Here is a 101612-nt window from a genome sequence, read left to right on the forward strand (position 1 = left end):
ACAGTCGTACCCCTTACCTTTTTTTTTTTTTTTTTGGGCGAAAAATTAAGTTTCTCTAATCTTCTGAAAACTCTGGATTCTGATAGAGGGCCATGAGACTTAGACCTGAGTGCAAAAATGGAGGCTCTAGACCCTTCCAGAGCTGAGATATCGAAACTCAAAAATTCAACCCGAAAAAAAAACGACAGTGGTACCCCTTACGTTTTTTTTTTTTCGGGCGAAAAATTAAGTTTCTCCAATCTTCTCAAAACTCTGGATTCTGATAGAGGGCCATGAGACCTAGACCTGAGTGCAAAAATGGAGGCTTTAGACCCTTCCAGAGCTGAGATATCGAAACTCAAAATTTCGACAAGAAAAAAAAAAACCACAGTGTTACCCCTTACGTTTTTTTTGGGGGGCGAAAATTTAAGTATCCCCAATCTTCTCAAAACTCTGGATTCTGATAGAGGGCCATGAGACTTGGACCTGAGTGCAAAAATTGAGGCTCTAGACCCTTCCAGAGCTGAGATATCGAAACTCAAAAATTGGGCCCGAAAAAAAAACCACAGTGGTACCCCTTACGTTTTTTTTTTTTGGGCGAAAAATTAAGTTTCTCCAATCTTCCCAAAACTCTGGATTCTGATAGAGGGCCATAAGACTTAGACCTGAGTGCAAAAATGGAGGCTCTAGACCCTTCCAGAGCTGAGATATCGAAACTCAAAAATTCGACCCAAAAAAAACGACAGTGGTACCCCTTACGTTTTTTTTTATTGGGCGAAAAATTAAGTTTCTCCAATCTTCCCAAAACTCTGGATTCTGATAGAGGACCATGAGACTTAGACCTGAGTGCAAAAATGGAGGCTCTAGACCCTTCCAGAGCTGAGATATCGAAACTCAAAAATTCGACCCGAAAAAAAAACGACAGTGGTACCCCTTTCGTTTTTTTTTTTTTGGGCGAAAAATTAAGTTTTTCCAATCTTCCCAAAACTCTGGATTCTGATACAGGGCCATGAGACTTAGACCTGAGTGCAAAAATGGAGGCTCTAGACCCTTCCAGAGCTGAGATATCGAAACTCAAAAATTCATCCCGAAAAAAAAATGACAGTGTTACCCCTTACGTTTTTTTTGGGGGGCGAAAATTTAAGTATCCCCAATCTTCTCAAAACTCTGGATTCTGATAGAGGGCCATGAGACTTGGACCTGAGTGCAAAAATGGAGGCTTTAGACCCTTCCAGAGCTGAGATATCGAAACTCAAAATTAGACCGGAAAAAAAAAAAAGACAGTGGTACCCCTTTCGTTTTTTTTTTGGGCGAAAAATTTAGTTTTTCCAATCTTCCCAAAACTCTGGATTCTGATAGAGGGCCATGAGACTTAGACCTGAGTGCAAAAATGGAGGCTCTAGACCCTTCCAGAGCTGAGATATCGAAACTCAAAAATTCGACCCGAAAAAAAAAACGACAGTGGTACCCCTTACGTTTTTTTTTATTGGGCGAAAAATTCAGTTTCTCCAATCTTCCCAAAACTCTGGATTCTGATAGAGGGCCATGAGACTTGGACCTGAGTGCAAAAATGGAGGCTCTAGACCCTTCCAGGGCTGAGATATCGAAACTCAAAAATTTGACCAAAAAAAAAAAAAAACGACAGTGGTACCCCTTATGTTTTTTTTTTCGGGCGAAAAATTAAGTTTCTCCAATCTTCCCAAAACTCTAGATTCTGATAGAGGGCCATGAGACTTAGACCTGAGTGCAAAAATGGAGGCTCTAGACCCTTCCAGAGCTGAGATATCGAAACTCAAAAATTCGACCCGAAAAAAAAAACGACAGTGGTACCCCTTACGTTTTTTTTTATTGGGCGAAAAATTCAGTTTCTCCAATCTTCCCAAAACTCTGGATTCTGATAGAGGGCCATGAGACTTGGACCTGAGTGCAAAAATGGAGGCTCTAGACCCTTCCAGGGCTGAGATATCGAAACTCAAAAATTTGACCAAAAAAAAAAAAAAAACGACAGTGGTACCCCTTATGTTTTTTTTTTCGGGCGAAAAATTAAGTTTCTCCAATCTTCCCAAAACTCTAGATTCTGATAGAGGGCCATGAGACTTAGACCTGAGTGCAAAAATGGAGGCTCTAGACCCTTCCAGAGCTGAGATATCGAAACTCAAAATTAGACCGGAAAAAAAAAAAAGACAGTGGTACCCCTTTCGTTTTTTTTTTGGGCGAAAAATTTAGTTTTTCCAATCTTCCCAAAACTCTGGATTCTGATAGAGGGCCATGAGACTTAGACCTGAGTGCAAAAATGGAGGCTCTAGACCCTTCCAGAGCTGAGATATCGAAACTCAAAAATTCGACCCGAAAAAAAAAACGACAGTGGTACCCCTTACGTTTTTTTTTATTGGGCGAAAAATTCAGTTTCTCCAATCTTCCCAAAACTCTGGATTCTGATAGAGGGCCATGAGACTTGGACCTGAGTGCAAAAATGGAGGCTCTAGACCCTTCCAGGGCTGAGATATCGAAACTCAAAAATTTGACCAAAAAAAAAAAAAACGACAGTGGTACCCCTTATGTTTTTTTTTTCGGGCGAAAAATTAAGTTTCTCCAATCTTCCCAAAACTCTAGATTCTGATAGAGGGCCATGAGACTTAGACCTGAGTGCAAAAATTGAGGCTCTAGACCCTTCCAGAGCTGAGATATCGAAACTCAAAAATTAGACCGGAAAAAAAAAAGACAGTGGTACCCCTTTCGTTTTTTTTTTTTTGGGCGAAAAATTACGTTTTTCCAATCTTCCCAAAACTCTGGATTCTGATACAGGGCCATGAGACTTAGACCTGAGTGCAAAAATGGAGGCTCTAGACCCTTCCAGAGCTGAGATATCAAAACTCAAAAATTCGACCCGAAAAAAAAAAGGACAGTGGTACCCCTTACGTTTTTTTTATTGGGCGAAAAATTCAGTTTCTCCAATCTTCCCAAAACTCTGGATTCTGATAGAGGGCCATGAGACTTAGACCTGAGTGCAAAAATGGAGGCTCTAGACCCTTCCAGAGCTGAGATATCGAAACTCAAAAATTAGACCGGAAAAAAAAAAGACAGTGGTACCCCTTTCGTTTTTTTTTTTTTGGGCGAAAAATTACGTTTTTCCAATCTTCCCAAAACTCTGGATTCTGATACAGGGCCATGAGACTTAGACCTGAGTGCAAAAATGGAGGCTCTAGACCCTTCCAGAGCTGAGATATCGAAACTCAAAAATTCGACCCGAAAAAAAAAACGACAGTGGTACCCCTTACGTTTTTTTTTTTTTTGGGCGAAAAATTAAGTTTCTCCAATCTTCCCAAAACTCTGGATTCTGATAGAGGGCCATGAGACTTAGATCTGAGTGCAAAAATGGAGGCTCTAGACCCTTCCAGAGCTGAGATATCGAAACTCAAAAATTCGACCCGAGAAAAAAAAAAAAACCGACAGTCGTACCCCTTACCTTTTTTTTTTTTTTTGGGCGAAATATTAAGTTTCTCTAATCTTCTCAAAACTCTGGATTCTGATAGAGGGCCATGAGACTTAGACCTGAGTGCAAAAATGGAGGCTCTAGACCCTTCCAGAGCTGAGATATCGAAACTCAAAAATTCAACCTGAAAAAAAAATGACAGTGTTACCCCTTACGTTTTTTTTTTTGGGCGAAAATTTAAGTATCCCCAATCTTCTCAAAACTCTGGATTCTGATAGAGGGCCATGAGACTTAGACCTGAGTGCAAAAATGGAGGCTCTAGACCCTTCCAGAGCTGAGATATCGAAACTCAAAAATTCAACCTGAAAAAAAAATGACAGTGGTACCCCTTACGTTTTTTTTTTGGGGCGAAAATTTAAGTATCCCCAATCTTCTCAAAACTCTGGATTCTGATAGAGGGCCATGAGACTTGGACCTGAGTGCAAAAAATTGAGGCTTTAGACCCTTCCAGAGCTGAGATATCGAAACTAAAAAATTAGACCGGAAAAAAAAAAGACAGTGGTACCCCTTTCGTTTTTTTTTTTGGGCGAAAAATTAAGTTTTTCCAATCTTCCCAAAACTCTGGATTCTGATACAGGGCCATGAGACTTAGACCTGAGTGCAAAAATGGAGGCTCTAGACCCTTCCAGAGCTGAGATATCGAAACTCAAAATTCGACCCGAAAAAAAAACGACAGTGGTACCCCTTACGTTTTTTTTTATTGGGCGAAAAATTAAGTTTCTCCAATCTTCCCAAAACTCTGGATTCTGATAGAGGGCCATGAGACTTGGACCTGAGTGCAAAAATGGAGGCTCTAGACCCTTCCAGGGCTGAGATATCGAAACTCAAAAATTTGACCAAAAAAAAAAAAAAAACGACAGTGGTACCCCTTATGTTTTTTTTTTCGGGCGAAAAATTAAGTTTCTCCAATCTTCCCAAAACTCTAGATTCTGATAGAGGGCCATGAGACTTAGACCTGAGTGCAAAAATGGAGGCTCTAGACCCTTCCAGAGCTGAGATATCGAAACTCAAAAATTAGACCGGAAAAAAAAAAGACAGTGGTACCCCTTTCGTTTTTTTTTTTTTGGGCGAAAAATTACGTTTTTCCAATCTTCCCAAAACTCTGGATTCTGATACAGGGCCATGAGACTTAGACCTGAGTGCAAAAATGGAGGCTCTAGACCCTTCCAGAGCTGAGATATCAAAACTCAAAAATTCGACCCGAAAAAAAAAAGGACAGTGGTACCCCTTACGTTTTTTTTATTGGGCGAAAAATTCAGTTTCTACAATCTTCCCAAAACTCTGGATTCTGATAGAGGGCCATGAGACTTAGACCTGAGTGCAAAAATGGAGGCTCTAGACCCTTCCAGAGCTGAGATATCGAAACTCAAAAACTCGACCCGAAAAAAAAAACGACAGTGGTACCCCTTTCGTTTTTTTTTTTGGGCGAAAAATTAAGTTTTTCCAATCTTCCCAAAACTCTGGATTCTGATAGAGGGCCATGAGACTTAGACCTGAGTGCAAAAATGGAGGCTCTAGACCCTTCCAGAGCTGAGATATCGAAACTCAAAAATTCGACCCGAGAAAAAAAAAAAAACCGACAGTCGTACCCCTTACCTTTTTTTTTTTTTTTTGGGCGAAAAATTAAGTTTCTCTAATCTTCTCAAAACTCTGGATTCTGATAGAGGGCCATGAGACTTAGACCTGAGTGCAAAAATGGAGGCTCTAGACCCTTCCAGAGCTGAGATATCGAAACTCAAAAATTCAACCTGAAAAAAAAATGACAGTGTTACCCCTTACGTTTTTTTTTTTGGGCGAAAATTTAAGTATCCCCAATCTTCTCAAAACTCTGGATTCTGATAGAGGGCCATGAGACTTGGACCTGAGTGCAAAAAATGGAGGCTTTAGACCCTTCCAGAGCTGAGATATCGAAACTCAAAATTAGACCGGAAAAAAAAAAAAAAAGACAGTGGTACCCCTTTCGTTTTTTTTTTGGGCGAAAAATTTAGTTTTTCCAATCTTCCCAAAACTCTGGATTCTGATAGAGGGCCATGAGACTTAGACCTGAGTGCAAAAATGGAGGCTCTAGACCCTTCCAGAGCTGAGATTGAAACTCAAAAATTCGACCCGAAAAAAAAACGACAGTGGTACCCCTTACGTTTTTTTTTATTGGGCGAAAAATTCAGTTACTCCAATCTTCCCAAAACTCTGGATTCTGATAGAGGGCCATGAGACTTGGACCTGAGTGCAAAAATGGAGGCTCTAGACCCTTCCAGGGCTGAGATATCGAAACTCAAAAATTTGACAAAAAAAAAAAAAAAAAAAAAACGACAGTGGTACCCCTTACGTTTTTTTTTCGTTTTTTTTTTCGGGCGAAAAATTAAGTTTCTCCAATCTTCTCAAAAGTCTGGATTCTGATAGAGGGCCATGAGACTTAGACCTGAGTGCAAAAATGGAGGCTCTAGACCCTTTCAGAGCTGAGATATCGAAACTCAAAAATTCGACCCGAAAAAAAAAACGACAGTGGTACCCCTTATGTTTTTTTTTTCGGGCGAAAAATTAAGTTTCTCCAATCTTCCCAAAACTCTGGATTCTGATAGAGGGTCATGAGACTTAGACCTGAGTGCAAAAATGGAGGCTCTAGACCCTTCCAGAGCTGAGATATCGAAACTCAAAAATTAGACCGGAAAAAAAAAAGACAGTGGTACCCCTTTCGTTTTTTTTTTGGGCGAAAAATTACGTTTTTCCAATCTTCCCAAAACTCTGGATTCTGATACAGGGCCATGAGACTTAGACCTGAGTGCAAAAATGGAGGCTCTAGACCCTTCCAGAGCTGAGATATCGAAACTCAAAAATTCGACCCGAAAAAAAAACGACAGTGGTACCCCTTACGTTTTTTTTTTATTGGGTGAAAAATTAAGTTTCTCCAATCTTCCCAAAACTCTGGATTCCGATAGAGGGCCATGAGACTTAGACCTGAGTGCAAAAATGGAGGCTCTAGACCCTTCCAGGGCTGAGATATCGAAACTCGAAAATTCGACCCCAAAAAAAAAAAAAAAAACCGACAGTGGTGCCCCTTACCTTTTTTTATTTTTTTTTTTGGGAGAAAAATTAAGTTTCTCTAATCTTCTGAAAACTCTGGATTCTGATAGAGGGCCATGAGACTTAGACCTGAGTGCAAAAATGGAGGCTCTAGACCCTTCCAGAGCTGAGATATCGAAACTCAAAAAATTCAACCCGAAAAAAAAACGACAGTGGTACCCCTTACGTTTTTTTTTTTCGGGCGAAAAATTAAGTTTCTCCAATCTTCTCAAAACTCTGGATTCTGATAGAGGGCCATGAGACCTAGACCTGAGTGCAAAAATGGAGGCTTTAGACCCTTCCAGAGCTGAGATATCGAAACTCAAAATTTCGACGAGAAAAAAAAAACCCACAGTGTTACCCCTTACGTTTTTTTGGGGGGGCGAAAATTTAAGTATCCCCAATCTTCTCAAAACTCTGGATTCTGATAGAGGGCCATGAGACTTGGACCTGAGTGCAAAAATGGAGGCTCTAGACCCTTCCAGGGCTGAGATATCGAAACTCAAAAATTTGACCAAAAAAAAAAAAAAACGACAGTGGTACCCCTTATGTTTTTTTTTTCGGGCGAAAAATTAAGTTTCTCCAATCTTCCCAAAACTCTAGATTCTGATAGAGGGCCATGAGACTTAGACCTGAGTGCAAAAATGGAGGCTCTAGACCCTTCCAGAGCTGAGATATCGAAACTCAAAAATTCGACCCGAAAAAAAAAGGACAGTGGTACCCCTTACGTTTTTTTTTTTTTGGGCGAAAAATTACGTTTTTCCAATCTTCCCAAAACTCTGGATTCTGATACAGGGCCATGAGACTTAGACCTGAGTGCAAAAATGGAGGCTCTAGACCCTTCCAGAGCTGAGATATCAAAACTCAAAAATTCGACCCGAAAAAAAAAGGACAGTGGTACCCCTTACGTTTTTTTTATTGGGCGAAAAATTCAGTTTCTCCAATCTTCCCAAAACTCTGGATTCTGATAGAGGGCCATGAGACTTAGACCTGAGTGCAAAAATGGAGGCTCTAGACCCTTCCAGAGCTGAGATATCGAAACTCAAAAATTCGACCCGAAAAAAAAAAGGACAGTGGTACCCCTTACAATTTTTTTATTGGGCGAAAAATTCAGTTTCTCCAATCTTCCCAAAACTCTGGATTCTGATAGAGGGCCATGAGACTTAGACCTGAGTGCAAAAATGGAGGCTCTAGACCCTTCCAGAGCTGAGATATCGAAACTCAAAAATTCGACCCGAAAAAAAAAACGACAGTGGTACCCCTTTCGTTTTTTTTTTTTTGGGCGAAAAATTAAGTATTTCCAATCTTCCAGAAAACTCTGGATTCTGATACAGGGCCATGAGACTTAGACCTGAGTGCAAAAATGGAGGCTCTAGACCCTTCCAGAGCTGAGATATCGAAACTCAAAATTCGACCCGAAAAAAAAAAAACGACAGTGGTACCCCTTACGTTTTTTTTTTATTGGGCGAAAAATTCAGTTTCTCCAATCTTCCCAAAACTCTGGATTCTGATAGAGGGCCATGAGACTTGGACCTGAGTGCAAAAATGGAGGCTCTAGACCCTTCCAGGGCTGAGATATCGAAACTCAAAAATTTGACCAAAAAAAAAAAAAAAAACGACATTGGTACCCCTTATGTTTTTTTTTTTCGGGCGAAAAATTAAGATTCTCCAATCTTCCCAAAACTCTGGATTCTGATACAGGGCCATGAGACTTAGACCTGAGTGCAAAAATGGAGGCTCTAGACCCTTCCAGAGCTGAGATATCGAAACTAAAAAATTCGACCCGAAAAAAAAAAGGACAGTGGTACCACTTACGTTTTTTTTATTGGGCGAAAAATTCAGTTTCTCCAATCTTCCCAAAACTCTGGATTCTGATAGAGGGCCATGAGACTTAGACCTGAGTGCAAAAATGGAGGCTCTAGACCCTTCCAGAGCTGAGATATCGAAACTCAAAAATTAGACCGGAAAAAAAAAAGACAGTGGTACCCCTTTCGTTTTTTTTTTTTGGGCGAAAAATTAAGTTTTTCCAATCTTCCCAAAACTCTGGATTCTGATACAGGGCCATGAGACTTAGACCTGAGTGCAAAAATGGAGGCTCTAGACCCTTCCAGAGCTGAGATATCGAAACTCAAAAATTCGACCCGAAAAAAAAAACGACAGTGGTACCCCTTTCGTTTTTTTTTTTGGGCGAAAAATTAAGTTTTTCCAATTTTCCCAAAACTCTGGATTCTGATAGAGGGCCATGAGACTTAGACCTGAGTGCAAAAATGGAGGCTCTAGACCCTTCCAGAGCTGAGATATCGAAACTCAAAAATTCGACCCGAAAAAAAAAACGACAGTGGTACCCCTTTCGTTTTTTTTTTTGGGCGAAAAATTAAGTTTCTCTAATCTTCTCAAAACTCTGGATTCTGATAGAGGGCCATGAGACTTAGACCTGAGTGCAAAAATGGAGGCTCTAGACCCTTCCAGAGCTGAGATATCGAAACTCAAAAATTCAACCTGAAAAAAAAATGACAGTGTTACCCCTTACGTTTTTTTTTTGGGGCGAAAATTTAAGTATCCCCAATCTTCTCAAAACTCTGGATTCTGATAGAGGGCCATGAGACTTAGACCTGAGTGCAAAAATGGAGGCTCTAGACCCTTCCAGGGCTGAGATATCGAAACTCAAAAATTCGACCCCAAAAAAAAAAAAAAAAACCGACAGTGGTGCCCCTTACCTTTTTTTTTTTTTTGGGGGCGAAAAATTAAGTTTCTCTAATCTTCTGAAAACTCTGGATTCTGATAGAGGGCCATGAGACTTAGACCTGAGTGCGAAAATGGAGGCTCTAGACCCTTCCAGAGCTGAGATATCGAAACTCAAAAATTCAACCCGAAAAAAAAACGACAGTGGTACCCCTTACGTTTTTTTTTTTTCGGGCGAAAAATTAAGTTTCTCCAATCTTCTCAAAACTCTGGATTCTGATAGAGGGCCATGAGACCTAGACCTGAGTGCAAAAATGGAGGCTTTAGACCCTTCCAGAGCTGAGATATCGAAACTCAAAATTTCGACGAGAAAAAAAAAAACCCACAGTGTTACCCCTTACGTTTTTTTGGGGGGGGCGAAAATTTAAGTATCCCCAATCTTCTCAAAACTCTGGATTCTGATAGAGGGCCATGAGACTTGGACCTGAGTGCAAAAATGGAGGCTTTAGACCCTTCCAGGGCTGAGATATCGAAACTCAAAAATTTGACCAAAAAAAAAAAAAAAACGACAGTGGTACCCCTTATGTTTTTTTTTTCGGGCGAAAAATTAAGTTTCTCCAATCTTCCCAAAACTCTAGATTCTGATAGAGGGCCATGAGACTTAGACCTGAGTGCAAAAATGGAGGCTCTAGACCCTTCCAGAGCTGAGATATCGAAACTCAAAAATTCGACCCGAAAAAAAAAAGGACAGTGGTACCCCTTACGTTTTTTTTTTTGGGCGAAAAATTACGTTTTTCCAATCTTCCCAAAACTCTGGATTCTGATACAGGGCCATGAGACTTAGACCTGAGTGCAAAAATGGAGGCTCTAGACCCTTCCAGAGCTGAGATATCAAAACTCAAAAATTCGACCCGAAAAAAAAAAGGACAGTGGTACCCCTTACGTTTTTTTTATTGGGCGAAAAATTCAGTTTCTCCAATCTTCCCAAAACTCTGGATTCTGATAGAGGGCCATGAGACTTAGACCTGAGTGCAAAAATGGAGGCTTTAGACCCTTCCAGGGCTGAGATATCGAAACTCAAAAATTTGACCAAAAAAAAAAAAAAAACGACAGTGGTACCCCTTATGTTTTTTTTTTTCGGGCGAAAAATTAAGTTTCTCCAATCTTCCCAAAACTCTAGATTCTGATAGAGGGCCATGAGACTTAGACCTGAGTGCAAAAATGGAGGCTCTAGACCCTTCCAGAGCTGAGATATCGAAACTCAAAAATTCGACCCGAAAAAAAAAAAGGACAGTGGTACCCCTTACGTTTTTCTTTTTTGGGGCGAAAAATTACGTTTTTCCAATCTTCCCAAAACTCTGGATTCTGATACAGGGCCATGAGACTTAGACCTGAGTGCAAAAATTGAGGCTCTAGACCCTTCCAGAGCTGAGATATCAAAACTCAAAAATTCGACCCGAAAAAAAAAAGGACAGTGGTACCCCTTACGTTTTTTTTATTGGGCGAAAAATTCAGTTTCTCCAATCTTCCCAAAACTCTGGATTCTGATAGAGGGCCATGAGACTTAGACCTGAGTGCAAAAATGGAGGCTCTAGACCCTTCCAGAGCTGAGATATCGAAACTCAAAAATTAGACCGGAAAAAAAAAAGACAGTGGTACCCCTTTCGTTTTTTTTTTTGGGCGAAAAATTAAGTTTTTCCAATCTTCCCAAAACTCTGGATTCTGATACAGGGCCATGAGACTTAGACCTGAGTGCAAAAATGGAGGCTCTAGACCCTTCCAGAGCTGAGATATCGAAACTCAAAAATTCGACCCGAAAAAAAAACGACAGTGGTACCCCTTACGTTTTTTTTTTATTGGGTGAAAAATTAAGTTTCTCCAATCTTCCCAAAACTCTGGATTCTGATAGAGGGCCATGAGACTTAGACCTGAGTGCAAAAATGGAGGCTCTAGACCCTTCCAGGGCTGAGATATCGAAACTCAAAAATTCAACCCCAAAAAAAAAAAAAAAACCCGACAGTCGTACCCCTTACCTTTTTTTTTTTTTTTTTGGGCGAAAAATTAAGTTTCTCTAATCTTCTCAAAACTCTGGATTCTGATAGAGGGCCATGAGACTTAGACCTGAGTACAAAAATGGAGGCTCTAGACCCTTCCAGAGCTGAGATATAGAAACTCAAAAATTCAACCCGAAAAAAAAATGACAGTGTTACCCCTTACGTTTTTTTTTGGGGTGAAAATTTAAGTATCCCCAATCTTCTCAAAACTCTGGATTCTGATAGAGGGCCATGAGACTTGGACCTGAGTGCAAAAATGGAGGCTTTAGACCCTTCCAGAGCTGAGATATCGAAACTCAAAATTAGACCGGAAAAAAAAAAAAAGACAGTGGTACCCCTTTCATTTTTTTTTTGGGCGAAAAATTTAGTTTTTCCAATCTTCCCAAAACTCTGGATTCTGATATAGGGCCATGAGACTTAGACCTGAGTACAAAAATGGAGGCTCTAGACCCTTCCAGAGCTGAGATATAGAAACTCAAAAATTCAACCCGAAAAAAAAATGACAGTGTTACCCCTTACGTTTTTTTTTGGGGTGAAAATTTAAGTATCCCCAATCTTCTCAAAACTCTGGATTCTGATAGAGGGCCATGAGACTTGGACCTGAGTGCAAAAATGGAGGCTTTAGACCCTTCCAGAGCTGAGATATCGAAACTCAAAATTAGACCGGAAAAAAAAAAAAAAGACAGTGGTACCCCTTACGTTTTTTTTTATTGGGCGAAAAATTCAGTTTCTCCAATCTTCCCAAAACTCTGGATTCTGATAGAGGGCCATGAGACTTGGACCTGAGTGCAAAAATGGAGGCTCTAGACCCTTCCAGGGCTGAGATATCGAAACTCAAAAATTTGACAAAAAAAAAAAAAAACGACAGTGGTACCCCTTACGTTTTTTTTTCTTTTTTTTCGGGCGAAAAATTAAGTTTCTCCAATCTTCTCAAAAGTCTGGATTCTGATAGAGGGCCATGAGACTTAGACCTGAGTGCAAAAATGGAGGCTCTGTCTAGACCCTTTCAGAGCTGAGATATCGAAACTCAAAAATTCGACCCGAAAAAAAAAACGACAGTGGTACCCCTTATGTTTTTTTTTCGGGCGAAAAATTAAGTTTCTCCAATCTTCCCAAAACTCTGGATTCTGATAGAGGGCCATGAGACTTGGACCTGAGTGCAAAAATGGAGGCTCTAGACCCTTCCAGAGCTGATATCGAAACTCAAAAATTAGACCGGAAAAAAAAAAGACAGTGGTACCCCTTTCGTTTTTTTTTTTTGGGCGAAAAATTACGTTTTTCCAATCTTCCCAAAACTCTGGATTCTGATACAGGGCCATGAGACTTAGACCTGAGTGCAAAAATGGAGGCTCTAGACCCTTCCAGAGCTGAGATATCGAAACTCAAAAATTCGACCCGAAAAAAAAAGGACAGTGGTACCCCTTACGTTTTTTTTATTGGGCGAAAAATTCAGTTTCTCCAATCTTCCCAAAACTCTGGATTCTGATAGAGGGCCATGAGACTTAGACCTGAGTGCAAAAATGGAGGCTCTAGACCCTTCCAGAGCTGAGATATCGAAACTCAAAAATTAGACCGGAAAAAAAAAAAAAGACAGTGGTACCCCTTTCGTTTTTTTTTTGGGCGAAAAATTAAGTTTCTCCAATCTTCCCAAAACTCTGGATTCTGATAGAGGGCCATGAGACTTAGACCTGATTGCAAAAATGGAGGCTCTAGACCCTTCCAGAGCTGAGATATCGAAACTCAAAATTAGACCGGAAAAAAAAAAAAAGACAGTGGTACCCCTTTTGTTTTTTTTTTGGGCGAAAAATTTAGTTTTTCCAATCTTCCCAAAACTCTGGATTCTGATAGAGGGCCATGAGACCTAGATCTGAGTGCAAAAATGGAGGCTTTAGACCCTTCCAGAGCTGAGATATCGAAACTCAAAATTTCGACGAGAAAAAAAAAACCCACAGTGTTACCCCTTACGTTTTTTTTGGGGGGCGAAAATTTAAGTATCCCCAATCTTCTCAAAACTCTGGATTCTGATAGAGGGCCATGAGACTTGGACCTGAGTGCAAAAATGGAGGCTCTAGACCCTTCCAGGGCTGAGATATCGAAACTCAAAAATTTGACAAAAAAAAAAAAAAAACGACAGTGGTACCCCTTATGTTTTTTTTTTCGGGCGAAAAATTAAGTTTCTCCAATCTTCCCAAAACTCTAGATTCTGATAGAGGGCCATGAGACTTAGACCTGAGTGCAAAAATGGAGGCTCTAGACCCTTCCAGAGCTGAGATATCGAAACTCAAAAATTCGACCCGAAAAAAAAAAGGACAGTGGTACCCCTTACGTTTTTTTTTTTTGGGCGAAAAATTACGTTTTTCCAATCTTCCCAAAACTCTGGATTCTGATACAGGGCCATGAGACTTAGACCTGAGTGCAAAAATGGAGGCTCTAGACCCTTCCAGAGCTGAGATATCAAAACTCAAAAATTCGACCCGAAAAAAAAAAGGACAGTGGTACCCCTTACGTTTTTTTTATTGGGCGAAAAATTAAGTTTCTCCAATCTTCCCAAAACTCTGGATTCTGATAGAGGGCCATGAGACTTAGACCTGAGTGCAAAAATGGAGGCTCTAGACCCTTCCAGAGCTGAGATATCGAAACTCAAAAATTAGACCGGAAAAAAAAAAGACAGTGGTACCCCTTTCGTTTTTTTTTTTGGGCGAAAAATTAAGTTTTTCCAATCTTCCCAAAACTCTGGATTCTGATACAGGGCCATGAGACTTAGACCTGAGTGCAAAAATGGAGGCTCTAGACCCTTCCAGAGCTGAGATATCGAAACTCAAAAATTCGACCCGAAAAAAAACGACAGTGGTACCCCTTTCGTTTTTTTTTTTTGGGCGAAAAATTAAGTATTTCCAATCTTCCCAAATTTCTGGATTCTGATACAGGGCCATGAGTCTTAGACCTGAGTGCAAAAATGGAGGCTCTAGACCCTTCCAGAGCTGAGATATCGAAATTCAAAATTAGACCGGAAAAAAAAAACGACAGTGGTACCCCTTTTGTTTTTTTTTGGGCGAAAAATTTAGTTTTTCCAATCTTCCCAAAACTCTGGATTCTGATAGAGGGCCATGAGACTTAGACCTGAGTGCAAAAATGGAGGCTCTAGACCCTTCCAGAGCTGAGATATCGAAACTCAAAAATTCGACCCGAAAAAAAAACGACAGTGGTACCCCTTACGTTTTTTTTTTATTGGGTGAAAAATTAAGTTTCTCCAATCTTCCCAAAACTCTGGATTCTGATAGAGGGCCATGAGACTTAGACCTGAGTGCAAAAATGGAGGCTCTAGACCCTTCCAGGGCTGAGATATCGAAACTCAAAAATTCGACCCCAAAAAAAAAAAAAAAACCCGACAGTGGTGCCCCTTACCTTTTTTTTTTTTTTTTTGGGCGAAAAATTAAGTTTCTCTAATCTTCTGAAAACTCTGGATTCTGATAGAGGGCCATGAGACTTAGACCTGAGTGCAAAAATGGAGGCTCTAGACCCTTCCAGAGCTGAGATATCGAAACTCAAAAATTCAACCCGAAAAAAAAACGACAGTGGTACCCCTTACGTTTTTTGTTTTCGGGCGAAAAATTAAGTTTCTCCAATCTTCTCAAAACTCTGGATTCTGATAGAGGGCCATGAGACCTAGATCTGAGTGCAAAAATGGAGGCTTTAGACCCTTCCAGAGCTGAGATATCGAAACTCAAAATTTCGACGAGAAAAAAAAAAACCACAGTGTTACCCCTTACGTTTTTTTTGGGGGGCGAAAATTTAAGTATCCCCAATCTTCTCAAAACTCTGGATTCTGATAGAGGGCCATGAGACTTAGACCTGAGTGCAAAAATGGAGGCTCTAGACCCTTCCAGAGCTGAGATATCGAAACTCAAAAATTCGACCCGAAAAAAAAAGGACAGTGGTACCCCTTACGTTTTTTTTATTGGGCGAAAAATTCAGTTTCTCCAATCTTCCCAAAACTCTGGATTCTGATAGAGGGCCATGAGACTTAGACCTGAGTGCAAAAATGGAGGCTCTAGACCCTTCCAGAGCTGAGATATCGAAACTCAAAAATTAGACCGGAAAAAAAAAAAAGACAGTGGTACCCCTTTCGTTTTTTTTTTTTGGCGAAAAATTAAGTTTCTCCAATCTTTCCAAAACTCTGGATTCTGATAGAGGGCCATGAGACTTAGACCTGATTGCAAAAATGGAGGCTCTAGACCCTTCCAGAGCTGAGATATCGAAACTCAAAATTAGACCGGAAAAAAAAAAAAAGACAGTGGTACCCCTTTTGTTTTTTTTTTGGGCGAAAAATTTAGTTTTTCCAATCTTCCCAAAACTCTGGATTCTGATAGAGGGCCATGAGACTTAGACCTGAGTGCAAAAATGGAGGCTCTAGACCCTTCCAGAGCTGAGATATCGAAACTCAAAAATTCGACCCGAAAAAAAAACGACAGTGGTACCCCTTACGTTTTTTTTTTATTGGGTGAAAAATTAAGTTTCTCCAATCTTCCCAAAACTCTGGATTCTGATAGAGGGCCATGAGACTTAGACCTGAGTGCAAAAATGGAGGCTCTAGACCCTTCCAGGGCTGAGATATCGAAACTCAAAAATTCGACCCCAAAAAAAAAAAAAAAACCCGACAGTGGTGCCCCTTACCTTTTTTTTTTTTTTTTGGGCGAAAAATTAAGTTTCTCTAATCTTCTGAAAACTCTGGATTCTGATAGAGGGCCATGAGACTTAGACCTGAGTGCAAAAATGGAGGCTCTAGACCCTTCCAGAGCTGAGATATCGAAACTCAAAAATTCAACCCGAAAAAAAAACGACAGTGGTACCCCTTACGTTTTTTTTTTTTCGGGCGAAAAATTAAGTTTCTCCAATCTTCTCAAAACTCTGGATTCTGATAGAGGGCCATGAGACCTAGATCTGAGTGCAAAAATGGAGGCTTTAGACCCTTCCAGAGCTGAGATATCGAAACTCAAAATTTCGACGAGAAAAAAAAAAACCACAGTGTTACCCCTTACGTTTTTTTTGGGGGGCGAAAATTTAAGTATCCCCAATCTTCTCAAAACTCTGGATTCTGATAGAGGGCCATGAGACTTGGACCTGAGTGCAAAAATGGAGGCTCTAGACCCTTCCAGGGCTGAGATATCGAAACTCAAAAATTTGACCAAAAAAAAAAAAAAACGACAGTGGTACCCCTTATGTTTTTTTTTTCGGGCGAAAAATTAAGTTTCTCCAATCTTCCCAAAACTCTAGATTCTGATAGAGGGCCATGAGACTTAGACCTGAGTGCAAAAATGGAGGCTCTAGACCCTTCCAGAGCTGAGATATCGAAACTCAAAAATTCGACCCGAAAAAAAAAAGGACAGTGGTACCCCTTACGTTTTTTTTTTTTGGGCGAAAAATTACGTTTTTCCAATCTTCCCAAAACTCTGGATTCTGATACAGGGCCATGAGACTTAGACCTGAGTGCAAAAATGGAGGCTCTAGACCCTTCCAGAGCTGAGATATCAAAACTCAAAAATTCGACCCGAAAAAAAAAAGGACAGTGGTACCCCTTACGTTTTTTTTATTGGGCGAAAAATTAAGTTTCTCCAATCTTCCCAAAACTCTGGATTCTGATAGAGGGCCATGAGACTTAGACCTGAGTGCAAAAATGGAGGCTCTAGACCCTTCCAGAGCTGAGATATCGAAACTCAAAAATTAGACCGGAAAAAAAAAGACAGTGGTACCCCTTTCGTTTTTTTTTTTTGGGCGAAAAATTAAGTTTTTCCAATCTTCCCAAAACTCTGGATTCTGATACAGGGCCATGAGACTTAGACCTGAGTGCAAAAATGGAGGCTCTAGACCCTTCCAGAGCTGAGATATCGAAACTCAAAAATTCGACCCGAAAAAAAAACGACAGTGGTACCCCTTTCGTTTTTTTTTTTTGGGCGAAAAATTAAGTATTTCCAATCTTCCCAAATTTCTGGATTCTGATACAGGGCCATGAGTCTTAGACCTGAGTGCAAAAATGGAGGCTCTAGACCCTTCCAGAGCTGAGATATCGAAATTCAAAAATTCGACCCGAAAAAAAAACGACAGTGGTACCCCTTACGTTTTTTTTTTTATTGGGTGAAAAATTAAGTTTCTCCAATCTTCCCAAAACTCTGGATTCTGATAGAGGGCCATGAGACTTAGACCTGAGTGCAAAAATGGAGGCTCTAGACCCTTCCAGGGCTGAGATATCGAAACTCAAAAATTCAACCCCCAAAAAAAAAAAAAAAACCGACAGTCGTACCCCTTACCTTTTTTTTTTTTTTTTGGGCGAAAAATTAAGTTTCTCTAATCTTCTCAAAACTCTGGATTCTGATAGAGGGCCATGAGACTTAGACCTGAGTGCAAAAATGGAGGCTCTAGACCCTTCCAGAGCTGAGATATCGAAACTCATAAATTCAACCCGAAAAAAAAATGACAGTGTTACCCCTTACGTTTTTTTTTTGGGGCGAAAATTTAAGTATCCCCAATCTTCTCAAAACTCTGGATTCTGATAGAGGGCCATGAGACTTGGACCTGAGTGCAAAAATGTAGGCTTTAGACCCTTCCAGAGCTGAGATATCGAAACTCAAAATTAGACCGGAAAAAAAAAAAAAAGACAGTGGTACCCCTTTCGTTTTTTTTTTTGGGGCGAAAAATTTAGTTTTTCCAATCTTCCCAAAACTCTGGATTCTGATAGAGGGCCATGAGACTTAGACCTGAGTGCAAAAATGGAGGCTCTAGACCCTTCCAGAGCTGAGATATCGAAACTCAAAAATTCGACCCGAAAAAAAAACGACAGTGGTACCCCTTACGTTTTTTTTTATTGGGCGAAAAATTCAGTTTCTCCAATCTTCCCAAAACTCTGGATTCTGATAGAGGGCCATGAGACTTGGACCTGAGTGCAAAAATGGAGGCTCTAGACCCTTCCAGGGCTGAGATATCGAAACTCAAAAATTTGACAAAAAAAAAAAAAAAACGACAGTGGTACCCCTTACGTTTTTTTTTCTTTTTTTTTTCGGGCGAAAAATTAAGTTTCTCCAATCTTCTCAAAAGTCTGGATTCTGATAGAGGGCCATGAGACTTAGACCTGAGTGCAAAAATGGAGGCTCTGTCTAGACCCTTTCAGAGCTGAGATATCGAAACTCAAAAATTCGACCCGAAAAAAAAAACGACAGTGGTACCCCTTATGTTTTTTTTTCGGGCGAAAAATTAAGTTTCTCCAATCTTCCCAAAACTCTGGATTCTGATAGAGGGCCATGAGACTTAGACCTGAGTGCAAAAATGGAGGCTCTAGACCCTTCCAGAGCTGAGATATCGAAACTCAAAAATTAGACCGGAAAAAAAAAAAGACAGTGGTACCCCTTTCGTTTTTTTTTTTTTGGGCGAAAAATTACGTTTTTCCAATCTTCCCAAAACTCTGGATTCTGATACAGGGCCATGAGACTTAGACCTGAGTGCAAAAATGGAGGCTCTAGACCCTTCCAGAGCTGAGATATCGAAACTCAAAAATTCGACCCGAAAAAAAAAGGACAGTGGTACCCCTTACGTTTTTTTTATTGGGCGAAAACTTCAGTTTCTCCAATCTTCCCAAAACTCTGGATTCTGATAGAGGGCCATGAGACTTAGACCTGAGTGCAAAAATGGAGGCTCTAGACCCTTCCAGAGCTGAGATATCGAAACTCAAAAATTAGACCGGAAAAAAAAAAAAAGACAGTGGTACCCCTTTCGTTTTTTTTTTTGGGCGAAAAATTAAGTTTCTCCAATCTTCCCAAAACTCTGGATTCTGATACAGGGCCATGAGACTTAGACCTGAGTGCAAAAATGGAGGCTCTAGACCCTTCCAGAGCTGAGATATCGAAACTCAAAATTAGACCGGAAAAAAAAAAAAAAAGACAGTGGTACCCCTTTTGTTTTTTTTTTGGGCGAAAAATGTAGTTTTTCCAATCTTCCCAAAACTCTGGATTCTGATAGAGGGCCATGAGACTTAGACCTGAGTGCAAAAATGGAGGCTCTAGACCCTTCCAGAGCTGAGATATCGAAACTCAAAAATTCGACCCGAAAAAAAAAAAACGACAGTGGTACCCCTTACGTTTTTTTTTTTCGGGCGAAAAATTAAGTTTCTCCAATCTTCTCAAAACTCTGGATTCTGATAGAGGGCCATGAGACCTAGATCTGAGTGCAAAAATGGAGGCTTTAGACCCTTCCAGAGCTGAGATATCGAAACTCAAAATTTCGACGAGAAAAAAAAAACCACAGTGTTACCCCTTACGTTTTTTTTGGGGGGCGAAAATTTAAGTATCCCCAATCTTCTCAAAACTCTGGATTCTGATAGAGGGCCATGAGACTTGGACCTGAGTGCAAAAATGGAGGCTCTAGACCCTTCCAGGGCTGAGATATCGAAACTCAAAAATTTGACCAAAAAAAAAAAAAAACGACAGTGGTACCCCTTATGTTTTTTTTTTCGGGCGAAAAATTAAGTTTCTCCAATCTTCCCAAAACTCTAGATTCTGATAGAGGGCCATGAGACTTAGACCTGAGTGCAAAAATGGAGGCTCTAGACCCTTCCAGAGCTGAGATATCGAAACTCAAAAATTCGACCCGAAAAAAAAAAGGACAGTGGTACCCCTTACGTTTTTTTTTTTTGGGCGAAAAATTACGTTTTTCCAATCTTCCCAAAACTCTGGATTCTGATAGAGGGCCACGAGACTTGGACCTGAGTGCAAAAATGTAGGCTTTAGACCCTTCCAGAGCTGAGATATCGAAACTCAAAATTAGACCGGAAAAAAAAAAAAAGACAGTGGTACCCCTTTCGTTTTTTTTTTTTGGGGCGAAAAATTTAGTTTTTCCAATCTTCCCAAAACTCTGGATTCTGATAGAGGGCCATGAGACTTAGACCTGAGTGCAAAAATGGAGGCTCTAGACCCTTCCAGAGCTGAGATATCGAAACTCAAAAATTCGACCCGAAAAAAAAACGACAGTGGTACCCCTTACGTTTTTTTTTCTTTTTTTTTCTGGCGAAAAATTAAGTTTCTCCAATCTTCTCAAAAGTCTGGATTCTGATAGAGGGCCATGAGACTTAGACCTGAGTGCAAAAATGGAGGCTCTGTCTAGACCCTTTCAGAGCTGAGATATCGAAACTCAAAAATTCAACCCGCAAAAAAAAATGACAGTGTTACCCCTTACGTTTTTTTTTTGGGGCGAAAATTTAAGTATCCCCAATCTTCTCAAAACTCTGGATTCTGATAGAGGGCCACGAGACTTGGACCTGAGTGCAAAAATGTAGGCTTTAGACCCTTCCAGAGCTGAGATATCGAAACTCAAAATTAGACCGGAAAAAAAAAAAAAAGACAGTGGTACCCCTTTCGTTTTTTTTTTTTGGGGCGAAAAATTTAGTTTTTCCAATCTTCCCAAAACTCTGGATTCTGATAGAGGGCCATGAGACTTAGACCTGAGTGCAAAAATGGAGGCTCTAGACCCTTCCAGAGCTGAGATATCGAAACTCAAAAATTCGACCCGAAAAAAAAACGACAGTGGTACCCCTTACGTTTTTTTTTCTTTTTTTTTCTGGCGAAAAATTAAGTTTCTCCAATCTTCTCAAAAGTCTGGATTCTGATAGAGGGCCATGAGACTTAGACCTGAGTGCAAAAATGGAGGCTCTGTCTAGACCCTTTCAGAGCTGAGATATCGAAACTCAAAAATTCGACCCGAATAAAAAACGACAGTGGTACCCCTTACGTTTTTTTTTATTGGGCGAAAAATTCAGTTTCTCCAATCTTCCCAAAACTCTGGATTCTGATAGAGGGCCATGAGACTTGGACCTGAGTGCAAAAATGGAGGCTCTAGACCCTTCCAGAGCTGAGATATCGAAACTCAAAAATTAGACCGGAAAAAAAAAAAAGACAGTGGTACCCCTTTCGTTTTTTTTTTTTGGGCGAAAAATTAAGTTTCTCCAATCTTCCCAAAACTCTGGATTCTGATACAGGGCCATGAGACTTAGACCTGAGTGCAAAAATGGAGGGTCTAGACCCTTCCAGAGCTGAGATATCGAAACTCAAAATTAGACCGGAAAAAAAAAAAAAGACAGTGGTACCCCTTTTGTTTTGTTTTTTGGGCGAAAAATTTAGTTTTTTCAATCTTCCCAAAACTCTGGATTCTGATAGAGGGCCATGAGACTTAGACCTGAGTGCAAAAATGGAGGCTCTAGACCCTTCCAGAGCTGAGATATCGAAACTCAAAAATTCGACCCGAAAAAAAAACGACAGTGGTACCCCTTACGTTTTTTTTTATTGGGCGAAAAATTCAGTTTCTCCAATCTTCCCAAAACTCTGGATTCTGATAGAGGGCCATGAGACTTGGACCTGAGTGCAAAAATGGAGGCTCTAGACCCTTCCAGGGCTGAGATATCGAAACTCAAAAATTTGAAAAAAAAAAAAAAAACGACAGTGGTACCCCTTACGTTTTTTTTTTCTTTTTTTTTCGGGCGAAAAATTAAGTTTCTCCAATCTTCTCAAAACTCTGGATTCTGATAGAGGGCCATGAGACTTAGACCTGAGTGCAAAAATGGAGGCTCTAGACCCTTTCAGAGCTGAGATATCGAAACTCAAAAATTCGACCCGAAAAAAAAAAACGACAGTGGTACCCCTTATGTTTTTTTTTTCGGGCGAAAAATTAAGTTTCTCCAATCTTCCCAAAACTCTAGATTCTGATAGAGGGCCATGAGACTTAGACCTGAGTGCAAAAATGGAGGCTTTAGACCCTTCCAGAGCTGAGATATCGAAACTCAAAATTTCGACGAGAAAAAAAAAACCCACAGTGTTACCCCTTACGTTTTTTTTGGGGGGCGAAAATTTAAGTATCCCCAATCTTCTCAAAACTCTGGATTCTGATAGAGGGCCATGAGACTTGGACCTGAGTGCAAAAATTGAGGCTTTAGACCCTTCCAGAGCTGAGATATCGAAACTCAAAATTTCGACCAGAAAAAAAAACGACAGTGTTACCCCTTACGTTTTTTTTTTTTGGGCGAAAATTTAAGTTTCCCCAATCTTATCAAAACTCTGGATTCTGATAGAGGGCCATGAGACTTGGACCTGAGTGCAAAAATGGAGGCTTTAGACCCTTCCAGAGCTGAGATGTCGAAACTCAAAATTTCGACGAAAAAAAAAAACGACAGTGTTACCCCTTACGTTTTTTTTTTTGTTTTTTTTGGGCGAAAAATTAAGTTTCCCCAATCTTCTGAAAACTCTGTATTCTGATAGAGGGCCATAAGACTTGGACCTGAGTGCAAAAATGGAGGCTTTAGACCCTTCCAGAGCTGAGATATCGAAACTGAAAATTTCGACCAGAAAAAAAAAAACGACAGTGTTACCCCTTACGTTTTTTTTTTGGGCGAAAATTTAAGTATACCCTATTTTCTCAAAATTCTGGATTCTGATAGAGGGCCATGAGACTTGGACCTGAGTGCAAAAATGGAGGCTCTAGACCCTTCCAGAGCTGAGATATCAGACTCAAAATTTCGACCAGAAAAAAACAACAACAGTGTTACCCCTTACGTTTTTTTTGTTTTTTTTTGTGGCGAAAATTTAAGTATCCCCAATCTTCTCAAAATTCTGGATTCTGATAGAGGGCCATGAGACTTGGACCTGAGTGCAAAAATGGAGGCTTTAGACCCTTCCAGAGCTGAGATGTCGAAACTCAAAATTTCGACGAGAAAAAAAAAACGACAGTGTTACCCCTTACGTTTTTTTTTTGTTTTTTTGGGGCGAAAAATTAAGTTTCCCCAATCTTCTGAAAACTCTGTATTCTGATAGAGGGCCATAAGACTTGGACCTGAGTGCAAAAATGGAGGCTTTAGACCCTTCCAGAGCTGAGATATCGAAACTGAAAATTTCGACCAGAAAAAAAAAAACGACAGTGTTACCCCTTACGTTTTTTTTTTGGGCGAAAATTTAAGTATACCCTATTTTCTCAAAATTCTGGATTCTGATAGAGGGCCATGAGACTTGGACCTGAGTGCAAAAATGGAGGCTCTAGACCCTTCCAGAGCTGAGATATCAGACTCAAAATTTCGACCAGAAAAAAACAACAGTGTTACCCCTTACGTTTTTTTTTTTTTTTTTGTGGCGAAAATTTAAGTATCCCCAATCTTCTCAAAATTCTGGATTCTGATAGAGGGCCATGAGACTTGGACCTGAGTGCAAAAATGGAGGCTTTAGACCCTTCCAGAGCTGAGATATCGAAACTGAAAATTTCGACCAGAAAAAAAAAAACGACAGTGTTACCCCTTACATTTTTTTTTTTTTTGTGGCGAAAATTTAAGTATCCCCAATCTTCTCAAAATTCTGGATTCTGATAGAGGGCCATGAGACTTAGACCTGAGTGCAAAAATGGAGGCTTTAGACCCTTCCAGAGCTGAGATATCGAAAATCAAAATTTCAACCAGAAAAAAAAAAACGACTGTGTTACCCCTTACGTTTTTTTTTTTTTTTTGGGCAAAAAATTAAGTTTCCCCAATATTCTCAAAACTCTGGATTCTGATAGAGGGACATGAGACTTAGACCTTAGTGCAAAAATGGAGGCTTTAGACCCTTCCACAGCTGAGATATCGAAACTCAAAATTTCGACCAGAAAAAAAAAAAAAAACGACAGTGTTACCCCTTACGTTTTTTTTTTTGGGGCGAAAAATTAAATTTCCCCAATATTCTCAAAACTCTGGATTCTGATAGAGGGCCATGAGACTTAGACCTGAGTGTAAAAATGGAGGCTTTAGACCCTTCCAGAGCTGAGATATCGAAACTCAAAATTTCGACCAGAAAAAAAAAAAAAAAAACGACAGTGTTACCCCTTACGTATTTTTTTTTGGGGGGCGAAAATTTAAGTATCCCCAATCTTCTCAAAATTCTGGATTCTGATAGAGGGCCATGAGACTTAGACTTGAGTGCAAAAATGGAGGCTTTAGACCCTTCCAGAGCTGAGATATCGAAACTCAAAATTTCGACCAGAAAAAAAAACGACACTGTTACCCCTTACGTTTTTTTTGGGGGGGGGGGGCGAAAATTTAAGTATCCCCAATCTTCTCAAAACTCTGGATTCTGATAGAGGCCCATTAGACTTAGACCTGAGTGCAAAAATGGAGGTTCTAGACCCTTCCAGAGCTGAGATATTGAGATATTTATAATGCGTTGAGTTTACCAATCGTGCTGTTCATCTCACTCACCAATTCTGTTCATCATGTTGAATAACCTTGATCCACGAAATGGCGAGCTAAGATCCACCGCGTCTGCAAAGTTAGGCTGTAACTGAATTAAAAACAAAACTTACGAAAGTAACGAAAGTACAGTATTCAATGTAAATAACATGGATGGGCTGGACGTATAGACGTAATGTCTTCGTAATGCATACCTATATGCTATTCAATAAAATCAGAGAATGGATGATTTGCGTTTTTTTTTTTTTTTTTTTTTTTACTTTCCAGCCATTGGTGGAATTTGATTTGTGTATCATAAGTGTCTGCGTTTATAAAAGTAAAAAAAAAAAATAAATAAAAAATCTCACCAGCCCTTAAAATAGCTAGCCTATATTTTCCTTAAAATAGTTAAAAAAATATATATATATAGCTCATTTGGCGTTTGGAACTAATTTTGGACCTTAAGCGACGTAATAGGCCTACACAATAACGCATCATGTGTAATGCATCGATGACCATTCAAGAGAGTAGCTAACTTCAGCTCCCATTGTCTATTATTGACTAATGATGGTTCTATAATGAATGATCATTCTCAGTGGTGTGACAAAACAATCCAATATTTTCACCGTTAAAATAAATCAATCAAGATCAAGAAACTGAAAAAGAGTTTGACCCACTATAGTGCTTAATGCAAATGAATGGAGCCATATTTGAGAATAGGGTTATTTATTCCGACACAGCAGCAACAAACTTGTCCCATGTGCCTTATGTAGTCACTGATGTCCAAATATCATTTATTAAAGGAACACAGCAACAACACAATATTTCACTACATGACTTCAAGAGGGCTGCTTATTCGCATAAACGTGTCAAAATGTTAGTTTGGCTTTGATTTAAAATTAATAACATTAATAACAAAAACCTAATAACATTAAATAATAAAAATCTACATCATTAAAAATATACAACATAAACAACCCAGAATATGGGGGACAAATATTATAAAACAAAAATAAAAGTGCAAGATTATCAAACAAATTCACTTGTTAATTGAAGTTAACAAGCCAATGTGCCAATGCCCAAAACATTTAATCTAATGTTTCTTTCAGCACATAGACTGAAGTGTAGATTCCCTTAAATCTACATTTAAAAACTCAATACTTTGATCATGCCATCAATCCAGAGGCAGTGCACTCACAAGGGCTGCAAAAACTGTGAAATTCAAACATCAACCACTTTAAATGACGGACTTACTTGACAGCATTTACAAAGGCAGTTTACATTGACTTGGTTTTGATATTTGCACGAGCAGCTGAATTTTGATACAGTATTTGCAGCAGGCCATAAAAATATCCATATTTCAGCCAAGCATTGGACTGCATGTACATCTCACTCCAACATTTTCCACTCTTACAGGTTTCACTCAGCAGTTTGCAATGATACATTAATGACTTAAATAAAAAAAAAACTGCATCTATTTCTAGAGGCTAGATTCAAACAGGCAAGTACAGACGCACTGTGATTGTGCTAAGCGGACACACAGAGATGCTATAAAATCTCAGGAAGGCCACAGGATAGATCACATGACACCACTGAGTCTGTGTTTTTCCAATTCTGTGTGATGTGGTTCAGTGTTTGATAAAGGTTACTGAATGGAAGTGCATATGTAGCCAAGCACACTACAGCAAAGCATCACATCCCAATATGGCTCACGATCATGAGACGCACAGACACATGGCACTGGCAGTCAATCAGTTACTATGTACATAAAAAGGGTTTGCATTTATCTCAGCCACACACTGTGAATCAGAACTGTCATAAATACACAATCATACCAATAAAACAGAAGCACAGCGTCATACATTAATAAATGCACGTGTTGTTTCCCTCAGAGCTGGCTCTACGTGGCCTGTGTCCAGAGTGTGACAGTGCGGTCAGCGGAGGAGGACAAGAAGGAGAGGTGGTGTGTGTGCCACCTGCACTGGATCACCTTATCCGCATGCTCACCCGCTACAGTCAGCGGCAGCGGCTTCGTCAGGTCACCTGTGCACACATACAGTAAAATGATCAAAAAAATCATTTCATTTTTTTTAAATGTTTCAAAAATGTTACAATACATATTTACACTGCATCATAGGTTATACACTGCATTATAAGTGTGGCGGACACTTCAACAAACTATAAAACAGGTTCCCGCCCTTTTTGACCAATGAACTTCTTCAGTTATTTGACAATATCGGATATCCTACAGATAAAAAAAAATAAAATATATATATATATATATATATATATATATATATATTTAGATTAAACACATAAAGAGCCATTTCAAACTTATTACTGTAAATATTGTACAGAAAAGCACAACTGGGAACAATATATATTCACTATAATAATTCCTTTTTTGTTTGACTGTGGAAACCCTGATAATTTTTTTGTGTGTGTGTATGTGTTAGCCTTTTGGCACACACCGAATAAGGAGAAAAGTGAAAATTTATGCCAAAAAAATGCAATATTAATACTTTTAATTGTTTTTTCCATTTAAATTATTTTCCATTATGCACTCTTAACACTCTCTAATATATATGTGGTAAAATATATTAAAATGTAATAAATAAATATAAAGGTTTAGAGGAGGGTTATAGTTAACTAAATCTAAAACCATAAAAAAAAAACATTTTACTTGAAATAAAATAAACTTTTAACTGAAATAAAATAAAATATAATAAAAACTTAAATCAAATAAATTTGAAATTAAAATAAACAAAAACTATACAGATATAAAAAAACACTACAAAAAGTACTAAAACTGTAAAGTACTAAACTTGAAAATGTCCCAAAACTTGTAAAATGAAAACATAAATGTATATATAAAATTAAAACTGATTCAAAATATTAATAACAGTATCTCAATGATACTAAAATAACACTAGTTTGATCAACTTAAGTTGCCGGGATGATTCCGGTTCACGTGGCTACGCCTAAACAATAAAATTCTGTAGTATAAATTTCAAGGCCAGACAAGTAGTTTGTTGAGGGTTGTTTTTTTAGGGAAGGACTACATGCCTGCACAAATGTATTCAAATGCGCATACCTATAGATTTAACTCCTAATAAGCATGTAAACGCCATCAGCATTCTCACAGGTTTGCGTTTTTAAAGTTTGCGTAGAGTGAGTTTTCTGTTAAAACGGTGTCGTGTTAGCGGCCCCTAAGTTAAAGGGATACTTCACCTTTTTGTCATATGAAACTATGTTATTCCCTTAACTAAAACGAGTTGATACATACCTCTCTCGTCTCAGTGCGAGCACTCAATTGCTCTGGCGCACAAGACACTTTGATAGCACTTAACTAGCCGAGTTCATTTAATATCGGCCAAGCACAGAAGCGACCAAACACCTCCACATTTTCCCTATTTAAATACAGTTACTCGAGCAGTGTAACTCGACCTAGGATGGTGACACAAAATAAAACGTTGCACTTTTCTAAGCGTGTAAAGTGGATAACTATAATGTATGTCGGAATACCACAGAAAGTGCTTGGGAGCACTTCGACTTGGCGCAGTAAAACTCTCCCCCCTCTCACTCTCCGGAGTGATGATATTACTGCGCCGAGTCCATAGATAAATATGCGCCACAGTGTATCCCAGTGTAAGGAGTATCCCTTTAATAACTAATGATCGTTGCGACGGAAGTGAATCAATTAAAACTAACTTTAGCAGGAAAATAACTTTATTCTAGAGCTGTTGTAGCCCAAACAATCTCTGTTGCTTTGACTTCCTATTATAACTGTAAAGCAGCTTTGGAACAATCTACATTGTTAGAAGCGCTATATAAATGAAGATGACTTGACATATATTCAGTTCAATAACAGAAAGGGGCATCTTTAATCTCACCTTGTAGGTCAGTGACGATGACCTTGGTGTCGTAGGATCCCGTGAGCAGGTAATGAGCCCCGGGGGAGAAGCGCACCGATCGGACATCGCTGGAGTGCGGTTGATACGTCTGAACCATGCGCCCGCCTCTGATGTCATACAGCATACAGGAACTGTCCTCCTGCCCTGTCGCCAGCAGGCGCCCGCTCGGGTCCACCGCCACTGATGCCACAGGACTGCCTGAGACACACACAAAGGATACACACCACATCAACAATCACAAACTCAACACTACAATTCAACAACACTGACCAAAACTGACTACCTAGACTGTGAATGTGGAGACAACATTTATATTCATTTTATTTAGTCAAAAGCTTCTCACAATATTTCTGAATGGGGCATAAAGAGGCAATATAATGTCATACACTGTTGTAATTATTTTCACTGTAGTATGCTTTAATTGTCCAACACAATATTTTGAAACAGGGTTTTTATACAGGGTTTATAATAGTTAACTTAAACTAAAGCCACAAAAAACCTTTATTACTCAAAATAAAATAAACTTTAACTGTAATAACGATTCTTTCCAGTTAGTTGCTGGGGCAACTTTGTCATTTTCATTAAATTTAACCTCGTACTAAAATAACCAAAACAGAAACAAAAAGAAATAAAAAAATATTTCTGAAAATAATAAAAAATATTTTATTTTGGAATAATAAAAATCCAAAATTGCAAAGGGCATTAGTATGTGATTGTGATATGGCAGCCATACGATGCCAGTGAATCAGGTCAGATATACAGTCAGAAAAACCGGGTCATACCAGCTCAGGTTTTTTTTATTTTTATTTTATATATATATATATATATATATATATATATATATATATGTGTGTGTGTGTGTGATATACCAATTCTAAATAGCTTGACCAAAATGGTCTACCAATAAGATTTCAGCCCCACTAGCATCTAATGAACCATCTAGACCAGTTTGAAGTAGCTAATGAGCATAAATGACCAGCATAGACCAGCTAGAAACCATGAACCAAAAACCATCAGAAACTGTTACTGGGTCATTTCACGTCAAATCAATCCCACCTGAGCCTTGGAAGGACGTCCCCACCACTCTCACACAGCTGGGAACACGTAGGTCCCAAAAACGCACGGTCTTATCCTGAGAGCCAGACGCGATCATCCAGCCCCCCCATGTGTACAGAGACAGAATATGACCTGAGGAGAGAAAACACACACATCACATAAGAACGAAAATATTTATGAGGATCTGTGTATTAGGGGTTGAACGACTTCAGATTTTTTGAAGTCGACTGTTATGACATCAAAGTCAAGTCGACGTCGACTAGTCGCTGACGTCATTCATACAAACACAAGAGATGTGACAGATTTGCAACATGCCACAATTTGCAATTAATTAACAGAAAATTATACAGACGCTAACAGCTCATAATGGGGCCGTTTACACCTGGACACTTCATGCGTTTTTACTGACCTGATTTATCAAAACGATTCCATTTACACATAAATATGTTTTCGCATCCGATCTTCAAACGAGCTGTATGCAGATTTAGCGGAGTTCACAGCACCGAAAGCAACAGTAATGAGCTGCATTTTATTGATCATCAGCTAATTTCACAATGAAAGACCGCAATAAGAGAGACAGCACTGGTAAGATCATTTTGTTTCTTTACTTTTAACGAAGATGATTGTGTGTTAAGCGTCTGTGACTTACTTTCACTTTGATTTACGATAGTTTGCGCGTTGGCTTTATGAATAGATGCTCAGCTGCGGTGCGTTTTATAGCTTCGTCATATAATGAATATAATAGCACAGGCTGCTCTCACACGTTTTATTTTAGCATTTTTGGGAGAATTCCAATTTACATATGCGGTTTCAACAACCAGATACGAGTCCAGTTTCGTCTGTAAAGCGGCCCAGACCTCCTCATGAAGTGGTTTGAGCGATCGGATTTAAATCCGTCTCCAATGCGTTTCGGAGGGCTTTTAGCTTACACCTGGTCTTTTCGCGATCGGATAGCAATCAGATCACAGAAACACAGATGTAGCTAAACAGCCCGCTGTTTACATCATCACTTAAGATGAAAAGAAAAAAAAAAGCTATAAATTCACATCTGCACGTTAGTGATGGATCTAAGTAATACCAAATAATATTCCAATTGATTGCGGGTGAATTAGATGCATTAATATGTTTAAATAAATATATGGAAAAAAAATAGGCTAATGTTTGAATGATTTTAAAAGAGACTGCTCTCATTTCCCGGTAAAACAGAGAGCGTGCGTCATGCTTTTACTTTCGTTTTCAACAATATAGTGGTGCTACATTAGTAAAGTATTCCCATACGCTTTATGTGCCAATGCTGCTTTCTTGCTGCAATGACCCTCTGGGCTCTTCATCTGTTGTCGTCTTTAACGCGGCCATATACTATTAAAATTAGCGCAATCATATAGTGTCACATGATCAACGCGACTAGTCAAGCTTAAAGCGTCACGGCATTGCATTAAGGTCGACTAGTCGACTAATCGGCTAGTCGGTTCAACCCCTAATGTGTATATATGATATGTATGATATGATATGAGGTGTACCTGTGTGTCCACTCAGTGCATGCAGTCCCTGTCCTCTCTGGCAGTCGGTGGTGTAGATGTTACAGTCTCCAGCTCCTGCACTGATTAAAATGGCCCCTCCGCTCTCAGGACCCTCCATAAACGCCAGATCTCTGATAGTCCCATCATGCATACTGAACTCCAGATCAGGACCTGAATTTTAATATATAAAGTACAAGTCATTCAACCAAACTACATTAAATTCCTCTGAAGATTCATGAATGTTGGTTTGCAATCTTTCTCCCCTCACCTGTAGCATTGCAGGTTTCAGGGTTAAAGGGCAGCACTTTGACGTATTTGTCGTTGGAGCCGGTGGCCAGTAACTGTCCGCAGGGGCTCCAGGCCACACAATATATAGAGCCTTTGTGATGCTTGTTCCTCTTGAAGCGGATTGGAGGAGGTTTACTCGTGCACGAGCCACTGAACACGAAAAACAACAATACAAATATATAAAGAGATTTTATTAATATGTTTATTAAAAGGTTCTGATTCCCTACAAACGAACTGTCACACTTGGTTGATTCAGCCAGAACAAGTTACAATTGTATTAACATTTATTTTCATTTGGAATAGCATGCAGTGATGAATCGTACACAATAAGACTTGGAAAGGGTGATCGATATTGATAAATAATGGCTCTATTTTCTGATGATATTATTAAGTTAGAATAATAAGACACTTTAGGCTGTTACTAATCAAATGAAATCAGTATCAACAAAATCCATGTTTGCACTGCATACAGAAGTGGCACAGACGCTAAGCAGCATTAAATGTATTTACACTGCAGTTATGATTGCGTTAATAATGTGTTAATGTTTAAATAAAATATATTTCGGTATTGTAGTAAGTATTCAACTATAATACTTTACAAGCACTACTTTACAAATAAAAACTAAAACAGCCAGTAGGTGGCGGCAAGTAACTGTGAGTCACTGAGTCATTCATTCAAACAGCTTATTCATTCAGGAACAAAGCAAGTGACTCTCTTTATGAATGGATCATTGAATCGTTCAAAATGCTTTGGCAAAAACAGCACTCTTGCTGGTTTCTCAGACACTTTCATTTTCTAGTTTTTAAAATTAAAGTTGGGCAGCTGAAATGAGGATTTCAGGCCCTTGCTTGTATCCCATCATTTATAACGGATCTGATTCAGATCTTTTAAGCAGATTTTAATGCAGTGTGTGGGCGGCTGACCTCGTGTCCAGAGTGTCGGGGTAGGCACACACGCGCAGAGTTTTAGAGTTGGAGCCGACCGCGTATAATGTTCCTGTGGGGTGGAAGGCCACGGCGCGGACCGCCTGCGTATCCTCCAGGGTGTTGACCATCACAAACTTGGCTTTAGACGTCTCTTTCTGCAATATACGCATATAAACACACATTTGGCATGTGAGAAGGGTTATTTGAAGATTATGTTCATTTAATCTCAAATAATCCCTGAACAATCCCTAATCTTTCTTTGATCTGAGAAGTTTTAGAGCTGTAATTAAACCAACACTAAAGCTTTCAGAGGGAGAATGTTTTATTCAGTGAATGTTAACTCTGTAAAAAAGCCCAACATTTGAAACAAAAGTCTAAAAATTTGGCATACTTGTTTTTGGTTGAGTATCTAATTAGATAAATCAGACTTTTGAACTCATACTCAACAAGGGAAACAAATTTAATTCAGAGGCAAAATATGCAATTTGGTGCAGCTTTTATTTATAAGGCCAAAATATTTGTATGACATTCTGATAGCTCGTCAATAATGAGCTCTTTATAACTTTATTAACTTTACATAAAATTCCTATAAATATCAGTTGCCACTCCCCAACTCTCAATAATAAGTTCTAGTATCTAGTTTTATGATCAATTAGTTTTAGTTTTAATTGTTTGGGGGCAAAACTTATAATATAATACAATGATGATTGAAAGATGTATAAATAAATGTTCCTTAAAACCCATGCCATATTTGATGATGCTCACATTTTAACCAGATTTTTCTAAAAAGTTCCATCTTTTTTAAATTTTATTAACATTATAAAAGTAATATTTAAGTTTACTTTGTAAAAATCATTTTTCACACTTCACAGCAAACGTGGACCACGACCTGAAAGGGGACATTTTTAGAATGACAATAAAAGGCCTTTTACTTGCTAAAAAGTATGAACTACCAATCAGATGAGAGTATTATATACAGGGCCTGAAATTAACACCCGACCACCTGCCAAATGCGGGTGAATTTTGCTATTGGCGGGTAACACTGTCAATCTACCTGCCACATTGGCAGGTAGCCAATGAGAATTGAGTGATTCATTAGGATTTTTACATTTCAACGAAGTCCGCTATTGCGGTGGACTTTAGCTAAAATGTGGCGGCACATTACTGGGGTAAAGAGGCCAGCTGAAACAAAACAAACAGCCAACAAAAAGATGAGGATGAGAAAAAGAAAAGTAAAGAAGACATTTTAATACAAAGTGAACAATCGGCGGCAATGGCAAGGTTCGTGAGCGGCTGATTTATGACAGCGACTGTTGTTTCGTAACGTTCATGCGATCAGAAAGAAGATGAGGCTCTTTTTCCGACTACGTGTGCGAGTATTAAACTGTTGATGAGATGGGATGAGATAATGTAACGCGTCGCTGTAAGTTAGTAGGTTAAAGTACAATGACAGTTGCACAGATGTGTGTGCGTGTGCAACTGTGCATGTTGGGAGTTGGGAACCGGTGAGAAAATGTCCAGTACCCGGTAATTTTATCAGTAATAACAGTATTAATTTAGTTCATATTTAACCGTTCCTGAACGCTGTAACTAAAAGCTGTTAAGAGTACGACCTGTACGTGACTAAATCTGCCATCAACACAGCCGCGTGTGATTTGTTTACGAGCTGCGGTAGGTCTATCTGTTGAGTATATACTATATTATAGCCTATACTATATATGTTGTGTGTGTGTGTGTGTGTGTGTGTGTGTCTGTCAAAATCAATGAATAAAAAGATTTTTTTTAAATGTATGTTATTAGAGTTATTAGTACTTGACAGCACTTAAATTTGTGTTCTTACAAGTTAAAGAACAATATTGTGAAATTCCCGTTTTTTTGTTGTTGTTTTTTTTACGTTTATGAGGCAAAAAAAAAATGGCTGGTAAAAAGTCTCTGTGGCAGGTGAATTTTTAAATCCACCTGCCACAGTGGCCGGTGGCCGAAAAAATTAACTTCAGGCCCTGATTATATATATATGAAGCATTATATATTTGTGTATCAGTAGGCTTTATAGGGTTAAATAGGTTGAGGTGTACCTCTGGGCCTTTAGAGCGGGTCAAACTGCTGTCATTCAGTCCAGTTTTGTCTTCGGTGTGGACACTGCAGGTGAAAAGAAAACCTTTTTTAGAACCCTAAACATTAATAATCGCTAAAAACATAACCAAGCAAATTTCACAAATTTGATATGACAAAAAGCTTATATTTTCCTCAAAAACAATCTTACGTTTCAGGATTCACTAGAGTAGAAATTTTGAAACTCTTTGATTGACTGATAAATGAATTGAGTGTGACTTGAAAGAGTTAGAGAACTGGTCTCTTCTCACCTCTGGGACAGTACAGGAGACTGGCTGGGCGGAGGGAGGGCTGCTTGCCCTGCTGACCTCTGAGGAGTGCTGGTGACCACATGACTGGCTCCTCCAACCCCTTCCTGTGTCTGTGGCTTGGCTGAGGCATCTATCGCCTCGCTGTTGTTGGTACTGCCTCCATTACACTGCTGAGAGAGAGCCTGCACCTCTTCTCCCAAATCATCCATTCCCACATTCAGCTCCTCCAGTCTTTGAATAGACCTGCATGCATACATACAAAAACATGAAGCTTTAGAGCCAACTTGGTGCCCACAGACTGCCCGCTGACTGTTCACTGCAAAAAGAGCTTTCTCAAAATCATTAGATCCTATTTAAATCAAAAATACAATTTGGCTTAATGGAGTAAGTCAGTAACTATTTTTTCATCTGAATTTTAAAATGAACTTTATACCATTACATAAACTTGAAACTTACAAGCCTTGAAACCATATTTTGCACTATTTTTACATGCTCTGGACCCTGGTTGCAAGTGGACCCAGGGTTTCATCTGAGACATTCACAATTACACTATAGAGATATATAAACTGTATGTGAATATGGCCACTGGTCATTTTACATGTCGCTCATACAGTTGCTTCCAGTCAAAGTGACCAGAATGAACTAATACTAATAGTTAAATGCCTGGCTAAATGGGACTAACTTCGAGCTAGCTCAAAAGATTTATTTTTAAGTTCTTATGATTACTGATGATCACAGTTGCTTTTTTAATAACATACACATCAAAGTGCATATAGCTTATGAAATGTATAAGTGTTTTCTTTGGGGATTTCTCCACCCACTGAAGGATCCATAGCTGCTCGCTGCACCATCTGTAGAAGCCGGAGGTTCATCTAATTAGCCTTTCATTTGATATTCCTCTTAATCTCTGCCAAACACAAGCCACGATTAACACAACTGGTCATTTCCTTGTGCCCAAGGGGGGTTTCCCCCTCAAAATCCCCTGAAGCAGATGGCACGAGGCCAGTGTGAACACAGAATAGGTTTTTATTCGTTTTTAGATTATTTTTCTTAATAAGCTATACTTGTCCTGATATATTTTCAAATTAACATCCTACATTTCTTTAATAACTCAAGACAAGTATGGCTTCTGTTGAAAGAACAATGAATGTTTCTTCTGCCCTGCCCTCCCCTCGGGTACACTGCATTATTTATGGTTGTGGACTTTAATGATGACATCACCAGTGGAACGGTACGGCAGAGTTCCAAAACCGCCCTTTGTTATGTTTCTGTGTTACAATTGTGCCGTAACCACAGCAACACAACTAGAGAAGTATCAAAGCCAAAAACACACACACACACACACACACGCACACACACGTCCCCATTACAAAGGCCATCAAATGGGGGGCGGGGACCTTATGACAAGAGAGCCCCACAATACACCAAAAACTTTCTGGTTCAAAAACATTCTGATTTTCAAATATAACTTTAAGGCGTATTTCACCCAAAAATTTGAATTCTTTCATTTATTTACTCACAATCATGTTGAAAAAAACTTTTAGTTTCTTTAAAATATCTTTATTTGTGCTCCAAAGATGAAGTAAACTCTTGAGGATGAATATTAGATGCCAGAATTGTTTATTTTTTGGGTGAACTAACACTTAAAAGCTGGAACTAGAAAGAATAAAAAATAAAAGAAACACTAATGTCAGCTTGAGTTCTGCTGTCATTGAAGCAAAAGAAGACAAACCAAATAAAAAAATATAATATTGTAATATTTTCATTCAAATTGTTATGCTGACAATAAAATTTGTAATGAAAAAATTGACTATTTCATGTATTATTTAAAAAAAAAAAAAAAAAAAGGTTGGGTCGTGGATGGTATTGCCTACTTGTCAGACCAGAAGAGCATGGGCCAGCCATAAAAAAATTGTCCTGGAAACCATGAATACAAGCTACTACCCTGTCTGGTACTAAAAAAAAACACTATGTAAATGTGAGTTGAAGGCACACAAATGTAAAACAGGTCATGTGTGTGTATATGTGTTTGTATTCCTGAGGGAATTCTCCTCCCACTTCCGAGTTCTGTGGCTGCTCGCTGTACCATCTGTAAAACCCTGAGGTCATTCTCATCTACATCTCATTAGTCTTTCATTTGATATTGAACCTGCCATGCCTTTTTCTCTGCATCCCAGCCTCTTGCTTCTAGCAGAATCAGATTTCACCTTGCGTCTTTGTGTTTGTAAACTTCAGCTGATCAGTGCAGCTCTAGAAACAAAAGCTGACCTTTGGATGTGACGTTAGCGGTGACGTGGAGCTTGGCTGACCTGGTAAGGAAGGCCTCTGTGAGGTTGTGCTTGGCGGTGGGCGGAGCCTCGTGCTGCTGGACTCCGCCCTCTCGCAGCATCTGCTGGTAGAGTTCCCGCTGCTGCTGCTTCTGTTCCAGATGCTGCTGGACACGCAAACGCTGGCGGTAGTACTCCTGAAACTGCTCTGTGGAGTCCCACAACTACACAGAAACAGAGGGGACAAAGATGAGATGAGAGAATCTCATGGAGAGTCACCATGAAATAAAAACAGATAGTTTATATAAATTGTGTTTATTATAAATTGTTTTTTTGTTGACATCATTATTAAAATTTTTATTCGTGTGCCCTCGTAACCTTTTTTTTTGTTGACATCATTATTACAATTTTTATTCGTGTGCCCTCGTAACCTTTAACCAAAATAACTTCCCTTCCTTCTGGCAGACATCTCTCCTCTGATGTCGTGTTTACTGACACGAGGGCGGGACAACCTGTCACTCACATGACATCTCAGCAATAGCAAACAACAACCAACCATCCAATCGAATCCACACAGACACAATCTCACCCTAAACTTTTTCTAGTTCAAAAAGACCATTCACTCGGATATACATCACAATAGGGAAGAAAAGACGATCACAACTTTCCATTTCTGACTTTAAAGCCTAAAGTCCGAAATTTTCGTGTGCGTTTTTTGTATTCGTGATTCGGTGGCTCTGAATTGTCAAAGCGGCATTCAAACTGCTTGCTACGGATGCAAAAAAAACGAGGAAAAAAAAACCCGCAGAAAATCGAACCTGATTCGATTTTTTTATGTTGTTATGTCAATCACACTTGCACACTGCCTTTTGTCTGTCTCAAAAAAAAAAAATTTTTTTGCATCCGTAGCAAGCGGTTTGATTGGTGTTTTGAAACGGACTTAGTGTGCGAGGACCTTAATGCTGAAAAGTTACTCCCATTTCACCCTCAAAGCTTATGAGTAGACAGACGCTGAAAGGGAGTCACTTTCTGGTCTGGTGAACAGATTTAATACATCACAGCTCTACAGTGATTACAACCACAGATTAAAACCCAGACAGGAAATAAACTGTGTTTGTTTTGACAGAGCTTAGAGTCTCTGCAATGAGAGCTATCAATGCATTGGCTGTTTCTCAATTCTAAGAACGGAAAGGACAGACTTGCGTTCCCCTAAAGAACGGTGTTGCCAGGCTACCTTGAAAGAACGAACTTGGAAGGACATGAGGAGATGTGCTGTGATATTGTTTTAGATATCCTTGTGCAGAGAACACAGAAGGTTAAAGCTACACTGTGTAACTCTTTTAGTTTATTCTTAGCTAAAAACACTTAGTTCTTTCAAAAATATATGTGCTCATTAATATATATTTACTTCGTTCAAGTAATAAAGTATTCTCGTGAGTGTATAATATGCCATTGAAAATACATACGGGTAAGGGGTTCTAATGTCGGTCGCCATGTTGCCCCTCCATCTTGAAAGTACATTAGCCAAAGAGGGACATACACGTTTGAATTAACTCTCATGGACGAGGTCGAACTGGAAGCCATGTTAATCTTGGACTACATTGGCCACCGTAGGAGTTAAAACGAAATCGGAATTGAGAGGAACAGAAACTAATATTCACTGGATGGTCATATACCTTTTCACCACTAGATGTGGGTAAAAATCACACAGTGTAGCTTTAAGTAAATGGCTGTCTTTCTGAATGTTTCCTCTGTCTCCTTTATTAATTATTTTGTATACAAATGATTGTAAAAGATTTTTAGAATTAGACATGTAATTTGCAGACTACTCTGTAATTGTTAGTATTATATTGAGTGTGGAGGACACAACACATGGACCTGTGTTTGATGATTTCGTTACTTGTTGTCAGGATGCCTTTTTTTTTTTAAACTTAATGTTCTTTAAACCAAAGATTATTGACTTTAGCTCTTGGAAGCAATCGATTCAGTATAAACAAACAACTACAAATGGAATGGGTGTTGAGAGTGTTGAGCAGTATTAGTATTAGGGCACTATTTTAGATAATAAATCAACGGTCGGGTTCAGTGTTTGTGAAATTGAATGATACTAAACAACACTGTTCTATAGCACAACATTCCAATTTACTTTTAGAACCCTTCGTACAACAGACTAAATATAAGCATTCCAGACAACAGCCACTAATGGGGAACAATCTAGAAGTCTTTTCATCACAACCTCTGACAGTCAACGTTCTACAACCCTTCACACAAGAGAGATCTGCATGTAAAGGTCAACATTCCAGAACTCTTCACACAAAAACAAACTTTATGATTGAACATTGTAGAAAGTTTGCTCAAACAGTCCCATCACAAACACATGCCTATCAACTGTACAGTAGCTTGGCAACAGCCAATCCAAGCCCTGTGCAACTATGCAGTGATAAATTGCAAGCAGTAGCTGAGCTTGACTGCACATGCAAACTTCTACTGCTCACAAACAATTGCAAGGCATGTTAATAACAACAGCTGGAGAGTCACTAAAAAACTTACTTGAATTTGAATGCTAAATTTAAGTTATATTACATTTACATCAATGCATTTAGCAGATTACTCATCCAAAAAGACGAGCAAATCACTTCGGCAAGGAGCCAACAATATTCGTAAAATACAATGCCAGGTTTATTTGAAATCTAGATTAGGAAGCAAGCTAGAGAAGATGAGATTTTATGTGTGTGGGAGTTATACTCGCATAACTAATAATTGGAAAAGCAACATGCCTTATAATTCAGTTAAGTAGCACTAAATCTAATGTTCAGGTGACATCAATGGATACACCGACCGACAAAATACCTCATTCTTCTCTGCAGAACCAGGTGCTGGAGCATCTTGACCTGGGGCAGAGGCCGGGCGAGAGTTTTGAGGACCAGGTGAGCTCAACATTTTATCAGATGGAGTTTCAGTTCTGGAGCTGCAAGACCAGAGAGTCCACATTACTGTTTCAGACGCAACAGTATATAGCAATAACCATGTTCTGAAAAGATTCTGCTTTCAAGTCATCCTTCTCTACCACACTCATCAAAATTTATCTTAACTGAAAAAGCCTTGAATATGCAACACACATTGCCATTTTATTCACAGGGTGTTTTAAACAATAACAGAAATTTGGAATAATCAAGAATAATCAAGAAAGTGTTTTTCCACGCGCCTGGTGTGTGCTTTCAATTGTTTACAATGGGAGCGCCAAGTTTTTTAAACGCCATGACCGTAACGAGGAGGTGCTGAGCATTTTTTTCACGCTGAAGCGTCGAGCGCCCGGCGTTTTTACTGGTCGCCGGGAGTTAAAAATTTTTTAACTTTGGATAAAACGCAGCGCTCATCACTGTCACTTTTTACTCAACCGTCCAATCACAGTGGAGGAGGGGCGGGACTAAACCACACTGACCAACTGTCACAACATTCTTTCTGTACAACGACATAAACCAGCAGAGCTAATTGAACAACATGGATGAAAAATAAATTGTTAGTATGAAACAAATTATAGTGCGGAATCAGTTCCTCGGCGACCAGTAAAAAACAATAAAAATGCTCAGCGCCTCGTTTAAAAAACGCGGCGCTCCCATTGCAAACAATTGAAAACATACGCCAGGCGCGTGGAAAAACGCTTTGGTGGACACACGGCCTTATACTCACCAAGGCTGCATTTATTTGATCACAAATACAGAAAAAACAGTAATGTTGTGAAATATTTTTACAATTTAAAGGAGCTGTATGTAAGATTGTGGCCAAAACTGGTACTGCAATCACTTTCAAATTACTGTAGAGAGGTGTATCCCCTTCCCCTCCCCCCTGACTTGAGGTTGCCAGATAGGCTGCAGGATCCAACATTTTTTTATCACCCAGATGCTGCAACACCACTGACTTTGTGATTAGTAGATAGGTGGAGCATCAGACCAAAACACAACATGACAACATCAACATCAGTTGAGGGCTGCAACTTCACTTTTTAAATGACAATATCCTGGCCGGACTACTGTTGTCAGTGATATAAGTATTTGAAATGAACATGATTTCTTAATGCCTAGTGACATATCAGGGCCATTTTATGATTACTTGAAATAAATTTCTTACATACAGCTCCTTTAAAATAACTCTTTTCTATAATAATATATTTTAAAATATACCAGAAAGTTATATCTTTATTTATTTATTTAAGTCATTGTCATTTTAATAATTACAGGTAATTTGCTAATAGTATTCTGGAGTTTGTTTTAAGCGTGTAATGCTTCTCGAGCTCGAATGCAGATTTAAAGCTGTATCAGGTGATGTTTACCTCTCTGGTGACTCCTCAAAGATGCTGTGACATCCTGAATTCTCCATCATCACACTGCGGTTCAGGTGTTGAATATTAGCAAACGAGTGTGACATGGGAGAAGTTTTCCCTCCGTCTGTTCCCGCACCTCTCTTCTCTTGGCCAGAGAGACCGTAGGACAGGCCGTCCAGTGCTGGGTTCAGAGAGCGGGTCATGTAGGTGTCTGCAGACTGCGGGCGGCGGAGAGGGGAAGCGGGATACGGGGAGAGCTTGCTGATGAGCGGAGTGAGGAGGTCGGCGTAAGTGGCCTTGGCAGGTTTAACAAGCCGGTCCACGTGGATATTGAGCATCTTCTGCTCAAAGGCGCAAGAGAAGACGTTGGGCGACAGGTTCTGGAGCCAAGAAAGCAAGCTCAGGTCGAGATCGTCGCAGCCGTTCCCGCACAGCATGTCTATACCCAGAAGAACCTCACTCTCTGTGATCTCCTCTCCGGTGGCTTTGCTCTGGCAGAACTCCACGCAGCATTCGTACAGTACACCTTTAATCAGAAGCTGGAATAGACGGTTGGCGCTGGCGCGGAACCCCGCCTCGCTCAGCTTTCGGTCAGCGGGAATAAACTCCGCCACCATGACACAGGCCTCCTCAAAACACTGTACCCGTGCCGTACTCGGATTCCAGTCCTTGAACTCGGCATGGTTGGTGAGGCGGGGCAGCGTCAGGAGAAGGCAAAGCTTGCTGTAGTCGTCTTTAGTTGGACAAAACTCTTCCAGAGCATGCAGACACTTCACAGCCTCTTGCATGGTTAGCTCCAACTGAACAGAGAGAGAGAAGATTAAGAAAGCTGGTCAGAAACATTTGCAAACAAGCAGTTTCTTACATGGTGTTAACATAGATTTTTGGACATGATAATCTCTCAAGATTTACATGCTATTATTAAAATAAGCTTAGCAGAAACAAAATAAACTAAAATGACTTTACAGTAGGTAATCAACCTTCTTAATACATAAGAAGTAAAAGCAAACAATTATAGATAATCACGACACGCAGGCGGCGGTACGGAGCGCGTCTCATAAATATAAACTCAGCGTATAGCCTAAGTATATCCTACTCCACAGACCTGAAACGTATATCTATATTGAAATGTCAACTTGTAAACAGAACAATTCAAAACGAAACTAAACCAAAAAGATTGATTCAGTCTTCTCATTCCTCAATAGCGTACATTGAAAGCACCCAATTTATTTCACTGACTGCGGCCTATTTTAACTTTTGATTAATAAAATGTTCTGCTATAAAAGTTTAGATTATATTTAAAGCAATATTCTATTTAAAATGTAGGCTACTTTTACATAATTACGTTTTGCTTTCGCTAAATGTCCCTTTGCGCCACCTGGTGGTCATTTCGCGACCGACTTTGAAATACGGCTGGTTTAATTTTGCCGCGGCGGTAAGTGGCATTCTGGTTGATCACCTACTGTACATGCATATTCTTTTATCTTCTATATAATATAATTAAAAAAATATATATAATATAATATTGTTTGGTTCACATTACTGTTGATTATTATAAAGATTATTATTATACATAAATGACAGTTCAAAACTTTAAGGGCGGTAAGGTTTTTAAATATTTTTGAAACTCTCTTACGCTCACCTAAACTGCATTTATTTTAATGAAAAATACCGTAAAGACAGTAATATTGTAAAATATTATGACAATTTAAAATAACTGTCTTCTGTTTGAATATATTTTAAAATGTAATTTCTTCCTGTGATAGTAAAGCTGAATTTTCAGCATCATTGCTCCAGTTTTCAGTCACATGATCCTTCAGAAATAATTCTAATGTTGATTTGGTGAACAAAAAAAAAAAAAACACATTTATTCTTATTACCAAAAATAAAAACAGTTGTGCTACTTCATATTTTAGTGGAAACTGCGATACTTTTTTTTTTTCAGGATTTTTTTCAGAATAGATGTTACTCACATGCTGTGGCTCATCCTCAGCAGACATGGCGTTGTTCACACACAAAGCTTCCAGAAACTTCTGTTTCAAAACAATGTAGCGGAACCTGAGAGGGGAAAATGCACATATATGGGAAGTTAAACCAGCAGTGTCTGATTTTATTTAAATATTCATAAACATTAAACAATTAAATGAACCCCAATTCAGCATTTATGTACAAAATGATACAATTCTAAAGGGTAAAAAGATGCCTTATTCGTTTATTTTAAGTGCATTTAAGTGCAAGTGAGCTTCTATTATTTGGGTTGAAATTCTGGAAAGATTCTGAGCTGATCTCTCACCTTTTCCTGTCAAATTTATCCAGACACTCAAGAGGCTGAATAAACTGCAACACTTCATCCCACTGTCCATCCAGAATGAGCTGCCTGCAGAGGGGAGAATGAATGAGAAAGAGAGAAAAAGAGTGCGTCTAGCCTCGAAAATTGGACTCATAATAGCACAATAACAGTACCAGTTCCAAACTAAGAACATACAAGTTTAGACTAGGCTATATTTAAAGGAAACTTTGTATTTGTTACCATCTGAATTTATGTTGTTTTACACTGTCTCAAATAGTAATAATCACTAGAGACAAACTACATGCAAATTCTTGGTGGTAAAACTCTGGAGTTATCTTATCATTCAGACTGTGGCCCTGTTTAGGGGCCGCATTAAGATGCGTTTTGGTTGATCGGACCAAATCCATAAAGTTTTTGTTAATTTGCGAATATAATCATGATGAACAAAACGTGTAAGTATCATAAACTTTTGCTGGTCACAGAGCTTAATTTCTGCAATAATCCAAAAGCCAATTGAAAAATCCAAATGGGTTCTTGTCGATGAAACGAGTGTGATGCTAACCTCTGGTTTGGCCTGCAAAAATGTGGCATCATTGCAGCACTCTAGTGAAACCAATGCTTGATTTTCTAGCTTCAATGCAGAGTAAAACTGCTGTAAATTGGCAAAAGCATAAGCATTGTATTAACGCTATTTTAGGTGTCCCATATTTGCCGGGATTTGAATTCTGCCAGAGGTGTGTTTAGATCATACCTGAGGAAGAGCATGTCGTCTGAGTAGAGGCCGTTAATGATCCCACTCTCCTTCTCCAGGGCCAACATGCTAATGTGCAGCTTGCGTGAGTTTAGGAAGTCCAGCATCACCTTGATGATCTCCACTTCCTTTACATTTATGATCTCCTCAGCCGTCATGGTGGCAAGCTTTCACAGAAAAGATGAGAGAATGAACACTTTGTTTAGGATATGGTTTTATACAAAAACAGTTATAGTTCACATTTGCTCAAGCGACCAGTGGTGAGCAGACCTTAAGGGCTTGAACCCCCACTACTAAGAAACGTGAAACATTTTTTATGGCAATCGCAGTGTAACGGAAGTAGTACTGTAACTTTATTTTAACATACAGTATGGTGACACAACATTAGAGTTGTAGGGTGTGGTTCTATCCATCAGTTGTTGATTGGATGGAAACAGATCTGAAAGCACGCTTATGGTTTATTGTTAAAAAAGAGGCGGATGATTGCAATCAACGGGTTAAATGATTGGAGATGATTTGATTAAATATTCAGATCCAAAAAGCAACAACATTGAACACATGGATGAATCATTCATAATAAGATATAACATGCAAATTAACAGATTAAATGAACAAAGGAAATCAATTTGCAATCATTTAGATTGAAAAAAAAAACAAACATTTGGCATGGATACTGTTATTAATAATTAATTACTAAATTATTTCAATTATATTATATTTAGTTTTTTTATTTTTGTTACATGAACAATAAAAATACACTTCTAAAGCATTTATTTATCTTATGTCAATTTGTACATTTATTACAGCATTATTAACAACTATTTGTATTACCTAATGTTAACAAAGATTAATAAATACAGTAACAAATGTATTTCTTATTGTTAGTTAATGTTAGTCATTGCATTAAAACTGACTAATTGAAAAATATTGTAAAGTGTGATGTGATGTATAAAACACTGTATTGCTTGAAGACTGCAAGTGAAAAAAACGACAACAACCTTCTAATTAAAATACCAGACCATGTTGTGAAAAAGAAGAGTCATCATGCCAGAATTTGCAGATGTAAACACACACACACACACATGGGGGGTGACATTCCACCAAAAAACAAAAACAGCCTGTTCCTCAATACTATTCTCTTCTCAGCAGATGTTTTCACATCCAACCTAACCTGTTTTAAATCATTTGAAATAACTGTAATTAAAACACTAGTTAGACTTATGCTTAAAAATTACACATTATTGCTGAAACCTAAAATAATTACAACCATAAAAATTAGAAAACTGTATTAATATTAATTATAATAATATTAAACAATAATATTATTAATTTGAGGATGCTGTAACACACACAAAGGAAAATGTGAAGAAGAAAAATACAGTTCTACAAGAAGCACTATGGTAGTAGCTTACGAACTGCCCTTTTTTGGGGGATTTTAACTTTAAACCCTTCATTTTTAACCACTAAACCACAGCACCGGGCCCCAACCTTGCACTATGGGCAACGCAGATTTGCTTTCTCGTGCTTTCTCATCGCTGGATCGAGATGAGCTCATTGCAATGTATTTATCTCACCGCTTACATTAATTATTTCTTAGATAAGCCACATTACATCCTATCAAGCACCAGTGAGAGGGGACATCCACCCATATCTACATTATTCTGACGCTGCAAGGGGAGAGTGTGTCATCCAGGCGGAGCAGCAGCAGCCTCTCCGGCCTCGCCTATCCTCAAAACAACAGCGATAAGCGCCGTGAAAAGCGATTTAAATCTCACCTGATAAACTCTACATATACGCGAAGTGCAGAAATCCTCTGTGGGTCCACCGAGGGTGTGTCGACACGCACTGTCTGGTGTTTTTTTCCTCCGTGTTTCGGGGCGAGAGGCTCTTGTTGTCTCTGGCGCTCGCTGGTTGTCAAGCACAAGCTTCCTCTGCGCGCTCCACCAATCCTCGCTCACGCACACAAACCCCCTCAAAACCCGCCCCGCACCGGCCTGCGTGTTATTCACCAAACTGAGGCTTAATGCGGATTTGTGATTAGCAGCATTATATACGCATTATACTACAGTATGTGTGTGTAAACTTATACTAAGCCGAGAAAGTAGCGGTTTATAGGGGCTGTTTTGGGCTTTGAACGATGTCAGGGTTATGTACGATTCTCAAATAGCATGCAAAAAAGTTACACAACACAAAATGAAATACCCGCATTTGATGCAAAATTCATTTTTACTTTTTTTATGTGGTAATTTTAAACAATTAATTCAAAGGTCAACTGACGATTCCAAAACAATAGTTTGATATTTGCTTTTTTAAGTTAATTTGTGTTCCATAATTGTTTTACTTTTTATTTATTTTTTAAGTGAATATAAAGTATAGTCCGACTACCTAATGAATCATTCTTGTGAGTCAAAATCAAAATGCAGCACGGCCTGTAATCATATCTGTAATCTGACTCTTGAACGTATGACTCTTCTGAACCAGTTCTTTTTAGTGAATCAAAGCGTAACCGGTGAAGTTCAACTCTCTAATGAATCACTCTTATTAGTGAATCAAACACAATTGTGTCAAACGTTTTAAAATCAATTCGAGATTTATAAAACGGTTGTTATTGAATTTTCATACCTTAAATAAACACAAAATGATTTTCTGTAATTTTTATAAATAACTTTATCGATTCCCTTTTAATAAGTAGACAACAATATTGGATCATAACACAAAGGAAAAAGGGGTCAAATAGGTCAATATTTTGGATGTAAATCTGTATTTATGTTAAGGTTAACATTCAAATACAAACAGACAAAGCGCATAATGCACAAACACAGCGGACATGACCTGAAAAAAAGATTAGACAGCGTGTGGAAATGATCATCTCTCAGAACAGCTTTTATCACTGATCCATACTTGCACCTGTTAAACATCATCTTTTTTCATATGAAAAATATCAGTAATATTCAATGGCTTAAAAAATATGCTTAGTGTGTAAAACTATATCTGTACAGCATCAATAAATTCAAACGATGATTTACTTCACTTAGTAAAAATAACAAATATCTTTCGATTCTTTTGCACCAGAAGACAAAATGTCTTGCTGACCAAACATCCCAGCTCTTTTAAAATGCACTTCATAATTAAAAATGAGTAACAACATCATTTAGCAATAATACTCACCATTTCTTTGAAAGCTTCATTATATGATATTCAATATCTCAGTTTGTCCTCTGTATTATTTATATGGATTTTTACACTACTCAGTCAGTTAGCAGATCTGTCTCTTTAAAATGTATGTTTCTAACATACATGGCACACAGATATTCTGGGCCGTGACACAAGTAATTGCAACATGTCTAGGGACGTATAATTCTAAAGCTCTAATGTTTAGTTTTGGTCCTCAACTTCATCAGTTAAAGGTCCCATCATTACTTTTACATGACAGATACAGAGCAACACAAATGTGTTCATTTTGTAGAAAGAGTCTTGAGCAACCACTCTTACTGTAGCTAATATTACACAAGTTCTTCTGGAGTAGCGGATGTGCAACAAGGATTACGGATCCTACCCAAAATATAAAAACAGACATTAAATAAAGCAAAAAAGGGTTCCAGTAAATGAAATGCTTCCTCAACTGCATGACCTTCAGAAAAGTTAGGCTTCAAGTGTAGTATGTCCCTAATATTCTTTTACACCTGCATTTCCACAAACACAAAAGAAGCAGGTTGTGTACGACAAAATGACTTGCTCATAAACTCAGTCACTGTGCGTTAAGCATTGCATAAAAGACACGACAAGACAAGCATAAGGCCACAAAATTGAACATGTTTGAAATAAAAAAACGGGTAAAAGCGCATCCGTCAGTGCTGCAAAGACTGTGGAACAGAGAGTCTCAAGTTCGCCACAAATGAGCATCCAACAAAGCCTGCAAAAGTGTTTTCGTTACATTCAAGATGTGCATTGTAATGTCCGATGGGCAGGAACACTAAGTGAGCTGTGAACTTATTTGAGGAGTTTTTTGGGTGTGATTTGTTTCTTGTTCTGCCAGAGGTGGCTGTAGATGGTGATGGCATCCACGCTTGCTGACATGGTCTTGGCGGGGATTTTGCTGAACTGTTTCTTATCTGAGCTGTATTTGTAAAGGTTCTCGATCATCTTGGGCGTGATGGTCTTGGGCCCGATACCAGCTAGCTTGTTGATCTCCTCCGCTTCTGGATAATATGAGTACAGAGAGCGAAACTGGCAGCCAGAGTCTCGGAACAGAATTAGAAAGTTGTTGGCTTCTGTTTTCTCCATTTCCTGGGGAAAAATAAAACAAACATTTACAAATATGAAATGATTATTATTTCCTTTCAGGTTTAAAATGATATTCTGTACCTCTATACCAAGTAAAACGAGAATTAATTTAAACGGATTGATGTCATTTCTGTATATTCTACAGTTCCAGGGTAACATTTTTATAAAAATAATATAAATAAATATTATAATAAAATAAATAAATACATGTAATTAAATTTCAGGTAAAGAATAATAATTCACTACATCAATTAAACTTAAATACAAAAGATTCCAGTTTTTAGATTAGCAGTAAACTGCATGCAAATCTTTTTGTAACATTTTTCCCCTCACCTCCAGGATTTTGTTCTTCTGTCCCTCGTTGACGCGGCCCGCGAGGCAGCAGTGAGCCAGTGCGTTCTGGATGATGTATTTATTTGATTTAGCACTGGGCTCCTTGTACAACTTTGGCCCTAGAGAGAAAGAGAAATAAGAATTAGAGGAAGCGATCAACATTTGTGAGCAGTGTACTGTTGAGGGTCAAAGTTATGACATTTAAGGGTCCGTACATTTATATATGTAATTCGATTCATTTTAAAAGCCAAAGTTCAGTGTATTCAGTTTAATGTTGGAGGAAATGGTATATTACTGCATAAAATCTGTTTGTAGCTGATAAAATACAGTAAACACATTCTTTCTTATGCATCAAAATGTTTGTTTGTAATCATTCAAACATTTTAAATCAGTAAATGTTTTGCAGCAAATTAAGTTAAGTTAAGTTAAAAAATGTACAAACACTATATACTGGATATTACTGTTCAAACTATTAAAAAAAGTGTCACGATGATTTCAACAAAAATAACAATAAGCAGCAAAACTGTTTTCAACATTGATAATAAGAAATGTTTGCCAATGTGGCTTTCCCATTACAGGAATAATATACATGTAAAAAACGATTAAAATAGAAAAAAGTTATTTTAAAGTGTAATAATATTGAATATTAATAATATTTCACAATTTTCAACGCTTTCAAAAACATCTTTTCGACAGTGGTGTAGTATCTAAATGAACAAGTCATACAAAGTGCATGCATGCATAATAATGAAAAAAGAGTTGAAACAGTTTTGGAATATAGAATGTGACACAACAGGACTGCCATGCGACCTGCCCACCTGTGTATTCTGTGTTAGATGCTGCAGATGATGTTGATTCGAGTTCCCAGTTCTCCCCGTTTCCACTTACTGACGGACACGGTGACAAAAAACCCTCAGCAGACTCCGGCCTGAGAATAAACAAACATACACACTGCAACCATCTCTTTAATAAAGACTGAGGTACTAATTTAACAGGTGGGCCCTTATTGAAGGCTGGAAAATCACAGAAGCGAAGCATGGATGCAGCAGACATAGGCTACTCATTTTCATCATGCATCAAGTTTCCGCTGACAAATAAAGCTCAGAAGGAAAGCAAAAATGCTGCACGACTTGTCATAGAAGTGATAGCCAATCAGAACATATGTGAAGTTTTTATACAGTGATGCTGAGCATGCTTCTGTAGCACTGAGATGACAACCAAATGGAGAGACAAATCCATGTTGCTTGTCATTTTTTCAGTTGCGGCAGGATTGGGCAGAAACTAATATGGAGAATTCAGAATTTACAGTCTCACTTGTTTATGACATTGCACCTGGTTAATACACAATGCTACACTGTTCACAACTGGTATTCAGATGTATTTTGGTCAGATCACCACTAAATACAGGTGTAAACAGGGTCTAAAACATTTTGAGCTTGTCCACTTTCGGCCACTTCCAGAGGTAGTCTAAAAAACACATTCGACCGGATTGCTTTCGTAGTGTAAAAGCTAATGTGGTCGTATGTTTTCAAACAGCCAAAAAAGACCAACTACTGACCTAATGCTTCAACATTATGGCAAGTACACTAGCCAGATGGGATTTATACTTTGTCGGCTGGAGACCCAATTTTGGATTGAAGACGGAAAAATGTACCAAGCACAATGTTCTCTCACCGTTCCTGATTTCTAACACAAACTCGCAGCTTTCGCCGTGGACTTGCGGGTTTAAGAGCAAAAACAAAAGCTGTTGCACTCCGTATGTTTTTCCGTAGTCTCCTTTCACGTTCATATGTAAATTGCTTGAGCTTATTTTGTCCATTAGATTGAAAGATCTGGAAAACCCATACACCCGCCCATAGATCCTCCCCTCGAAGAAATCAGGAGAGAAGTGGTTGAAAGTGGACAAAAGAGATGGATTAAATACCAGGTTAAACTGGAATGTATCTCCCTTGTCTACTTGTGATCCGATCGACCAAAACGCATCTTAATAGCTGGTGTAAACAGGGCCTGAGTCTCATAAACAATAGCCAAAATTAGCTGCAATGATAAAGTAGCTGATAAATAAACACAACTGCAAAGAAACATGAGAATCACAAGAAAATCAAGTAAACTTAAAATATTGATTGTTCTATAATAACATATATGATTCAAAGATGATAATTATATAACAGTTTATTATGTTCCACCTATATGCTGATGAACCAGTGAACTGATCTGTCCGAGCGAATGAGTTTGTTCAGTGCCCAAGCTGAGATGACCGTCAGCACTGTGAGGCAATGACATGTTTGTGATGCTGTCTGCAAACTGACCTTCCCTTTCTCCCTTTAGGGGAGCTCAGAAAGAAACACAGATTGCCAGGAGACAGTCTGCTTCCTCTGAGCAACCAGTACAGAGAAAACACAAAGATACCAAAGACAGAGGGAGGACAGAAGGTTATGAACATAACCCGTCTCGCAGCAATAGAGATGTGTGTCAGTGTTGATTAACACAATAACTCATTATTTTCTCTGCTTTTTGAATGATCTTTAACAGGGAAGGTAATAGTGAATTGGACATGGTCTTACCTAGATGTCCTCTTATCTGATTGGACGCTCTCATTGTCTGCCAAGTTAAGGGAGGCGAGTGATAAGCTGGACACGGAATATCCACGAGGCCGTGACCCTGAACACACAAATACACATATTTGCACATGCATACACATAATTTGCATACATTTTCTCTCAGAAGCCAGTTTCAAAAGCTCTCTGGATATCACAACAGCAAATTACATGTGGAATTTTAATGATTAAAAATATAAATATTTGATTACTAAGTAAAAAAATATAGGTTAATTACTAATGATTAATATTATAACAAAAAATATTAAATAATTAGACTTCATTTAACAAAATTACTAAAATAATGTATATTATTAAAACATAAATACTTTATAAAAATATATTAATAATTATTCATATAATTCATGTATAAATGAATAATTTTTTTTATAATTAAATATACTGTAGATATAATATTCATATTCTTAATTTTATAAATATAATTAAAATATTATTATTAAAATTATTCAATTAATATATTGAAGTTTAATAAGCAGACAAGAAGTAAGCCATTCGTAGGTTGATATCTCTGTGGCTCTGTCACAGCAACACTGACACATCGTACCTGTGGCTGCCCGTGCTGGAGGTTTCGGAGACTCCATGATGTCTCTGTGCATAGATTTGGGGCGTGGCTTCTTTTGCTTGACACCAGGGGGGCGGGGCTTAACAACACTGTCCATGTCATCCATCAGTTTCAGCTGCTTCTTCCTCATATATTCATTTCTTATAAACTCTCGTCGTGCCTTCTCTTCTTCCTTCTTCACAAGATCCTCTTCTGCTTTCAATCTGAACAAGGAAGCAGAGATTTCATGCATTTCGAGCAAGTATAATGACTTTTACAAACCATTTAAGATTCCTTTAAATACAGAAGTAAAACAGGTGAATGTTGCATGGAGTTTTAGTAAAGAATATAGGTAATTATTACATTATATTCCTACTTATTGTTAAGCACAAATAAACAGTTATATACTGAATAAATGCTGAATTGCAGATCAGTGAACTCTGAACTGAACTATAATTTCTATTATATTTTAATTAGCTCTAGTGTATATTGATTTCTGTGAACATGACATGTTGAAATAGTTGTGCCATCTTTGATAGTGTGGCTTTGTTTTCAGTGATCATGTCCTTTTCTATTATTGTGTTGTGTTTTTTGTGGTGTTTTTCATACCGTGCTGCTTCTTTCTTCTGTTCTAACTCGGCCTCCTGTTGCTGTTTCTTCATCTGCATCTCTTTCTCTCTCCGCAGCCTTTTCTCCATCAGAGCTGCTTTCTTCTGTGCAACATCCTCCTCTCCCTTCAGGTCGTCCTAAATCACAGCAACACAAACAAACAATTATTCAGTCTGACACAGAAGCTCATGTGCAGCTGGTTGTATGAGACAATGTCTCTCACAGAACATTGTGATGTGCGAAGAAAAACAACAACACATTTTTAAAACACAAAATGTTGAGTGTTTACTTGAGATGAATTAAAAAGAATAACAAAGGCACTTGTTGAAGCTCCTGAACAGAAAAATATATGCGGTCACAAACATTTATATCAATATATACACATTATACGAACCCTTTTCACAGACAGTGATGACATCATCATCACAAATTGAGTAAAGATTTTTGTATTAAATTTTTTTGTTGTGATGAATACACGTTTTTAATGCTATACTTTGCTTTATATTACTGTGGTAGTAAATGACAAAAAATGAAATAACGCTGCACCAAGGGTGTTTATAGTACAATGGCTGAGGAAGTGACGGCTAATATATGACATCTTTCTCTTCTCTCCTCTAACCAATGTAATCAGTCTCTCTATTTTTTTTATTCTCTTTTGGAAAGTCTGCTATTGGAGATATTGGGAATACAAAATTTATATTAGCCGTCATCTTGTGTTCACTATTATAGAAGTTTACCCAACTTTGGCAACTTCCGCTTCTGAGAAACCCTGATATGTGAAATGGGTCTATTATTTGGTCTGAACCATGGTGCATTTGCATCAAAGCTGCAGCTGTTTACCTTGCTTGGCAAAATGTATTGCATTGCTCAGCTCACTATTATATTTTTGTTTTTGAACCTTTGGTTTTGTTTTCATAGCGTTAACAAATAAAGGCATTTGCCTGTATCCGCTTCCAAATGTACTGAAAATGTTCTAAAAAAAAATCCATTCCTGTTAAAGGCGATCCGAAATAACATATTCTCTCTGCTCACACTGCATCAGTCACGCTTGTCAATAAATATGAGCAAGAATACAGACAAATAAATAAAATAAAATAAATTATCTGTATATTCTCATTCCTTTGACATGTCTCAAGCCCACAGCATACATTGGTTTTTACTAGGGATGTCCCAAGCCTATCTCAAGGATCGGTATTGGGGCCGATTAAGTTTTTTATTTTTTTGTACTGATCGGTATTGGCTTTCCTAAGCCTGATCCTTAATTTTATGTCAGCTGTAATGCACAGTAAGTGGCGCGGTATACACCTTCAATTGGGATTGCCAACCACCATTAAATGCAAAAAAAGCTTGCATGCTTGACGCGCAAGAACCAATGAGGTCTGTCCTAGCGTGTCACACGCGCACGTTTGACTTTCTGTGTTTAGCATATCTGATGCGCACTTTTGAAACAAATTAATCTAAAGCTATGGGTTGCGTCCAGCCTCGCCTCAGACTTGATTGACAGGCAGGCATTCTGACACCGTGAGCGTCATGCTTTTTAAACCTTAAATCCCCTTATTTTTAGCTTTTGTTGCAATTATTCTGCTTATTGTAAACGTAAAATACAATTAATAGAAGTACTTATAATTGTGAACACACAGTCTGTTTACATCAGATGTCCTTGCCCTACACCAATGTCCTTATAATATACAGCATACATATATAATATATATATATATATATATATATATATATATATAATGTTATATTGGAATTAAATTGTAAAAAAGGATGCCTCTATACATTGGATTGATTTTAATAAATGTAATGCACTTTTTAAATGGGCACCAAGCACTAGGAAAACACAAGTATTGGAGCAGGACTCTGTATCAGCAGATACTCAATATTCAATTACTTGGATCCTATGCACAAAAAAAAAAAAAAAAAAACAACCGGGACAACCCTACTTTTTACACATACAATAAAGGTATGAGTACAGTGACAATTTCATCATCAGCATAGTATGTGCATAATGTACGTGGATGGTCAAACTGGACATGCAATGTACTCCTACATACCGTAGCAAGCATGCTATCAGAAAATTGCGTTTGGCAGTACGTATACAAAGCATTTGGGCCAAAACTGAACTATAATTTGAGCTTTAGTTACTTAAGCAGCTTTTCTCTATATGTGTATGCTTTCTGCTCTCTCTACTTTGTATGTAACTATCTAAGTCTCACCTTGTAGAAGAAGCCACAGCACATCTTCTGGTCTGGTCCAGTCTCTGTTTCTCTGTTGCTCTCCAGGTCATGCCCATCTAGAGGCTTTAGAATAGAGAGAGGAACCTCAATCAGATCCTTCTTCTCTTGCGACTGTTCTTCATTTGTGTTCCCACTTGCGGTTTCTGTCGAACGGTCCATCGTCTGATGAGACACAACCTCAGATGTTGGCGCATTCATGTTTCTATCATGTTTTGCTTCTGCCTGATTAGCGTTCACCTGAGCAGACGGTGGATTTGCAGCTGCTTTTTGTGCGTCCTCACTTGGAGGTTCCTCATCATGTCCCAAGTATGCAAATGAGCTGGTCTGCATCTGGCTGGGTAAGAAACGTCTAAGTCGAGGCAAGCTGTCCACCGACTGCTGCGTGTTGAGTACGCGGCTGAAAGGTGTGACCTTCAGGTCGTTGGGCCTTGGCGTTCGTGGCGTCCTTGCATGGAAAGACGCGGACTTCCTTTTGATCATAGAAGGCGAACGGTGTGATGTGCGTGGCGAGCCGGTGGATGACAAAATGGGGGAGAGCGACCCAACCGAACCTCGGCCAACTACACTGCTGCTGCGCAACTCACGCAGCTGTTTGCGTGGCGCCGGGTCCGGCGGCGGAATCACCCAACTCTGGTGATCGCGCATCTGCATGATGCGTTCCTGCTGCTGCGCCAAACGCTGCATCTCCGACTGTAGGAAGCTCAAAGACGTGTTCAGGCGCTCGATGGATCGATTGTACTCTGCCAAGTCCACCTCGACGGCTGCTTCCTCCAGGGGTGATTTCGGCGGTGCACCGTCTGGTAGACATCTCTCAAGTCTGGAATTGGAGTCATTCGAATTCAAGGGTGTCTTCAGAGGTTGAGAGTCACTGATCTCTTTTTCCTGACCATCTGGTACTTTGCCGTCACCCCCTATTGGCGACACGACTCCTTTACGTCTGACCACGTTGAGAAAGGCCGTCCTGCCCATGCGCTGCCTGTGACGTGTGAAAGCCGCTTCGACTTTCTTCTTCTGAGCCTCAATGGCTCTGCGTTTCTCTTCCAGCTTCATCTTCAACTGCACCATCTCTGACGCCAGCAGTTGCGAGGGGTCGCGAGGGGAGGTGATGCGAGCAGGGCTGCGTGCGTCAGGAGTAATCGAGCGAACCGTTCCTGTCGCTCCTGGGGATGAGACGTTCAGCTCGCCACTCTCAGGAGTGTTGCCGCCACTACCACTGCTACGGCCATCGCCGTGGTTCAGTTTACGAAATTTCTGTTCGGCGAAGCTGGTCATGCGAACTGCAGAACCCAGCGAGGAGGCCACGCTGGTGGCCAGGGAATGCATTCCCAAAAGGCTTGGGCACGGACTGCCGACAGTCTCCGGAAGTGGGCAGGAACGAGCTTCATGGTCCTGGTCCATGTCCGAGTAGTCCTTCAGGGACGAATCCTCATCCTGTCCATCCTGGATGTCCTCGGTACGGACATGGATTCCAGTGTCCATGTCAGTAGAGGTGGAATTTAGGTCCGCATCGTCTGCTCTGACCTTGGAAAGAGAGTCCTCGGAATCGTTTGAGTCAGTGCCGGAGTTGTGGGAAGAAGGGTTGTGCAGGAAAAAGGCGCTGTCTCCAGATGGGGGCTGCAAGCTGCTGTGGGGTTGTTCAGAGTCATGGATGATCTTCAGGGCTTCTTCTATACTAGGAGTGTTGGGCTGAGGGTCATACCAAGGGCTGAGGTTATCTGCTGACACACCATTTGAGTACCTGAAACATGGGATATTCATTCACTTATAGTCTTTAAAAGTCATAAGGGTGAAACGACATCAGGGTGAATAAATGCTACATAAAGGGCAAAGTAATTAGACAAATAAATCAATAAAAAAGTGTACCCAGTGTAGTTTCCCAGACGACGTCTGCTGGATTTCTCATCATCCTCCTCGTGTATTTTGCTGTTGGCGTTCCCGTTGACGGGCTGGAACGAAAGGTTCCTCCGCATTCCTCGAGCTGCATGGTGGACTTTAAAACACAAACCTTCTGTGCTTGCTGATCGACTCAGTCCACGTCTTGAAGATGAACTTGAGCTGTCATCAAGTGGAATCTCAAATGATATCCCATGAGCTGAAGACCTGAGGTGAAGAGAAAGAATTATATATCTGGGGCATGTAAAGACAGAGTAAGAGAGTGAAAGGGATAGAGAGTCAGTATAGGGCGCAGACCGTTTCTCTTTTGGCCATGTCCCCACACATCCATCCACAAAGGACATGGATGATGACTGCCTGATAACTGCTGTGAAAGAAAGAAATACCCATTTACTTTCCTGCAACACCAAGTAAATTTTTACAACTAAATAAAAGATTAATCTATATTTATTCCATGCATTAAAGCTAAAAATGTTATCAGTTTGTGTGTGATCCCTGTGAATGGAATCTATTGCTAGAGCCGTGTTTTACCAGTTGATCTACAGTTAGTTTTATGAAGGTATGACTCATTTTTTAAAGTCTTACCTGAGTTGTCATTGTCAGGTTGTGACCTATAGGACGAGATTTTTTTTTAATCTAAATTCTTGCATAAAATCATGATCAACTCAAACTTCCATTGTATTAAAGACAAACCTAGACTGCTCTGGACTGCCTGGTCTGTGGATCAGGTTTTGTTTGGGTATGGGAGCCAGATTATTGAACTGGGATGGATCAAAAGCTATAAAAGAACATATATGAAACTTAGCGTTAACCAAATACATAGCATGAACAGCAAATTTAACACTCAAAGAGACAGTATTACCTTTGGTATTGACTGTGCGGGGCTGAACGAAAGATGGTTTCACAACTTCACACCACCAGAATAGCTCTGCCATAAACACAAGGTAGTTACTCTGAAACACAAACAGATGTTCATATTAATAAGGAGAAAAAGATACAGATCAAAGAAAGAGGAGACCTGAAGACACCTACATAGATGAATTTCGGACAATCTCTTGAATCTCGCATGTGTGTTTATGAAGTGCTGCTCATGTAATGTTGTTCTACAGTATAACCACAAGGTGCCATTGTTCTCCTTTAGATAGAGATTGAGCTTTTACAAACCTTTACTAACTTTATGACTAGTGTATTCAAAATGAAATTATAGCATACTGCTTACTATGGGTATACAATTTATATTATCTTATATTTCAAAAATGTAAAAACATTGTCCCGTGAAAAAGTTTTCTTTATTCCAGGTTTGTGTAAATAATGCATTTATATAAAGCGTCATCTGTTGATGTATTCATCTGCCATCAACACGTTCTGTTGTGAAGGAAAAAGTTTAAGCAATTGAAATACTATAATAACTGAACAAAATGCACTTTAAATAGTGTATAGCCTAATATAGTGTATTTATTGAAAGAAACAGCACAGCAGCCACGAGAAGAGTCTCTTTCAGTGCATTAAAGGGTCTTCTGACCCGACAAGCGGAACAAAGCAACCGAGGCAGCCTGACACGAACAGAACAGACCCAGAACTCTCTGCAGATTTATTCAGTCCTGACACATTTATTTCACCACAGTTAAGAGCTGTTAGCTTCATGAAAAAGGCCTCATTTAAAATTTAAGGCCTAAATGACCAAAGAAATCAGATGTACCTTTGTTTTACTGGAGAGTATGTGATTGGTTGAAACAGCCGACATGCATTTTGACCTGGTTTACATAATCGACCACAGACTCATCTGACATAACGGCAAATCCATGGCTGCCGGTTTGGAAAATGTAATACATTTTGCTAAATGAAATTTATTGGCTGGTGTCATGATGGTAGCTATGTGAGGTAAAGGCTACACATGGAGTGTGTTTATCTAGACAAACTGCTTCACTAACATACTGTAACTGTCTGAGGCGATCCACATGGCAGCGCTCTCCCACACACAAACTATGACTCAGTCATTCCAAACGGTCAGATTTAAAACAACACGCACTGGTCATTATTACCATCCTGCATCAGCCCTGCTGAAATACTCCAGTGTTCACTCATTCATGGTCTCAAACTAAAAAAAATGATATTCAGTGGAAAATCACCACAGAAAGTGCCCAGATTCCGTATCCTAGAAACCATACAAAGTTTGCAACACTGAACCAAGTGGGAAACACGCATCCGTTAAAAACATCTGAGAAAACTTCAGATACTCAATCATACCAGGAAAAACAAGCAATATAATTTTCCTTTGGTTAGTCAGCTCACATATTATTGTCTTTAGTTATGTGGTGGTATAAAATCAGCACACATGCAACACACCACCAACATGGTCGCCTAAAATAAAAACCATTATCATTTACTTATCCTCATGTTGACTTTCTTTCTTTTGTGGAATAGAAAAGACGATATTTTGAAGAATGTCTGTAACCAAAGTCTTGGTGACACAAAAAACAACAACAACAACACTGAGACATATCTCAAAATATCTTTATGTTTCACAGAAGAAAGAAAGTCATGCAGGTTTGGAATGAAATAAGGATAAGCACATGATGACAACATTTTTTAGTGAACTATCCCTTTAAGAAAGCACAGATCTCCTCAATAAGTCACACAATTTGAGATTCATGTCAATAGAATAAACGGTGCATGTGAAGAAGTTTAAAATTTAGAGTTAGGGGTTCAAATCCATTACATTCAAATCCATCCATTCACAGCATTATATTAATGTCAAGATGATCAACAATCTAAATAAATTATCTTTCAGTAAAATGGTATCAGCAAAGATGAGTGAAGAAGTGCTGGACGTGGACATCAGACTTTACCTTGATGGTGCTGGAGGCGTACAGCATATCCTCCAGGGTGAAGTGACAGCAGTTGCTGAGGTTTTCCCTGCAGAACTCCTGGATCAGCTGGAGATTGTACAGACTGTCAGCCAATGACATTGTTTCTTTGATACAGATATCTGGATGGGGAGGGAACAAACCACATAACAGCCAATGACATTATGAATTAATCTGAGGGGGTGGAGACAGAACACAAGTAGAAGCCAATGGAGTCCTTTAGGGCAAGAATAGAATGTGTGATGTAATAAACAGAATCCTCCGAGTCACGGGGTGGGGATGTGTTTATGTTTGAATAACTGCTCTTCTGTTCTCTCTCAAACTTCACACACTCCTACTCGCTCTGTCTATTCCTTTAATAACTCTCCTCCCATTCCTAACAGTCTCTGTTAAAGGGATACTCCACTTTTTTGGAAATAGGCTCATTTTACAGCTCCCCCAGAGTTGAACAGTTGGATTTTCGAATCCATTCAGCCGATTTTCTGATATTTAGAAGAATATCAGTAACCAGACAGTTTCTGGTCTCATTGACTTCCATAGTAGGAAAAAAATATACTATGGAAGTCAATGAGACCAGAAAGTGTGAGGTTACTTATATTCTTCGGCTGAATGGTAGCACTCGACTGTTTAACTCTGGGGGAGTTGTAAAATGAGCCTATTTCCAAAAAAAGTGGAGTATCCCTTTAAGATTGCTCAAATTTATCTCAGATAAAATTTTCATTAAGAGGCTTTTGATGTACAAACAGGTTATTTTCTATTAAATATTAGTAGAAGCCCTGCCATTATATCAGTAAGACAATTTTAAAGAAGGACAAAGATTATGTGACCTTCAGTTGACTGTATGACTGATCTGAATGTTATTTTTGTTTTGTTTCTCTGACACAGGGGACTTAAAATAAATTTTAATGGATAATGTTGTTTGTGTGCGTCTCTTATCTATGAGGCCAGATTAGGGGCAGAGTATTTTGTTGGAGGTTTATCTGTACAGGCCTCTGTTGAAGGGTTGTGCTCTCTCAAAGAAAAAGAAGACACTAGGAACACACTGTCTAAATATACTGTAGTCTTGTAGGGCATTTACAAGTCAACATTAGAGATTTACAATAGTGCAGTTTAATGTCACGGCCTAATATTTAGCACAAATGCTATGACACGATTACTATTAGTCCTAATGCAGGTGACGCAAGTTAAAACCCTCTAATTTTCTGTCCTTTCTCTACTCAATCAATCAATAGAAATAATCAAAAAGATAAAATATTGCACAGTTTAATATAACAGTGAGATTTAAAATACTAGTTTTTTGAATATTGACAGCCACTGGTCACTGCATGGTTTCATTGTATGTGCAAAAGTAAGGTAAGGGTAAGATGCTCTATTGTCTATTGTTCTGTTTATTATTTCAGGATGTGTGTTGTATCATGTAGAATCTTATAAAATGTAAAAAGGAAATAAAGATGGCAGACAGTAAGTTTGGCTGACTACGGCGAAAATGGTATCTATGTTTTACATAACTTACGACATAACCCAAAGAATCGATTGAGACCAGTGTCATTACAATGGGTAAATTTGTTCCAAAGTTATTAGCATTTTTGGACATTTTGTTATGAATTTTTTACCGCAAGGTGGCGCTCCCCCAAAACTTTTTGAGTACCTTCAAGGCATGGTGCCGATGACGCATACCGAGTTTTGTAATGATACGCTAATGCGTTCATAAAGTATAAGTATAACACAAGTCAATGGCAATTTCATGTTTTGTTCTATTATAGCACCAACAAGAGGCATAATCCCGATGTTTTTATGTGTCCTCAGAGTGAGCCTATACATGTGCGTCACATTTGGTGAAAATATCTTATTTCGTTTTGGAGTTATGGACATATAAACGCACAAAAAATTACACACACCTGACTGTTTGCATTTTCTTGCCACTTAATATCAATATTTTGACATTTGGGTATTTTGAAATAGCGTATAGCAAAACAACCAATGTTTCCGAACTTCCAGCGATGGTTTCGATCTTGATCGGTCTCGAAGATATTGGAAAATGTTTTTTAAGATTTCCACCCATGGTGCCAATATTTTGTTTTGTTTTTTACAATCAACAACAGTGTAACCGGTTCTAACGCAATGGCAAAATTTCGAGCAAAGTGTCAATATGTTTACATTATGTTCTGTTAGTTTTATCAAATGCCAGCGCTGGCTTTATAGCCACTAGGCTACTAGTTATGCTATTTTGTGTCTATGACAAACGCATACAAACATTATGGACCTGAATTTGTATGTACTAATGTTGTAAATGTATTTTTCATGTATATACTTTATGGTGTTATTTTTCGATTTGATCAAGAACGTAAACCAATGCCAACGCTGTTTGTGTATATAGTAGCAAAAAAAATGGCAAATTACAATTCAGAAACCTTTTGTAAGAGCCGTGTGTGGTGAGGTTCAACGTGTGACAACGTGCACTACAGTTTAGCCAATCACAACACATCGGCCCAAACTAACCAATCTGAGCCCACTGCCTGTAAATCAGGGAGTGGTTTCATGGAATCAGGAAGTCAACGGGTCGTTCAAATGACAGGAGAAAGCGGCATACAATAAAGGTGAAATTTATGAAAAATAAGGCTTTTTTAGAAAAGAAAAAACACAAATAAATGTTATATTGCACCCCATAAACACAATCATGCAAAGCAGTAAACTTTAACTTTAAATAAACAAATAAACTTTAACTTTAAATAAACAACTACCAGTTGGATAGAAATATATTTGGTATATGTATATATATATATTATATATTCATTATCAAGTATGGGAATGTTGAATCTTGGTAGGTGGTGCACTTCACCAAGAAGAGTTTCAGCAAAAGTACCTTCCAGTAGCACAGCTTCAGGACAGTAGAAGTGCAGCAGTGCAGCCAGTGCACAGCCGTCTTTGTTGTCCTTCAGGAGATTGTCCACCAGGGGAAGACAAAGAGCAGGAAGTGTTTTAGAGTAGTCTCTCTTGTACTGTCCCTGTGGATTACAAACACACCACCGTTTACTGTAAGATTGTTTTAATGCAAATACATAATAACCAGAGCCAGAGTAATGATTCAGCTAATTACGCAAAATGAATGCAATCAATTTGAGATCAAAAATCTTGCAAACTTCAAATAGATTAGTGCATTATGATTTATGACATCATGATATTTGTGTTAGGCTAAATGGATTTAAAAGTTGTGGGTGTGTTTGACTTGGCAGTGGTTAAGGTGGGGCCAATATCACAAAGGCAGGTACACATTAAAACTGGTCTGTGGACTTTGAGGCACAACAAATCTTTACGAAAGTTTTTCTCAACACAGTGCGAGTAACACTCACCTCTCAACACTCACGTATTGAGTAACAGATAACTTACAGCACAAGAACAGATAATAACTCAAACAGAAGACTTATAGTGTACAGTAAGTACTGATCTTTTTCATGATATGCAATGGTGTATTTATGTTTAGCTGAATTTCCAAAATAACCTTTTTTACAACCTGTTATTTCTTTAAAATACAATCAAACCATCTTTTCTGCGAGATGTCGCATTTATGACAGGGTTATGTGGAATCTCCACTGAAATGCTAGGTGTTACATATGTAAATCATAGAATAATTTACGATGCATGGCACATTTCCGTGAAATATGAAATCCAAAATGTCTACAATTCTATTGTAAAGAATATAGCATTGTGTAGGTTTATCTAAAAAAGTGTGTTCATGAACTTTTTTCATATGAGTGTATATTTCTAAAGACTTTCTATAAATAAAGACTATTGAACATCTCCTCACCTTTTGAACTGTGCGGGGCTCTGCTATATCTTTAACTCTCTGTTCTTGGGCCAAAACGTCTCTTAGTTGTTCATTTACCTGCATTAAAAATTGTAAATATGTAAAATAAGCATGTACACATGGACACATTATCACAAATAAACAAAAATTCACACATACATAAGATTTTGCTCTGCAGTGCATATTGCTAAAAGGCTCATACAGTAGTCTATTATTGCTTAAATTAACAGTTTCTAAAATTAACGAGTAGATAATCTTTATAATTTTCATTCATAAATACCAGGCACTTAAAATATGGCTTAAAAAAACACGTTTCACACTTTACTTAACCATGGATTATCAACGTTCTAAACTCTGCTTTTAACACAGAGTAGAGGAACGTTTCACATTTGGAATGTAAAAGTTGGTTATGTACCAGCAGTTATAAAACTGGCCTAACTTGTGAAACGATGTCAGTTAGAATGTCAGAAAGCTAGACGCTTAGCAACTGTCAGACAATTGCATTCCTCATATTCAAGTGATACCTGAATTGTGAAAAGTGAAACTCAAGATAGATGCTTAGCAACTGTCAGCCAATTGCATTCTTGATCTCCTGCACTCAAAAGTTGTCACCTCTGAATGCAAATCTCCATTGTAAGCACGTTTCCATGTGAAAGAAGTTTTCGTCTATAATGAAAGGCTTGGCGATTTGTTCCTCAAATTAGCCCGTGATGCGGAGTGCAAGCAAAACACATCATGTATTTCTAATGTCTGGGACGCATATTTTCTCCTTATTGTAGAGAATTTGATATTTTGTGTCTACTATCTTTGAACTGATTATAAAAATTGGCATGATACATTTACATGACATAATAAATTGTAAACATTGGGTCTGACATTGTTTTCAGTAAAGAGTTAAAAAGAATAATCAAACATTCGCTCACATTTAATGATGCACAGATATCATTAAAACCATTTTCATTTATGGAGCCAGATGAAGTAACGAGGTAATTACATAAGAAAAAAAATGTTTTACTCAAATTATTTTACCACACGGAAAGACGGTAACACACATGACCTTCATCTGCTGATCGAATGTCTCCACTGGGTCGATTGAGCAGGGCTTACACCCATATAAAAGTAAAAAATGAAACTCGGGATACCATTAAACCAAGGTTTTAGATTGACAGTATTGTAGTGATATTGACCTACTGTATACTGAAACAATGAATTACTGATTGCAGATTCTATTTACTTTTCTTGACAGTTGGATGAACACAAGGTGAGAATAATTAAAGAAAAACAAAAGGACTGGACAGAGGAGTACATTACTCCACAAGAGGTAAGAAAAAGAACCGAATATACTATGGTCTCCATTTTGATATTCCACTGATCCATGAAACTTTCAACCCTCTAAATAATGTAATTAGCCACTGGCTAATAAATTGTTAGATTTCAATCACCATTGTTTAAGTTCAAGGCTAAGAATTTGGCAAAAACATTTTCACTCAGCTCACACTGACTGAGCATTTGAGAGTTTAAGTAATGTGTCTCGACTACAGCACAGTGTGTACACTATTCCTTTTGATATCAATAGAAATGCAGCGTGTTTGTTGCACCGTAAACTCTCTTATGTAGGTGACCTGCGAGTAAAATAAGTTGAACCCAAGTATAACTTGCACCGGGGGAAAATTGCATTCTTGAGAAGAAAAAAACACACAGATGTACAAGTCACTTTTTTTTATTATTACATTTAGATAGATATAATGTAAAATACCAAATACCAGTGTATGACAGAACTTACAGTGGTGTTCATAAAGACAACACTTATTATAAAGGCCAAGCCTACACTAATTTACGAAATGAAATTGACCTTGCACGGATACATAACTGTAAAGCGAATAGACCTATGCGCTTTTCAAAGATCCATCTGAACCTCCAGCTCAGGCCAACCAGTTTTGTGTCCATGTTTAGCTTTTGTAGTCTTCTCAATAATTTCATTTTACCTTTTCTTCAGTATCCCATTTTTCGCTTACACCAAATTCTGCTGCACGATTAAGTTTTCCTTTGCATATACTGTACAACAGTCAGTTTAAACTGAACTGTGTAACCTTTTCTGTTTTTCGTTGTCTGCATTTTAGTGTTATGATGAGGAAGCTGTGATATCAGATTGTGTGTGCGTGCGTGTGTGTGTGTGTGTGTGCCTTTTTTGTGACCATGACATTTGAATGACATTCTTGACTTGCATTCTTTTGTATTCTGTTGCACTCCACCCAGGTTTTACTTGAATCAATGAATAACACTCCCGGACAAAGGTACAAAAGCTGTCAGTGGGGTGGTACCTTTTCAAAAGGTACATCTTTGTACATAAAGAGTCCATATTAGTACATCAAAGATACATTTTGGTACCAAAAGTATAGATAGTAGTACCTAAATGGTACATATTAGAACCTTTTTAAAGGGTATCATTCAAGTGTTTCCCTCTATTACAGCGACTTTTTTGTGCATGTTCTGCAGACAAGGTGACCATCCTCGATTAAGTTTCCCTCAGGACTTTTCTAAAAACCAAAATATGACCACACCTCAGATGTGGTTCTCTTAAAAGGCTGAAAATCTCCCGATCACGGTCACAGCCTTCCGCCATTCTTTTGGATTAAAAAAATAAACAACTTTGCACGCTGCGTCAGACTGTGGACGGGATTCATAGTGAGTTATTAAAATCACGATAATCAAACACGGTTTTAATGATAATTACATTTTAAATGATAATACTAACCGTCAGTACATTTTAATAGTGTGTGCGCCTATTTTGTGAGCATGACATTAGAATGACATTCTTGACTTGCATTCTTTTGTATTCTGTTGCACTCCACCCAGGTTTTATTTGAATCAATGAATAACACTCCCGGAAAAAGGGGTGGTACCTTTTCAAAAGTTACAACTTTTTACATAAAGAGTGCATATTAGTACATCAAGAGTATATTTTGGTACCAAAAGTGTAGATAGTAGTACCTAAATGGTACATATTAGAACCTTTTTAAAGGGAACCATCCCAGTGTCAGCTTATGTACCATTTTTTCTTAAAAAGTGTACAATTAGGTTAGATTGCTTTGGTCTGCGGATCTGATTGTTTTCTAAAAACTACAATTTCTATTTATTTGTGTGTTTCAGTATCCTCATCGTGTGAAGGAATGGACATCAGTGCTGATAAAGTAACTGAAACAGAAAAGACCATGAAGACGTCTGGATCCTTAAAGCCCTCGGGTACTCTCTATCCATTTGATCAGAATTCTGCTTCTCATCGATATATTCAAAACTACACTTTACCACCAGAGACCGGACCTGGTAATCTGATTGATCCAGTTCATGAGTATAAGTTCATGGGCAGAACAGGCGATATGAATGTGATGAAGAAAAAGTTTAATATAGAGGTGTTTCGTTTTGCTGCAGGTTGTATGAACAGCCGTACAAATGGAACCATCCATTTTGGTGTAGCAGACTCATATGCTCATGCTGAGATCATTGGGGTCAGTGTTGACAAGAAAGACACCATCATTGATCACTTTAATAAAGGTATTAAATCGTACTTTGAAGAGCACACAGATGAAGCAAAGGCATGCATCAGGCAGCCACGCTTTGTAGAAGTGCTCTGTCCTGACGGCACTCCATCTGGCAAATATGTCATAGAGGTGGATGTTGTTCCATCCCACAGCATAGTTCAGGGTAAGTTGTTTTATACCCAGACTCTAGATGAGGACAATCAATGGAAAAAGAGAAAAGGAACGTCACTCTTCATCAGAGATGGAACTGCAACCCGAGATATCTATAAAATAGGTAATCCAAAAGACTTGCATGACGAACTGACTCGAATGAATGACCAAATGAATGTTCTGGATGACAGGAGAAAGGAGGCAGAAAAGAGCCAAGAGAGCAAAGAACATCATTGAACTGAAGAATAAGGCTGCAACAAACGATTATTTTGATAATCGATTAATATAACGATTATTGGAGCGATTAATCAACTAATCGCCGATTATTGGAGCGATTAATCGGCTAATCTACGATTATTTCACTGGCTAATCAGTAGGTTTGGAGCGATTATTCAGATTTTTCGATTAGTTAAAACATTGAGTTATACATATTCTTACTATAATATAAAAAAAGAAAATCAGTTCTGCTTTTGAAATAGCCAACTAAACAGGTCATTCTCTTTAGGTTTTCAGATTTCAGTCCAACTTAAATCAGACACAAATGCTCTCTAAGCATTGTTTAATAGGACCACTGCTTTTCTTAGAACTGAAACAGAAAAAGGGTAATTTACTTCAGGACACAAAGAATGGTAAATTATTAATCTGTAAACCATTATTATGAATATAAAATAACAATTTTTTTAGATGAAAATTGAGCTGACAGAGACGCTCTCATTCACCTTTTAATTTACAGTATGAAAAAGTAATTGCTATGATATTCTTCCTAACATCTCCTTTTGTAAATCTTCATGATTATAGAACAAAAAAAAACAGGCAAGTGATAAGACTATAATACATAATGATAATAATATAGTGTTACAATAATAAAAACAGCACTGACTCCTAAGCTCGATCAAGCTTATTCTATGCAAAATAAATAATTACTATAATTATTGTATTATTAATAATATTATTACTATTATTAGTAGTATTGCATCATCTAATAAAGAGATTTACATTACCACTAGTTAGTTACCATTAGTTAGATGACAGATAGATCATGTATTAATAGATTGTATAATAATAATGGGTGGAAGTGTCTTCGTCTATTTCTAGTTAGTTAGATCTCAATATAAAAGAAATTGTTTTAATGCAGACAACAAAACTTTAAATCCATTTTAGTTTTTAGTTTTTTTTAGTTTTTTTTTGTTTAACATAGAAGCTCACATGAATTTCTATGTGAGAACAGTTTACTTATAAAGTGCTGTCCATGTCTTAACCTAGTCTTAGTCTTGTTGTTAAAATGTTGTTTAAACATTTGTTTAACATTTAACTGCATCTACAGTGATCACAGTTTAAAAAAAATTATAAAATGAGAACAGGATTTTTGCATATCCAATGAGAAAATAAGATAAAGTGTAAAAGTGCAAACAATTCAAATCAATCTCAAATAAACACAAGATTCAATCACATTGACTTGTGGTTGTATATGTCTGTGGTTAAAGTCCCTGTGAATTGGAAGTTGCAAACAAATTTTCTCCAGTGTTGTGACGTATTTCCGAGAGAAATGGAATACTAAATGAGGCAAAATAGTGGGCGTGGATTTTTTTTTTTTCCAACTAGCACATGATTGGATCAAGAAAAGTAGGTGTAACACCAATAGAGAGCCTAAGTCCCTCCCCTTCCGGTCGACCACCTTGGGACCTTCTTTCGTAAAAATATTGTATGGTAGTCAATGGCGAGAGACAACAAAATTTTGATCTCGTTTGAATTATGCCTTGAATTACACACATGATGTTTGTCAATTTAAAAGATACATTTTAAAGTAAAGAAAGTCGCAGTTTGATGTAAAACCGTTGAGGTATAAGACTGTGAAAATACGTAATTACAAAGACTACAAACCCCAAAGGCACACATTTTCTCTCAATGAATGAAGCTAACTTTACTGAGGCTGTCTGTCATTGTTTCTACAGTCTTACGTTATAATCGTAACGTTACGGCGTCATACCTGAGTGTTTTGTACCAGACTGCACACACACGAGCAGCGGATCTCGTTTCGCTTCCCAGGAGATGTAGTTCATAGAGCGATTTTCACATAAAAAATGTTACTCTTCTGTTTTATGACAAACTGCGACGTTTTTGACTTTCAGAATTATCTTTTAAATTGACAAACATCATATGTGTAATTCAGGACACAGTTCAGACGGAATAAAAAGATAAGTTGTCTCTCGCCATTGACTACCATTCATATTTTTTACGAAATAAGGTCCCATGAGCCCGAAGCGGAGGGGCGGGACTTAGGCTCTCTATTGGAATTATAAAACTATTTTTATTTGCTTTTTATCACTAAGAATCACCACAATTTTGGCCGACTGTTACGTTCCACGTGTATTTGTGTTTTTTTTCTTCTTCTTCTTCTCTCTGTGTGTCCATTCATTGTTTTCAGGTGGCGGATTGCTCGTTGGCTGTGTGTCTTTATTGGGATCACGTGACATCAGCCGCCTCACCAATCTGCTGCTGCGACGTTGAGCTTAAAAAGCTCATTCATGAGACTGAAGACAGATCCTTGCGAGATCCCGGTGGTCTCTGCAAGATCTCATCAAACTTTTTGCCAGATCTCAGCTTGCTTATTTCTACAGAGCTAATTTGTAGAATGTACCATTTAGACGTAGTGAGGTGATCGTTAGCTCCACTGTTTGAGTAGCCTAACGTTTGTGAATGTATTATGGGTTTATTTGCGTTAATGCTTTAACAGGCGTGAAATGAGTTTTGATATGTGAATGAGTTAGATGTTAATCATTAGTTCATTAGTTCTGTTATTTTTACTGACCATGGGGGACATATTTAACATCAACGGGAGGTAGAGTTAATTTTTTTGTTAATTAGGCGTGGAGTGTTTTGTCATGATTGTATTTTTGTTTTTAGGTACTATAGTTTAGTTAAGGCGGCGCATCCGCCGAAGATTTCGGTTTTATTTCTACATTTTTCTTTGTTAGTCAGTTTAGAGGGATGACTAAAAAAATTATATATTATTTTTATGTTTTGATTATTTCAATGATTTGACAACACTCCTTTGTTTTTTCCTTATTTTTTTATTACTCTTATTTTCATTTGTGTGGTTTATTTCATTGTTCATTCTTGAGAAATAAACGTCTAGAACGTTAAGTGATGTTTTCTTGGTGTTCTTTTCTGCATTCGCACATCACAACAGTGCTTCACATTTATGTTACGTAATCATCCCTTTTACCAGCTTTAAACACGTAACACCGACCATAAAAATGGCCGATTGTTTCGCTAAGATAAAACCCTTATTCCTTGTCTGGGATCGTGTAGAGCCCTTTGAAACTGCACTGAAACTGCAATTTGGAAAAAATGTTTTCCTCAAAAATTGTAATTTCTTTTCGACTGAGTAAAGAAAGACATGAACATCTTGAACGATGTGGCTGTGAGTAAATTATCAGGAAATTTTAATTCTGACTTGAACTAATCTTAATGTTAATCAAACAACAAAGGACAAAGAAATCACTCACTGCCTTTGACAATTACTTTTTTAACTTTAATTAAATTAATCTATATTTAATGTATCCAGTCAAGACTCTGCTGTAGTGTTATTTTTCATTGATTACTTTATTCAAATTCTGCACCTATATAGACCATTTTGCAAGATGTAAACAACACTGGTCCAGAAAAACTTCCTGTTTCGGTTCTTTATTTCACATGTAAAGAAAACATCTTAAAGATGTTTGTTTAACTTTTTGATTCAATTGTATATGTTCTGTTGGTTGTATTTTATCCCAGCTTTTATGTAGTGTTAAAAAACTGAAACAGGAAGTGCTTCTGGACCAGTGTTGTTTACATCTTGCAAAATGGTCTATAACATATGGTTATAGTGCCACTTAGCACCACTAGCATCAAGAGCAGAAATGCGTACCAACGGCAGGAAAAAAATGCATTCTTGTTGAGTACTATCTGTAGAGAATTCTGTTCATGCAGCCATATATGAGCACTGTTTATTCATATCGCACATTAAAGTCATATCATGGGCTCACAGCGTGGGCACAAGTAGAGAGCACAACGTGTGTGAATTAGCACCATTTGTTGTTTGCTTTTGCATCTGACAGAGCATTTGGACCTGGAAACGGTGACACGTGATGTAGCAGGTGGATAATGAATGCAGTAGGATTCTCACCTTATTTATCCAAGTGGTTATTGCCTCTTCAGCATCATAAGGGAAGTCCTCCTCAGGAAGGAAAGGAGTAAACTTCTGTATGCATGTCAGCACTCTCTCCACGCTGACCATTTCCACTGTGTACGCCATCATTAAAGTGTCTATCACCGCAAGATGAGAACTCTGAAAATAAATAAATAAATAAATAAATTTCACATTTTCCTATAACAACACAAATGCAAATGTTTTAAATGGCAGGCCGTGACATACATAACTGACAGAAACATACATCATTTTTACAGCTATATACTGTACATAAGTATCATCTAAATTAGTAAAAAAAAATACATGTAAATAAAATACAAGTGTATTTTTTTTTTGACCCAAGTAGACATTAAACATGTCTACTTAGCTTGCATTTCCATTTAGATTGCTTACAAATTTACTGGATATTATCCTAAAATCAGATACTCCCTGGAACTTAATTTTAGAAACAATAAAATAAGCTGAAACAAACAATATATGCAACGCACAATAAATGATGACTGTGTTGGTGCCTTTTTCTCCGACTTCTGTTGAATCAAACATCAACACATTGTCTGGTGGTTAGTCAGTGACAGATTCAGTCCTCTAGAGGGTGACAGTAAAGCCATTTTTACCAGACTATGAAGAAAGTAGTGAAAGTTCCTTGTTCAGCAGTGAACCACTTTTTCTCAGAGCATAGAAAATGTTATAATGTTTGTTGAAATACATAACAGTAGCTTTGATGGCTATGAGTGAAAAAGCAGACATGAGAAACCTAAACTTCTCAGGCCTCTTATGGAAGTGGTGTCCTGGAGGATTGCCTGACCAGAACTCCATATTGTATTCTCCTTAACCCCATTTACCAATATAAAACACTTAATTACTCTAGCAGTCCTATCTTTGGAAAGTGCAGCAGTGGTAAACCATTACTTGTGTATTTGTACACTGGGCAAGTCCCGTGTGATTGTGCTTTGCCATTTTAAATGATGTTGTTTCTATTATGTGTCACTTGTTCAACTTTGATACAAGAATATCTGTAGGCTGTGACTGGCATAAAATCTCTTTGACCATTTTTAAAGAAAGTGTAACTTTCTGATTAAAATTATAAAAAGGACATGTAAACTAAAACAAACATGTAACTGCTCAAACATTAAACCAAACAAATCCTCAAGCAATTAAAATTAACAAAATGACAGTTTAATCCATGGAGATCAGCAAGCGTTTCACCATCCCTAAATAAAGAAGAAAAGATTTCATTTAAAATCCAAACATGCTGTATAAATAAATTTCAGAAGAAACACGTGCTTTCAAGCATGTGCTCATATTTTGCCATTTAGACAGTTTGATTAGGAAAAACTAATTCAATACACATATGTAAAGCTCTTATAAATACTAACAGATGACAAGTTTTTAATCTTTAATCTGCCTTAAGTATTTTACCAAGTATTTATCGTAAGCATCCAAAAGAAAAAAAAAAAAAACTTCACCCAGTTGGATATTCAGCATGTCCAACTGAGTGCTGCCAGCCTACCACACACAACCTGTACAGTCATGATAGGCCATGCTATAAAAATAAATTATGCTATAAAAATAAACATTTGGAAACTCTCAATATGCCACATTTGGGATTGTGAAAACGTGTACGGATTTGCGGACATGCGGATTTGTCAGATATAATATTGTGAGCTAGCGTTAACCACATCTTTAGATCATGCAGGAGTGTTTACTTACAATGCTGGTCAGAATTATTTACCCCTTGGTAAATATGATCAAAGATGGCTGTAAAAAAAATAATCTGCATTGTTAATCTTTTTGATATTTTATCAAAAAATGTGCAAAAATCTAACCGTTCATTGAAGTAAAAGAATTGAAAGTGGGGGGAAATCACATTATGAAATAAAAGTTTGTATCCAAAACAAGTTGGGATCAATTATTTGCCCCCTTTATTGAATACCTTTTGCAACCATTTCCCAAGAGAACAGCTCTTTCCCAAGAGTCTTCTTCTATAATGCCTGATGAGTTTGAACACCTGACAAGAGATCAGAGACCATTCCTCCATAGAGAATCTCTTCAGATCCCCAAATCCACGTTGGTGCTTCTTCTCTTCAGTTCAGCCCACTCATCTTCTATAGGGTTCAGGTCAGGGACTGGGATGGCCATTGCAGATGCTTGGTTTTGTGCTGCTTAGTGACACATTTTTGTTTTGATTTTGATGTTTGTTTTTGGATCACTGTCCTGTTGGAAGATCCAAACATGGCCCGTAAGATTTCACGCACAGGCTGTCAGGTTTTGATTTTTTATCTGTTGTTGGTATTTGATAGAATACACGATGAACAAGATGTCCAGGATCTCTGGCAGAATATTAGGCCCACAATGATACAGCAGAGTATTTCATTTTACACATGGGTTACTTCTTTATCCCTGTGTGCACCAAACCCATCTTAACACATAAAACAACAAAAAAATAGCTTTTTGGCAGCAAACACTTACTATGGGTTTGGTTCATACAATGAATTTCATATAATTTTCTGCCAGAGGTACTGAACATCTTGTTCATATACATGGCATCATGGATTCTATCAAATACCAACATATAAAACAGATTCTGTAAGGAGGAATGATCTCTTATCGCTTGTCAGGTGTTCTCCAAACACGCCAGGCATTTTAGGAGAAGACTCAGAGCTGTTCTCTTGGAAAAAGGTTGCAAAAAGTATTCAATAAAAGGGGGCAAATAATTGCTCCAATGTGTTTTGGAGAAAAAAAACATGTATTTCATAATGTAATTCCCAAACTCTGAACAAGTTTTATGTTTAATTTTTCTATTTATTTTGTACTTTTATAATAGAGATGCTTTTCAGTGTTCTAGCTAATTGTGACCAAATACCTTTTGTTTTAAATCAGCCCAACAAAAATTTGCATTTTATGCAAATGTTGCATTCTGTTTACTGCTTAAAGGATTATTCCACCTCAAAATAAAAATTTCCTGATAATTTACTTCATGTCTTTCTTTCTTCAGTGGAGAAGAAATAATTTTTTTTTGAGGAAAACATTAAAAATGCACAAAATGGAATTCAACGGTAACCAAATTGCTGAAGTCCAAATCAATGCAATTTCAAAGGGCTTTGAAGAGCTTGAAAGGGTTCTGCAAGATCCCAGCTGAGGAATAGCGTCTTATAGCGAAACAATCGGTAATTAAAAAAAGATTTCCTGAAGAACTGAACAAGGAGTAGAGTTAGATCGCAGTTCTCGCGCATGTGTCGTGGAAATCTCTTGAACTCTCATCTCAGGCCTACAAGGAAGAAAAGGAATAGTCGAATAAAGTCGTTATTTTTGTTTGTTTTTTCGCACAAAAACTATTTGCGTCGCTTGATAAACTTATACTTGAGCCACTGTAGTCACATGGGATATTTAAACATTTTCTTCAATGACTCTCTGGGTTGTCAAGTTTCAATCCCTTAGGGTGCCTATGTAGCAGTGATCAAGCTCTCAAATTTAATCAAAAATATCTTCATTTGTGTTCCGAAGATGAACGAAGGTCTTACGGGGTTGGTACAGCATGGGGGTGAATAATTAATGACTTATCATTTTTGGGTGAACTAACCCTTTAACATGAAATGGAAACCGTTATAGTTTTTACCCCTATTGTGATATATCCAAGTGAAAAAATGTAGGATGGAACTTTTATCCATGGAAAATCGATTGGATGGTAATGCAACATGTTGATTTAAAATCAGAACAAAACAGAAGCATTTTCATCAGTGGTTTTAGCCATTCAGTCTCCACTGTACATTCAGTTTAAACCATCACCTTCTGTGTTTAAACTGCTACATTGTCGAGTGAGCGGATATGTGCGTGCGGTCAACACTTTTTCTCCCAAATATGCTGATTAAAGGGAATATCATCAATGCAGTTTCACAGCAGTGCAGATCTCTCTCACACACACCTCGACACACTGCCGCAGTGCTAATCGCCATGCCAACAGGCAAACCCACCCATGTGCACATATTAGAGAGAACTCCTACAGAGACAGGAGAATGACCTGTGATTATGGACATGGTAAGGTGTTTCTGTGTATCAGTGAGAGAGATTTTCACACTGCAAACCAAAGAAGACATGCACTTCTCACATGTGCACATCATACGGTATCTGAACAACCCTGCCAACCATAAACACACACGCTGTGGCTGATGCAAAGACAAATCTGATAGCATGTGTTTTCATGCCGGAGCTTACAAGTATGTAGGGTGACTCTGCAAGATTGTGGATGTGTCTGTGACTTAATGTGCCTGTAGTGTGTGTGTTAAAACAGATGGTCTAGAGACTGAGTGCAATACCCTCAGAGAGGTATATGCACCTAAATTAAATTCTGAAAGGATACTGACTGACGGTTACTGCAGAGACCGAGAGAGTGAGGGAGAGAAAGGGAATACTGCAATGCAGACATCAGCAGTTCCTAATATGGCAGTGTCCAGTTCTCCTCCTCATCCACCCAACACTTTACATCTTATAACACCCTTAAATCAAGTGCACACTGCAGCCTACATACAGTATAGCGACCAAAAGCACAGCATTACCAGTCCACTACCATTGAAATGATCTTAATGCCTTAATTAAAAAAATGAGGAAAAGTCTAACATTATAGGACACCAATTAATAATGTATCATAAATAAATAAATGTTCTTCATTAAAATACAGGGTGCTTAAGTCAGGACACCCCTGACACACCCTGTTAAATTCCCATAGAGGCAGGCAGATTTTAATTTTTAAAGGCCAGTTATTTCATTGATCCAGGATACTAGACATCCTGATAAAGTTCCCTTGCCTTTGTTTGGAATTAAAATAGCCCAACATCATCACACACACCCTTTACCATACCAAAACTGTCAAGTAAGTTTCATTAATGACGTTTCTCCTTTAATTTGATTGTCTGTATTGTCCCTCATAACCTGTAGTATAACAAGCCTATAAGCTTAAAGGGATCGTTCACCAAAAAAAAGAAAATGATCCCATCCTTTACTCACCCTCAAACCATCCTAGGTTTATATGACTTTTTTCTTTCAGCCAAACACAATTTGAGTGATATTAAAAATGTCCTGTCTCTTCCAAGCTTTATAATGGGAGTGAATGATAACTTAAATTTTAAAGCCCAAAAAAGTGCATCCATTCATCATAAAAGTAATCCATACGGCTCCAGGGTGTTAATAAAGGCCTTCTGAAGCAAAGCGATGCATTTGTCAGAAAATATCCATATTTATAACTTCATAAAATAAAATCACTGACGTACGATGTACTGTAGGAGTAGCGTAAGCTTAGGTGAGAGTAGATGACTCTTACAGTTCAAACAAATAGGGCTGGGCAACAAACCCAAGCTCATCTTCTCTTATATCGAAATCCTCAGACATTTCTCTTTAAAAATTCTCATTTTAGACTTGTAATTTGTGATCTGCATTTTGTTTTGCTCTGTCCTCAGCGTTTGTCAATACATCATGCGTCATGCAGCCAGTTATTATACAGTAGTTTATAAAGCTGTCAAAATACTCCCTCACCTTGCTTACTTCCGAGTGGACATTTCTCTGAACCCTCCGCCACAGAGAAAACCAACGCATGCCAAATCTGAGGTCAAATTAAATGTTTTTGTTTTCCAATAAAAAAATACACTTTTCAAAATAACATCATACTAGTATTTCCAAGTCAACTAGAAGCAGCAGTATCGCACATCTTAAACCCTTGCACTCTAAGTCCGAAAGTATGCTAGTTCTGCAAACAGATAAAAAGGTGTATTGCCAAATCACTTGCCATCTGTATGGGGGTCTTGCAGAGGTCTCTCTCAGTCACGAGTCTCTCCTGGTCAGTGACGTAGAGGCCTTTCTGAGCGAGGGCCTGGATGATGGCGTTGTGACCCAGCAGAGGTTTAGCCGCGTCGCTCCTGAGGATCAGACTCCCCGCACGGCAATACAACTCCGCGGACAGCAGCAGAGACACAACCGGAGGCTTCACATGCTCCTGATCATACTGGTCCCGGTAAAACGGATCGTCCAACTCCACGGGTACACAGTCTAAAGAGAGAAAGAGGGAGACTGGGATTGATTACACAACCAAAAGTGTCTAATAGTTTGTAGGGTAATAAGAAAAAGTGATTACTTGAGCTAATCATGTGAGGAGGGTAAAACATATTTATCAACAACCAGTTCAATTCAATCCTTCAGGTGGAAAAAAAAAAGAACTTAATGTCCCTTTAAATCTGATTCAGGATCAATGATTGGTCGGAAAGACTGATGTGAGGTCAATGAGTGGAATCTGAAAAGAAAGACACACTGTTTTCAGACTAATCCCATTATGGCTCTCACTTAATCTGATTTACTCTATCTGAAACTCTTCAGAATAGTACCATAGATCCAAACACAGAAAAAAAACAAGACAGGTACAGGCATGCATGAATTCAGTCAAACACACAGAGACTGTAATCACTGGGCTGACACAATTACACACACACAAACGTAAACACCCAGGTACAGGCCAGCAAAAACTAAGTCACGACGAGCACTTGCCCACAAAAAAAAGCAGTTGTTATGCACGTAAACAGAAATTAACAGCATCAGGATGATAACATCTGCGAACAGACTGACAATTCAGCTCTGTTTCTGACGCTGAAGTGCGACTGCAAATATCTGAGTCTAGAAGGCCAAGGAAATTCCTGGCATCCCATAATGCTTGAGCGTGAGTCAGACTACAGGCAATGTAGATTCCTGCTCTTTCCGGGTCATTTCCTTTCAGTATGTCTTTGTGCATGTGTTCTTTTTCTTTTTCAGCAGCAGGAAATGTCTTAAAGGTGCAGTACAGATCCTGTTTAAAAATAAACATCACAAATAACAAAATGATGGGGGGGAAAAACTTTTGAGATTAAAATAAATAGATAGATAGATAAATAAAAATTTATATTAATCAGCTACGTCTGTGTGCGGCAGAAAAAGTGTCTTAAAGGAGCAGTACAGTTTCTGTTAGATGTTCTTAAACACATGCATTATTGTATTTGTGTTAAAGGCCTGATACAGACTGTGTGATTTCAACAATCCTATAATCTATAGGATTACCAATAATCCTACGAATCACACTGTGCGACGTAAATCTAATTAACAGACTGTACGATGATGACACCTATTGAATTGTAGGCTACGGCGCAAGAATAAAACTTCATCAGCAAGCACTAGTGGTAAACAAATAGCACTTTGCAAAAAAAAGGAGGAAGAGCGAAAGAGGAGAATATGGATGCGGTCATGGGAAAAGAGACTAACTTGGCATACCAATTTTATTGAGTTAGGTGGTTATAAATTTTAGCACAATGTAGTGTTGATCAATACGCCATTTTTATCGGCTAGTCAGTAAACGTAAGTTGTAGCAGCAAACTCTGACACTGTCAGAAAATGATCACAGGCTATCTTGGGGCACAAGACTGTGACAACGGCCGTCTTTGAACCTTTCTCATTGTAGAACGTAGTACCACCGTTTAGGAGCAGGCAACATCCATTGAAAATACCACTATTGGTCATCTTTTGTCTGCGTGGGACATCCAAAAATCTTACAATGTGTTCTGGGCAATGGGCATAAGTGATTTTTACAGAATTCCCTAAACAGCTGTTCTACGTTTGAACTGTACCCTAAGCACCTGCCATGCAATTTAACCAGGCACTAAAAGCCCACAAAAGCATAAAGCGTATGCCAAAAAAATGTAAAATAACTGATTCAAAAAAGTCCTGGATAATTGGGACAGTTAGATTTCACTGGTCCCCAATTGAACAAGTTTTTATATGGGGCGTTTACATAAGAAGCATCAAAAGATATAATATATACAACCTCTCACACAAATGATCTATTTCGTTGTTGGGTAACACTTTACAATAAGGTTCATTGGTTAACATTAGTTAACTACCTTAGTTAACATGAACTAAGCAATACAGCATTTATTAATCTTAATTTCAACATTTACTAATACATTATTAAAATCAAAGGTTATATTTGTAACTGTGAACTAACATAAACAAACAACGAATAGCTGTATTTGTATTAACAAACATTAACAAAGATTAATAAATACTCTAACTAATGTATTGTTCATTGTTGGTTCATGTTTTTTAATACATTACCTTATGTTAACAAATGAACCTTATTGTAAAGTGTTACCAGTTGTTGAATGACTAGCTGACCATCATTATATCCATCCCTCATTTCCTCCATTAACATTAAGTTTAACTCATGGCAACAGTCATTGTGTTTTCAATATTTACAGAGGCATCAGAAAACTCTTAAAATCATTCCCCCTAACCTTTATGAAAAGCTGCTGCGTCAATGGAAACCCTTTCCCTGCCAGTCTTTACTAGTTCAGAGCCAAAAACATAAAACACACGCACACAGACCTTCTGTAAAGCTCACAGTTTTTCCTGAACATGCTCCTAAAGAGCTGCCTGATTATGGAAAGGTTTTTCCCCTGCGTTTCATCCCATCTCGGACAGAGGCAGGAAGCGGCTCTCGGAGGAATGACAAACACAGGGAGGAAGTGAGGGGTCAGAGAGAGAAAAGCCTGAGGCAGCAAGTCACCACGACCCACAAAAGCCTTTCAAACGTCCAACTCTGTGCTTTTGTCTAAATGTTACTGTAAAAAAACATAACTCAGTTCATTTATGAAATTATAATCTTATAAGGTCAATTAAAAAGGTTTTTACTTCAGATAATATATTACATTCTTAAAGATATTTTAGATATATGCTTATACTGTACTAATCATTCCAAACATATTGAGACTGACATGTTCTATGAACAACTTGTCTGTTAAAGGAAAATTATGGAAAATTCACTTTTACATGGTGTTTGGACATAAATGTGTGTTGGCAGTGTGTGAGCAAAACCAATTTAGAATGATAAAAATCCACCCAGTGTTTTTTTTTTTTTTTACAATCTCAGTAAATCCTGTCTCAGAACGAGCTGTTCTGATATTCGGCGCAGTGTGACGTAGAATTGCGCAAGCCCCACCGACGTGGTTTGACAGTGTGGTTTTGGCATAGACTCCGCCCTCGGTGATCTGTACACCATCCTCAATTGTTTCAATGACAGCCGGTGTTCTGATGATTTGTGCTGCCTTATCGAAAATGTCTCCTAAGAAAATGTTTTGTTGTTGGATGTATTAATAATTTACATAGTAGTTTTCACTTCCGACATCAGAGCCACTGAAAACGCAGTGGATGGATTTTATTTACGAGAACTTCAAAAATATGTTTATGTTTGCGCAAATCATTTTCTGACTGACTGTTTTGTAAACGAGGTTCAATTCAAAGCAGTTCTTGCGTCAAAGTTAATCCTCAAGTGTGGATCGTTGCCTACTGTTCGCGATCCAACGTCCACCTGAACACCTCCTGAAGGAGTAAGTGTATTTTATGATTTTTGAGCAAATAGTAATTTCAGTCGATGTCAGCCAATTCAAAAACAAATGCGTATAAAGTTGTTGTCGTCGTCGTAGGATGTCTATGTATATAATTTAAACCTTGTTTAGTGTGTAACCACATGTTTATAAATATATTGTATTAAAAACTGTGTATGTTCTGTAACTAGCCATCTTCGCACATTTACCACATTAGCACCTGTACAAGTAATGTAAAACATGACGCAACAGGTCCCTCGCATAAATGTAATTTCGTTTGTACATATCAAACCTTATCACAGTATTTGTGTTTGTAGTTTCAAAAAATTGTGCCAACCTTATCACTTTCAGTTTGTGTGTGTCTGAGTGTGTGTTGCGCATTCATAATTGCAAAGGGGATGTGATTACAACTCTATAAGTACATAAATGTATCAACCATTCCGAGACGTCCTGGTCCATTCTCATTTGTGTTTCTTCTGAGTCTCTTCATCATCTGGGTCTGATCAGAGACTATTTATATTCCGGTTCAAACTTGTATGGCTGAATGCCATACAAAACCGCGGGTCTCTCACTTTCTCAGCCGTTCTCCTTCTCCATTCTCGTACCGAGTGTTCATTGCCATAGGTATGCAAGTGACGCCCTCATCCAAAGGCAGGGTGGGGATATGCAGCTCATTTGCATTTAAGGTGGTACACACCAAAACAACTCTTTTTAAAACAGGCCCAAAAAATGACATTTTCAAATGGTTATAATAAATTAACTGTGGGGTATTTTATGCTGGAACTTCACAAGTAGATTCTGGTGACACCTGAGACCATCTTGTAAAAAGGGGCATAATAGGTGCCCTATAATTCTGTAATAATTTAATCAAGATTTAATTCCAAACCCTTCCATGTTTAATTTATTCAAAAGTGCTCTGTAATACTTATGCGTTATAGTCCAACCAAGTTACCTGTAAGTTATCATATAAAAAGAGACCAAAATTAAAAGTAATAATTCACTGATAATCTTCCAATTTAAACTGAAGAACTGGTTAAATTTGTAAATTAATCATAAGACCGATATCTTGAACAGGATCAAATAATAATTTATTAAACATCGGATTCAAAACAACTTCTCTTATAAACTCTCCTGAACACAGAAAGGAGAGCTGGCCATAAATGTGGGCATGTTTCTCACAGCCTTACTCCCCATTTACTTTTATTATACTAAATATACAGAATATTCAAAAGTGTCAACTTTTGTGGAAGAAAATAAGTCAATCAGGGCTTGCCGAGTTAATGATGACAATTTTTTTTTTTATATATTTCCAGTGTCAGACTGCCAGTTGCGATACATTTCTCATAACACAAGTAAACATTAATTTAATCAGTCTCATTTAAAAATCTGCTGACACTATACCTTTAAGAACGACATTCAACGCTATTGATTTCTCATAGCCTATGTAACATACAGTGCGTGTTAGAGAATAACAGTGCACACAGTCACATGTGTACATCACACACTCCCAGCAGCACCCCTCAGGCTTCAGTGATGTAACAGGAACGAATGCTCTCTGTCGTGGTATGTGCAGTATGCCACAGATGTAAGGCTGGGGGTAAAGACAGCACAACATGAACAACACAGCCGTGAAGGCCTGCAGGCACTCAAAACATCTGCTTGTGACCTTGTTTATTTTTCATTTCTGAGCAAAGTATCTGAATGAACAGACATCCACCAGACTCTCTTTTCAATCTAAGGATGCCTTGCAATGGTGGGGCTCATTTTCCTGTGTTTGTTTCATTCTGCCGTGAAGAACAGTGACTGATGGGGAGATGTTATCACACTTACAAAAACAGTACCATGGTGGTGCTCTTGGTATTTAGCCTACATGGCATATATCCCAAACTAGGACTATCAAGGTAAATACATGTTAAATACATGTAGCACAATTTAGCATACTTTAAAAAAGGTGAACATGAAACCCTTCACACATTTTCTCACAACATTAAACTCAAACTCAAAAAACCTTTGACTCTTCTGGCAAAGTAAAAAAAAAAAATCACTTCAAAACCCTTTCACCTGGACCCAATATCAAACAATGATTTCAGATACACACGAGTCAATAATATAAGCACAACAGATCATTCATTTGCAGTCCAACTGCTTAAGCCAAAAAGGTCCAATAAAACTCTAAATGAAAAACATGTTACAGTACACTCAAATAGTTGTGCAACTACAAAATCAAGGTCAATGAGAGATTGATTCTGCTTCAGCATCATGTCTTCCTGCTGGCTCTGGCCTGAGGACACAGGCAATGTTGTCTCTTGCCAGGCAAAGAGAAAAGCCCTCTAGTCTGACAGATCCAGCTTTGATAATACTCTTTACCCCTTGCTCTTTCTCATCCTCTTCCTCCTCGCCCATCTTCCTCTTCTTCCTTTTAGACATCTGAGTTAACATTCAGTGGACCTGTGCGCTCTGGTTAGGCTTGTTTTGTACACTTAGTATAATCACATCATTAGAAACAAGGTGTGAACAATTTTGAAACGTTGTGTGTAAATGATGACTGTTTTTAGTTGTGTTGAACTTTTGCCTCTTGTATAAGTGTTTTGTGACACAAATGTATCACAGTGTGAAATGTGTGTGAGAAGAATAAGTTTAGAGTTTTGCAAAAAAGGTTTTGCAAAGATTTGCAAATTTTCAGAAAGAGTGATTTATTCGACAAATTGGTTTAGGCTAGTGAGAATTTAGTTTAGAGAATGGGGTGTCTGAACAATTGTAGAAAAACTGTATGCAATTGGTGCTTTTTGTCCCACTTAAGAAGGAAATTGATGTAATTTTATAATTACTTCTATTGTCCTTAAAGGGCGTCCACAGTTTTTCCTCTTTGTCGCCATCTCTGTTCAAAATCTGCAATTGCAGTTTTCTTGTGGAATTATTACAGTAACTTGTGCCATCAAATTGAAAAGTTTAATTATATCAAGTGCTGTGAGAAAAGTGTATAAATCTCCACCTCCAGCATCCTCAAAAGCAATATAACCTACTAGCTAAAACTCCTTCTTTATGTGTACAGATGTGACGTAATGACGCAAAGACATGCTTGAATCTCCCATGGAAATCCACCAGTACCACAGTCTGGAAATAAAAACATTAGCTTACCGCTTTGAATCGAGCTAACGCATGCAGATAGTTTTTAACACTGGCTGGTTATGTATTTTCTCAAATATGTATTTTTGATCATTTTTAACCCCCCAAAAAAAGCTGCGGACTGGAGCTTTAAAATGGTTACTGTTGAATATACTGACAAGCATTCACGGCAATTAAAATAATTTTAGTTGAATTTTCGTTAACACTTCAATACAGGGGTGCATTTCCCGAAAGCATGGTTAGCCAACTATGTTCACAAGTTCCGTTGTTACATAGTTCAACGAGTCGGTGTTTCCCGAAACCATCGTTCCAACGAACATTCGGAAACAGCATCGCAAAGTTGTGTGGTTTGAACGACAGCTCTCGACCTGTGGTTAGAAGCATCGTTTCTATATTTCATGACATTTGGAAGTAATAAATCCTTATCTTGAGCAAAATAAGCAAGCTGACATTCAGTACAACCGGTGCCTTTTATTCAGCATACATACAAATGTAATTTACGTCTTTTAGTTTGTCAAAAGATTTAAAGTACCGTGTTTGAAGAGTGTGCATGTGCGAACTCGCTCTACTATGTAAGAATGAGCCAAATATTGAGTCTGGTAATAAAGCAAAACAACTGAGAACAATTAGAAATAGTCCTCAGATGACATGTCTGTTATTTGTATAAAACAAATCTAGCGTTAGTTGGATCTCAAACAGTTTCATTAAAAGTAGTTATTACTCCACCACGCGCAAAACCAATGTGGTTGAACGATACTTTGCGACAGTGGGTTTCAGGAAAAAGTCGTGACTAGCTAGTTGATTTTTCCAACGAAGCAGCGAACTACGTCGTTGTACGGGAAACGCACCCCAGTTAAGCACAGTTCTTTTTCACAAGGGCTGCTATGTCCAAAAACGATGGTAACCCTGAGTAGTTTTTGTTATTGTCACTGTCAGCACTAATATAGGAGGTTCAAAAACATCTGCAAAGATCAGAGAAATCCATGCTTTATCAACCCCATTATGAGTTCATGTACACACCAGCAAAAAAGCTTTTTACACACACACACACACACACACACACACACACACACACACACACACACACACACACACACACACACACACACACACACACACACACACACTTCTGTCAGGAACCGTCTTCATCTTAACCCTGTTGCATTGCACTCCACAGGTCTCTGTTGTGGGCGCTCTAGCAATGAAAGCCACATTGCTTTATGTCCATGCAAGTTTGATTGGCTGTGTTTATGTTAATTCCAGCATCTTCCATAGGGACTTATTTTGGAAAAGTTCAATCCTATTCCAGTGTGCAGAAGCGGGGATTCTGCTTTGAGCATTTATTACGGACTGTGGGGACGGACACAGAGCCATAAGCCAGTCTGTGGCCTTTCATGAGTCTATGCAGGGATCTAGGCTAATGATTTCTGCAGACTTGGAAATAGTTACCACCATGTAGATTTTTGTCAAATTCACTATTTTTAACCTCGGTATACTGCTTCTCATGAGACACATGTGCACTCAAAATACCTTAAAATGACAGATTTTGGCCTGGTTTCACAGACAGGGCTTAGATTAAGCCAGGATTAGGCCTTAGTTCAGTCAGGACATTTAGTTTTTGTTTTTTTTAAACGTGTCTTAGAGAGAGAGAAAAAAAAACAGTAGGCTACTGGTGTGCATCTTGAGACAAATCAATGTCACTGACGTATTTTAAGATGCCACCAGTGCAAGTTGCATTCAGTTATAACAGTTTTTCCATGCATTTTAGTCTGAGACTAACTAAACCTTGTCTGTGAAGCTGGGGGTTAAACTTTTGGTCTTGTTTATGACTCCTAAGAGAACAGCAGTGTTTATGCAAATTTGTTAATTCATTCCCTCCTCAAAATTTAGTTATCCATTAACAAAATCGCTCCAATAAACGCTCATGTCACAAAAATGTAAAAATACCTGCAGTAAAACATAGGGAAGACCGGGGTTTGTTGTCACTTCTTTACTCCAGTCAACATTTCTCAAGGTAGGTTTATTTTTCGATAGAGGTAAGACAATTTCGATAGACATACTTTAAGTATTTGTCAACAAAAAGGCATGCCTGCTGTTATTGCCAAGCAGGGGGAAATAAGGTTGATTAAATACATGGAGGCATGTTGTCATAATATACAGGGCAAGTTGTCATAGTGTGGAAAGGAACAGCCATTAAACAGGCTTTGCAGATGCAATCAATGTTAACATTAACATAGTTAGGAAAGACAAAACAATTACTGAAAGGTATATTAAACCTATAAAGTACATCTATAAAGTATAACGTTAGCTGTAGCATACTGTGAAAACTTCACATATAAATATCTCAAATAAATTTTGAGAATGTTTAGTTTTAAGTTACATACTCATTATAATAATGTAGGCAATTTATTTAATTAATTAATTTATACACATTAAAATAGTTAATTACTTTATTCTATTTACATCTAAAATATGATTAATTTGATCTTTTTTTCCTGTAAAGATTTCCAAGCACAACATTGCGACCCACTTGGTGTCCGTGACCGCCGATTTTAAAAAACAGTGTATCTAAGCAATTAAGATGAGTATTGCCCTTATTGTGACAACTTCTTCCAGCAGTAAATAATATTGATTTTCAAACCTTCAAGCGCCACCTACCAGATCCAAAGGCTTTGGCGATGAGCCACGTCAAACTGCACGATATCTTGGCCCTTGAGAAATCATAGTGATCCACAGATTTGATGGTAGGCACGATGAACGTCCTCTTGCTCTCCTTGATCTCTGCGGCATCACCCATCTTGACATCTACGCGTGGCTGCATCACGTCCCACGGGACTATGAGATCACAGCGGTGGACGACATTCCCATGCTCAAATATGATGCGAAATATAACGGGTCGGCCCAAACACTCGTGCAGTCATATAATCCTCCTCTCATATATTGGTTATATACATGAAAACAATCCCGACTGCGATTCCAAGCGTCTGCAGTAGTTCTCATCCGTTTCCCGGCATTATATCCTCAAGTTGGTGTAACGTTAGATGACAAAAATCAATATTTCATAGGTGACACATTCGCCATGATGAGGGATGTCACGTTTAATGGCGAGGAGAGGCGGTCGATGAGTTCACTGTTTTGTGTCATGATTTCTCCTCTTCTTTAACTTTTGTAACTGTCCTTAAAATCTCTTCTTCTCCCTGCGGTCCGCCTGCCGCACTGGCCTGGAAAAAAAACTCGAAAGATCGAATGCGCATGCGCGAAACGCCCAGGCGCAGACAAGCAGTGCTGGCGGAGGTAGATTCATGCAGCTGTTAAACAAAACGAGATTTTACACACCTCATCCGTTTTATTACTTATCTACACTATTTTCTATTTGACACATCTATCCTTTTAGTTCTGCAAAAAATAATCAAACTAATAAGCAATGTTTGTAGGCTAGGCTGAATAAAAAAAAATCATATCATTTTTGTTTGTTTTTTACTGTAGGCCACTGTAAAAAAAATATTGTTGGTTTAACTTAAAAAATTAAGTAACCTGGTTGCCTTAAAATTTTAAGTTGATTGAAATGGAAAAAGTGAGTTAATATAATGGAGATTGATTTAATCCACAGCAACTCAAAATAATAAGTTATATGAACAAAATAAATTATTTAAGTTGATTTGACAAAAGAAAAAAGTGTTGTGATAACAAATCTTGAAAATATTTTTTTTACAGTGTACAAGTGTTTGGGTTTAACTTGCTGTGAATTTTAAAAATGGAGACTTCAGATAATTTTATACTTTACTATAATAAATAGTGAATCAATAAACCCGAATTGTGTATGTGTGTGTGTCTTTAGGATTTAAGATTTACTTTGAAACAATTTTCACTCAGAAATTGCTAATAAACTTCACTAATAATTAAAAAAAATGGCAAATAACATGCAAAAGGGAATTTTAAATGGTATTTTCTTGTTAAACCTTCTATTAGCCTATCTTTTTTATTTACAACGGTTGTTTTGCACAATATTCATTATATATAAATGTGCAAGCCTATTTATAAATGTTGCATCTGTTGGTGTTGACTCACATTGAGTGATATGAAAAGAAGAAATGGAAAGAGACTTCATCCAAACATGAATACCTCTAAACATGTCAATCAAATAATCAAAAATAATTTTTGATACAAAACCTTCAGTTGTTTTTCTAAATGTATATTCATATCCTTTGAGACTGATGAGGTGGAGTATTAACTGACAAACTGTGATGTTGAGGCAGATGTGAATCTTCAGCCTGAAGACTTCAGGTTGTATTAGCAGCAGCAGGAGTCATGGATCGGCTCTCTCAGACAGGAAGGGGTGTGACCACGTCTGTGGCGGCTTCTGACTATCAGCTCTGGAGAATAGCTGTAATTACTGCCCTCTACCCACACACACACACACAAACCTTTTTCATCAAACACACACTCATAGTCTTTCATGTGTGAGGGAGAGAGGCTCCTAGTTCTCTAGCAAGACTGGAAGTCAATTTTAGAGGGAGGGAGGGAGGGAGGAAGGAGGGAGGGAGGAAGGAAGGGAGAGAGGGAGAGAGAGAGAGAGAGAGAGAGAGAGAGAGAGAGAGAGAGAGAGAGAGAGAGAGAGAGAGAGAGAGAGAGAGAGAGAGAGAGAGAGAGAGAGAGAGAATCCAGATGTTACTGAAATCACTCCTACTAATTTTAGCAGTTGGCTTCTACTCGCTGTTAAAGCTCCTGACCTAATCCTGCACTAATTCAATTGTTAAGCAGCACAGTCTCACCCCAAAAAGTCATAACTGACGTTTTGGGACGTCTTTTGACCATACGTCAATATTCGCCTTTTTAGGGCCCCCTTAAACGTCGGTAGGGATCCTAACTCTACCCCAGACCTAACCCTAAACCTAACCCGTCACCTAACTGACGTTAAAGGTAAAGCGTCAGTTGTATGACGTCCCGGGATCGCCATCTACCGACGTTTAAACAAAGCATTTTATTATTTTGCAGCGTATCGCTTCGTTAGAAGTAGCCTAGAAATATAACACCGTTTTTTAAACCTTATCCAATGGTTGAAAAGAAATGAGTAAACACGGTCACCACTACGTTGTGACTGCTGTTAATCAAAATGTGGACCGGTGATTAGTTCTGTTCCTTGTCAGAAAACAAATGGATAATTCAGTCAATTGAAATTTTAATTAAACATAAATGATCAACTTGTTGCCTGATGTGGTTGTTTTAATTCACATCCTTTCTAAAAAAAAAGTTTTTGGTTTTCTTAATATATAGCTGACTGTCAATGATCTAATTTCATGTTGAGTTACTATCTTGAGGCCACAAGATAGTTATAATTATTTATTTATTTATTTTTATTTTTTTTGCCAAAGTGGGACTATGGGGGCTCCGTAATTAGAAGACATCCTGTCATTACTTTTTGGTACATGGATGCAACACGCATTTGAAAAAAGCTAGGTGCTGGAGAGCAAATTTGTTTGAATGCAAAATACAATTCGCCGCTAGATGGGAGTAAATCTCACACAGAGTACCTTTACACAGAGAGACATTAGGCTATATAACAGTTTCAGGTTATGTTTTAATGTTCCTATTTGTCCCACATTGTCCCAGACAAATTTACAATCGTCCCACATTTGGTTTGTTTCATGGTCATACTTGGCAGAGATTTTGCATTGAAATGGAAAAACACGATTTTATATATTAATTATCAGTTAACCATTTTTAGTCAAGTTTTCTTTTAACAACACATTCTCATCCCAAAAAGTCATATAACTGACGTCTTGGGACGTATTTTGACCATACGTCAATATCCGCCTTTTTAGGGCCCCCTTAAAAGATTTTCTTAATATGATAATTAAAAACCAATAAAACTCTGATAAAAAAAAAAAAAAAAAAACGGAACATTTTTTCAATATGCGTCGTGTCCGGTCCACAACTGAGTAGCCTAATGTCTAGTGGATACCGGCACACACTGCACTACTTTTTGTTTAGGCCCACACCATTTTTACAGCTGGTAAACATTAGTTGGAAAAGACGAGATGAGTTTACTCGAATTATCTGCAATTTTAAAGTTTGTCACGTGGCCTATCCTTTTAGGGTATAGCCTAGCCTATGCTAGTCTAGCCCAGAGCCATCTTCTAGCTAGCCTATATAAAAACAAGAACAACGAAAACTGAAATAACAAATATTTATAACAATAATCTTAAATCCTTAAATAAATAGTATACTTAAATAAAATAAATAAGATTTAAATCCTAATAAATAGTTGCTTGTCTTGACACTTAGGCTATATCACATCCACAGACTCAGTGGCTCAGTTTATAAAGCGTTATTGGGCTTTAGTCAAGAATACCTGATCAATTCCCATTCTTGCTTACGTTAAATTGTTGTGATTATATCAAACAAAGTGGCCAAAACAACATTTCTTCAACCCGGTATCACGACAAGACGTGAAATAATCGCTTTGGTGCACTTTTGAAAACGCGTAGATGTCACGGTTTAAACCCCCTCTTACCTATTGGTTTTCATTAAACTGAGAAAAATGGAATTTTGTTTTATTGACGATCACTGAGAAATGGTCTAATATTTAAAATGCAAAAAACATTTATTATTTTCAAGATGAAAAGGATTCATTTGCCTCGATTCACGCTGAAGAAAACGTCTAGCAGCTAAATGTCACGTTTTTAATGAAGCAGCCTAATGAGTAAAATGTCTATTTTTCCGGCGTCCCCCCAGCTCCTCGTTTAAGCAAAAGCTACGCTAAAAACAACGTATTGACATCGACGTTAAACCACGTTAACCGTGTTAACCATATCATTTTAAATACTCGGCCTAGTTCCATTGCTTAGCAATGGGAAGAAACTCCTGTAACTTCAGTGCCCCCGTATCACGACAAGACGTGAAATAATCACGTCGTTGGTCCAATTTGGAAAACGTGTAGATGTCACGGTTTAAACCCCCTCAATTAATTAGAATTTATTAGGATTAACCCCTTATCATCTCGTTTTCGAGGGGGTCCTTACAGTGAAACAATTAGAACTAACAAAAACATAACAAAATTACAATTTACAGTACATCAAACAAGACACCAACAATACAAAAAAAGAAAAAAAAAACAAAAAACAAACAAACAAACGTGAAACTCACTTAAAACTTACCATCACGACCTATTGGTTTTCATTAAAACGAGAAAAATTGAATTTTGTTTTATTGACGATCACTGAAATGGTCTAAATGCAAAAAAAAAAAAAAAAAAAAAAAAAAACATTTATTATTTTCAAGGTCAAAAGGATTCATATGCCTGGATCCACGCCGAAGAAACCTTCTAAATGTCACATTTTTAATGAAGCAGCCTAAATAGTCCACTTTGGAAAATGTGTAGATGTCACGGTTTAACCCCCTCAAACGTGAAACTTACACGTTTGCGTTAACACGCTCCATTGGAGAGATATCCGGATGTTTATCCAGTAGGCTATTATTCGCCTCTGCCATAACGACCTATTGGTTTTCATTAAACCGAGAAAATTGAATTTTGTTTTATTTACGATCACTGAGAAATGTTCTATTATTTAAAATGCAAAAAAAAAAAAAAAAAACATTTATTATTTTCAAGGTGAAAATGATTCATTTGCATGGATCCACGCAGAAGAAAACGTCTAAATGTCACGTTTTTAATGAAGCAGCCTAATGAGTAAAATGTCTATTTTTCCGGGGTCCCCCCAGCTCCTCGTTTAAGCAAAAGGTACGCTAAAAACAATGTATTACATCGACGTTAAACCACGATAACCATGTTAACCATAACCTTTTAAATACTCGACCTAGTTCCATTGCTTAGCAACGGGAAGAAACTCCTGTAACTTCAGTGCCCAACCCCTATCACAACAAGACGTGAAATAATCACGTTGGTCCAATTTGGAAAACGTGTAGATGCACGGTTTAGTAAGTTTAAACTCAAAACCATAAATAGGGCCATATTGCCCTCTTGTGTAAAATTATATTTCTATATTTATTTTTCCAACAAATAAAACCAAACCCGCAATAAAAGCCCATCCAATACACCCTTTAACTCAAGATAGCCTACATTATTACATCAACACCAGTTGATCTGCGTTGTTGTATTTCTACCACTAGATGGCAGCATTCATTTATTCTAATCATACAAAGTCATACATTTTTTCTTTATTGTTTGACTACAAAATAAAATATAGTGAACGCCCTATCATCCCTCCATTTGTCTATCTATCTATAGTTTATATGTGTGTCTGATCATGGTGAAATAAAAACAAAACAAAGCAAAATCAACCATCTGATTATAAAACATGAAAAAGGTGAAATAATAATTGAACTGTTGAACTGAAGCTGTTTTTTCTAGATATAATGACGTAAAATCTTTTTTCATTTATGTATTTAAATTATGGTGTTTCAAGTAAACAAAGACAGCCAGTCCCTCATAAACATTCAGGAATGTGTTATGAACATCAGAACCTTTGATTTATTCACATGACGTTCAATTCAAAGTGTGTACCATTATCATGCTAAATGCTACCAGCCTCATCCAACCCCCCAAAACCACACACACATACACAGAAAATGTGCTGCATATTTCATACAAAGATGCCTTCACGCAAAAGCACAACACAGGCTGTGTGTTTCCCACTGCATCCATTCACTGACCCCCACCCCGACAGACCCTACACCCACCCATACACAGATGAGCCCCATCCCTCATGAAGCAGCACACAAAAGGACAGTTCAGGCCTTCGCTGCTGTCTATGTGTGTGTGTGTGTGTGTGTGTGCTTTTTAAGCTGCCAAACTGCTTCCAGATACGACCCAGCTGACGTCAACGCCCTGTTATCTCAGATACTCCCTCTGTTTGCCCACAGTGTATATTTCTATAAGCCCTGTTAACATTCACAATGCAAAACTATTTCATATGAAGCATTTGAGGAAGGCTGTTTGAAGTGCACAAGTCATAACCTTAGTATCTTTTACTTATTTTGTGTCATACATTGACATATTGATATACAAACCCAATTTCACAAAATCTATCAAGAACATATGGCCAGATTTGACCCCAAAACAAAAAGTATGAAATAAGAGTTTTTCATTAATCCTGTTTTTTAAGACCCCCTAGATTTTTGCATTGTGACATTATTTTCTCAGTTTTCATTACTGTAATCATGTGAAAAATAATCATACACTACCATTTAAAAAGTTCCGTTGTGGAGTTTGGAAGATTTTTACATGTTTTTAAGAGAAGTCTCTCTTATTTATTTGATTAAAAATGCGGTAAAACTGTGACATTGTGAAATAGTATTACAATTTAAAATAACTATTTTCTTTTTAATATATTTTTAATGTATTTTATTCCTGTGTTGGTAAAGCTGAATTTTCAGTGTCACATGATCCTTCATATCATTCTAGTATGCTGATTTGCTGCTCAAGAAACATTTCTTATTATTCTCAATGTTAATATTTTTGTGGAATTCATAAAGTTAGAAATAGAAATCTTTTGTAACATTATAAATAACTTTACTGTACTTTTGATCAATTTAATGCAACCTTGTTCAATAAAAGTATTAATTAAATAAGTATATTTTACTGACCCCATATACTGTGACACTTTCCACTGAAATAACCTTGGAAAAGTGTCCTAATCAAAATGAATTCACCCCATATACACACATTGAACTGTAGTAATTTTAATGAGAATAAGAATTAAGCATTGAGCATAATGGGATTTTTTTTAATCATTCAAATGTATTGGAGTAGTGACAATTTAGAGGAAAATATGCTTAATTGTTATGAAAAATAATGTCATAATGCAGAATAAATAAATAGACTATAGGCTATTCAACATATTTTTAAATATTATTCTTATTTCTTTTTTTTTTGGGAGGGGGGGGGGTCACTTTAATTTGCATTTAATAAACAGTGCTATACATTTTAATTAATATTGTAGCATTCATTAATATTATAAGATAGACATCCTATGGGAGACAAACTAGGCATTGCATTGTGTGCAGAGAAGAGAACAAAAAGGAGGAGACAGAGTGAGTGGCGGATGGGATCACTCTTGTTCTTGGGCCACTGTGAGGTATTTTTAACACACACAGACCTCAAGGCTGTAGTTAGAGGGTGGGGTCACAGCGGCCGGTGCTTCTCCACTGGCATCACAAACCTGTATTTATCTGAATAAAATCAAGAGGGTAGTCTGGACCGTATGCCCTGAGTTTATCTTCTCTTAAACGATGTGACTTTGCAGTAGTGACGCAGAAACCGCCCTGAATCTGGCTTGTGTTTTGTTATGAAACAATAAGAGATTCCACCATTACTCACACACCGTCATCTCTAAGCTCCACAATCTTGAAGCAACTTAAAAACCACTAAAACAACATTGGGGCAACATTGGACCAACCATGTCATTGGACAGCCAGCCAACCTTCTAACAAATTTACAAATAAAGCCTAACCATCTGCCAACTTCATAAATAGTAAATCTCACTTATAAATAAACAGGCTTTACCTTGCACTCAAATTTTAAGATTGTGACATGGGCTATTCATTTTTGAATTGCATCAAGAGACAAACTGAAATGGTTATAAAAATGAACCTATTTATTGGTAACAAAATTGACTTGCTTATTTCAGTATAATGCAGTTAATGGAGAACTCTGGTCAATTTTAACATTAAGCTCATTTTTTGTACATTGGGAGTGCTGTCAGTACAGACAAAAATGACAAAAATCGGTGTTGCCTACACCGTGTTATCCTCTTTTTAAAATTCACACCCTGTTGACTTCAACGGGGCATGTTCTAAACCTGCTTTTAGCCTCTTAACATCCTTGATTTGTCATTACGAGTGCAGTGAGTGGTGTTATTAAGAGTGACCACGGTCAATCTGACTGCAGTAGATGTGAAAGATATGAATATAAATGATGTTAATTCTTGAAAGAAATGATATCTACGAGGACTTTCAATCAGGATTTAGACCACATCATAGTACCGAGACTGCTCTCATTAGAGTCACAAATGATCTGCTCTTATCGTCCAATCGTAGATGTATCTCTATTAGTGTTACTCGATCTTAGTGCTGCATTTGACACAATTGACCACAACATTCTTTTAAATAGATTATGGTTTAAATCATACTTATCTGACCGTTATCAGTTTGTAGCAGTAAATGAAGAGACGTCTTATCGATCGCAAGTTCAGTATGGCGTACCACAAGGCTCAGTATTAGGACCGCTGCTATTCACCCTGTACATGCTACCACTAGGATATATCATTAGGAAACATGGAATTAGCTTTCACTGTTATGCTGATGATACCCATCTGTATATTTCTTCAAAATTTAACGAAACTTACCAACTCGGATACGGAATAACGGAATGCATTGCTGATATAAAAAATTGGATGACTAGTAATTTCCTACTACTAAATTCTGAAAAAACAGAGATTCTAATTATTGGACAAAAAACTTCCACACGTAACAGCCTAGAATACTGTCTGACACTTGATGGCTGCTCTGTTAAGTCTTCGTCGTCGGTTAGGAACCTGGGTGTGCTCTTTAATACCAATCTCTCATTTGAAAGTCACGTGTCTAGTATCTGTAGAACCGCATTTTTCCATCTTAAAAAAATATCTAAATTGCGCCATTATGCTCTCATTGACAAATGCGGAACAATTAGTTCATGCGTTCATGACATCAAGACTAGATTATTGTAATGCACTACAGGGTGGTTGCCCTGAACGCTTAATAAACAAACTTCAGCTAGTTTAAAACTGTGCAGCTCGAGTTCTTACCAGAACCAGGAAGTATGACCATATTAGCCCAGTTCTGTCAACCCTGCATTGGCTGCCTATTAAACATCGTATAAATTTTAAAATATTGAAAAATTAATTTTTAAAGTAATTTTTTAAAAAATGACTAATTTCTACAAGATTTTGCATCAATTTCATGCAAAAAAATAGGTGTTTTCTTACTTTTTTCCAATATTTTCATCTTTACGTCATTGACAATCAATTATTCCCCTAAGTTATGAAGACATCAGTGAATATGTCATTATTTACACCAAACATACTCATTCCACAGAAAAAAATAACAAACATAATAAAAAAATTTAAAAAATCAATAGATCTGTGGTGATTTCACTACTAGTTGGCGATCAACAGGCTCTGCTGAGCTTCAAAAGAATTTTAGACTACTCTCAACATTCTTAAAAACATGCTGGATATTTAGCATCATGGCTCGATACAAACACACACATGATCTTAGTCATTTTGGAGCAACCAACCAATGGTTACCAACAGACTTCGATGCTGCTTATTGGTAATATGGATTTTGTAATGGTAATTAACTGAAAGGATCACGCAGTCTTCAACTAGTTTACTTAGCTAGCTTTAGCCGTTTTAGCTAATTTCGGTGGTTTCTTTAAATGGCCATAACTCCTCACAGGAATGGGGTAGAGACTTACTCCTTTTTTATGCTCAGAATCTTATCTTATGTGTCATATATGTCCATTTTGCTTCACCCGGATGTTGAGAAATTGCGAAAAATTTTAACTGGACTTGCTAGGTAAAGAAATAGATATGAGAATAAATGCTGCTATAGATACGTTTGGAGCGAATCTTTGGAAATACATGTATGAAGGCTGGTGTGGTCCTTGAACTGTTTTTCATGTCAGACAGATAGTAGGCTATAAGGATGACTAAAGCCTAAACATTAGCTGCCGTTAGCAATTAGCTACATGGCCAGTTGTTACGTTCAGGATTAGAAAAGTTGTAGCAAGTTATCTTGTGGCGTGAATGGCCACACGGTTAGGTTTAGTGTTGCTCACGGGCCAGTTACTGTCTAAACACTTTACGGACAACAACCAAAGGAAAGTGCAGCGAAACGTCCGAACATATTGTTTTGCATAAATGTCGCCACAGGTAACTGTTAGCCCTTACGTTTTTCCACAGGAAACAACAACAACAACAGAAAGCCTTGCAAACTATTGCCTTTTAGTTTATTTTATTAAAAATAAATGAACAAAAAAATTCTTAGCAAAGTAATAAAAAGGGGGCTGATACAAAGTCTTTAAAAGAGAGAGAAAAATAGATAACAAGGATGCCGAGTGGAACGAGAGAGAATGACATGGATTGCAAGAGAAGGAGAGAACATCCCTTAGGAGTTCTGTCGACCCTTTTTCTGCATGCGTGAACAGTAAATGTATTTTCACTTGCTAATTAAAAGTTCTGTTGTGTTTATTTTAATTTGTGCTGCTCCAGTTCTGCTTACACATTTATGCGGCCTACATTTTCCATGAACATCTCTTTGCTCTTTTTCAAAGAAATCTGTGAAACAGCAGCTGTAGCGCGAGACAAGAATATACTATTTTCGGAAACAAATGACAGTACAGCAGTACTGACTGGTTGCTGCTAAATTGCTTTAAAGTTAAAGGCATCATTGTATCATGAAAGATCATATACATTGATCTAAATTAAGCAGTTTGATGTACTTACTTCGTCCATAAAATGAATGTCAGTTTAAACTTAACAGGAAAGACTTGACAAGCAGCAATAATCTGGTATCAGGTACTAAAGAAGAAGTTAAATTACCATTATTATCCCTAAAAAACACAACAGAATACTATTTTTCCAGCTGGTGTTTAACAATAAGAGTAAGATACACTCTCAGAAAAAAGGTATAAAAGGGCTGTACCTTTTTAGAAGGTACTGTAAACTTTTGTCCATTTTATGTCCTAATATGTACATTTTAGGTGTTAATATGTATATTTTAGGTCCTAATATGTACATTCTAGGTGCTAATATGTACATTTTTAGCGGGTAATATGTACATTTTAGCTGCTAATATGTACATTTTAGGTGCTAATATGTTCATTCTAAGTGTTAATATGTACATTCTTGGTGCTAATATGTACATTTTAGGTGCTAATATGTACATGTTAGGTCCTAATATGTACATTCTATGTGCTAATATGTACATTTTAGGTGTTAATATGTACATTTTATGTGCTAATATGTACATTTTAGGTGGTAATATGTACATTTTATGTGCTAATATGTATATTTTAGGTGTTAATATGTATATTCTATGTGCTAATATGTACATTTTAGGTGCTAATATGTACATTTTAGGTCCTAATATGTATATTCTATGTGCTAATATCTACATTTTAGGTGCTAATATGTACATGTTAGGTCCTAATATGTACATTCTATGTGCTAATATATACATTTTAGGTGTTAATATGTACATTTTATGTGCTAATATGTACATTTTAGGTGGTAATATGTACATTTTATGTGCTAATATGTATATTTTAGGTGTTAATATGTATATTCTATGTGCTAATATGTACATTTTAGGTGCTAATATGTACATTTTAGGTCCTAATATGTATATTCTATGTGCTAATATCTACATTTTAGGTGTTAATATGTACATTTAGGTCCTAATATGTACATTTTAGGTCCTAATATGTACCATTAATCTACAAAAGTGTACCTTTTGAAAAAGTACAGCCCCAGTGACAGCTTTTGTACCTTTTTTTCTCAGAGTGTATGTCAAAACAACCATTTATTGTGTTGCTCTTGACTGTTGTAAAAGTAAGAAGCTGACATCCATATCTTAACAATGTTTCTGTGCAGAATGCATTATGAATCTGTGCCTTATGAATGTAATGCAGGCTGTGGAAAGAGCTTGTTATTGAAGCCAGCTAAACTTACTGGACCAGACAGACAACCCACAACCTATAACTATGCATTGTATACTCATTTGACATGAAAGAGGGTGTTTGCATTGCAGTCTTAAAAATCCTATTGAAAAGAAAAACAAATAAATGACTGTTTTTGATGCAAGAAATCTTGAAATCTTGCAAGTCTATAACTTTATAAATGGATCTGGGGGTGATGTGACCTCATTTACGCCATGTAAATCATCAGTGAAAGCGTCTTACATATGCTTCCCATTTAAACTGCACACAGGAAGTGAGTATGGCTGTGTTTAGGAAACATTCATTATCATACCTAATGACTGAGTGTACTGTGCGTTTAAGTGGCACTTGAGTTTATGAAAATATTTACTCACACATAAACATGCAATGCTTTTGTTGTTAGATTGGTTGAGTCAGGACGTAGGGTTTAGTCAGGCCTGCATGGCAGAAAGCTTGTTAAAGGAGAATGATGAGCTGCTTTGTGTAAATTCTCACCCTCGCACTGGAAATGCACTAGCCTATATTGCAACAACATCTCAGAAAGACACAATGATCATATACGAGACGAGAGACCCACAACTGAACTAACTGACATGTAATATCAGCTCTTTCAATAACCCTGGACAATCACAGAGATTCGCTCAACATCAGTCCTGTCCCTTTTTCCCTTTACTCATATTTTTTTAGTACAGACTAAAGAATAAACTGGGAAACTCAAGGATGACACACAGTTTTTATAATTTTGAGTGAAGTGGCAATGGAAAAGCTTATTACTCAGTGGTTGCATTTTATGCAGTTCTCAGTTATGATTCATTGAAACAGCTTCAACTAAAACAACTTACCAGAAGGTGTACAAGTATAGAGCTATAAAATAAACGATTATAGAAAAACTAATACACTTTATTTTGATGGTCCACTTTAGACGGTCTACTAAGTAACTTATCAATTTAGCAGTCATATAATAATGAGAGTTAGTTGACATGTAGGGTTATGCTTATAGCAAGTATAATGTCTAAAGTGGACCATCGAAATAAAACAATACTAAAATAAATCTCATGTGGCCACAAGAGGAAGACAGGAGTCATCATATTTAGAAATGGCAAAGGGCAGTAACACACTGGGATTATATAAAGAAAAGCAAAAAGGGAAAAGCAAGAGATCTAAAATGTCACCATTTGCTCTTAAAAGTTTGGGGTCGGTAACATTTTTTTAATGCTTCTGAAAAAAAGAATCTTATGCCCACCAGGGTATACTGTAAAAAATACAGTAATATTGTGAAATATTATTACAATATAAAATAACTGTTTTCAATTTTAATACATATTTAACATACAATTTATTCCTGTGATGACAAAGCTGAATTTTCAGCATCATTAGTCTTCAGTGTCTCATGATTCTTCAGAAATAATTCTAATGATGATCTGCTCAAGAAACACTTCTTATTATTATGAATAAATATAATAATAGAACAGCAAGAATAATAGAAAAGATAAGAAAAGAACAGCATTTCTTATTCATATTTGAAATTGTACCATTTTAAAATGTATTTATTGTCACTTTTGATTGGTATAATGTAGACTAAAATTATTAATTTCTTTAATTTTCTTTCTTTTTTTAAAGGAGTAGTTCACTTTAAAAAAAAAAAACTTTTGCTGATAATTTACTCTCCCCCATGTCATCCAAGATGTCCATGTCTTTCTTTCTTCAGTTGGAAAGAAATTAAGTTTTTTGATGAAAACATTCCAGGATTTTCTCCATATAATGGACTTCATTGGGAACCGAACGGTTCAAGGTCCAAAAGACAGTTTCAGTGAAAGGTCTTTAAACAATTCCAGACGATGAATAAGGGTCTTATCAAGTGAAACGATCACACGCTTTTAATAAATAAATAACAAAGTTTAAGTTTTATAAGCTCAAATGCTCGCCTTGCTTTGTTAAGTGACGCACGTTCCTGACTCTCCTGTTCGAACTCGTCCATCAAAATGAACAAATCTTTTTTCGTGTCAGAACGAAATGAACAAATTGACTTGGGAAAAGATTTAAATGAACGAGTTCGAACAGGAGAGTCATGGACGTGCATCACAGAACAGAGCAAGGAGACCAATTGAGCTTATAAAACTTAAACTTTGTTATTTATTTTTAAATGAGTGATCGTTTCGCTAGATAAGACTCTTTTTCATCGTCTGGAATCGTTTAAAGCCCTTTGAACAGTTTGTAGTTTGTACTGAAAGTGTCTTTTAGACCTTGAACCGTTTGGTTACCAGTAAAGTCCATTATATGGAGAAAATCCTGGAATGTTTTCATCAAAAACCTTAATTTCGTTTCGACTGAAGAAAGAAAGACATGGACATCTTGGATGACATGGGGGTGAGTAAATTATCAGCAAAAGTTTTTTTTTTTTAAAGTGAACTACTCCTTTAACTTACTGAACCCAAACTTTTGAACAGCAGTGGATATCACTGCAAAAAAAAAAAAAAAAAAAAAATGTAGATATTAAAGAGAACTCAACATCATTCTGTAAACAACATCCTACTAAAGCAACTACACAATACAGAATCCAATTATAAATTTCCCTCACTTTATTTAGGCATTAGAGCTTTAACAATACTGCTAAGATGCTGTTTATGAGATTGCATTGTTGACACTTCACGCCGGGTTCAGGTGTGTGACTTTAATTTGTCCGCTATGAAATGGCGTGTGTAAAACGCTGAAGCCAGCGGGCAGATCTGCTCTCAATGCAAAGCCACCATCAGCAGCAAACCACCAATACATACAGGACACTCACTTATCCACCAATGAAAAGAGTTAACCTGAGCATTCAGTAAATACCACGGCAAATCCTCATCCTCCTGCTTGCGTGTGTGCGTTTTCACAACTGATAAAGCATGCGCTTGTGCTTACATCCTCTCATCCTCAGCATTATTCTTCATACGTTTTTTTTTTTTTTGCCTTGAATAGTCAGATGTGTAGTAGTGCTGACCCAGAATTAGTTTATTTCACTGAGATTGTGCCTGGAAAGGGGAAAAATCTGATTCTAGATCAGCACTTTAACTGCGAGATGCTTTGTGAGGTGCTGTTAAGTACAGAGATGAGAAGAAATTGAGACGGTGTGAATAATGCGTT

General features: G+C 37.7%; 3 protein-coding genes across 7 annotated transcripts; 1 reads left to right on the top strand and 2 right to left on the bottom strand.

The window, feature by feature from the left end:
* Positions 1 to 25196: 25196 nt before the first annotated feature.
* Positions 25197 to 46128, bottom strand: wdr47a (WD repeat domain 47a). Its single transcript, XM_039694978.2, has 15 exons — positions 45960 to 46128; positions 44185 to 44351; positions 43437 to 43520; positions 43117 to 43201; positions 41153 to 41943; positions 39673 to 39790; positions 36865 to 37046; positions 34556 to 34798; positions 34268 to 34331; positions 32190 to 32347; positions 31246 to 31415; positions 30978 to 31148; positions 29458 to 29589; positions 28381 to 28599; positions 25197 to 26530 (listed from the first exon to the last, which is right to left on the bottom strand). The coding sequence occupies exons 2-15, from the start codon at positions 44340 to 44342 to the stop codon at positions 26388 to 26390; spliced, it is 2718 nt and encodes a 905-aa protein (XP_039550912.1). The 5' UTR covers positions 44343 to 44351; positions 45960 to 46128; the 3' UTR covers positions 25197 to 26387.
* A 698-nt stretch (positions 46129 to 46826) lies between these two features.
* On the bottom strand, positions 46827 to 87006 carry camsap2b (calmodulin regulated spectrin associated protein family member 2b). Of its 5 annotated transcripts, none has more exons than XM_039694702.2 (19): positions 86429 to 87006; positions 77032 to 77291; positions 71232 to 71393; positions 63375 to 63452; positions 62433 to 62574; positions 59552 to 59691; positions 57565 to 57655; positions 57396 to 57480; positions 57288 to 57313; positions 57000 to 57066; positions 56673 to 56909; positions 54789 to 56547; positions 52570 to 52706; positions 51964 to 52184; positions 51366 to 51462; positions 51111 to 51176; positions 49620 to 49729; positions 48802 to 48920; positions 46827 to 48471 (listed from the first exon to the last, which is right to left on the bottom strand). In XM_039694702.2, the coding sequence occupies exons 1-19, from the start codon at positions 86589 to 86591 to the stop codon at positions 48175 to 48177; spliced, it is 4257 nt and encodes a 1418-aa protein (XP_039550636.2). In that variant the 5' UTR covers positions 86592 to 87006; the 3' UTR covers positions 46827 to 48174. The 5 variants fall into 5 exon arrangements, with proteins under 5 accessions (XP_039550636.2, XP_039550635.2, XP_039550638.2 ...); XM_039694701.2 differs by having other exon boundaries at positions 57000 to 57069; XM_039694704.2 differs by lacking the exon at positions 86429 to 87006 and adding an exon at positions 77377 to 77422 and having other exon boundaries at positions 57000 to 57069.
* On the top strand, positions 64627 to 70201 carry LOC120495244 (sterile alpha motif domain-containing protein 9-like). Its single transcript, XM_039694706.2, has 3 exons — positions 64627 to 64695; positions 65631 to 65706; positions 66525 to 70201. Exons 2-3 carry the CDS (start codon positions 65646 to 65648, stop codon positions 67298 to 67300), a joined length of 837 nt encoding a protein of 278 aa, XP_039550640.2. The 5' UTR covers positions 64627 to 64695; positions 65631 to 65645; the 3' UTR covers positions 67301 to 70201.
* Positions 87007 to 101612: the final 14606 nt, after the last annotated feature.

The sequence above is a fragment of the Pimephales promelas genome, chromosome 5 (assembly GCF_988280905.1).
Source record: "Pimephales promelas chromosome 5, fPimPro1.hap1.1, whole genome shotgun sequence".
NCBI classification, from domain to species: domain Eukaryota; kingdom Metazoa; phylum Chordata; class Actinopteri; order Cypriniformes; family Leuciscidae; genus Pimephales; species Pimephales promelas.

Coding starts and splice junctions, on each gene's coding strand:
- wdr47a (XM_039694978.2), bottom strand. CDS start 44,342: ATGACGGCTGAGGAGATCATAAATGTAAAGGAAGTGGAGATCATCAAG. Junction 34,799..36,864: donor ACAGAGGCCTTCCTTACCAG/GTCAGCCAAGCT, acceptor GTATGCATGCAG/GTCTATTCAAAGACTGGAGG. Junction 34,332..34,555: donor TCTCCTGTACTGTCCCAGAG/GTGAGAAGAGAC, acceptor TTTCACCTGCAG/TGTCCACACCGAAGACAAAA.
- LOC120495244 (XM_039694706.2), top strand. CDS start 65,646: ATGAATAACACTCCCGGACAAAGGTACAAAAGCTGTCAGTGGGGTGGT. Junction 65,707..66,524: donor GGGTGGTACCTTTTCAAAAG/GTACATCTTTGT, acceptor TGTGTGTTTCAG/TATCCTCATCGTGTGAAGGA.
- camsap2b (XM_039694701.2), bottom strand. CDS start 86,591: ATGCAGCCACGCGTAGATGTCAAGATGGGTGATGCCGCAGAGATCAAG. Junction 56,910..56,999: donor ACATGGCCAAAAGAGAAACG/GTCTGCGCCCTA, acceptor TCTTCACCTCAG/GTCTTCAGCTCATGGGATAT. Junction 48,472..48,801: donor AGAAGAACAAAATCCTGGAG/GTGAGGGGAAAA, acceptor ATTTTTCCCCAG/GAAATGGAGAAAACAGAAGC.